Source organism: Neoarius graeffei, chromosome 5 (genome assembly GCF_027579695.1).
Source record: "Neoarius graeffei isolate fNeoGra1 chromosome 5, fNeoGra1.pri, whole genome shotgun sequence".
Taxonomy (NCBI): domain Eukaryota; kingdom Metazoa; phylum Chordata; class Actinopteri; order Siluriformes; family Ariidae; genus Neoarius; species Neoarius graeffei.
Genome location: NC_083573.1, coordinates 34,756,056 through 34,900,234, shown reverse-complemented (window position 1 = coordinate 34,900,234; position 144,179 = coordinate 34,756,056). Strand labels below are relative to the sequence as shown.

Genomic DNA, 144,179 nt, shown 5'->3' with positions numbered 1-144,179 from the left:
TACAGTATAGACCAATAGCATTAACCTCTCAGTTTGGAAAATTGATGGAAAGGATGGTAAATTGTAGGCTAATGCACTTCATTGAGGAAAAGGGGCTTATGGCTAGTTGTCATAGTGGCTTTAGAAAGGGAAGAAGTACCACTGATTCCATAATTTGTCTAGAAGATGATATAAGGAAGGCACAGTTAAATAAGGAAACTGTGGTGGCAGTCTTCTTGGATGTGGAGAAGGCATATGATATGCTGTGGGTTGATGGCCTTTTAATTAAAATGCACTTACTTGGGATTGGCGGGAACATGTTTAACTGGGTGTTAGATTTTTTGAATAACAGAAGCATTCAGGTTAAGATAGGGAATGATGTATCAAGAAAATGCTTGGTGGAAAATGGAACTCCTCAAGGAAGTGTGATAAGCCCACTTTTGTTCAATATTATGATTAATGATGTATTTATAATGTTCAGCCAGGAATTGGAAAGTCGCTGTTTGCAGATGATGGTAGTCTGTGGAAGAGGGGGAAAAATGTAAAGTATGCTCTGAAGAAGGTCCAGGAATCTCTCAGTATAGTGGAGGACTGGGGTAGGAAATGGGGGTTTAGATTTTCAGTGGAAAAGACTAAAGTGGTGTTTTTTACAAAAAAGAAAATTGATGAGTGTTTGCGATTGTATTTGTATGGAAGTCCCCTAGAAAGGCAGAAAAGTTTTAAATTCCTTGGTGTTGTCTTTGATGAAAGGCCGACATGGAGGGAACATATATCAAAAGTCATAGATAAAAGTAAAAAGGTCCTCAACTTAATGAGATGTCTTTCTGGACTGGAATGGGGGGCTGATGTAGCCTTTCTGAAGCAAATTTATAGTTACTTAATCAGGGCAAGGATTGAGTATGGATGCATAGTCTATGGGTCTGCAGCCAAATCAGTGTTAGCTGGATTGGATGTTATCCAAGCTAAGGCTTTGAGGATTTGTACAGGAGCGGTGCGATCATCCCCAGTCTGTTCCTTGCAAGTGGAGACAGGTGAAATGCCATTTGAGTTGAGAAGGAAGCACCTTCAAGCAAACTATTGGGTGAATTTGATGGGTCAGAGACTTGACCACCCAGTAAAAAGTGTAATTCAGCCAAGCTGGGAGAGAAAGGGGGCAAGATTATTTAGCTTTGGGTGGACTGGGGAAGATGTAGCACAGGAGTTGAAGGTCCTTGATAAGTCTTTTAGTTTAGGAGTAGTGTGGCCTTCTATACCTTTGTGGCAATTGGAGGCTCCAGAGACTGATCTAGGATTGCTTAGAATCAAGTGTGATAATCCTGAAGTGGATTTAGTACATGAGTTTCATTGTCATGTGGGTGAAAGATATAGGGATCATATTTTAGTATTCACTGATGGATCAAAAGACCAAGACACAGGTGTTACAGGTGCAGCTTTCATTGTTCAAAGGTTTAATATTCATGCTTGTAAGCGAACCTCAGACTTTTTAAGTGTTTTTACAGTAGAATTATATGCCATCCTGATGGCTGTGCAGTGGGCCGAACAACTCCAGAATAAGAAAGTGCTGATTTGTAGTGACAGTGTGTCAGCTATCAGTAGTCTTGGTAAGGGGTTGTCAAAGAGCTGGCAAGATTTGATCTATGAAGTCCTGATGGAAATTAGGGATGCCAAGAGGAGGGGCGTGGAGGTGTCATTTTTATGGGTCCCGGCACACGTGGGCATTTCATTAAATGAAAAGGCTGATAAGTTGGCCAAGAAGGCAGCCAAAAAAGACACAATTGATGTCCACATACACCTATCTAAGTCAGAGGGTAAAAGCATTGTATGGCAAGAGATAATTTTGAGTTGGCAGTCACGTTGGGAGCAAGAACAGAAGGGCAGACACCTTTTTTCACTTGCTAGTAGAGTAACAGACTCAGTTCAGGTTTACAAAAGAGGAGGAGGCAAATGGAAGGAAAATGTTATTATTTCTAGATTGAGAATTGGACACACATTTCTGAACAGTACCTTATTTATTTTGGGAAAACATCAGACTGGATTATGCACCAATTGTTCCTGCCAGGAAATGCAGACTGTACGCCATGTGTTACTCTCTTGTGGGAAATATGATTGCCAAAGGCAAGAACTGGTCAGACAGCTGATGGAGATTGGTCTGGAAGAGATTTCTCTGAAAAGTGTGTTGGACATGGGGTCAAGTGGGAAGGGAAGAAGACCTTTTTTCCAGTTTTTAATGGACACTGGCCTATATGGTAGAATTTAGTGCGCTGCATTTTTAGTTCAGTAGGTGGCAGCAATGCAACTTTTTAGGATGCCGGCTGCCTTAAAACCCCAAAGAAGAAGTTACATCAGTTGTGTCTTCTGAAGGCCATGGGAAGACCAAAAGCTAGTTCTCTCATTTACTTTTCTGTATATTTGATGATTTTTTAACTTTGACTGAAAAGGTTAATGTCAACATGCTGTCTTGTTACTTAAATTATTTCTTAGATGATATTTATTTTAAAAATACAGATTTTTGGTAAAAATCACTAGAATGTGCCAAGTGTGGTCATGCTATTAGCAATGATGCCATGTGGCTTAATTCCATGTATTAGCTAATCCTAGGCTAAAAACTCAGTCCTGTTACTTTCAGAGTTTTGGTAACAGGACTGAAAAAAATGCAGCCATCTTTGATTTCCAAACCTTGTAATGTAGCCCAAGGTTGACCAATACCAGGGTTCTTGCAGGATTCAGTAAGTTAAATTTTAGACCTTTTTTAGACTTTTTAAGACCATTACGAAAAAATTTTTAGACCAACACGAAGCATTACAACCTGCCCTACCCCCGCCCTTCCCAAAAAAAGACAATCGAGTTCAATTCTCAAAACAAAGTCATTTGTATTGGTAAACTGACTATCAGGGATACAAACTGATTGTGTGCTTATTTATGTCATATGGCAACATTAGTACATTATGTCACATAGCAACAAAAGTACAAGACAATAGAGTGATAAAGGGCATTTGTGCAGTAAATGCAGTCTGTAGGGTTTGGTTTTTTCCCCTAACTGCAACAGAACTCATTTAAACTTTTGGTTAGTGGTGTTCTGGTAATAAAACAGAGTTATTATATAATGCACTGTTGTCAGATGATGACTTTCTTGATTGCTCATGTGAACCCCATGCTGCAAACCACAGCATCGCAGACCTCCACTTGCTGTAGCAACCATTTCAACCATATTAACAGTAAAAATGCATACACATCTTTTAAAACTAATAGTTAAAACATACGTAGTAGCCCCGTAGCACACTTGCTTCCAGTTAAACAGCAAACTCACGCAAGGCGGCAGCGATTTACCAATGAAATCAAGTCATACCTTGCGAGAGGTATACAAGGGAGACAGCAGGTTTTTAAGCAGTAGCGGAGCAAACAGGGGCCATTTGAGACAGAGGTGTAAAATCATTGCAAAATATGAATGCAAAATTAATAAATACTAAATAATAAAGCCAGGAAAGACACACCATTGGGGAGAGAATAATATATTTAAAAAAAAAAGAGCACTGTTAGAAAGCTGAATACGCTGACTGGACTCATGCGCTCCATGTTGTCATGGTAATGTTGACATGTAATGTGCATGCTAAGATTGTCTACAGTGCAGGGGCTTCAAAGTTTGGGAGAATAGCAGGGTACAAATAATTTACAGCAGGGTGCAAAATGGTAAAATGTCTGCCAGCGGCAGACATAATGCACGCAAAGCATATATATATATATATATATATATATATATATATATATATATATATATATATGAGAGAGAGAGAGATGCAAGTACGAATTTTTCATGGGGCGGGATGGTTTGGAACAGGTCGTCTAAAATTGGGATAACATTTACCCGGGACGGGTATTTGAGGCGGGTCATCTAGCTTAAGCTTGATTAGCGTTGTTACGCACGCCAGTGTTTCCCACAGAAATTTTGGAGACTATGGGGGCAGCCCATGGGGGGGTTGTTTAAAATTGAGTGATATGTTAAATATTAAGTTATTACTGAAAAACTATTGATTAAAAAAACAAAGACACTGAGAAATGGTCCTATAAACAACTTTACCAATATAAAAGATTACCAGGACTACAAAAATGCAGAAAAATAGGCTTTACTTATCCAAATGCACCTGTTGGTTCAAAAGCTAAAGTGCAGAGAACCTCACAGCACAACATGAAGTTACCTTAAAATATAATATAAATGCCTCAGCTTTCATGTAAGAAAAAAAACTATTAATACTAGTACTGTGTGCAGGCAGTCTCTCCTGAAGACTAAATTAAACAATAATTATAAACTAATAAAATAAATGGCTCAGGCTGCATAGAAGAAAAAAAACAATTTGAACAGAATCTCACAGTATGATGCTGAAGCTGCCTAAACAATGGAAAATAAAATACCATTTTGGCAAAAACGTTGGCATCCATTAATTTCTTGTATTAAGTAAAAAAAAATATGTTGCCAGATACTGCTGACGTTTTACAGCCCAAAATATGTTCAAAACCCGCCAAAATGCACTTAAAACCGCCCAATCTGGCAACACAGGGCACGTAATGGCTGCACTCATTAAAACCAGTTGTTAAAACAAAGTGTGGTGAAGCAGCTTTTAGCTACTATGCAGTACAGCTATGGAACCAACTGCCAGAGGACATCAAAAATGCTCCTGCTGTTGGCAGCTTCAAATCTAGGTTAAAGACCAAGCTGTTCTCAGATGCTTTCTGTTAAATAATTAATATTTTTACATGTTTTATAATCTTTACTTTCTCTGCATGTTTTAAATTTACTTTAACTTTATTCTATTTTATTCTGCTAGTTTTTTTTCTCTTTTTCTCCTTTTTCTTTTTGGCATTTTAATATTTTAATATTTTATTTCTACTATTGTTTAATTCTTATTATTTTCTTTTAATTCTTTTAATTCTTTTAATTAATTCTTTTAGAATAAAAATAAAATTATTTTATGTAATTTTATTTCTCTATTGTTTACTGTTTTTGTTTTTACTTCTGTAAAGCACATTGAACTGCCATTGTGTATGAAATGTGCTATATAAATAAACTTGCCTTGCCTTGCCTCATGTCGAGGTTGTAAACAAAGTTGACGCGGCAACGGACATACATGACATAGTGGATGTAATTTACGTTCACAACTTTTTTTGCCGTCAGAAATATTTAATATTAAATTTTGTGACTCGACTGACAATAGCCGGCAGCATAACAAGCCACAGACGGCGATTTGCCGCCAGTGACCGGCTACTTTTGAGACCGCTGACAGTGTGAAAGCTCTCCGCGCTAATGTGAGCGGCTATTTAACCCACCGTTCCAGCCCAACACAGCTCCTTTTAGCGATAGTGTGCTTCAGCCTATTGCTCGCAGAACATTCTCGTTTTTCATACGTATGGCGGTGCTTGAAAGTTTGTGAACCCTTTAGAATTTTCTATATTTCTGCATAAATATGACCTAAAACATCAGATTTTCACACAAGTCCTAAAAGTAGATAAAGAGAACCCAGTTAAACAAATGAGACAAAAATATACTTGGTCATTTATTTATTGAGGAAAATGATCCAGTATTACATATCTGTGAGTAGCAAAAGTATGTGAACCTCTTTACTCACTATTATTCGACGCGCTATCCACACTCTTCATCGCACTGCCAACACAACCGCTAACCTCCTCTGACTGCCACAGACTGCATAAACTCGGCAGGAACTTAGAAGGTAGAACTACGGTAGGCGTAGTGGACAAACTGGACCGTTGCGTACTTGCCGCGATCATCAGTGATTGAAGTTTTTTAGCAGGCAGACAACAACACAACCGGCACATTTTTTATTAATGTTTTGCAGGCACTTCTAGGAACGGACTGAGCGGATGTAAGAATTTTAGACTTGGATAAATTAAATTTTAGACCTGGGATGAAAATATGTGTGTTTTTTAGACATTTTAAGGCCTAAAATTTAACTTTCTGAATTTTAGACTTTTTTAGACCCCGCGGGAACCCTGCAATACACATTTTGAATAGTTAAATATGTGTGTTATTATAATCAGTGTTGAAAAGATGTAACAAATCAAATTTAATTTGGGAATGGTACAACAAGCAAATGACACCCATTCGGTGGAATGTCCCTTTAAAGGTCCCATGGCATGGTGGTTTGTTGATGCTTTAAACAGGCTCGTGGAGGCTTCCGGATGTTATATCCGCAGCCTTTCTCGAAATGAACCCTCGGCACGTAAATATAGCCTCCTGGGAGAAAGCCCCATTTCAGCGCTTTTCCCAGTGCGTCGTTTTGCTAATGAGAAGCAGGAGGTGGGGAAGGGTAGAGGGTGGGGGCGGGCCATAGGGGGAGGGGCTTGACCAAGCTGCGCACACACATACTCGCTGCTATCAGCGCCTGTAGCCACGCTGCTAAGACAAAACCCCATTCTCCCTCGGACTCCTATCGTAAATTCAACATGACACAGAGAACAGAGAGTGAGAGTGTTCGGAGTGGTAGTTTACGAACGTATAATACCCTAGGCTTGAACACGCACTCCATAACCAAAGAGGATAGAAGCAGCAACTACAGCAACATACCGCTTATCCAACAGAAGACATGCATTGCGGAGCAATAGTCAAACATAAGCTCATAAGTTACAGTCAATTTCCAGACTAAACTCAGTTTAACAGAGCATGCTGCATGCTCTTTAGTTTTGTAGCGCAGATTACCTGGCTAACTGCAGGAAGCGGTTAGCTGCACAGCTAATGTAGCCATTGCTAGGCTAATCTAATGCACCGATTTTAAAACATGGCAAAACGACCAGTTATACACTTACTTGTTCGGTGTTTGTTGCTGATGCGGCAGGGATGCTTGGTACGGACCCAGGCTTCAGTGACAGTTGATGTGCAAAACCTGCCCTGTACTGTCCCAAGTTGTGGAAACATTCCTCAGGAAAATGCTTCCGACAAACATACACCGTCTTAGGTAGACTCGACAGCGTATTATTGAAGTAAATAAAATTAAGCCACTGCGTCTTCAGGGGCTCTCCCGTCGGCAGTAAAAACAGACTCTTTTCTGTGTTGTCACATCCATGTACAGCACAATTTCCATGTTTCGCTCGCTTAGGTGATGCCATGTTGTTGTGTCCTCTATGGTCTCCTCACTACAACTGGGCGGGCAATCCATACAGTGGGTGGGAATCCAGAGGGGGGGCATGGGGATCATCTCCCTTGCTGACGTAGTAAAGGGAAGAGCTTATCAACGCGCCGTTTTGATGCGCCATTCTCAAATGTTGGGCATAGTTTGGTTTACACATTATGAAATTTCTAGCCACTGGGGTGACTTAAGAAGGTCAGAGGAACTCATTTTAACGTTAAAAAACCTCAGAAAGTGAAAATTTCATGCCATGGGACCTTTAATGTGCATAATATGTGGCAGGTCATGTCCCATTCAGTAAGACATGTCTCTTACCTTTAGCTTACATTATATTACTTGATCAATTTTTAATGACTATGTTGCTGCTTCTGTTTGTGATTTTATGCAATCTAGTTAACGGCCATGTATGTTAGCATTTATATCCCTTGACATTAACAGAAATGTATGATATCTGTAACAAGGCAAATTTTGTAAAAATCAGTTAAACCTAAAAGTTGGTTAATGCTTTTATGAGCAATCCTCACCGTGCTATTGGGGTGGGGTTGCTGACTTATGGAAGTAGTTAGCTACAGCAGCTAATTTAGCATCTAGGATTGTTATGCTGAAATATGGCTACAAGATGAATTGTTTTTGTTGACACACACATGTCAACCTTTGGTCAATCAAACCTGTATAACCAACCTCCAAAATCCGTATTTCCCTTATAAAATCCATATAAGATGCAAATTAAAATAATTTACCTAAAATTTGAATGATAATTAACAACGATATATCCCAGTTACTTTTTATTCAATATTAATAACAATAAACCTTCAGAATGAATACAAAGCTCCAATGTTTGACAAAAACACAAAGTGTTATCAGTGTAGTTATGAAGGAAATACTTCGTTGTTAGATCTTGCAGTCACGTGACCGGAAAGTACACAGCCGCCATCTTGTCGGTAAAAAAACACCGCTGAATACTGCTGCACTCATGTACAGAATGGATCAATTTCAACCGACAGACTACACGGCTCATTTTTCTAATGAACAGATAACTAGATATATGTCTAAAATAAACAAGCTACAGATTAGTGACCCTTATGGCTAACCGGACGTAGTTTTTATGACCATGTCAGTGGATTTTGAACTGCCAGCAGAATACCCAGACGTGTATAATTACCTCATAAACTTTCCCTTGCTGTTCAGTGGTGAAGCACTGCGTGCTTATAAATCTCTGGACAGTTATCTTTACAGAAATTCAGGATTTGTCAGCGACTCAGATGTAGCATCTTGTAAACAAGAAAATAACAATCCTCATTGGATGGGTAAGTCACTTAAGTATTGAGTATAGCATTGACCAGCTGATTATAGACTAGAATAAGGTAATTCCAGCTGTAATTCCAAATCATCCATCTTGTTTACCATGGATCTGGCATTGGAGAGATAGAGGCTTAGCAGTGGAGATTTGAGTGGCTGTTTTCTGAGCTTAGTCAACAGGCTGGCTCTGCCTACAGCCTCGCTTTTGCTTCCGCTCCCGGCGCCGCCTCCTTCGCTTTGCTTCCAATAACAATCCATGGAGACCCCGCTGGTCTCGCTATCTAGTCCAGAATGTTGTGCATGCGATGGAAATCACTACAAACCGTCATTTTCTGCTGGAAACCAATGTCCAATAAGTCCATACGGTTGTAGTGGATATTGAAGTCCGGTACAGACAAACAACACGCAAAAATACACACAAAAAACATAAAAAACGTGCACAGGTAGGGAGAGCTTGTAGCCGCAGCCATTGTAGTAGAATTGTATATAGTAGGGTTTTCCAGAAGAAAAGGTAGAAGTAGAAGCAGAAGTAGAACCAGAATGAAGTAGAAGGCGGAAATATGGCGTTTGACCGACAAGATGGCGTCTGTCACAATCTGGATCGGCTGTGACGTCACATGCAAGTGCACGAGACTTCATATTAGCCACAAAGTCAGGAAAATCTGTTTGTAAAATTACGTTATAATGACCAAATACAATGAAAAGTATTTTTCCAGTCTCACCTGTGAAAGGTAATCCCATGTGATCTCATTTGGACGGTAAACCTGTTGGTACAGTTAAACGCAGCACATGAATGAGGCATCTTTATTCTCGGCTACTGTCTAGACGCTATACCGGAGACGGTTGAAGAATCTCCACTTTGCCACATCCAATATGGCGGCGAGGATGACGTATGATTCTACGCAGAAGGCGGCGTCTATGTTTATATGTCTATGACTTCAAGGTTGGCGGGATTCTCGCAATGCAGTGTGCGCATGATCAAAAGTGGAACGAAGTCTTGCTACCACAAGATAACGCGCGATTTCATAAGACTCTTTACTGGCTGGCTGTGGTGTACAGTACGTTTGTAAATGTTATGTGTTCTTTTATCATCGTGGGAATTGATTATAGCTCTAAATAAATATTGAAGGTTTTTTTAAAGAATCCGTATAACTTTATTTATACGCCCGTATACTACGTTTATTGAATCAAATCCGTATAAAATACGGACATTCCGTATAGGTTGACATGTATGTTGACAGTAGCCGGGGGGGGGGGGTCAGATTAAATAATAAAATCAAAACTAGTGTAGATCGTTTTTTAACACGTTTAATTTTTGACCTCAGCATGAAATGAAATGTTCAAAAAATAAGTCGTTATTCGTTTTTTGTTCACCTTTGAAAAACAAACGATGAGATAACAAGTCATTTTTTTCATTTTATGGTTTTTTAGTTCTTAATTGAAATGCAAATGAACGAATCATACACGGACCAACCACCCTTGGTCAGTCTAGCGAACTAGCTTAAACCAAGTTGATTTTATGCAAACTGACTAAACTACCATCTGTCAGGTGTAGGCAGAGGGAGCTAGCAGCATGTAGCTAGTTAGCAGGAGCCCCAGCATAGTCAGTTGTGATGCCTCTCTCTTTATTTTGTTGTGTCATATGTGTTTTGTTTCCTCCCACATTTCAGTATACAGAAACCATTCATTTTGTACAAAGCTTCTATTGTGAAACACTTGCAGGAAGGTGGTGTGGGAAACTGATTGAAAAGGTTTCTGTACAGCAAATTTAGCTACTGCCATCTTTTCTTAAAGGGACAGTCTACCCTAAAATCAAAACTTCACATTTTCCCTCTTACTTGTAGGGCTGTTTATCCATCTGTTTTAGTGCCATTTGCATAGTGCTGGAGATGTCCACTGTTAAAAAATAATAATAATAATAAAAAATTCTGCTCTCTTTCACATATAATCGAAGTAGATGGAAAACACCTCAAGCGAGCATTAAAACTTTTTTAGTAATATTTCAAGATTTTTTTTTAAATTTCTGGTGTTTTCCACTCACGTTTATGTGCAACTTGAAAATGCAAATAAAACCAAGTGTATGGAAACACACCTAATGTACAAGATCTCAAATTAGGATTATTCTGGAATTTTCTAGTTTTCAAAGTGGTCTTCACAGAACCAGTCATTATCTGAATTAAATAACTTCTATTTAATTTATTTTGATATTTCATCAACAAATGAGTTTGTATGCCTGAAAGGGAACAGCATGAGGAGCCATGCTCATGCCAGTGTGCATGAGGAGCTGAAAATGCACAGTATTAGGATATGCGTTTGCCATGAACCAGATGCAGAGGGCATCATCATCGAGGGAATCCCAGTGCTTACTGATCTTGGCAATCTGGCCAGAGCATGCAGCCTACTCCTTGGGGTAACATGTGCCCTTAATTTCCAGTATCCATCCAAACTTGCCAAAACTTTTGAGGTCTTTCAAAGACTTTTTGTGGGACTTGATACACTGTGCCCAAAACCAACCCCCAGGTTCATGACTCTCAAAAACAAGCTTCTAGTTTAGGCAGTCAAACATGACTGTTGGTCCTGCACTTCTGAAATGCTTTTTTGTTATGTCTGTTCCAGACTCTTATACATTTGTCCGCCTGTTGAGTGGAACTGTATAAGATGTTCTACTGGTTTGTCCTGTGAAGGTGTTATATGAAGCTGCAGATTTCTGGTGTGTAAATTTTAAACTTGTGTTTGATGTACACTAAAATACACTACTGTAAAGCTGTGATTTAAAGCTGAGGCCAGAAGTTATGATCTGTGAATTGTAAAAGTCAAGACACACTGTGAAGGTGTTCTGCTGAGCCCCACTTTATAAGCAGAGTTCAAATGATCTTGTCTGTGAAATTTTTACAATGTTAATGTTTTCAAGGGGAAAAATTTGACAGTTTTCAACATTACCTCTATCCAAGATGGAGATTGGTCAAAACTAATAAAACTGAGTACATTCATTCAACTCAAATTCTTAGTTAAAATAAGTAAAATTTAAAATGAAAATTAAGTCTGTGGGGGGCGGCACGGTGGTGTAGTGGTTAGCGCTGTCGCCTCACAGCAAGAAGGTCTGGGTTCGAGCCCCGTGGCTGGCGAGGGCCTTTCTGTGTGGAGTTTGCATGTTCTCCCCGTGTCCGCGTGGGTTTCCTCCGGGTGCTCCGGTTTCCCCCACAGTCCAAAGACATGCAGGTTAGGTTAACTGGTGACTCTAAATTGCCCGTAGGTGTGAATGTGAGTGTGAATGGTTGTCTGTGTCTATGTGTCAGCCCTGTGATGACCTGGCGACTTGTCCAGGGTGTACCCCGCCTTTCGCCCGTAGTCAGCTGGGATAGGCTCCAGCTTGCCTGCGACCCTGTAGAAGGATAAAGCGGCTAGAGATAATGTGATGTGATGTGTGTGATGTTTTCAAGGGGAAAAATTTGACAGTTTTCAACATTACCTCTATCCAAGATGGAGATTGGTCAAAACTAATAAAATTGAGTACACTCATTCAACTCAAATTCTTAGTTAAAATAAGTAAAATTTAAAATGAAAATTAAGTCTGTGGGGGGCGGCACGGTGGTGTAGTGGTTAGCGCTGTCGCCTCACAGCAAGAAGGTCCGGGTTCGAGCCCCGTGGCCGGCGAGGGCCTTTCTGTGTGGAGTTTGCATGTTCTCCCCGTGTCCGCGTGGGTTTCCTCCGGGTGCTCCGGTTTCCCCCACAGTCCAAAGACATGCAGGTTAGGTTAACTGGTGACTCTAAATTGACCGTAGGTGTGAATGTGAGTGTGAATGGTTGTCTGTGTCTATGTGTCAGCCCTGTGATGACCTGGCGACTTGTCCAGGGTGTACCCCGCCTTTCGCCTGTAGTCAGCTGGGATAGGCTCCAGCTTGCCTGCGACCCTGTAGAAGGATAAAGCGGCTAGAGATAATGAGATGAGATGAGATTAAGTCTGTGTTTAATATACTGACATTTTTACTTTAGTTTTACTCAGTTACTTGACTCAATTTCTCATAGACCTGACTTAATAATAACAGACAGTGAAATGCATATTATTAAGTTTTCCCAACTCAAAATACCAATTAGTTTGCTAAATGTACAAAAAATACTTGGAAAAACGTTGCACTTTTTTTTTTATGTTTGATCTAAGTAAGAATTTTTACAGTGTGGAACACTGCAAAGAGCTTTATTGAGGTATTTCACCTGACGTCACAGGGTCACGTGACGCCCCGGTGTCCGCCATTTTGAAGGTCAAGCTAGCTAATGTCAACAACATAGTAGCTAGTATGTTACTGTAGCAATGTTTACGTTCAGTCATTTGGATGACTGTTAAAACCTTTCAGTCTCAAGTTTTTCCTTTACTGTATTTACTAGTTTACCCAGATAGCAAGCTGACATTGAAACGATGTAGAATCAACATTGCATTGTCGACGTTAAACCATTGAATCAGCGTCAGATTTCGATGTTGATTTAACATCAGTTTGCACCCTCCGCTAACATTGAAACGATGTTGATTTATTAACTATGGACACACGTAACTTCAATTGTATTTCAATTCGCGTCGATATTGAAACAGCATTGAAATTTCGACATAACTAAAAATCAATGCGCTTTCAATGTTATTTCAATTGATAGCCTACCAGAAATATCTGGCTCATATATCCTGCTTTATCTACAGCCAGGATCTCCATTTTAATTGCCTAAAATAGTAAATATGAAACACATGCCTTTTTTTTTAAGAAAACAAGATTTTTATTTTAAGTTCATTTAATTTTCATGTCTTTCGGCGCGAGCGACACCTCCAGTTCTGTCTGGCGCATATCCTAGCCATTTCTGCACAGCCTGGGTGAAGACCAGATCATTCATGCCAGGCTGTTGAGTGAGGGCATCTGAAACACACACAAAACATAGTTTTCAGTTACACATTGTACTACTGCTGCTAATAATAGGCTGTAGTAAGTGATATGCGCTGGGATCACACACGCAGCAGCTCAGTCCCGAATCGTGGCTTGTGCACTTCACTCGCGCGCTGTGTGAGCTGCGCAGGGCCGGAGTGCGCACCCTCCAGAGGGCACTCGCTGTTCAGGGCGGAGTGATTTGGAGCGCAGGATGCCTGCGGAGCCGAGCGTATCCGTGTATTGGCGTTGCTATGTGCACGCAAATCGTGTATTGGTGTTGCTGTGTGCACACTAATCGTTTTAAAAACGTTAATCTGATGATCCGCTGATACGGTCTAATGTAAACATGGGCTATGACACCAGTGAAGTCATTGAGCTAACTAGAACCTGCAGTTTATCAAGCTTGCTAGCAGGCTAGCCTACTTGACAGCTTGCGTTGCTGATCGGAGTTGATTGGAGGAAATCGGCCGTGACAGCACGCTGTGGCAGTCTATGCCCATGTTTACATTAGACCGTATCAGCGGATCATCAGATTAACGTTTTTAAAACGATTAGTGTGCACACAGCAACACCAATACACGATTTGCGTGCACACAGCAATACCAATACACGGATACGCTCGGCTCCGCAGGCATCCTGCGCTCCAAATCACTCCATCCTGAACAGCGAGTGCCCTCTGGAGGGTGCGCACTCCGGCCTTGCGCAGCTCACAGAGCACGCGAGTGAAGTGAACAAGCTGTGATTCGGGACTGAGCCGCTGTGTGTGTGATCTCAGTGCATATCACTTACCACTTGCAAGTGGAAGGATGGCAAGCCTAAAGACAATCATAACTACACAATGGGCAGTATTTGCATCAGTATTTGCAGTATTTTCATACTTTTATACTCTTTAATGAAAGGTGATACAAGGCGAAAGTCCGCGCCGTTTTTCAGCAGTCGCGTCACATGACCAACGCCAGCGAATCAGGAAGGTGGATGTCACAGTGACGTTGTCCAATGAGACACAGCGTATCCGCGTATTCTGAATGTTTACACAGCACCGGAGCTGACACGATCTGGATTGAATACGTGGACGCTGGCGGATTCCCGTTTCCCAGCGTTTCCAGGCGGTTTAATGTAAACGGACAGTGCATCCGCGAAGAAAACGAGACAGATACGGTCTAATGTAAATGTAGCCTATGTATCGCGTGAACTATACATTGAACTATGTGTAAGGATTAAATGCTGAAAGTGCTGCTTACCTGTAATTGATCCCGGATTCCTAGAACGGGTGCCTGTGCGCCGCTGCCAGTCTTTGTCTCACGCTGTCCCCTGTCCCGTTCAACAGTGATCGATGACTTTTCAATCATCTTTCCTGGTCAACTATATATCGATGGCTTTTCGACCATACGTGATTTCCCGGTCAACACAAAATCAATGACTTTTCAACATGACTGTTATCACCCGGTAAACCAAATATCAATGATACATCAATCATAATAAGGACGACTATGAATCAATGTTGTTTCAATATCACTGCTGTCAACTTTATTTTAGGTCGGGTTACATCGGTTTAACAATGGTGATTCAACATCTATTTTGCATCAAGATTTCAATGTCGACCATTCTGATGATTCAGATGGAAAATCAATATCTATTCAATGTCAGCTTGCTATCTGGGTTACTGTAATTATGATCCGACAGCTATTTACACCAGATCCAGTGTAAATAGCTGCCGGAGAGCGCTCCGGCTTGCTCCCCCTCAAATTAAGCAGAGCGCTCCGGCTTGCTCCCGGAGTACTCCGGCCGAGGTTCTGGAGCGCGCTCCGGCTTGCTCCCCCTCAAATTAAGCAGTGCGCTCCGGCTTGCTCCCGGAGTGCTCCGGCCGAGGTTCCGAAGTGTGCTCCGGCTTGCTCCCCCTCAAATTAAGCAGTGCGCTCCGGCTTGCTCCCGGAGTGCTCCGGCCGAGGTTCCGAAGCGTGCTCCGGCTTGCTCCCCCTCAAATTAAGCAGCGCGCTCCGGCTTGGTCTAGAACCGCCACTGTTGGGCTGGCTGACAAAAATTCAGCGGGTTTGACGTTAGTTCAGCGGGTTTTTATCATTGGCCTAAATTAATCATTAACAATAAACATTAATCTCATTAAGTATTATTTGAACAAATAAAAAGTCGATGTAACTGTAAGACTAATATGAATGTGTGTAATGTCGTGCAGAAACTGAACTCATAAACTAGTAAATAAGAATGACATAATCCATTCTCCATTTTCTCTTCTCATGTTACATTCAGCCATGCATCATAGCCTAACTTTTTTTTTTAATTGAAGTATATAAAACAGGTACAATCTAACAAATCCACAAAAATCAGGATAACAGATGAAGAAAATACATGGATGTAGACAAAAATAAATTAAGCAGAATAACTAGGCCTATAAAATTAATAAAACAAACAGGATAAATAAATAAAAGACAAATAAAAAAATAAATAACCTCAGCAATGCAGATGTTAGATATGCATCGTAGCCTAACATAGCCTACATAATATTATGCGTGTGCGTCACCTACTGGTGCATGTAGGATTCAGAACACAGCAGATGATTGCAAAGTTATAATCTGATTCAGCCATACTGAGCCGAGTACCAGACAGCAGATTTTTCACCTCCAGCACTGACGGGCTCATGTTGCCATTTAGTTGTTTGATTTACAAATAGTATACTGGTCTTTACCTGCATATTTTTACTTTACAAGATAGGCATAAAGTATATTTTACATTTTGGGCGGTTTCTGAACATATTTTGGACCGGAAAACGTCAGCAGTATCTGGTAACACTGTGGGGTTTGTTTGTTTCTTTGGCAGTGACAGAAGAACAAGTCCAGGTATGTTTCTCCGTTTCAGCGGCTGAAGGAGCACCGTATTTGATCCTGGAGTCTGTTTAGGAGGGATGTTACTTTACACGACACATGTAAGTCACTATTTTTATTGCTTAAAGTTAGTTTTTACCTGAATTACGATGATTGTGTTGTGCGTTTTGTAAAAGCATGGCTGTCTTTCCACTAGTTATGTTTTGTGCTTTCACTAGGCATTGCCGAATGTGCTAATCTCAAATAACTAGTACTTGTGCTAACACGGCTGTTTTAAATATAAAACATAAAAACCTAAGTGTGTTTGAATTTGTAAGAACTACAAATTATGAGGATGCATTATTTTTCACAACACTTTTTTTTTTTAGTTTGTTTGGAATTAAAGTACTTGTGCAGGGATACTATTTAAACTGGTGTTCTGTATTGTCATGTGAAACGCGAAAGTTATTTGCAGGGCCGTTGACAGGGGGGGGCAACCGGGTATTTTGTCCCAGGCCCAGGCATGAGGGGGGGCCCAGAACTGGTCCCTCATGAAGATGCCATTAATCATTCTGTTTCATTTCAAAATGTGTTGATTTGGGGGAGAAAAATGTGCTATATTTGCATTCAATGAATGATTTCTGGTTCTTTTGCCTTTATTGTCCTCGAAAATAGATTCAAGAACCCACCTGCCACCCCTAATGCAGAAATGGTTTGGTCTTTGATTAAGGCGCCAAATAACACGGCACTATTCCATCATAACGCTTCGACAATAAGCGTACGAGCCCGTTTGCCAACATGCACAAGTCAGGAGCAAAGAAAAGAAAAGAGAAAAAGAGTTGAAGAAGCCAAGAGCCTCAGGGGCTCACTGCATAGATATTTTAGAAAAGATTCAGATGATGCAGCAGGTGGTGAAGGCAGTGGGGCAGCTGAGCCAGGTAAGACACAGATAACTTTTTCCCAGCCCCGTAATGTAACCCCAGCACGCGCAACGCGCCATTCATAATTATAAAGTAGGGGATAGCAGGGTACACTGAGTGAACACTGAAATGCACAGGGCATTGAATTATTTCATAAACATATCGGTTTAATAACACTGTGTTGCATATATCTCAATGAAGTAAAGAATAGCACATTGGCCCGCAATCATATCCAAATGTTTTAGGCACGCTTGCTGAGCTGCGCTGAGCTGGACTCCGGTTAGCTGAAAGCCCGTGGAATGCTGCCTCTTGTTAATTAAACCTTATTTTGTTGGAAATCATCCCGTGTAGATACGACGGCATGTGAAATTGCCAGCTAGATAGAGTTTAATGTAACGAATGGGCTATAAATGGGGTGTTTTGAGGTTAGTCTGTTGCAAAACATTAAACTTTCGCTTAGACTGGATACTCTTCAAACAATTCCCTTGCTCAAGTTAAAAATGATAGGCCTGTATGAAAAGCGCAATTAATGAAAGTAGCCTAATAAGCCCTAAATGAATAAAACAACCTCTGTTTTATTGTTGTTGCTTACACGTTAAGATTTTGAAATCTTCTCGGTCCAGTTCTATATCCAGGGAACATTGTAATCCTTTTGGTTTATCCGTAATAAATGTGTCAGCCCCCAGGTCAGATAGGCTAATGTTACGTGGTTGGGAGGGTGTCAATTTTTTTTGTAACATTCTAAATCGAGTACGGAAAGGACGTTTATGAAAAACTGGGTATTTGTGATGGTAATTTGAATGATAATCGTTGGTGCTTGCTTCAATAGCACTTTGCGGGCATTGATCGTGTCCTGTTTCAGTGTGATAATTTCGGAGATTTGTTTGTGGGTGAATTATTCTTGTCTGTGAAGATTCTTCTTTTGCAGCCACATGACAAACTGCTAGCGTCATTGACCGCCGCCATGTTGGAGGATATACACACGCCACTGAGCTCGTCAGACTGAAGCCAGCTGGTCGCCATCTTACCACTCCACTCCCATCGCGGAGTCTGAAAACTCCAGAGAAATTCATGATTGTATTTAAAATGTATTTTACAAAAACAGAAAGCCGGAAGTGAGGATGGAAGAGTTTGCTTAAGAATCTCGTTTTGGGTTTTTTTCTGCTTGCATTCGAGTTAGCTACTTTGTGAAAGTGTTTGATTTTCTTGCAGGTGAAGCCGCTTCCTTATTCGACACAGAAAACCCAGATTGGTTGCAAACAACTCAGGCATTAAAAAAAAAAACTCAACAAAGAGCAACATGTGCGATAAATCCTGAAAGAACAGTACAGATTAAGAGCAGAGAGAGCTGGAGCTTTGTTTCTGTTATCAGAGGAGCACAGTCCTGTGCAAAATGTCTCCATGGAGTCAGTGTAGGAATGAACCTACAGTTTGGGAGAGTTCTACACAAACACACTGAACTTTACAACAGCTGCACACGTGAAATGGAGATAAATCGACTAAAGCAGGAAAAACTATTTTGGATGCAATTATTGTCCGTTACACACTGATCAACCTGTGTGACTCAGTTCTGCCCAGGGGCGATTCTAGCATCTGATCTTTGGGGGTGCTTAGCCCCCAGAGCTGACGGAGGCACCTGGCTTGAACGACAGTGTTTCCACGTTTATTCCGCATTTAGACTAGACTTAACTAGACAAGTAGACTAGACAAGACTAGACTTATGCAATGTTTTAACAGAAGCTGACCCAATAAACTAGGATATCTACAAATTTACAACCACTGACACAAATATTTACGTTATATTTTTAACTAAACAAGACCTACTACTGCATTTGTAATGTTGGAGCTATTCATTTTTAACAGTGGTAATTGTTAATGTGTTTACAATTGTTTACAACAATGAATGAATGAATGAATGAATGAATGAATGAATTAATTAATTAATTAATTAACATTAAATAAAATTGACTAACACACGGTGGTCTAGCACCGTAGCACTTGTACAGCTCTGCACAAAAGTATCTCGATATGGATGATAAATGTCGTTTTTATCATTCTGTTCATAGACCAGGGAACATCAATATTGCATTATGCATATTATTGTGTTGTGTTTAACAATTGTAACTCCAGTCCGTACCTTCACATCTCGCTATGCCAGTAATACTCAGGTGCTACTTCGAGTTCCTCATCGGCGTGGAATCCAGTTAAAAAAACCAGCATGTCGTAGCAAGCACTCGCGCGGACAGGCAACCCAATCAGAGGGGACGCAAGGAGGAGAGGGATTTTACTGCTCATAGAACTATCACGTAACAGGTGAATTCAAGAACACGCACACGCCCGTGCACACATTCACTGCGGCGCAATGAATTAAATAAGTGCCCTTGCGCACTGCGCAATGATTGCGCAGTGCGCAAGGGCACTTATTTCTGAAAATTACGTCCAAAAGCAGTGTTTTTGAGGGTGCTGAGCTAGGGGGTGCTGAGCTCGTTTTTGGGGGTGCTTGAGCACCCCCAAAAATAGGCTAAACACGCCCCTGGTTCTGCCTTTTGAATGGAGAATAAATGAAGAGGGAGCTGAACATTAACTGTTTATTGAAATTATTATTATTATTATTATTATTATTACAAGGGTGATTTATAGTTACTGTTATGACTATAGCTACAACTGGAATGTGCTGATTCTGTTAGCGTTTATAATTATTGTACCATCCACTATTAGATAAAATTTAAATAAAATCTTACAACATTGTTTGAAAGTCTAGAGCAAGATATTATTTTACAAATAACACTTCATATATTGTTTTAACAATAATCAGTGTATAAATGATAGTGCAAATAGCTGTGTAATTATGTCCATGGAGTTGTTGAGACCTGGAGGGGCAGTAATACCATCTAGCCCACAGTTCAGGTCGGAGTCCTTAGAGAGTAAATACTTTGGCTTTTGCAGCACTGTCCCCAAAAGCTAATGTTGGGTGTTAAGATTGCGCTGCGTGCTGTTCAGATGCGTTACCAGGAGATCTCCGAGGACAAGAAGAGAGCGAACCACATGAGTCTAAATCAATCTGGTTTATTCTCTGCGTGTCCCGACACATAGCTGCGTCAGGGCGTATATATACACACTTCTGCATAGGGAGTATCAGCAGTAGAAAGTTATGGAATGTGTTTTGCACACTCAGTATCAAGGTCACACAGGAGTTATGCACAGTTCAATAACCGCGAGAACATACTCTTTTGCTTTTCTCTGTACCTTCTAGTTTCACTGAAACCACATTCCTGGTTCCTCCTGTTCTAGGGGGTGTATGGTCTGCTCTTTCATGTATAATAAAACAACTCCTTATATGGTGAGTTGACCAGGATATGAAATAGGAACAGAACATACGAAAGTACAAAATGTACAGAGCAGCACGTATTATCTCTGGCCTAAAGTTAACCCTAAACTGCTACACTACACGACAGTCACCCTTGGGCCGCGCATTTACAAGAGTAGGTTTAGGAGTATTCAGGATTATAGTCTTACAATCCCCTCTTTAATACTCTGACGCAAGCCCAGAGTATTATTCACACCCCAGTGTATTGACAACCTTACCTCTGGGTCTGTATTGTCTGTCAGGAAAACCTTAATTTGAGTATACGAGGGCCACAGGCTGAGCCATGTCATATTAACCTTAGAATAGTTAGATGGGGCTATTCGGACCGGAAAAGGATCGCTGCTGTCATGGGGTAACAAAGAACACACATAACAAGGTATACTCATATTCATTGATGTTTTACAGTGAAGTTTATATATTTCCAAAACTCGTTATCCCTTGGGTCCCGGTGTATTGCTTGTGCGGGTAACCCTGCCCCAAGCGTTGAGATCAGCACGATGATGAAGAAAGTCATACTGGTCACTGACTTTGTTCTCTAATGCTCACAGGGTGCAGACGGCGAAAAATGTCACAGGCTCCCGTGCTTTTCAGACTCTTCAGCCCAGAACTTTGCAAGACTCACCAACCATCCCCTCTTTGTAGATCAGCCGAAACTGGATTGCTCCAGATGCTGGAAGGGGATCCCTGAAAAGGCCGTCAGCTATTGTCACAGCAACTTTCTGAAACACAAAAGTCTGTTAAGCATCAACAATATAGATTTCTATTACATTGGAGCCTTCTTTATTCTGCTGGCATGGATCCACTGTGGAAAAAGGTCCGTTAGTACAGCCGTGCGAGTTACAGCGAGTACATCGGTGGGCCCACTGTAGGGTGACTCCTCCATGGGAGCGTTTAGTTTAGCGAATCTCTTTACTAAAACTCTGTCCCCTACCTCAAAGGGGTGAGTGTGTGCCTCTGGAATGGGAGGCTTTTTGGAATTTACTCTCGCCCAATACTCATCCAGCACCCGCATGAGACCCACCGCGTACTCGCTGAGATGTACTTCAAGATCACCCGTTCCTATAACCTGCATGCCTCTACGCCAAGGGACAGGAAAGGGGCGTCCCATGACGAGCTCGTACGGAGATAAATTGTCGAGAGCGACCTGAGCAGTCATGCGCATATCAGCGAGGACCAACGGTAAAACTTGGACCCAATTTTTCGTGCCTGCGTCTTGCATAGCCTTACGCAACTTACCCTTAATTGTTCTATTCGCACGCTCCACAATGCCAGAGGACTGTGGATGGTATGGGATATGAAAACGCCAATTGATCTTGAGGTCTTTACATAGCTCCTGCGTTACCTTAGAGGTGAACGGCGTTCCCTTATCAGAGTCAATTCCTACCGGAAGACCGTAACGTGGGATAATTTCCTGTGTAAGTTTGTTCACTGCTGTTCGGGCGTTCTCTTTGCTGCACGGGAAAGCCTCAATCCACCGTGAAAATTTGTCAATCATGACCAAAAGGTATTTGAACGGGCCCTGCTTTGGCATGTGAGTGAAGTCGATCTGCCATTCTTGGAAAGGCGTGTCGGGTATGGGAAGGTGCTGATGTACCGCGCCTGGTTTAGATAGATTATTCTGGGCGCACGTTAAACACTTGTCCAGAATGTTGTGTGCGTCTGTGTGCAAATTATTGATGCAGAATGTTCTGTTCATATCCTCCACTACCCCTCTTCGGCCGCGATGAGTGGGACCATGGAACTCGCGGACGAGAAAGGGAGTACAGTGACGAGGTAAACAAAGACGGCCCTGTGCGTCAAGCAAAACGCCACTCTTCTCTGTCGCGCCCTGGGCGTCCCAGAACTGTGTATCTGCCACAGAGGCCGAGGCCTGGATAGAAATGAGATCTATGTCAGGTAAGACAGCGCTAACCATGCGATCAGTAGAAACTAAAGCGCAATTAAAGCCTGGAGGCAGGACACCGGATGCGGCTGCAGCTTTAGCGACTCGATCAGCGAATGAATTGCCCTTTACTTCAAATGAGTCCCCTCTTGTGTGCGCGCGTGTCTTAACAATGGCCAACGTGCACGGAAGGAGACAGGCGGTGATTAAATCAGTAACAAGTGAAGAATGAGAAATGGGCTTACCGTCGGCTGTCGTAAACCCCCGAGACGCCCAAATGCGGCCGAAGTCGTGCGCCACGCCGAAAGCGTAGCGTGAGTCGGTGTAAATAGTAACGTCTGTGTCTTGAGCCAAAATACATGCGCGAGTCAAAGCATAGAGCTCCGCAGCCTGAGCAGAAGAAAAAGGCAAAGAATGAGCTTCAACAATTTCATCAGGGAGGCGACAAACAGAGTAACCACACAGGAACACACCATCCGCAGGGCGGGAACAGGAACCATCTACAAAAAGAGAATCGTCTGTGGAAAGAGGGGTGGTGTGTAAGTCTGGGCGGATGCTAGTCTCAAAAACGATATTAGAAAGACAGTCATGTGAGTCAAACGCAACATCGTCATCCTGTGAGTTAAGAAGACGCTGAAGAGCGTGGGCGACAGAATCAAACGACGAGGAGGGCTTAACAGTGAGATGCTCTGTGGCCAAAAGAATAAACTCATAGCCAGAGCGACGCTGAGCAGACAAATGCTGAGTGCTAAGATTCCGCAGAATGTACACGACGTCATGTGAAGTGTGTAAAATGAGCGGATGCGACAAAACAAGTTTTTCAGCGTCCGTGACCATGAGAGCACACGCAGCAACAGCCCTAAGACAGCCAGGAAGCCCTTGTGCCACAGCGTCAAGAGTTTTAGACAGAAACGCGCAAGGTCGCATGCCCCCCCCGTGCTCCTGAGCCAGCACCCCAGAGGCGGTCCCCTTCTGATTGCACACATACAGGTGAAACGGCAAACGATAGTTCGGCAGCCCGAGAGCAGGGGCGGAGCACAAAGCTTGCTTCAGAGCCTTTAAGGCCGTTAGCATGTCCTCAGTCCAGACCAGGGGCTGAGTCAAAGGATCTGAGTGACTTATAGCTGAACGCAAACAATTGTCATAGATTGAACAGTCAGGGATCCATTGACGACAGTAATTGATGAGGCCCAGAAATGCCATGAGAGCGTGCTTGGTTGCAGGTACCTGAGTGTCCATAATGACTTGAACGCGTTCCGGGCTAAGCCTCCTGGAACCCTGGGAGAGGTCATGTCCCAAGTAGCGAACAGTTGTGAGGCAAAACTGCAACTTCGTGCGGGAGACCTTGAAACCCTTCTGCGCCAGGAGTGTGAGGAGAGACAATGTGGCGGCAGCACAAGCGTCTTGATCCTCCGCCGTTACCAGAAGATCATCCGCGTACTGGAGCACCGTGGAGCCCCGGGGAAGACAGAGATCAGCCAGCGCGTCCCGCAATACGGCAGTGAAGACCGCCGGTGAGTCAATGAAACCCTGTGGCAACCGCGTCCACGTGTATTGTCTTCCCCTGTGTGTGAAAGCAAACAGGGGCTGAGTCTCATGGCCCACAGGAACACTGAAAAAGGCAGAGCACAAATCAATCACAGAGAAATAAGCATGGTCACACGGAATAGAAGACATAAGAGAAGGAACGTCAGGGACCACTGGAGCCACGGGAACGATGAGTTCATTTATTTTACGTAGATCTTGAGTGAGGCGCCATGTGCCATCCGGTTTTGGGACCGGGTTCACTGGGGTGTTATACGGGCTGACACAAGGAACCACGACACCTTGCTGCAAAAGAGATTGTAGAATATTGTCAATACCATCGAGCTTACTAGGAGACAGAGGGTATTGTTTAACATAAACAGGTGTAGAGTGTTTAATAACAGCTTCATACGGAGAGCAGCTCACAGAGCCCACATCGTCCTTATGATCCGCCCACAGGGTGTTAGGAAGAGCAGAGAGAACAGGGGAAAGAGCTTGGGACGTACAAGCAGCGTTCAGAATGTTATGTGGCAGCACAGAACTGGATAGAGCAAAACCATCAGGCGGAGCACCGTCCGGAGTATCAACAATCATGTGTGAGCCGCTAAAGGAGATCGAGAGTCCGAGAAGACTCATGAGGTCGCGACCTAAAAGATTAAAAGGGCACTCTGGCATAAAAATGAAAGAGTGTGAAAAACGCAATGAAGGGTCCAGAGTGCAGATGACAGGTAAGGGTGGTGTACAACTAGAGTCAAAAGGAACCCCTTCTATCCCCACAGAGCTAACAAACCGTGTAGATAAAGGACCCTCATAATCCCTCCCTACTGAGGACATAGTGGCCCCAGTATCAAGTATAAACGGATACTCCCTTCCTGCCAAACACAGAGGCACAAGAGGGAGCTCCGCGTTACGAGGAGAGCTAAAAGAGAGATTTAACATGGCAACGGCTGTGGATTCCGTACCCTGGGGGCAGCCCTATAGCGGGGCGTGATAGCGCTGGTCCTGTCCGTTATTCTGCCGATAGCCCTTAGGTCCGGGATTCTGGCCTTGCAACACATCCCCTAATTCTCCCGTCCTACTCTGCTCATCCCTCCGCCGCGCATAGCATTCCCTCATCCAGTGGCCCTCCTTTCCACAATAGTGGCACCTGCCTGTTTTCTTCCGGTTCCCACCCGACCATGTGCGAGGCCCGGTGCGTGTTTTGTCATTATTATGACGATACGACCCGGGGCCCTGTGGGGCCACAGATAAACATGCTTTATTAGTCTTACAATCTAACAACCCATCACTTTCCATTGTCCTCAACCGTTCACCCGCTTGGCGAAGGACCAAATGAGTCCTATCGCTCAAGTGATGTTTCAAAACGTTCTGAACCTCAGGGCGGCAGTTAGATAAAAAGGTGGACAGGAACATTGGATTGGGTTGAGTCATGTCCAATTCTAACCCACCCAGGTGCTGCCAAACTTCACCAAAACGTTTCCAAAAGGCCGACGTCACTTCTGACTTTTCCTGTTTACAGTTAGTAACCTGCGACAGATCACGGTTCGCTTGTTTCATAGCCAGTAAATACCTAGTTAACTGCTCACGCAGGAGCTGCAAAGCATTCGGTGTGTCCCTCCAAAAAAATGTCGACACGGTGCGCTGACGCGGACGGCCACCTTCCTGAGCCGGAGCTATTTCTTCCTTTATATTCATAGCGACGTCATTTCTAGGTTGCAACACATCGACTATTTCGAGCAAACGCTCCTCATCATATAATCTGTGTCAACTGATGAGGTGTTCAAGTGTGCGAGCTGTACAAGGTGTTTTGGAGTTTGTGTGAGCTGATCTGAACAGAGCTGCCAGACATACACATACAGAGGGCTTCCAAACCCATACTGCACACCGCACATTTCACTTACTTCAATAGTTAGTCCATCTGGAGTGGATGTGAGATTTACTTCTAATTTGCACATTAAATCATGTGCTAACAAATTTACTGGACATGTATGTGAGATGAGGAATGAGTGGGACGTAACTATTCCTCCCTCGCTTTACATGGGAGGTTAACTGAGAAAGTTTTGGTTTTGGAATAGCCTTTAAAACAGGTCTCGGGGTGTAAACACCCTTTGATTTATCCCATACCTTCTTCATGTCAAACCATTTATCATACCCTGCGCGCATATAAGGGCGGTCCCAATCCGGATCGCCTAAGCTTTCATAAATCATACGGTGCGCTGAAGCAAGAAAGCCTGGATTAAACGTCCCATCACGGGGATACGATGGAATCTGAGGATTTGCCTCCGTCCACCCAGCCAAATTGTCCAGCCACGGCGTAACGTAATAGCCTAAACCACACTTATTCATCCATTCCGCTGGGGTGTCTGTGACCTCAGGTTTAGGATACGAGCCCCCCATCGTACATTAAAGCAAACGGATCTGAACAGAAACAAACAGCAGATATTTATCTAAATTTCTATAGCACGCTCTTCCTGGACTCGAACCAGGGAAAACAAAGCCCTCCTTAGGGCACTACACAAATTTCTATAGCGCGCTCTTCCTGGACTCGAACCAGGGAAAACAAAGCCCTCCTTAGGGCACTACGGAACTACTTCCAACCAGGTAGTCAATCAAACATGTCTTACCTGATTGAGAGTATCACGTCGGGGTCACCAAATTGTTAAGATTGCGCTGCGTGCTGTTCAGATGCGTTACCAGGAGATCTCCGAGGACAAGAAGAGAGCGAACCACATGAGTCTAAATCAATCTGGTTTATTCTCTGCGTGTCCCGACACATAGCTGCGTCAGGGCGTATATATACACACTTCTGCATAGGGAGTATCAGCAGTAGAAAGTTATGGAATGTGTTTTGCACACTCAGTATCAAGGTCACACAGGAGTTATGCACAGTTCAATAACCGCGAGAACATACTCTTTTGCTTTTCTCTGTACCTTCTAGTTTCACTGAAACCACATTCCTGGTTCCTCCTGTTCTAGGGGGTGTATGGTCTGCTCTTTCATGTATAATAAAACAACTCCTTATATGGTGAGTTGACCAGGATATGAAATAGGAACAGAACATACGAAAGTACAAAATGTACAGAGCAGCACGTATTATCTCTGGCCTAAAGTTAACCCTAAACTGCTACACTACACGACAGTCACCCTTGGGCCGCGCATTTACAAGAGTAGGTTTAGGAGTATTCAGGATTATATTCTTACATTGGGAAAGTCTTTACACAAAGGTTTTCTTGCGTTTGTATTTTTTTTTAACTCTTCTTCCGTCAAGTTTATTTGTATAGTGCTTTTAACAATAAACATTGTCGCAAAGCAGCTTTACAGAATTTGAACGACTTAAAACATGAGCTAATTTTATCCCTAATCTATCCCCAATGAGCAAGCCTGTGGTGATGGTGGCAAGGAAAAACTCCCTCAGACGACATGAGGAAGAAACCTCGAGAGGACCCAGACTCAAAAGGGAACCCATCCTCATTTGGGCAACAACAGACAGCATGACTATATAATATTAAGTTTTAACATGAAGTCAGTTTCGTTGATGAAAACTTGAGTGCAAAACTGTTCATGACAACTGCAGTCCTAAAGTTAGCAAGTCAACTGTAGTCCTCAGCCATAAAAGGCAGGCTGTGTCAGGACTCTTTGGGGGGGGGAAGAGTATAGTCCAACATGTAGCTAACACTAGGCCACAAATCTGCACCGTCACTCCAGTTGTTTTGAAGAATTTTGTATGTATCAGAACCGCTAATAAACTCTAATTTCCGCGTATATCTATCATTTGCTTCTTTCTGACTAAGATTATCCAAGTAATCTGGTAGTAAAGCTTTTTTAGCTGTAGTTTTTTTTTTCAGACAACAGCAACAGATGCCGGACATCTCCGCTTGGCTTCAGTATGCGAATAAAGTTTGCTTGTCCCCCAAGCAGAGGGTAGTGAGGTAAATCTGATGTCAGTACAGCTATTGTAAAAACGGTATCTCTTGGAAATGACTGGTCATTGCTGAATATTTCAACGATTATTTTTGACCAATCAGAACTTCAACTGTACTCAGTCTGCGCTATACAAGATGGCAACGAAGAAGCCGAAGCAGCAGACTCTGTTCAGCTTTTAGTTTGAACTTTAAAACCTGTCTGATAACTGGAAACAAGAACAAGGAAAAGAACGGAAAAGCCATTCTGAAAATAAAATGAGCTATGAAGCTAACAAGAGAGACAGTTTCAACAAAGTTGGCTCAAGGAATTCAGGGGACTCGCCTACACTGACGAAGATGGGATGATCTGCAAGTATTACACTCAGTATGGAGGTGGTTCATCTGTCTTTATATCCGGTTGCAAAACTGTTAGAAAAGGATGTCTTCAGAGTCATTGGGATTCATCTAGACAGCTTATGGCTGCAAATGCTGCTGCCTGTGCTGAATGGGGACAACAGGGGCCAATTGATGCTATTGTTAGCAAAATGGACGGAAAAAAATAATGAAATCCTAAAAGAAATGTTTAATACTACATACTTTGTTATGCACTTTGAAATGCCATTTGCTTCTTTCCCACGTCTTCTTGAACTCCAGGTTAAGAATGGCTCTGATTTGCGGCTTCTGAGCTACGAGTGACAAAGCCTGTTCCAGGTTAGTTTTGGAAATTTTGTGATCTCTGTATGTATTGTTACTCTCAAAATTGTAAATATGTTTTCAATAATGAGTCATGAATTTTGCTTGGTAATATTAAAAAAAAAGAGACTCCAATGATATTCAAAAATGTGTAATTTAATAGTTAAAATAATACAATATCACATTTATCAAACTTACCAAACACAAGTTCTGAATTATTTGTTGTTACAGGACAATTTTTTGAAAAGCTTGGAATTAATTTGAATTTTATAGATTTACAATGGGTCCATGAGAACACTGATTCATGCCTGTTGTAAAATTTGATATTTTTCAGGTTCTCAAAGTATATTGCAGAGGCAATAAGGGAGCTAGTTTTAGAATCTATTGCAGCTGCAGATGTTCTGCCCATAATATTTGATGGGGCCAGAAATCTTCAATCTATCCCCGTGTTTCTGCAAAAGAACAGAGGTCATAAAACCCTTCTTTTCATCTACACTTTGAACAAAATGGTTTATTGGGGTCAGGCAGTCCCAGCGTGGGTGTGGTCTGCAGAGCGCTCTTTAGGGACGTCAGGCGCGTGCGGGACAGCCACAGCATTGACTGCTTGCAGATCTTGGACAAACCTCCACTCATCGGGCTCGGACGGTTTTCTTGCCTTCTTAACTGGAAAAAATAGGAGTGCGCACTGGAGAGTCCTAGCAAGGGACAATTACATCTGCCTTCAGCAACGAATCAAAGACCGGTCTTATACCTGTGATTGCTTCTGGTTTGAGTGGGTACTGGGTCTGTCTAGGCCTGAAATCTGATTTTAGGGTGATCACCACTGGTTCAGCATTCTTTATTAGGCCCACATCATGTTTACCCTTCGCCCCAACGGAATTTGGAACTCCTGCCAATTTGGGGTGCACCTCTGCTGGAGTTATGCCTGTGGAAACAGAGACAAACAGGCCACTATGGCCGGGGTCCCCAGGACCCTGGTCATCAGTGGCTAATATTACCCTACGCTTAACATAGCATGACTTTGTTTGTAGACCCCAAGCTTTTGGCAAAACAACACACTAGGGTCCTCTGTTTGGGACCACTCATTGCCATTGGCTGCACACTTCCTGACCCACTTCCCCACGTCTTTCCAGTGGGCGGCTCGCGGTTTTGCTAATGAGACATGGGGTATAGAATTAACAATGTCAAAGAGATCATGTTGGCAGCAGTCAACCTCAGAGTCCTCTGACACGAGGCCGCATATGTTTGAGAACACTGCGATGAACATTGATGCAGCTGTTTGGACAAAGAGTAAAATGGACCTGCACAGTGCAATAATGTTTAGACCAATATGTAGTTTTGAGGGTCAATCTTTCACGTGTGTGGGGGTCTGCAAACCAAGTCTTTTCAAACTCTACATCTTGCCCTTGGTGAACATGTGCTGTACAATGCAAATCTTCCTCTTTCATATAATCTGTGTCAACTGATGAGGTGTTCAAGTGTGCGAGCTGTACAAGGTGTTTGGGAGTTTGTGCGAGTTGATCTGAGCAGAGCCGCCAGACATACACATACAGAGGGCTTCCAAACCCATACTGCACACTGCATATTTCACTTACTTCAATAGTTAGTCCATCTGGAGTGGATGTGAGATTTACTCCTAATTTACACATTAAATCACGTGCTAACAAATTTACTGGACATGTATGTGAGATGAGAAATGAGTGGGACGTAACTATTCCTCCCTCGCTTTCACACGGGAGGTTGACTGAGAAAGTTTCAGTTACAGGTCATCCTGAGATGCCCATCGTCTGAATAGAATGAGCTGAGCGGTGGGTCTACTGGAAGTACCCCATGTTGTATCACTGAGTGTCCTGCTCCAGAGTCTACTAAAAAGGTTAACACATGCCCACACACAGTGAGGGGCATACAAGGGAGTTTGGAGAAGGGAATAGTTGTGTATTTTAACAAACTTAATGCAACTTCAGGTGTATCTATCTGGACTGGTGTATCGGCCATTTCTGTGTAGTCTTGTTGTTGCATGTAGGTGCTGCTACTAATGTGTTTAACATTATGTGAATGCTCCTGTGTATGTGTATCATCAGGTGTGTGTGTGTGTTACTTCCCCTGTTCTCTGTGTGGGGCCCGTTCCCGGAGTCCGCCCGTCAGTCTGCTTTGCTGTACTCCTCACCGGGCCTCTGGCTGCTACTGTGGAGACAATCTCGTGCAATGTGTCCCTTCTGATTGCAGTTGTAGCAGGTTGCGCCTTTTATTCAGGACGAGTCACTCCAGGTTGTCCTGTCTCGGCCCCTGCCTCGACCTCTTCCTCTAGGTCCAGGCTGAGCAGTCTGGAGAAGAGTGAGAGTGGCGCTGTGTAGGTCTTGGTCTCTTTGTGTTGACTTTGTCTTCTCCTTTCCTTTCATCAGACTTTCTGCATGCACAGCATACTGCTCGATCTTGGTGAGGCTCAGGAGTGCCCTCCACTGCAGCCAGGGTCACGGGCCTGGTCAGGCCACTGTGTTTTTTTCTCATGTGCGGCGGTGAGACGGGCGAGAAACGCTGACACCACTTCACCATCTTCTTGCTTACACATACTGATCTTAGTCATGTCTGTGTTCAAGGGAAAAGCACTGTCCAGACAAGCACAGAGAGCAGTGATTGTATCTCTATACTCACCATTGCCAGCCGCACTCCAGTCTGGTGTAGTCGCTCGCTGGTCAGCTTCCGGCCACTCTTTGGAAGCCTTGTTCCAATCTGTACCCATCTTGGTCATGATTAGGCAGCGAAGTTCATGGGTGGTCGGTCGGAATTCTCTGCAAAACATCAACAGTTCGTTACCAAATCTCTTTCCTCCTACCTCTCTCACGTTGGGAAGAGAAGCCATGCTTTCCTTCATGTCAGCTGTCATCCAGGGTCTGTGGACTAAAAGTACGCCATCAGCTCCAGCCACTTCCATCATTGGAAGATGAAGGACTTCAGACTTTAGGTTACGGCCTTGTGGACCCACTGGTGAGCACGTGGTCAGGTCCAGGAGGGTGTCTTTTCCATCGCCATATGCAAGACCGGATCTCGTGTGTGACGGAGAAGCACTGAGAGGAGCTGATGCTGGAGGCGGCTGGTAGGCTGGGAGAGATTCCAGAGGCTCAGTTTTTTTTTTTTTGCTTTTTCTTTGTCTTGACTTCTCCCCCTTCCTGTGGGTGAAGCGCTTGTGGGAGTGATGCTCCGCCTTGCTGAGGAGGCAGTGTGTGTCGGGGTGGTGGGGCAGACTCCAGGCCAGGGTCCATCTGAAATTTCAAACACTGAGAAGAGGGTGAGAGCCCTGCCTGTCATTTCTCTCTTTTGTACTCTCTCTTAAGTGTTTCTTCTTTCCATGCAGAAAACGCCCTCCAGTCCCCTAAGAACTTAACATTATCTGCAGACTCTTCTCTTCCCTTCCATTTCAACTTTTCTTCTAACTGTTCTATCTGCCTGGGACTAAAACTGCCCTTCTCAGGGAATCCTAAGTCTAAATGGTCTATAAGCATTACATTTTGATGCATCAGATTCACAGCTAGGAGATCAGAATATCTATATTGTAATGTTTCTCTCTTCTTCACATCTGTCAATCAGAACCAATAATATTTTAAGATCTTTATGTGGCATAATCAGTGTACTTTAGTCCATGTTTAACTAAATATTCACTTCCTCTTCCCAGAACAGGTGAAGTCTGTCCTCTGGAAAACTTTAATCTCTATAACAGGTGAAGTGCAGTGTGTTGATCACACAATCATGTCTTTCTTCCAAAACTGGGTTTACATAAACATATCCACGTAATCATTGCAGCAAATGTGTTCAAAACTGAATTACAATTATACAATGCAAAATTAACCTAAAATATAATCATACAAGTTACGATTCCATATAAGTTGTACTGTATAGACTCAGTGCTGTGTACTACAGCACTGAAAGTTTGTTAGGTGAAGAGGTTCACTGTTTGTTTTTAAATTAAGAATCCAAAAAATCGTGTCCATGTTCACAAGACACACACATACACACAGCCAAGACAAGAAGAGCTATGTCAAGTTTGATGACCTCAGGGCCATAGTCAAGTTCCAGAGGGACATTCAGGACTGCAACCTTCTCTGCTTCATCAAGACTTGGCTGAACCCAGTAGTAATGGACCACACAGTAGAGACGGTGGGGTTTTCGGTTTACCATATGGACAGAACAATGGAGTCGGGGAAGACAAAAGGAGGGGGTATGCGTCTAATGGTGAATAACAGCTGGTGTGCTAGTATTTTGAAGGGTTTTTTTATTTTGTCTGAAAAATACAAGTTTTTCAACATGAGAAGATAAACTTCATATCTTCACGCCAACATGTAATTTTTTTTATTATATAAACACGTTCAAAAAATGTACCCAAATTAATCAAAATTCATCGAAATCCTCACGAGTGGCATATAGAGATTTATGTCACAGTTTTGGATCTCGATGTCCTGTAGCTCGTATGAAAATTGCAAGTGGCATATTTCCCAGTAAAACACTCATGTCTATGTATATCCATTGGTTTACTGCCATACATGGATATAATGTCCCACTTCATTTTGTAATTGTAAAATATAGAATATAAAGTATAAAATACTTTATTCATTTCTTCAACCTATTCTAAAAGATAATAGGTTTACAAAAATATAAAGCTAAAATGTTTTTCATTCCATAATTTTTATTCAAGTTTATCTCAGCAACTGATCACAACTAATTAATTATACAGTATGACCAGTGATTTTGTTGTTGTTGAAATATCCACTAGTCATTTTTACAATATTTTAACAACTTTGTAGCTTCAAACGGACAATAGGAGAAAATAGATTTAGAAATGAATGTAGGTCCAGTTAATATGGCTTACAAACATTGTTATGCCACACCGAATCTACACCAAATGCTTTATTTTCACTGTAAAAAATATATTAACAAGTGAAAATATCTTGAAAATTGTTGAAACAATCTAGCATGTCCTATTAGAAGAATACAAGACACCAGTTCTGAGATTATTAAACCTAGTTCTAGACTGCAACCAATTTATGCTAAGATGTCTCATCTCATTATCTCTAGCCGCTTTATCCTGTTCTACAGGATCGCAGGCAAGCCGGAGCCTATCCCAGCTGACTACGGGCGAAAGGCGGTGTACACCCTGGACAAGTCGCCAGGTCATCACAGGGCTGACACATAGACACAGACAACCATTCACACTCACACCTACGGTCAATTTAGAGTCACCAGTTAACCTAACCTGCATGTCTTTGGACTGTGGGGGAAACCGGAGCACCTGGAGGAAACCCACGCGGACACGGGGAGAACATGCAAACTCCGCACAGAAAGGCCCTCGTTGGCCACGGGGCTCAAACCCGGACCTTCTTGCTGTGAGGCGACAGCGCTAACCACTACACCATCGTGCTGCCCCGCTAAGATGTCTCATCAAGTAAAAATATCTGTCCATGCAGCAAGATTATTTGACTTGTATTAAGTAATTTTCTCCTCAAATTCAGTTTTCAATTTTTTTGCAGTGTGCATGGATGTTTCATGGAAATTTAACTAATTTAACTGAAGTGAATACACCCATATTTACGGTGGAGCAGGCTACCTTAACACACACTGGATATTACACCTGCATGGCCTCCAATCCTGTCACTGGATGTGATGCCCCATGATCCTATGTTTTGTTCATTAAAGGTAAAGCATTACTCTGGACTTCAGAAACTTTTATGAGGGTTTCTCTCAATAAATCAGACATCAGATATTTAAATCAAAATGCAAAAACAAGACTGATTCTTCACTGCAGTAAGTATGAGATCATTTTAATTAACATTCATTCGAGATGACTCGAGTTTCCAAAATGAATAAAATAAAAAACCTTATTTATATAGCACATTATAAAGCATTTAATATAAATTTGAGCTCAAATTACTGTACAGTGTGAAGTAAAAAAAAAAAAAAAAAACAGAAACAGAACAAAAACATGGTATATCCAAAAACTAATGCAGCAAATACAAAACATAAAAATATACAATAAAAATTCAAGGCAACATCAAATAAAATATACAAGAATTAATAAAAATAGCATTTCAGTGAAAGTAAGGAAACTAATAAAATAATAAAAGCTAATTAAATACTAAAGTGGAAATATGTTTTAGTGCTAAAAATAAAAGTTTGCTTCACTGCAAGTTTTATATTTGGAACAGGGACAAGGCTTACATAAAATGATTTGGAACAAGGACTTTTTATGTGTTAATAGATGTATGAAGGTGATTACAAGATTTAGAAATTAGTGATAATATTTTCAAATTAATTCCAAAGGAAACAGAAAGCCAGTTGCACTGTAAGCCCGGACTTTGTATTTAATTAAATGTTTTAATTACAATGTACGTAAAAAATTAAGTTTGATTGCATTACTAAAAAATATTAAGTATATTCTACTAATTTGTACACATAGTCAAAAGTGTTAATAAGTTTAAGTTGAATGGCCTTAAAATTCTAAGTTTTAGTCATGACCACGCCTCTTTTTTTAATCTGCGCAGAGTTGTGAAGCCGCCATTTTAACTTTCACAGATCAGCAGCAGTTACGTGAGGTTTGGTAAAATTCAGAGTGAGCTTCAGCCAACGTTTCTTCTCTGAACTTAGTATTTTGGATCCTGACTGTCGGTGGGAATGTTTGTTTTAACTTTAAGAGCAGTGGAAATCGCGTGTTTTACAGTTTGATAGTTACAGGTGGTATTTTACCAATTTCACGTCATTTTCATCTGTTGGCTAAGTTGCTTTTGTCACTGTGGAGAGCTCTCTGGATTTGGAATGAGACACTTTTTTTTTTTTGAAAACTTTTCGGATAATGTAAGTATACAGCGTCCCGCTGGCAGTACGGGGAATGTTAAGGGGCTACGTATTAATGTTAGCACATATCTGGTTAAAGAAAAAACATGTTTCATGTTTCAATGTTTATTGTGCACTTCTTGTTAATAAAATACAAATGCAATGGAAAAACTTTATACACTGTCATTTGTTTTATTGCTTTAACAGGTAAATCGAATTCTTGTTAAGTTAAAATGTAAAGTATAATCACTAAAGATGAATTCTAGGAAAGTTTAAATATTAAGTTCAATCAAATAAACATATTTCAGTTTAATGTACTATAAATTTCAAGGCAACCCGTTTCCCAACACTGTTTGAGTAAGTACAACTTATCAGGCTTTTAAGTACAAAAAACTTAAAATGGTTAGTTCATGCTGCATGGTAAAGCAATTTACATTTACAAGACATCTGAAGTTTAATGTACTATAAATTTCAAGGCAACCAGTTTCCAAACACTGTTTGAGTAAACTCAACTTATCAGGGTTTACAGTGTGGCTAATCTAAAACTGATCTAATATGAACTTGTTTTCTGCTACATGTTAATATTCTTGCTGCTGCAGATTTTAGTTACAGGAAGGTTCAGGTTACAGGAGGTCCTGATCAGTTTCTTGACATCTTGTAATTGTGCTAAAATTCTCTGATGATAAAATGCAGTTTTAGTAACGTGATAATGTGTGGTTTAAAATTTCAATCAGAATCCAGACTTACCTCAAGATTTTTAAATGTGACCTTTTTTTTTTTCTGTAAAACCAGATTGCCAAGTCTGTTAGCTACCTTTTTTCCTCTTTGCTTGCTACCAGTCCATCTCTTTTTTCCCCTTTATGAAGTTTTTAGACAGACAGACCTTATCAAAAGGTTTGACATCTGGCACTACAGATGTGTATGTCTATGTATAGATTTAATGAAAACTGAATCTATTCTTCTTAGTAGTCTGACCCATTGGTAATATATACTGTCCAAAGAAAAATAAAAGTGGGTAAATACACAGAACACCAATTTAACAGAGTCCCACAAACAAGTTCTCAAGTCATCTGAAATGTTTTGATAATACTAAAGCTGTACAATACTAAATAATGTTTAATACTAAAGCTTGTTTGAGCTACGTTGGGAATAGACAAGAAAATCCTGGACCCTCATACATTTCCGGGTTGCATCAAAATCAAATGTTCCTTGGCTCATGGCTCAGTATGTCATCATTCATTCTCATTATCTCTAGCCGCTTTATCCTTCTACAGGGTCGCAGGCAAGCTGGAGCCTATCCCAGCTGACTACGGGCGAAAGGCGGGGTACACCCTGGACAAGTCGCCAGGTCATCACAGGGCTGACACATAGACACAGACAACCATTCACACTCACATTCACACCTATGATCAATTTAGAGTCACCAGTTAACCTAACCTGCATGTCTTTGGACTGTGGGGGAAACCAGAGCACCCAGAGGAAACCCACGCGGACACGGGGAGAACATGCAAACTCCGCACAGAAAGGCCCTCGCCGGCCCCGGGGCTCGAACCCAGGACCTTCTTGCTGTGAGGCGGCAGCGCTAACCACTACACCACCGTGCCGCCCCGGCTCAGTATGTGAATATCGTTAATAAGAGTCGCGGGATGTACTCAGTCTTGAACACAGTAATTCTGAAGTGCCAGTCTATCGTATCCACATGACATTTTCCAATGATGTCTAGGCTACAGGATCTGTGAAATAAACAAACAAACAAAGCTATTTAAATGAAATTAAAATAGAACATTGTAGAATGTCATGTCTCATTTCTGTGAAGATACTCAGGTCATGTCTCATATTTCATGTTCATTTCATGGTTCTTTCATGTTAATATAACAAAACATAAGCCTTTATTTTTAAAGAACTCAGCTGTGATCTGGTACAAATCATGTGATCTAAACAACAGGATTATATACTATCTTGGTTAATTTTAATTAGGCTTGATCTGTTTTGCCTGGCTAACCTGGTCTAGAACCTGCTCTTGAAGGACGTCTGTGAACCACTCGTGTTCGCTGATCTGTGTGAGGCTTGGCCGTTTGGTAGGGTCCTGTTCCAAGCACCACTTTATCAGATGGTGACAGGCTGTGTGGACAGTGATGTGATCAGAGACTTAAATTTAGTCACTACTTTTTAACTTCCGTTTTCAACTTCAGTGTCATTTATCTCAGATTTACAGCTTTTTGTAATATCTCAGTGTGATGCTTCTGCATTTTCTCACCTTGAGACAAGCTAGGCTTGAAATGGAGGCTCCCATCAACAATTTCCTCTTCATTTTGGAAGGGCATTTCTCCACATACAAGACTAAAGAGGAGTATGCCAAGATCCCAGATTGTCGCAGAGTCGGCATAATACGCATCCTGTTGAATCCATTCTGGAGGCCACAAATGTGGAGTTCCTGAGTAAAACAGCAATCACACCATCAGCAACACAGATATACTAGATGTTGCTGTACTGACCTGCCAAGGGACTACAGATGAAAATTAGCTAATTTGCTAACTCTGGCATATTTACATTTTTAATTCAGATGGAGATGTTGATTAATGTGCATTGTCCCTTTTAAATAAACAACAACAAAAAAAAGATATTCAATAAGAGTCGCGGGATGTACTCAGTCTTGAACACAGTAGTGCTGAAGTGCCAGTCTATCATATCCACATGACATTTTCCAATGATGTCTAGGCTACAGGATCTGTGAAATAAACAAACAAATAAAGCCATTTAAATGAAATATTAAAATAGAACATTGTAGAATGTCATGTCTCATTATATTTCATGTTCATTTCATGGTTCTTTCATGTTAATATAACAAAACATAAGCCTTTATTTTTAAAGAACTCAGTTGTGATCTGGTACAATTCATGTGATCTAAACAACAGGATTATATACCATCTTGGTTAATTTTAATTAGGCTTGATCTGTTTTGCCTGGCTAACCTGGTCTAGAACCTGCTCTTGAAGGACGTCTGTGAACCACTCGTGTTCGCTGATCTGTGTGGGGTTGGCCGTTTGGTAGGGTCCTGTTCCAAGCACCACTTTATCAGATGGTGACAGGCTGTGTGGACAGTGATGTGATCAGAGACTTAAATTTAGTCACTACTTTTTAACTTCCGTTTTCAACTTCAGTGTCATTTCTCTCAGATTTACAGCTTTTTATAATATCTCAATGTGATGCTTCTGCATTTTCTCACCTTGAGACAAGGTAGGCTTGAAATGGAGTCTCCCATCAACAATTTCCTCTTCATTTTGGAAGGGCATTTCTCCACATACAAGACTAAAGACGAGTATGCCAAGACCCCAGACTGTCGCAGAGTCGGCATAATACGCATCCTGTTGAATCCATTCTGGAGGCCAGAATTGTGGAGTTCCTGAGTAAAACAGCAATCACATCATCAGCAAAATAGATATACTAGATATTCAATCCATTCAATTCTATGCCATATTTGTTTCTCCTTGATGTGCAATTAACCTGCATATTCCTCGTAGGGTGTGTCCTGCCACAAATCGCCGCAGCCAAAGTCAATTAGTTTGACATCCATGGTGTCGGTGTTGAAAAGAAGGTTTTCTGCCTTGATGTCACGATGGAAAACTCTGCGACTGTAGCAGTGACGGGCAGCCTCAACCACCTGCAGCATGAAATCAAAGAATACCATCAAGCTCACTCAAACCCCTCAAAGAAGAAAGAAACTATCTGCCTGGATAAAAAAAAAACATGGTGAATTTAATTCTATCTAATTATTTACATCAGTGACACCATATCTATGTACTATACGATAGCAAGAACAACCAGTGACAAGCCTGGACCCTCACAGCCGCATCACATAGTCACAGCCATACCATACTTCAGTAGACCTTCATTAATACAATTCACTCACACACACATCTAAATTACACACACAAACAAAAATCAAATTGCGCTGTTGTGGGTTGTTATGGTTAATATCACTATTTCTTTACCATTATTATCTGCATTTGTGTGTCAGTTTGTATTTTCCATCTGTATGGGACCTTGTTAGTTTGTGAAGCATCTGATAACCCTAGCAATCTCTCTTGTGTCAGCCCTGTGATGACCTGGCGACTTGTCCAGGGTGTACCCCGCCTTTCGCCCGTAGTCAGCTGGGATAGGCTCCAGCTTGCCTGCGACCCTGTAGAAGGATAAAGCGGCTGGAGATAATGAGATGAGATGAGACATTCTAAATACGAGCGCTCTCGATGACGTCACACTGCGTCATCGAGGGCGGTACTGAGCCGTGGTCGGCAAAACAACAAGAAGTGGTAGCAGACTGCACGCGGACTGTATCATGCCAACCAGGTGTTGTGCGATTCATTGTACGAACAGACAGCGTAAGGGATGTAAAGAGAAATATTTTCCACTTCCTCTGGATGAAGAAAGACTTGGCTGAAAGCTTCGGTTCACCAAAGGGAGCAAAGTGCTACAGCCATGGGCGCCTCTCTTCAATATCAGACTTTTCATTTAATTCGTACCCATTCCATGCAGGGGGTGTGTACGGGATATATATATATGTATCCAAATAAACACACAGACTCAGCGAGAGAGAGAGAGGTGTAATAACACTCACCTGTCCATGTCAGCAGAAGCAGAGTACAGCACACAGCATGTGAGATCCAGAGCTCCACCGCTGCTTCTCAATAAGAGTCTCTACAGAAAGATCTGTGCTGATTAATCCCACAGTGTGACCCAAAATAAACCGAATCGTGCCGATTAGTTAGAACACAAACATCCAAAGAAGTGAGCAGAATAAACAGGCGAGATAGCAGGTGAACACAGGTGTCAGAAGCATGTTTAATGGGGGGGGGGGGACGACGACACATTGGTGGGGGGTCTGGGGGTCCTCTCCCAGAAAATTTTTAATTAATTAAATGCCATTTCCTGCATTCTGGTGCATTTTTAACAGGTTGTTAAACACCTAATTTTATCTACAAAAGTCACTTAATTCAGTGACTATTTTAGAGACTTAACAATACGTCCTCATTCAACAACTAGTCCATATATTCATCAGCCTGTTTTTAAACCCACTGCTCTGCCTAAGATAATGAGATGAATGTGACACAATTTATCACCAACAATGACTTTATGGGTGCATTTTACTTTTTATTTTGTGTTTCCTTTTTTTTATTTAGTTTTAGATGTAACACAATATGCCACTGTGCCGAGCAATAGTGACACTCAACTGTATGTTTAAAAATAAGAATATTCATAATTTCACACAATGAACAGGCATGACGTGGTATCATGCAAACTTCATAACACAATCACACTGTGTCAAGCAACAGTGACATAAAAATAACTTTACACAATGAACAAGTGCAATTTTGTTAACCACCAACAGTGACTTTAGTGGGTGCATTTTACTTTTTTTCCGATTTAGGGATATAACAAAAGTGACATGGCATCATGCAGTCTTCATAACACAAAATTACACGCTGTCAAGCAATGACGCATAAAAGAGAACTTCACACAATGAACAAGTGCAGTTTTGTCAACCTACATGCAATGGTGGTACTACAGTAACATTTACAGATTAGTATAACAAATAGATTTATAGATATAACTCCTTCTTACATTGGTGCCACCACAATTTCTACCACTTCATAACTTTTATCCCCCTTTCCTTCACAATCCACCTGGAATAACATTCAGCGAGGTAGTAGGAAGCTTTCTACTATTCCTTCCTCATACACTGATTTCCCATGTTACTTTCCAGAAAACTGGCAAAGACCAGACAAAACAAGTTTTTCAGATCACAACAGAGAATCAGTAAATATCATCAGAGCAGACTTGACCTCATTCTTGGCATTACAGTAAGGCAGGCCTACTGGGTTTGAATTAAATGATAGCTAACATTAAGCTAGCTGAGACATCTAACATTGACTAGCCACCTAACTGCACTATTTCCATTGGGACAAAAAAAAAAAAACCTGTCCTGTGGGGAAATTTTGACTGATTTTCCGCTTCTTTGTAAAGAATGTCCTTATGTCCATTGTGTCTGGGGAGGGAGCAAATACTGCAAACAATTCATCATCAACCAAGAATACCCCATTAGGCTAAGCTTATTTCATTGTTTAGTTGAACATTAACTTAACGTGGCCTAGGGTTAATTTTGAGGGCATATAACAAAAGAATAAGGTTTCAGCAAAAGCTAGACATTAAGGTGGCAATGGGGATGGCGAGTATATATGTATGTAAAAGGGCCAGTATGGATAATGTCTTGTATGGCCCCTCATAGAGATTCACTCGCGCACGGGGAGTTGTTGTAGGTAACGCCCGGAAAACCCAGAGTGGATTTTCAGTGGGATGTGTATTCTCTTATCGATCAAGTGGAATGGATTCTTTCACGAAGCAATAGAAACGGCGCTGGGTGAACTAATATTTTATGTTAAATGTGGGAGGGTCCAAACGAAGAATTATGAAATGTGAGGGGGACACGCCCCCTTCACATTCAATGGTGGCGACGCCCATGGGTGAACAGAGTTCAGTGGAAAAACCCTATCAGTCACATCCAGATTCCGCCTTTATAACTTTATAGTCATGTGACAAGTTTCATCAGCTCTGTCCTATAAAACGCAATGCCCTTATATTTTAATACTTAACTATAAAATAACGTTAAAAGAGGCGATTTCAGCACAGAGATTTATGATAGCAAATGAAACAAGTCACTGTATAATCACTCCAATATCCTGTAACAAACCAGTTTAAATGCTCAAATTTAAAACCAAGTGAACATACACCACTATTAATTTATCTATAATTCCAAGGAAAATATATTTAGAAAGATATTAAGAAATTAAATAATTTATTATTGCACTGCTGGGAATTATTTGCACACACTTGCCTTTTATGAGTGTTATGACAGAAACCCTTCCAGTCCTTCCTTATATTAGTTATTTCTACAAGAGAAACTATAATGACAGTAATGAATTGCAACTGAAATTAACATTTCTAAAATGCACAGAATTTAAAACCAGAAATTACACACATATGGCTTACAAAAAAAATTATTTATATATAATTGTTGTAAACTTGGCATATCTATAATTGTCAAACAAGAGACAGTTTCATGCTTTAAGTGAAGACATAAAAACAGCAAGATGGAAAGCAGGTCAGTGGCCTTTCATTAAACATTAATGTATATTTCTCATCACATGCTGTGTGAAGGCCTTTTACATAAACACAATAAAACAGCTTACGAGACTAAACTTAATGTGAAAATTACAATAATTATCTTAATTTTAATTAATTAATAATAATCTCCACAAATCCCAATATAAAAGTGTCTGTATATCTGGAGCTTCTTTTAAATGACAGGTAAATGGACTATAAACATTATATTTTGATGCATCAGATGCACAGCCAGGAGATCAGGATATCCATATCGTAATGTTTCGCTCTTCTTCACAGCTGTCAATCAGATCCAAGAAGATTGTAAAATCTTTGTGTGGCATAATTTGGGTACTTTAGTTCAGGTTTAACTAAATATTCACTTCCTCTTCCCAGCACAGGTGAAGTCTGTCCTCTAGAAAACTTTAATCTCTGTAAAAGATGAAAGTGCAGTGGGTTGATCACACAATTATATCCATATTGTCATTGCAGCAAATATGTTTAAAGCTAAATTACAATTACAGAACACAAAATTAACCTAAAATTAGGCCTGTCGCGATGACAAATTTTGTTGGATGATATATTGTCGCAGAAATTATTGCGATAAACAATATTATTGTTGATGCCTTTTCAAGACAATTTTATGCCACTAGTAAAATAATGATCACACAAATACACCCTTTCAAAGAACAGTAAACTTAAGCATGTGCAGTTCTGACAATTCAACAATGGAAAGTAAAAAAAAAAAAAAAAATTATATTATATATATAAAAACAAATAAAACAAGCAAAACCACTCAACAAAAACAAATAAAATACAATCTATGGCTCTTAAAATTTGCACTTAAGTAAATATTAGTGCTGTCAAGCGATTAAAATATTTAATCGCGATTAATGTTGCGACTGTCATAGTTAACTCGTGATTAATCGCAATTTAATCGCACATTTTTGTCACATGAAAAACCATTGTAATTCTCTTATCAGCATAAAAAAGTGAATGGGCTTGCTCACTGTTTGAACTACGGGGGTACTCGGGGGATCCGAGATCCCCTGAAACAGACATGAGATCCCTTGAAAACATGATTTGGGAAATGTTGGGGGGTCTCTAAAATATTGGCAAAATGATGTTTATTGACATAGCAATCGTGTGTAACAGGAAGCATTTGCATATCCGAAGTGAGCGCGCGATGGAGAGCTGTGCTCTGAGACAAGTGCAAGCACCCCCAAGGGAAAAAAAAAGGGACCCCCTGAAAATATCGGCATAGTTCGAACACTGGTTGTACCAATGTTTTTTTTTTTTTATTGCAGAGCATAACGCGTCTTGTCACAGCCACTGCAAAGTGGGGCTGGAGCCGCCGATGGGAAAATGAAACCTAAGCCGAGCACCGTGGCTCTTCGGGGGAGGGCAGAGGACTCTGGCTGTGCGGGGCGTGGCATCATGTCACAGAGCGTTAATCTCGCGATTAAAAAAAAAAAAATTATCGCCGTTAAAATTGAGTCAAGTTAACGCGTTAATAACGCGACATTTTTGACAGCACTAGTAAATATTAATTTGGCACAGGGTAATAAAGAAACGCTCTTCTTCACAGGCAACATTCTGCCAATCCAGTTTCTCAAAGATTAGTACTCAGATAAACAAAAAGTGCAAAGTAACAATGTATTGCCAGCTGTCATTTAAACAAAAGTAACAACAATTAGAACGAGATAACATGTCGGCAAGGGTGTAGGTTTGGTATTAATATTGGTGGGACATAAACCCAATGCCAACCCCCAGTGGCGCCAACTTCAGGTCAACATTAGAGGGTCACAATATTTTGCTCCGTTGTGTTCAACCAAAAGAGTATCCATCATCTCCCCAAAGTCCAGACTTTTAAATTCTGAAGTTCAGAACTGTAGTAATTCATGAATAATAATAATAATAATAATAATAATAATAATAATAATAATAATAATAATAAATTCATTTGATTAATTGCAAATCTTGCATGTGGTGATTAACTCATTCTACCAATTTGCAAATGTGCTTTACAAGCAAATAACGCATTGACTGTCAGGAGGGAGTATGTTCCGTTCCCTCATAAATGGAAGTAAAATACATCCGGAGCCTTAAACACTGCGTTCCATGAGGCTGGCAGGGGGAGTAGGCTATCTTCTGTGTGATCTTTAACTAGTTTTAGAATGCTAGTTTAAGCTGGTGTGTGATTGATCTAATGGTAAAACAGGACGAGGTCTCTAGAACTTTGACATGTTGAAAGGTTACAATTTCACTTGGCAACAGAATGTATCTGAATTCTGATTGGTTGTTGTTATATTATTGCCCTTTTGTTGTCTTCTTGAGCCCAGAGCGGAGAGGGGAGGGAGAGGAGGTAGTGACAGGGTTCAACAGAGAAAAGTTTTTAGCCTACCGCTTTCAAACGAACCCCCTCGAAAACCAAACAGTTCAGCGTATGTATGTACTTGGTACATGACGTTTTCAAAAGAGGCAGGAGAAACCAAAAACTTCTGATCAAGAAGGCAGAGGTTGTTATGCTTATTACGTGAAAATGTCTTACTTGATTAAAAGATGTCTGGGCCACGAACAATGTCCCCATGACCATCGGGTTGTTGTTTACATGTGTCATGTTACATGAACTTGGTCAGGGCTCTCTGCAGGTCTTAACTGAAGCACTTCAAATTAAGAGTTAGCGGGCTGCTCAAGTTTGCAGGCATTTCACAAGCAAGACTCGGTGTAATATTAGCCAACATTATTAAATATAGGTATGTGACCAAAAATTTCAAAACACTCATATGGCTGTTTTGAGGAAATAGTAAGATAGAGCTGGAAAAGACCTTCAAAATGACACCTAGCTCATAGGAATAGGTTCAATATTAAGGAAGTTATGGAAATTTAAAGATTCCTAAGTGGCATCCCTTTTGTTTCCATCAATTAACAGTAAAACAATAGAGCAAGCGTGTCCCAAATAGACGATTTCTGACTATGTTTCTATGCCATTAAAGGAAAAAGAAAATTTAAGTTAGTATTATGGTAATTAACCCCTAATTAGAATCAGTAATTAGGGTAATTAGTCGGTTCATCTGAAATAAACACCGTGGGAAAAATCCTTCTTCGAGTCTGTGAAAACTTGGGTCTCCAAAATGCAATAAAAACAGATATTAGAGTACTAAAACACTGAAAATTGAAGGAAAATGCAACCAATATTATTATTAATTAGTAATCAGTAATTAAAGCTATTAACCAATTACCTGTACATGTTCATGTAGTCTCACCTCTGCATCGTTCATGACAGTCCTTTTTCATCGATAATTATATTCCCGATAATTATAATTATATTGCAAAGAATGTCCTCTACATTTCTGTATCCTAATCCATGAATTATCATTATGTAACATTGTAAGCACTAGGCTTACATTGTGAGATCATCCATAATAAAGTCAGCTGCCAGAGAAGAAAAACTCATTTCATAGTCCACCTCATCATCGTCCACTGTTGTCCCAGAGACAGAGTATCCAACCTCGTACACTTTCCTCTTACCTCTTCCAACAACTTTCTTAATCCTCCCCTTGTACAAAACCAGCTCTCCCTCTTCATACCACAAATGTCCAATATCCCTCCCTATGGTCTTCCCACTTAGCAAATCAATCAAGTTCTCTTGCTTGTCCTCACTGAGCTGTGGAAACTCTTCTGGAATTAGACTGATGTCCATGGATTTTAGTCTCTTTTCCAATTTCTTTCTGGCTGCACTATCCCGTTCTTGTCCTTTGTCAGCCTGCCGCTTTGAAAGTTCAACCATCAGATCTTTCATCCTTTTTCTTCTTCTGATTCTCTGCTTCTTGCCAAAGCTTACAGCCATTTTCAATAGTCTACAACACTTTCCCTCATCAAGAGAATCGAGATATTCAACAGTTCCATTCTTCTGAGCTCTAAGTTTGGATGAAATGTAGCAAAGTGTTGCTGCTGGTGCCTTTTTTTGTGCAGCACTAAACATGCCCATCATTTGCTCGCTACCTATATTATGTGAACATGCTGACTTGGTCTCCTTCTGTAATTGTTCCGTAATGTCAATTTCTAAGTATTTCTTATATTGTTTTTGTAGAATATCAATGATAGCTTGGAGGCAATTCCTCATGTCGTCAAATACATCTTTATCCTTGGGAGACTCCCTCAACTGGAGAAGAGTTCCATCAGCCATGGACAAGTCGTTTCCAAAAAAATCCGTACATTGTGTCAAGGTGCCTCGAGGTTCGCGCTCCTGGTCTTTCAGTTCCGAAATGACAATCTTCACACAAGAAATACCATCAATGTGGTTAATTTCGGTAGCAGCTGATGTGTAGAATTGAGCCATCCAAGGCCCAGTCAACAACTTTCCTATTAAGCCAACAACCTGCATCTCTACATGAGCAGTTTCCAGTGAGAAGTCTGCTGCAATACTTGACCGTAGTCCACCACAAGAGGTCCCCTTCTGGAACAGTTCTGCAAAAAGTGAATGGTACTGCACTAGGGTGCCACAAATATGGAAAAATATATGGAGGCGATTGCCACGGTAACGGGGCAGCAGACCACGGGGTAAACCATTCGCTTCCAAAAAGATCACAAATCCCTTTGGATCGCCCTTACTGTTTTTATAATGCAGTTTGTTGATTTGTATGACCAGGTCACCAGCAAGACAATCTGACCCCAGAATCTTCTTTGGAATATTACCATTTCTTTCATACGTTTTCAGTGAAGCCCGGACTTTTGTGGCCACTGAGTCTAGTGGATGCAGGTGGCAGTTAAGTTCTGTCAAGGTTTTATTCCATGCTGCATTCACTATCCTTATTGCTGCATGATTTGCCGCACAGCGATCTGTTAACGTATTGGTGACATTCTGAATTAGTTTACTTCTTGTTCCCTGAAAATCCTGTGATTCAAAATAGGAGTAAACATTAGCCAAATTATCAATAGAATCAGTGACATGAGTAGCATAGTCCTCAGCCGTTCCTCCGGGAAGTTCATCAATTGCAATGGAGTAACAACTTTCTTCGGTAGTGAAGTGAATCTCGTTAACATGAACGTGTTCTTGCGTCATGGCGTCAAAGCCTAAAGTGGAATCCTCACTGGAAAGCAAAGCCTCCGCTGCTTGGTATTCACTGATCACACCAAGTTCTCTCGCCATAGATTCTACTGTAGATCTATGCGGTATTGCTTCAAGTTTCACCTTGCAACGGCGAGCGAAGTTCTCTATTAACTTCGGGACACAATTTGTAGGCACTTGATTCACCAATGCATCAAATACCATCATCCTCATGTCTGCAGAGTAAGATTTCTGGTCAGACTTGGTTTCAAGAACACCCTCCATCAAATCATCAACTTTTTCCTCAAGAATACATTTTTCATTTTCCAAGTCATGAAGCTTTCCCACTAGATCTAGAATCATGCCTTCATCACTCTCTCCAGTTGGACTTGGCGATGAAAAGTCAAGTGCTTTTCTCCTGGCTTCCTTGTGGTACTACTTCATTTTTTTGTTCTTTTTCTTCAGTGTACTAACACTTCCCCGGTCAGATCTAAGCTCATCAGCAAGATCACTACTATTAAGTTTTTCTTTGACCCGAACTAATTGAGCCTCTTTTCTTTTCAGTGTTTGGTTAAGTCTTTTAATTGATACTTTCTTATACTTCTTAGCACATGAAATCAAAGATGTATCACACCGAATGGTTTTCTTCATGTGCTCCATTTTCCCACGAAGGATAACCATATCCTTGCGAATTGATTTACACCTCGTGCATTTGGATAGCTGTCTGGTTTTTATTGGAGATGGAGCAGGTAGTTGCACAATCACACTTGGATTCACTGGCACCAGTAATTCCCTCCCATCAGACTGATCTGCACCTGATGATTGAGTCTCTGGAAGTACTGGTTGATCTTGATTATTTGACTGAGGGGTTAAACAAAACAACTGCTGGCATATGGAACTAAATTTCCTGAACTGCTCTGCATTGGAGAGACACTTGAATTTGCCCAATGTTTTATCGAGTTTCTTTATCTCAACCTTCAAGTGTGATGATAATCGACTGCGTTGCGTGGCGTCCATTGATGACTGATCAATTAATTCGTAAAGTTTTCTTTCTGTCATGGCCCGACTGCTCTTACATTCTAAGACAAACAAGAAGAGAACATGTCCATTTAAGAAGGAGGTACACTGCACAGGCAACTGAGCAAACACATCCAGGAGATGCTGCTTTGCAATCCCAGGTTTTTCCTCCGGACTACGAAACCATGTTTTTTCTTTTTGGGAGGCATGCTGAATCAGAAAAAAATTAATTATAATAATTTATTTCACTTTGCATTAATGAAGTCTCATGACCAATTTGACATTCCAATGAATATACCGATTTTAACTACCAAAACCATTTCAATCAACAATGACATATGAGAAACGTGCAGTTTGTTTACAAAACAAACGAGATCAGCCAATGAGCGACTGGGAAAGTGATCACGTGACCTGAACTCGCATATTCAGCACCAGTGGACAGCTTGCAGAACACGTTCTAAATCTCTAATCATCGGGTCCCCTAGACCATGATCATTCAAAATATGCGAATTTATAATGTCTTTAGGTATTGATGAAGGATACTGGTCCAGTTTATTTGCAGTTTATCATATTTTAATTAGAGAAAATGCCGATGGAACATGGACAAATTTCCAACGATTTCAATATGGCAGACGGGGATGAGCGTGAGGGGTATGCATTTTGAGGCTGACAGAAAACCAAGTTTTAACGAACCAATCACTGTAAGCGGCCGCTAGAGCAGTTTGGAGGTGCATTCATGTTACGGTGGTCGGAACTGTTGTTTGTTATTCATGTTCCGGGGCGGTCATTAGAGCGGGGACACAGAGCGGGAAAGAAACTACACCGCTGACGTAGTAAACGGCTCGTCTTCACTTTGTTTGTGCCTTTTTTGGAGAATTAGCACGGTATGTTATAGTTATAAATTTATTGTCAGATGTATGTTTGTAGTGCTTTTGAATGTGAACGGTGCGTGCGGTTGTTTAAATATGTTTTATTGTGTTTGTTTCAGCTCACGCGAGTGAGAGCTGTAGAGATTGATACTGATTTGCTAGCGGTCAGAGTTTGCATCCCTTGGTTAAGCGGAGCAAGGTATAAAAATGTTTTATAAGTTGTAAAATGTTCAATATTCCAGATATACTTAAACGATATTCATTTTCTTAAATCCTTTGACGGGTGAATTTGTATGAAATGGAAATTGTGTGATTGTGTGAAAATGTTTATGAAATATTTCACTGTAATTTATGTTTATTTTCTTTAGTTTTCACAGTGCCTAAAGACCCAGTTAGAGAGGAATAAACAAGTGCACCCGTCAGAAAATCTCCACTGTCGTTATTCAAATGCCAAGGGCTGCTACAGTGAAAACTTGATGCTGTATCGGAGTCATCCATCGTGCCCAGCAACATCAACTAGGAGACGCATGACACCAGAGGTCCTGGATGCCACCGCTGCAGTGAGAGACTTTGGCTGACGTGAAGCTAAAAAAAAAAAAAACATATGCACCATCAAACTGGTGGGGTAAGAAGAATTAAAGTTAGTTGACATCACAAGATGTGGGACATTCAAGTAACTCAGTGACTGTCATTTTTGAACGATTTTGAAGAATGTCAAGTGCTGTGTACAACGTACAAACAAAAGTTGTCATGCAATAGTGTTTAAGGGCAGATAAGATCACTCCGCTCATACAGATTGATTCCTGTACCTAGTGATAGTTCAAGGAGAAAGGGGAAAATTATTTGACACTAAGTGGCAAGTAATCTTCTGGTTTATGACATTTGTGTTATCCTTTTCTGGGACCGTAGTGTGTGTTTAAAGTGTTAATGTCTGTCATGAGTGATAATGTGTAGTTTTAAAGTCATCACCCATGCAGTTTTCGTCTAGACATAAAACCAAAACACTGATCACAATAGTGCAAACAGTTATACTATAGCAATAAGATGTCATTGCCTGCAGAAGAAATAGAGACCCCCCTAGAAACACATCAGGTCAGGTCCAGTTCCCGTGAGCGAAGTTTGACAGCGAAGGGCCAAGAGTTGCATGAACAGGAAGCAAAGAAAAATGAAAAGGCTTTCAGTAAAGTCTATGATTCCTGGAGACATACGGCCAAAGAGATTAGAATGAGACTAAAGAGCTTCTGTTCATCTGAAGCTCTTGATGTGATCAAAAGCAACATCAAATCCAAACACACTGTTGTACTTCAACACTATGAACCCATTCGACATAACCATACTACCACTCCTGATATCGCTAAGAAGATGGATGCATGTGCAGTTCTGACAACTGAGATTTGTGAACTTGTCAGCAAACGTTTAGAGAGCTTAAATGAGACTTTCAAGGACCATCTTGAGAGAGAGTGAGGATGGTGCTAAACAAGAATGAGTATGGGTCCATTTTTGGTAATACCATAACAGAAACTCTTCCCTCTTTATAAGGATCAGACGCTGACTCAAGCACCCATTCCAGAGCCCCCAGCAAACGTGCAGACGCAGAAGCAGAATTGGCTGCTAACTTAGAACGGGCTAAAGTCATGGAAGAACTACATGCACAACAGGCAAAACTTGATAAGCTTTAGAATGAATGGAAAATAAAAGAAGCACAAATGCTGGCAGAAATTAAGCAAAGAGAGGCTGAAATGAAACAAAGACTAGAGGAAGAAAAATCAAAATTACAGCAGCTGCAAGCAGACAATGAAGTAAAGGTAGCAGCAGCCCATGTGCAAGCATACAACAGTTTCGACAGTTTTGCACAATGTGAAGAAGAGAGTCAGTTCAAATCCTTATATGGCCGCCATAACACTGACTTAAAAACATCTCTAGATCCAGAAGCTGCATCATTCCAGCCCCACCTTAAACCAGCCTGAGCCGACAACGACTAAGGAGGTGAGCTTAGCCCAGGCAATTGCAAGCACACTCACTTTAAACCGTCTTCCGGTCCCAGAACCGACAGTTTTCTCTGGAGACCCTTTAAAGTTCATAGACTGGAAAATATCCTTTATGGCTCTTGTTGGTCAGAGGCCCCTCCCAGAGAGTGAAAAAATGCTTTACTTGAAAAATTATCTTGCGGGAGAAGCACGCAAGGCCATAGAAGGTTTCTTCTTTCGAAACGCGGAAGACGCATATCAAGGAGCCTGGGCTGTCCTACAAGATAGGTATGGAAGTCCATTCGTTGTCCAAAGAGCCTTCAGAAAAAGACTTGCAAAGTGGCCCAAAATCGCTGCAAATGATCCCATAGCACTAAGAGAGTTCGCTGATTTTCTTCAAGGTTGTGTTGAAGCTATTCCTCACATCAAAGGCCTGGCCATCCTAAATGATTGTGAGGAAAATCATAAGCTTCTTAAAAAACTGCCTGACTGGATAGTGCGCAGGTGGAGTCGTATTGTGGTAGGAGAGTTGGATGAATCAGGAGACTATCCAAGTTTCGCATGCTTCACAGAGTTCATGCAAAGAGAAGCACGTATAGCATGCAACCCTATTGCCTCTCCCCTTTTGATGAACATTAAGGCAACAGATGAGAGGCTCCCAAAAAGAGTGCAAGTGCTTAACACAAGCATTCAAAGCAAAAAATCATTTTCAAGGTCATTAGATAGCACAAAGTCCAAGCTGCCTTGCTTAGTCTGCAAAGATGAAGCTCATGGTGTCGCTAAGTGTCCCATCTTTGCAAAAAGGACTACAGATGAGAAGAAAGCCTTCATCCATGAAAATCATCTTTGCTTTGGATGTTTAAGAAAAGGTCACATCACCAAGGACTGCAAGAAGAGACACATCTGCAGCACTTGTGGTAAACGTCATCCAACTTGCTTACACATTGAGAGACCTATTGAAAGAGTTAGTGAGAATTCTGTCACCACAGAAAACATTACAAGCACAGAAAGAGAAATCAGCAAGGTCATGACTCATGCACTAACGCAAAACACTTCTGCCACCTCAAGCATTGTACCAGTTCTTGTGTCATCAAAGTTAGAGCCCCAAAGAGAGATCCTCACTTATGCTCTACTTGACACACAGAGCGACTCAACGTTTATCCTAGAAGACGTAGTCACTGAGCTAAATGTGAACACTCAATCAGTGCAGCTCAAACTCAACACAATGACAGCCGTCAACACAGTTATAGCAAGTGAAATTGTCAGTGGGCTTCAGGTTCGTGGTCTCAATTCTGAATTCAGTGTTCAGCTGCAACAAGCTTACACACGAGACTTCATCCTGATCGATAAGTCCCATATCCCTACCAAAGCTACAGCACTCCAGTGGCCTCATCTGCAACACTTAAGCACCAAGTTACCACCACTCCAAGACTGTGAAGTGGGGTTGCTAATTGGCTGTGATTGCCCCTCAGCGCTGGCTCCCTTAGAGGTCATCATAGGTGATGAAAAAGAGCCTTTTGCACAAAGAACTGTGCTTGGATGGAGCATTATAGGGTCTGCCAATCCCCACCTAGACAGACAAGGAAACCAGAGCATTGTGCATAGAGTTGCAGTGAAAGAGATACCAGTGCCATCTACCACAGACGTACTGAAGATCCTAGAATCAGATTTTAATGAGAAAAGCTATGAAGACAAACATGTGTCTCAAGAGGATGTTCGCTTCTTGCAGTTTCTCAGCGATAACATTAAGCAAAAGGAAGACGGACATTACATGATGCCCCTTCCCTTCAAGAGCAGCAACCCACCATCATTGCCCAACAACAGAAAACTGGCTACTGTTCGGTTGCAACACCTTAAGAGAAAGTTGGAGAACAATGAACAGTATCGCAACCATTACATATCCTTCATGGAGGATATTATCAGCAAAGGTGATGCAGAGCCAGCCCCTAAGACTTCAGAGGGAGAAACTGTGTGGTACATCCCACATCATGGGGTGTACCACCCAAGGAAGCCGGACAAATTGAGAGTTGTTTTTGATTGCTCTGCAAAATTCCATGGCGTCTCTCTCAACGATACACTGCTAACAGGTCCTGACCTCATCAATCCTCTAGTGGGCGTTCTTTGTCGATTTAGAAAGGAAGCAGTTGCTGTGACCTGCGACATCGAGAGAATGTTCCACCAGTTTTATGTCTCACCAGAAATCTGCAACTACTTAAGATTCCTTTGGTGGGAGGGTGGAGACTTGAAAGCTGAGCCAAAAGAATATAGGATGACGGTTCATCTATTTGGCGCTGCTTCCTCTCCAGGATGCGCCAACTTTAGTCTGAAGTATCTAGCCCAGCAACACAAGGTAGAGCAACCTGCTGCATCAGCATTCATAGAGAAGGATTTTTACGTGGATGATGGCTTAACCAGTGTGGCAACAGTTGAGAAGGCTAAAGAACTGATTGTTAAAACTCAAGAACTGTGCAAAGGTGCAGGTTTACGCCTGCATAAGTTCAGCTCAAACCAAATGGAGGCTCTCTCCTGTGTTGCCCCCTCTGAAAGAGCAATAATCACTAATCCTCTAACTCTCCATCCAGATGCAGTACCAGATGGGCATGTGCTTGGCATACAGTGGTCGATGAAAAACGATACATTCAGTTTTAACATGAATGCAAAGGACCACCCTCCAACTCGCCGAAGTCTCTTATCAGTTGTCGCCTCACTTTATGATCCACTTGGGTTTGTAGCTCCCTTCACCCTTAGTGGAAAGTCCATCCTACAAGAGTTATGCCGCAGAGGCATCGACTGGGATGATCCAATCCCAGAGAGCCTACGTCCACGGTGGGAGAAGTGGAAGAAAGGCCTGAGTCAGTTGAAAGAAGTCACCATACCTCGATGTTACCGCCCTCAGAACTTTGGTGAAGTTGTTAAAGTGGAATTACACCACTTCTCAGACGCCAGTAACACTGGATATGGCTCCTGTTCTTACCTTAGATACAAAAACAGCAAAAATGAGGTTCATTGCAGTCTGGTAATGGCAAAAGCAAGAGTCGCACCTACAAAAATCACCAGCATCCCAAGATTGGAGCTGGCGGCTGCAGTTACTTCATCCAAGATGAGTGTCATGCTGAAATCAGAGCTAGAGATGACAATCGATGAAGAATTCTTCTGGACTGACTCTCAGGTGGTGCTAGCCTACATTAACAACGAGGCAAGGAGGTTCCATGTGTTCGTAGCAAACCGAGTTCAGCTGATCAGAGAAATTACCAAATCAGATCAATGGCACTATGTAGATACTGCACAAAACCCAGCTGATCACGCTTCCAGAGGCCTTGATGCTACAGACATCTCCCTAACCAACTGGTTGTCAGGACCCAAGTTCTTATGGGAACAAGAGGTGTGTCCATCACCTAATCCCTCCTCATGTCTTCTTGTTGGTGACCCAGAAGTTAAGTCGATTCATGTGTTTACAACACAGGTCAGAGAGTCAAAGGATGTCCTTAGTCGCCTCAACCGATTTTCCACCTGGACAACACTTGTGAAGGTCGTCTCAAGAATAAAGAGACTTGGGTCCAGTGCGAAAATCCATGGTGATCTGGTGACTGTTGAAGAGCGTAGGAGAGCCATCGAATCAGTCCTTAAGCTTGTCCAGCATCAAGCATTTGTTCCAGAATTAAAGGTATTGCAGAGTCCACATAAAGACTGTTTTCCAAGCTCAAGCCCGCTGCGCTGCCTTGATCCCATCATTGAAGCAGGACTCATTTGTGTCGGGGGGAGACTAAAAAACTCAACCCTGAGTCAAGAACTGAAGAATCCTGTTATTCTTCCAAAAGACCGTCACATCACAAGTTTGATCCTAGCTCACTACCATGCCCAAATCTGCCATCAAGGCCGAAGCCAAACGCTAACAGAGCTCAGAGCTAATGGGTTTTGGGTTGTTAGTGGGAGCAAGGCTGTGTCCAAAATGATACGACAATGCGTGCAGTGCCGAAGGCTCAGACGGCCAGTTGAAGAGCAGAAAATGTCAGAACTTCCCAAGGAAAGGTGTGAAGCTTCAGCTCCCTTTACATTCTGCGGAATGGATTGTTTCGGCCCATTTTTGATAAAAAGGAGCCGCAAAGAGCACAAAAGATATGGACTTATCCTCACCTGTTTGTCATCTCGAGCAGTTCACATCGAGATGCTAGAAGATTTGTCCACAGACGCTTTCATCAACGCTCTAAGGTGCTTTATCAGCCTTAGAGGAGCAGTTTCTCAGCTCCATTGTGATCAGGGAACAAACTTTGTGGGGGCTAAGAACGAGCTCAAGGAAGCTCTCAAACAGTGCGACACCAAGGCACTGGAAGCTTTCCTTGCAGATAGACAGTGCGAGTTCATTTTCAATGCTCCCTCCGCAAGCCATGCAGGAGGAGTCTGGGAACGGCAAATTCGAACCATCCGCAACGTGCTCAAGGTCACAATCGCTCAGTGTCCAGGTAGACTAGACGATACCTCACTGAGAACATTGTTTTATGAAGCTATGGCCATTGTGAACAACCGTCCATTAAGCGTTGACTCAGTCAATGATCCCAAATCACTAGAACCCTTGACACCTAACCACCTGATTTTGATGAAATCAAAGAGGGCCTTGCCTCCTCCTGGAATGTTTGTGAGAGAAGATATGTATGCTGCAAAGAGATGGCGTCGAGTACAGTACTTGGTGGAGCAGTTTTGGAGCCGGTGGAGACGAGAATATCTGCTGAACGCATCCTTAAGGCAAAAGTGGCATGTACTTCGACGCAACCTGAAAGTGAACGACATAGTCATCATCAAGGAAGACCTACTCCCAAGGAACGAATGGCGCCTGGGAAGAGTGGTTGAAACCCTAAAAGGGACTGATGGCTTAGTTCGCCAAGTCAAGGTGCAAGTAGGTGATCGGAGATGGACAAAGACAAAGGATCGTCTCTCCAAACCCTCAATCATAGTGAGACCAATCCAAAAACTAGTTCTTCTCATTGAAAGTGAATAATTAGACTTACTGTCACTCAAAGCACACACCCCTGATACGATGTGCTAGTTTATTTACTATACCCATTCAGAGTCTGTATGTGATTCACCAGTACGTTCATCTGTGTCATGTTATAGTCTAGAAATCATATGTTTCATTGTTCATTCACCTAGTTGAATTCATTCATATGATTTGGTGGGAGTGTAAGCGGCCGCTAGAGCAGTTTGGAGGTGCATTCATGTTACGGTGGTCGGAACTGTTGTTTGTTATTCATGTTCCGGGGCGGTCACTAGAGCGGGGACACAGGGCGGAAAAGAAACCACACCCCGGACGTAGTAAACGGCTCGTCTTCACTTTGTTTGTGCCTTTTTTGGAGAATTAGCACGGTATGTTATAGTTATAAATTTATTGTCAGATGTATGTTTGTAGTGCTTTTGAATGTGAACGGTGCGTGCGGTTGTTTAAATATGTTTTATTGTGTTTGTTTCAGCTCATGCGAGTGAGAGCTGTAGAGATTGATACTGATTTGCTAGCGGTCAGAGTTTGCATCCCTTGGTTAAGCGGAGCAAGGTATAAAAATGTTTTATAAGTTGTAAAATGTTCAATATTCCAGATATACTTAAACGATATTCATTTTCTTAAATCCTTTGACGGGTGAATTTGTATGAAATGGAAATTGTGTGATTTTTGTGTGAAAATGTTTATGAAATATTTCATTGTAATTTATGTTTATTTTCTTTAGTTTTCACGGTGCCTAAAGACCCAGTTAGAGAGGAATAAACAAGTGCACCCATCAGAAAATCTCCACTGTCGTTATTCAAATGCCAAGGGCTGCTACAATCACCATTAAACTTACTGACAAGAAAGATTAAACATAATACTAAGAGACCACCTACCTTTCAAATATGTCCAAAATTGATAAACGGTAGTTTCACTTTGTTGAAATCGGACAAAATTTTCAATGCCTGATAAAGTGGAGAAATCTTCAATGGAAGCGAACAAGACTGCCTCTGGTCATCAACCGGGTACTAAACTACGTCATTAAATGGGAATCCCCGGATTTCCGTGCTTTTGACCAATACGAAACGTGATTTCTTAGGGGATACCCATCGGCGCTCCTCAGAACGCGGTCACACTGGGAATGGAACAAAATGGCGGCCGCTAGATCGGAGATGTGCGCGTACCTATTAAATAATGTCAAATTGTGCTAATGTCTTTGTGACCTTAATGAACACCAGGTGTTGTCCGTATCAAGTCGGATTGTTATTTACATGCCACACAAACTTAGAAAACAGTCATATTCGTATGTTGTTGTTTTTACATGCTGAATACGAACTGTTGCTAACTGATTAATTTTATGAGCTAATCTAACGTTACATTCCTCAAGGACAGTTTGCTAGCTAGCAGCCGGTCACTGCACTGCAACCGCACTTGCTAACTGACATGGTAGCCAAACTTACTTGCCGTTTTCGCGACCACGTCCCCAGAGTGAATATTCATGAGTGAATTTTGCATGGTGTTTCGCCCAGTGGAAACCTACAGTAACCATTTATGTACTGCGCACGGAGCGTAATTTTTTTTCTTCTATCAGAAATATTGGTAGGGACACATCCATACCTAATTCTACGCCTATGGTCTGTACATCAGAGCAACATGTTGTCTCTTCCCCATTCAGTGGATACCCTGGCTGGATAACTGTTGCATGCTGGGAGGCCCCCGCCTCTGACAGAGAGCCGCGTGAGACGACAGAAAACAGCACAGCATTTTATTCAGTCAATGGGTCAAGCTAATACTCTGGCGAGTTCCCCATGTAGATGTACAGCGCATAAATGCCAAAATCGCGGTTAAAAAATAAAAAAAAACCCTAGTTCATTTTCATTAACTGTACGATAAGTCGGTATATCGAATATCACGACAGGCCTACCTAAAATATAAAATCATATGATTCCATATAAGTGGTCTAGACTCAGTGCAGTGTAACTACAGCATTGACAGTATGTGAAGTTAGATGAACAGGTTCACCGTTTTTAAATTCAGAATTAAAAAAAAAAAAGTCCATGTTCCCAAAACACACACAGCCGAGACTAGAAGACCTAAATGCTGCTGTAGGAGGAAGGTTCTCTGTCTCTCTCTTTCAAAAAAAAAGAGACAATAAACATCACTGACAAGGTGTCAGGATGCAGGCACTTACAGATGTAATTGCTGGAGAAAGCAGGGAGCAAACAGTACAGAGCCAAATCATGGAGCAACAATCGTAGTCAAAAGGCAGGCGAGGGTCAGTTGATCAGCGAACAGGGTAACATAGGCAAAACAGGAAGCATAAATGGTGAAAGGATAGCAAGAGTTCAAACAAGAGCCAAGCAGAGATATAACGGCTCGGTATGGACTGGGAACTCAGAACAATACTTTGCAGTGAAACAGTGTGAGGGAGAGGTTTATATAGCATGGTGGCTGATGAGACATGAGCGACACCTGAGTTCAATACTCTGGTGACAGGGAGCGCTGTGAATCTTGGTTGTTGTAGTCCTGAGTGGCTATGTTTGTAGTTCGGTTAATGCTGCTGGTTTCACTGCTTTTACTGACAGATGTCCCCCCCCCCTCTGAGGAGCTCCCACTGGGAGCTACACTCTTCTTGGGGCGTCCTCTACCCATAGGTGCAGGTTTGTCAGGGTTTTGAGCATGGAATTCCTGTTTCATCAGTGGATCCAGGACATCTTTGGCACCTACCCAACTTCTTTCTTCTGGCCCATAGCCTTCCCAATCTTCCAGATACTCGATTTGGCCTCTTTGGCGTCTGGAGTCGAGTAGTCTATTCATCTGGTAGATGGGTTCACCCTCTAGGTTCAGCGGTTGATGTTTCTAGGCAAGAGGGTTCTCGGCCATTGGGCCTGGAATGGCAGGCTTGAGACAGGAAATATGGAATGTTGGGGATATCCGACTGTGATGGGGGAGCTCTTGCCTGTAGGAGACCTCATGAATTCTCCAGAGTACCTTGAATGGGCTGATGTACCGTGCTTGTAGTTTTCGGCAAGTATTGGATGATCTAAGGTTCTTGGTGGCAACCCACACCCTGTCACCAGGAGCGAAATCTGGGTTGCTGATCCTGTGTTTGTCAGCATATTCCTTGTACTTAGCGTTGACTGTTTCAATGCACTGATGTACCTCTTCCCAAATGGCTTGGCTGCATGAAAACCAGTCCTCAACGGCTTGGACTTGTGCTGGGGTGTCGTCCCAGGGAAACGAGGGTGGCTGGTAGCCAAGTATGCACTGGAATGGGGTTAGTTGTATCGCGGAGTGCTTCAAAGAGTTTTGTGTATACTCAGCCCATGGGATGAAATGTGCCCAGTCCCCCTGGTTCCTCATGCAAAAGATTTGCAGGAAACACCTGATCTCTTGGTTTGCCCTCTCCACTTGTCTGTTTGATTGAAGGTGATAACCTGACTTGAGACTGACTGATACTCCTAGCTGTTCCATGAAGCAGGACCATAGCCGTGAAATGAACTGGGGCCTCTGTCGCTGACTATGTCCTCGGGAATGCCAAAGTATCTGAATATTTGCTGGAAAAGTAGCTTGGCGGTCTGGAGTGCTGTAGGGATGCCTGGTAACGGAAAGAGTTTCAGTGCTTTAGAGAATCTGTCGATAATCACCATGATAGTGGTGTTGCCCAGAGACGGCGGTAGATCCGTGATAAAATCAATGGCGATATGTGACCAGGGTCTTTGGGGTACTGGGAGAGGACAAAGCTTACCTGCAGGTGGGGTGCATGGAACTTTTGCCTGGGCACACTCGGAGCAAGATGCAATGAAATGGTTGATTTCTGTGAGCACATTCTCCCACCAGTACTTGTTACTCAACATCTTGAGAATTAGTTGGCTGCCAAGATGTCCTGTGGTGGGAGACGTGTGGGCCCAGGTGGTAAGTCGCCCTCAGGACAGTTTAGGGACATAGAGCAAGTCAGGTGGAAGGCTCACAGGAACTGTCCTGGGCTGAGAGTTTCTTATCTGTTGGTCTAGGTCCCAAGTAATGGATTGCACAAAACAGTTGGACGAAACAATCACATGGGTAGCAGAATCCTGGTGAGAAGATACGAAGGCACATAATAGGGCCTTGTGTTCCTTGATCCTGGGCAGAATGAGATCGTGAAATTGAAACAGGTAAAGAAGAGAGTCCACCTGGCCTGGTGTGGATTGAGGTGCTTGACTTTCTTGAGGCATTCTAGGATCTTGTGGTTGGTCAGTATCGTGAGGGGATGAGTGGCTCCCTCCAGCCAGGTGTCTCCACTCCTCAAGCGCGAGTTTGATGGGTAATAGTTCACGGTTCCCGACATGATAGTTTCTCTCTGCAGATGTGAGCTTTTTGGAGAAGAAAGCCACAGGATGACGTTTGTCGTATCGCCACAATGTTGGGATAAGACCCCTCCAACTCCTGTGTCAGATGCATCGACTTCTACTACAAAAGGTTTAGTTGGGTCAGGATGGTGCAGAACCGAGGCTGAGGTGAACATTTTCTTCAATCGATTGAAGGCTTCTTCAGCCGAGGGATTCCACTGAAGAGCAATTCCAGCGTTATGGACGTGACACTTGAACTCAAAATGGCAACAAATGACCCAGTGCATGTTTTATTGTCTCCCAGTATTTAAACAGGTGTTGCATATTTTAAGGCTGTACCATACTGGAGAAGTGATAGAACAAGAACAATTCCCATAGTACATCTAGGGCATGCCAGAAAAGGCCAATAAAAGATGCGTTATGGATGTGACAGAAAAAGTATCACTTTTCTTGGGTGACTGTACATTTTTATCAAACTCTGTGAAATTGTAAACCTAATGTCGAAATGGAGATATCCGTTTGATAGAGGGGTTCAAGGTGAACATTAAAAAAATCTTTGTTTAAAATATTCTGTATTTCATGCAGAGTTTCGGAAGGAAAAGTCAGCGTTATGGATGTGACGAAATTCCGCTATGGATGTGACGCGTCTGAAATAGACATGGCATATGTTTAGAAAATCAGCAATTTAACCACCATAACCCTTTGAAAAACTCTCTAAATATCAGCTAAAACTATCAAAGTTCTTAAATAATATTTAGAATGGCTATTGTTTTGCTGTTTTGTGGATTTTAGCATACATTTCTGTGGCTTGTGGCAATAATATAGAATTGTACATGATCAAAGCTGATTTTAGCTTGGGTTTTACATTATAAGAAAGAAAGACTGACAGTGACATATTAGATTGGTTACATCTCTGGGAGTGGTTTTGATGTATTATATGTTGCTTTATTTTTGCATGGTGAGGTTGACATTTACATGGAATTGCCCTGAAGTCATCTTGGTCCCTTCTTGAGCAAGGCAGTTACAGGAGATGCAATCATGCTGAAGCCTCTAACAAAACGACGATAGAAGTTTGCAAAACCCCAAAATTGTTGAAGTTCCTTTACTGATATGGGTACAGGCCAGGACATGACTGCAGAAACCTTGGAGGAATCCATGCTTACTCTCTCTGAACTTATAATAAATCCTAAGAAGGAGATTTGGTTATGGTAGAATTCGCATTTCTCCGCTTTAACATAGAGATGGTTATCCAGTAAACACTGGAGCACCGCTCTGGCATGTTCTCTATGACTCTTCTCATCAGGGGAGTAGATTAAAATTTCGTCAATTTAAGCTATAATGTACCATCCCAACATGTCTCTTAGTACGTCATTGATCAAACACTGAAAGACACTGGGAGCCGAAGAAAGGCCATATGGCATTACCCAGTATTTGAAGGTGACCAGTGGTTGTACTGAATGTGGTCTTCCATTAGTCACCCTTCCTGATTCTTATTAAATTATAGGCGCTATGTCAGTCAAGTTTTGAAATCATCTTGGCTGAATGGAGCTGCTCTAGAGCAGACGGAACAACAGGCAGAGGATAGGGATATTTAACAGTGACCTGGTTAAGTCCTCTATGGTCTATACAAGGCTGAAGACCGCCACCTCGCTTTTTGACAAGAAGAAGCCCGCTGAGGCTAGTGATTTGGAGGGATGGATGTATCCTTCCATGGCAGCGTGTTGCTTCTGGGAAAGGGGATAGATTCGACCATGTGGAGATGACATACCTGATAGAAGGTCGATGGCACAGTCATATGGTCTGGTGGTAGTCCACAAGCTTTCCCTTTACTAAAGACTTCCTGTAGGTCAAGGTAACACTCTGGGACATTCTCAATGGAATCTGGCTGCAGACTTTCCACTGACGTGGAAGAGATACACAGTTGGGGACGTGAGAGACAATATTGGAAACATGTGGGAGACCATTGAAGAATTTCCTTCTTGTGCCAACAGATCAATGGGTCATGAAGTTGTAACCAGGAATACCCTAGAATGATATCGTGATGTTCTGTGGTGGTTATATAGAGGGAGATTTGCTCTGAATGGAGTGCTCCTACCTGAATGAGAACGGGAGCGGTTCTGGTAGTGACCTGGCCGTCACCTATGGGTCCTCCGTCAATGGTTTGGATGCTGCGTGGATTCTGCAGCGGGATTGTGGGCAGGTCGTACTTCTGGACGATCACGCTGTTGATGAAATTACCCTCTGCCCCTGAGTCTATGAAGGCAGACAGGACGTGTGTGGAGGATACCAGCTTTAACAATACAGGCACTTTAAATTATTGTGCATTACATTTTCAATCAGGACTCACCACATGAGTTCTGGTTTCTCTACTGGCTTGGAGCATGACAGGCGGATGGGACACTGGTTTATCTTATGCTCTGAACTCCCACAGTAACAACAGAGACGTTTCTCTTTTCCTCCTTTCCTGCTCTGATCTTTTCAGGTGAGTGTGGGAAACTTCCATGGGTGCACTTTCTTCAGTCAGATGAACAGGCCCAGAGGTTTCCTTGAGACAGGGCCAGCTGGTAAGCAAATGATCCAGCCGGATCACCAAGTCAACGAAGGAGTCTAGTGTCAGGTTTTCATCCCTACATGCCATATCGCTGAGTACATCTGGACACAGGCCCTAACGGAACACTGCTTTCATCACCGGTTCATTTCATCCACTGGCTGCGGCAAGAGTCTGAAAGTCCAAGGCATATTCTGCAACTCTTCTAGAACCTTCCTTCATGGTGAGGAGACTCTCTCCAACTTTGATGCCCTCAGGTTCAGGATCAAGCACTTATTTGAAGAGCTTGAGGAAACGCTCATAGGAAGTTGTGTGTTCTCCTCCTTTTCTCCATACAGCGCTAGCCCATTGCAGTGCCTTGCCTGTGAGAAAGGATAGAAACTTGGCGATTTTGTGTTCATCTGAGAGGTGGGGCATAGTAGAAAAGTACAGACAGCACTGGAGCAGAAATTCCTTACAAGCGACCGTGTCTCCGGCATACTTTTCAGGAACAGGGAGCTGTAATACGGCACGAGAGGACACCTCATGGTATGGAAGGAGGGCCTGCGACATCACAGCTGCAAGTTGTGTCATCCGCATGTTGAGGTCAGCAAGCATCTGTTGATGTTCTCCTAACAACCGCCCCAGTGCAGTTTGTTTTGCTTCCTCTGTTACATCCGTTGTAGGCGAAGTATCCTGTCAAGATGCAGGCACTTACAGATGTAACTGCTGGAGAAAGTGGGTAGCAAACAGTACAGAGCCAAATCTTGGAGCTATAATCATAGTCAAAAGGCAGGCGAGGGTCAGTCGATCGGCGAACAGGGTAACGTAGGCAAAACAGGAAGCGTAAACAGTGAAAGGATAGCGAGAGTCAAAGAACAACAAGAGACAGGCAGAGATATAAAGGCTCGGTATGGACTGGGAACTCAGAACGATACTTCACAGTGAAAGTGTGAGGGAGAGGTTTATATAACGTGATGCCTGATGAGAGATGAGCTACAGCTGAGTTCAATACTCTGGTGACAGGTGGCACTGTGAATCTTGCTTGTTGTAGTTCTGAGTGGCCATGTTTGTAGCTTGGTTAGCGCTGCTGGTTTCAGTGCTTTTACTGACACAAGGAAGCAGAGAAGACCAAATAACACTGAACAGTAAACTTACAGTTGGCTGTTGATCTGCACAGCTTCATGGCAATAAAAATACATTAATAATTAAACATTTATGAACAGCATTCGTGGACAAATAAAATGTTCAAGTGTCTGGGACATTTGAAAACCTGCCACAGGGCTCGAAATTCGCGGTGGTCCGGTCGCCCGAGGCAGCTTAATTTGTCATTTGGCTGGCTGGCTAGTTGAAAATAAAAAATATCTATGAAGCGAAGATTCAGACACACCGTCAACTAAAGCTGCCACATATTAAGCGTGTGCCGTGTCTGTGTTAATCGATGCGTTTATCGGCAGGACGGAAAATACCAAAGAATTCCGAGTCATATCGTGTACGAGTCAGGCTGTCGGTTTTTTCACTACTGCGCATGCATATAACGCATCTCGTTGAATATCGCGGTAATCACATGTAGTATTGGACCAGGTGGGTGGAGCACAGAAGCACGGCAGGCCAGAACTGAGTTCTCAGTGAACTATTTATTGCTAGCTTTTCAGCCTTTTATCACTTCCCAGCCACACGTGTTCTGGTTGGGGAGAGAGAGCTCCCTTTCTCTGCTCTTATCTCCTTTTAAAGGGCGCGGTCACTGGGGAAGACACACAAACACAGGTTAATCCCCATCAGGTAAAATGATTCCACCACTTACCTTCCCTGACTCCACCCTCCATTCACAGACCGATGCTTGGCCACGCCCCCGCTGTCACATCACGTTATCAAATTCAATAGATGTGGCCACATTAATCGCCCATTTAAACACGTGTTTTTTTGTTGTTTACATCTACATCTGCCAAAGCTACATTGTGATGCGGAATTTTCTGAAAGGTGTACAGAAACCGCCAGAGATGGGGACAAAGCGACCTCGGTCTGAAGAGGAGAAACGACAAAGGACTTATAAGCAAACGTGGGAGCAGGGTAGGCCTTGGCTACGATACGATTTTTATGGAATAATTAATTTTTTTCAAGTTGATTCCTGGCGGCACGGTGGTGTAGTGGTTAGCGGTGTCGCCTCACAGCAAGAAGGTCCGAATTCGAGCCACGTGGCCGGCGAGGGCCTTTCTGTGTGGAGTTTACATGTTCTCCCCGTGTCCGCGTGGGTTTCCTCCGGGTGCTCCGGTTTCCCCCACAGTCCAAAGACATGCAGGTTAGGTTAACTGGTGACTCTAAATTGACCGTAGGTGTGAATGTGAGTGTGAATGTTTGTCTGTGTCTATGTGTCAGCCCTGTGATGACCTGGTGACTTGTCCAGGGCGTACCCCGCCTTTCGCCAGTAGTCAGCTGGGATAGGCTCCAGCTTGCCTGCGACCCTGTAGAACAGGATAAAGTGGCTAGAGATAATGAGATGAGAAGTTGATTCCTAGTCAATACGAAGCTCCTAATGCTTTCTCTCTCACAAATGGTTAAATACAGAAAGCATGTTGGACATATTTTGGGTGCTATAGTCATGATAGTAAGTATATTTGTTTTCAATACTCATACACCAAGTTGCCAAGTTTTCCAATATATTATTATTTGTTGATATTATATTATGGTGCTCTGTGTTGTTCTCATTTACATATTTAACAACAGTATCAAAATACTCGTGTCTTGAAATAAATGCACATTAGTCATGAACAATGGTAACTACTCTCTTTTGCATTATTTTTGACAGAAGTATAATTCATACATGAACAAATTTTGGCTAGTTGATTTTCTGTTTGGCTAGTTGCTTTGGAAGGTAACTAGTCCGGCTGGCTGGTGAAAAAATATATGAATTTCGAGCCCTGTGCCATGAAGAAGACACATGAGCCTCCTGAGTACGGTGAAGGAGCCAAAGAAGAACCCAAAGGTCACGGTTTCAGAATTGTGCAACTTAGCTGAGTTTTATGGTGAACATGATTTAAGTAGTTTTAAAGGGCTGCATGAAAGCAGCTCAAAAAATGCAGCACTTAAATATTGCCAAGCATCATTGACATTACAGATAGGACTGTGCGTTTTCCTCAAATGAGTCGAAATTAGTCTGTGTTAATAATGATTGGTGATTTTTGCTTACTGCCAGGATATTTCAGTTCAAATCCTCCAAGTCCATGTTCCTCTGCCAGGAGGTTAAGAGTTGACCACAAAGCACTCAATAAGATAATCACTTCTTAGAATTAGGGATGTTAACCGATGACTGTTTGACCGGTGGTTGACCGAATCAACGTCAACCGGTTAATTTTTTTTTGGTTGTCGGTTAAAAAAAATAAATAAATCGTTTTGAAGCTGCCAATTTTGGAGCGGAGAACCTGGAATTCTGTGTTGTAAACGCTTGGGGCATGCCATGTGGTGTAAGGATGACAGCTGACAAATCAGAAACACCCATTCAGTCATGTCCCGCCCCAGTTGAAGACAGCTGCCACTCGGCGAGAGAAAAGTGTAGACACAGGCTTTTTAGCTTACAAATTACTATTCTGGTTTTTTTTTAATTATTATTAGAAGGCACATCGAGTTTAGTCCTGCCTTGGCCAGTGGATTCTGAAAGTATGTTTCGGTCTGTAGCCAACAATGCATGTTATTACAGATCATATCTCTCAACATACAGTGGTGCTTGAAAGTTTGTGAACCCCTTAGAATTTTCTATATTTTTGCATAAATATGACCTAAAACATCATCAGATTTTCACACAAGTCCTAAAAGTAGATAAACAGAATCCAGTTAAACAAATGAGACAAAAATATTATACTTGGTCATTTATTTATTGAGGAAAATGATCCGATATTACATATGTGAGTGGCAAAAGTATGTGAACCTTTGCTTTCAGTATCTGGTGTGACCCCTTGTGCAGCAATAACTGCAACTAAACGTTTGCGGTAACTGTTGATCAGTCCTGCACACCGGCTTGGAGGAATTTTAGCCCATTCCTCCATACAGAACAGCTTCAACTCTGGGATGTTGGTGGGTTTCCTCATATGAACTGATCGCTTCAGGTCCTTCCACAACATTTCGATTGGATTAAGGTCAGGACTTTGACTTGGCCATTCCAAAACATTAACTTTATTCTTCTTTAACCATTCTTTGGTAGAACGACTTGTGTGCTTAGGGTCGTTGTCTTGCTGCATGACCCACCTTCTCTTGAGATTCAGTTCATGGACAGATGTCCTGACATTTTCCTTTAGAATTCGCTGGTATAATTCAGAATTCATTGTTCCATCAATGATGGCAAGCCGTCCTGGCCCAGATGCAGCAAAACAGGCTCAAACCATGATATTACCACCACCATGTTTCACAGATGGGATAAGGTTCTTATGCTGGAATGCAGTGTTTTCCTTTCTCCAAACATAATGCTTCTCATTTAAACCAAAAGTTCTATTTTGGTCTCCTCCATCCACAAAACATTTTTCCAATAGCCTTCTGGCTTGTCCACGTGCTCTTTAGCAAACTGCAGATGAGCAGCAATGTTCTTTTTGGAGAGCAGTGGCTTTCTCCTTGCAACTCTGTCATGCACACCATTGTTGTTCAGTGTTTTCCTGGTGGTGGATTCATGAACATGAACATTAGTCAATGTGAGAGAGGCCTTCAGTTGCTTAGAAGTTACCCCGGGGTCCTTTGTGACCTCGCCGACTATTACACGCCTTACTCTTGGAGTGATCTTTGTTGGTCGACCACTCCTGGGGAGGGTAACAATGGACTTGAATTTCCTCCATTTGTACACAATCTGTCTGACTGTGGATTGGTGGAGTCCAAACTCTTTAGAGATGGTTTTGTAACCTTTTCCAGCCTGATGAGCATCAACAATGCTTTTTCTGAGGTCCTCAGAAATCTCCTTTGTTCGTGCCATGATACACTTCCACAAACATGTGTTGTGAAGATCAGACTTTGATAGATCCCTGTTCTTTAAATAAAACAGGGTGCCCACTCACACCTGATTGTCATCCCATTGATTGAAAACACCCGACTCTAATTTCACCTTCAAATTAACTGCTAATCCTAGAGGTTCACATACTTTTGCCACTCACAGATATGTAATATCGGATCATTTTCCTCAATAAATAAATGACCAAGTATAATATTTTTGTCTCATTTGTTTAACTGGGTTCTGTTTATCTACTTTTAGTACTTGTGTGAAAATCTGATGATGTTTTAGGTCATATTTATGCAGAAATATAGAAAATTCTAAAGGGTTCACAAACTTTCAAGCACCACTGTAAACTAAAGGCGCAGATGCCGACTTTTTTGCGGCTGGATCGCGCAGATCCGTTTTTTTTTTTTGGGGGGGGGCATTGGAGTGTCTGATTGTAATTTCAAGGTGGATTCTGTATTAAAATTACTAAATAGGTGGGTGCCATTGCAGTCCATGAGGCGTGGGGGGTGTGGGAGGAGGGCAGTGGATTGGGGGGCTGCGTGCGTTTGTGCGGAAGTTGCGCAATCAGTAAATCAGAAAGCTGTGCAAATTTGCGCGGCTTCGGCGTGGGCGTGCGCGGCTTTCTGATTTGCTGTTTTCTTCTCGTGCTTGTACTTCCTGTGTTTCGTGGACTGTGGTGGCATTTGCTTATATGCAGAATTTGCTTTGATGAAGTTGTGGTCGGACACTCCAACGCCCCCCTTGGGAAAGGAAGGTCGGATCTGCGCGATTCAGCCGTGAAGAGGGCGGCATCCACCAAAAGGCGCGCCGTTTGCATCCCTGTCAATTCTAGAATTTTAAACTCATAGGTTAACTGACTTTAACCGGCTAATGAGGCTCGGTGGTCGGTCAAGATTTTTTTTAGTTTTCACCATCCCTACTTAGAATAAGAACTGTTTTATAAAAGCAATATCACACTCACTCTCATTCACTTGCTGTTGGAGTGAATATCAGCACATCTGTTATTACCTGAAGCACTCGGTCTGCAACCTCGTGCCGACAGTCAAATCACAGCCGTGCTGATATTCAATATCATAGCACTCTTGCTTAACATGCTCATGCAATATTGCTTAAATATAACTCGCTGCACGTGTTATTCTGGAGTTGACGCATCATCAGTCTTATTTCTGATATTTAAATTCATTTCCTAAACTAATTGAAGTAAAGCTGCTTACCTCAATATCCTCAAAGAGATGAGAGTCCTAACCATGGACAGATTTCTGCTTGTGTCTGAGGTTTTCATATGTTACTCTCTCGATGGTCAGGAATAAAAAACATAAATTCAATAGTATGTACAGTACTTGAAATGACAAAAGGTCAGGATCACAATGCTTCATTAACACTGGGGCTGGAATTAAACTAATAATGGTTCACAAATAAATTAAAGAGTTTTTACCTGATTGGATCCACCAGTAGTCACCCCACTCGTATTATTTTGGAAACAGTCAATATTTATATAGTCTAAATCCTAAGAGCAAAAGAAGCACACTGTAAAATGCTGTATTATAAGTAAACATTCAAGATAATATTAATATTTTTAATATTTATAAACATTCTAGTGTATAGTAAGTAGATTAGCTGCTTCTTCATATTTTCACATGTTGAGATCACAGTACTATAGTGACATTTTAAAGGGCTGACTACCTCGTATAGAGCTTCTCCTTCTTTCGTGTTCTGCCTGATGGCAGGTCCGCGTTTCTAGGGAAGATTAAGAGTAGTGATTTCCTGTTGCCTTCTACTGTATTATTTATAGAGGTTTTCTCCTCTCAACCATTCACATCTACAGGCAATTTAGAGTAACCAGTTAACCACATGTCTTTGGACTGTGGGGGAAACCGGTACACCCGGAGGAAACCCACACAGACGCGGGGAGAATGCACAAACTCCACACAGAAAGGTCCCTGTTGGACACTGGGCTCGAACCCAGAACCTTCTTGCTGTGAGGAGACAGTGCTAACCACTGCACCACTGTACCGCCGTCATATATAGACTTATAACTCAAAGTTGATTTGTGGGCTATTAGTTAGTTTAAAAATGAGCTAGCTTGTAAACTAGTTGATTGGGAGAAGCCATGGCCTAATGGTTAGAGAAGCAGCTTTAGGACCATAAGGTTGTTGGTTTGATTCCCTGGACCAGCAGGAATGGCTGAAGTGCCCTTGAGCAATGCACCTAACCCCAGGCTGCTCTTGGTATGTTGTACATTGCTCTGGATAAGTGTCTGCTAAATGCCATTAATGTAATGTAATTTTAGACTTTAATTTGCTCTCTAACTGTCTGCTACATTATAGCTCGTGTTATGGTAATACATAGATTTGTTCATGCTTTTTTTGTCTTTTTCCATGCAGCATGACGGAAAAATGGATAAACAAATTAAAAGGGTCACAAACTGACTAATAGGATCAGGCTTTGGGTCTGACAAAGGAGCAGGGCAAAGGAGCAAGGCAAAGCCTGGAGCTGACTTAGACCAGAGTACAGACTGATACAGGATTCTTGATCGAGATGAGTCTGGGCCAGGGCCAAAAGTGTATTTGATTTTTTACATTTGATGCCTCATATGAGAAAAATCTTGAGAAGTTCATTTAGGGCTGCATTTCTGGAAGTAAAAAACCGCTAATTTGCAAATCCTGTTCAAATTTAGCTGAATTTGTGCAGCTGAACAGCTAATGCAATGAAAACACATCACCCTGTAGCCATCTTGTACTAACATTAATGGGCATGTTTTAGTCATATTCTCTAGTTGTAATATAAATTACATCATTTTAGAAAAGAAATGGACTTACATGTTCATCTTCATTATTTGTTGCTGTACAAAAAAAAAATATATAAAGAAGTCATGTCTTGTCACATGAATAACAGTCAAAAGTCTGGACACAGCTTCAAATTCAATGGTTTTTCTTTATGTTTATAAACTAAAAGATGCTTCATGCCTTAAAGTAATGATGGATGTCGTTTCTCTTCATTTAGTTGAGCAGTTCTTGACATAATATGGATGACTACAGTGGTGGAAGTTACTGTATTTTTATTATTTACGGTTTACTGTTTGATCTCAAACGCATTAAGAACACAAGAAATTGCACTAATTAACTTTTGACGAGGCTCACCTGTTTACTGAAAAGCATTCCAGGTGACTACCTCATGAAGCTGGTTAAGATAATGCCAATAGTGTGCAAAGCATCATCAAGGTAAACGGTGGCTACTTTGAAAAATCTAAAATATGAAGCATATTTTGTTTTTTTTAACCCTTTTTTGTTTACCACCTAATTCCATACATGTTCAATTTGTTATTTCATATATTATTGTTTGATGTCTTCAGTATTGTTCTACAATGTAGAAAATAGTCAAAACACAGTAACACCTATGAGTATGGGTGTCCAGACTTTTGACTGGTACTCTATATTGCATGAATTCCATGAAATCTACCATTTTACAGTGACCCATAAAATTCATGTAAAACATTTCTTTCATATGACACATTTGGTAGTGTATGATAGTTTATTCTAATCTGGTCAATATCATAAAAGGCTGTCATTATATTTTGCCATCATCTACAAGTCAGGTCTTTCAGACCCAGTACATATTTATAAATGGCTGAATATCTTCACACGTACCTTCATTCTGCTCATTTCCTCTGGAGTTGGTTTTTGGCCTGAATGATTAAGATGTAGGTAAATGAAAAAAATAACTAAAATGCATGCAATGAGGGGTGGCACGGTGGTGTAGTGGTTAGCGCTATCGCCTCACAGCAAGAAGGTCCGGGTTCGAGCCCCGTGGCCGGCGAGGGCCTTTCTGTGTGGAGTTTGCATGTTCTCCCCGTGTCCGCGTGGGTTTCCTCCGGGTGCTCCGGTTTCCCCCACAGTCCAAAGACATGCAGGTTAGGTTAACTGGTGACTCTAAATTGACCGTAGCTGTGAATGTGAGTGTGAATGGTTGTCTGTGTCTATGTGTCAGCCCTGTGATGACCTGGCGACTTGTCCAGGGTGTACCCTGCCTTTCGCTTGTAGTCAGCTGGGATAGGCTCCAGCTTGCCTGCGACCCTGTAGAACAGGATAAAGCGGCTAGAGATAATGAGATGAGATGTATGCAGTGTAGGTCACACAGATCCAAATAAATTTCCTTTACAAGGTAGTTAGCAATCACATGACAAACCGATTAAGGCAGAATTTTGTCAACATTTCTTCTAAAAATCAATATATAGTCGGCCAATTGGCCTGTCAGTTGGACCCTCTTGCGAGGCTGTCTGTGTCTATCTTGAGCACGCTTCATCTACCACTGGCTTGCTAGGCCTGTCACAGTTTCGCCAAACAAATAACCATTCTCTTTCTCTCTCTCTCTCTCTCTCTCACACACACACACACGGGGAGAACATGCAAGCTCCACACAGAAAGGCCGCCATTGGCCACTGGGCTTGAACTCAGAAGCTTCTTGCAACAGTGAGGCGACAGTGCTAACCACTGCACCATGCTGCCCCATAATATTTAAAGAGCTTGATATTACATTTTCCAAAGGTGGAAGTGGCCAGTAACTTTATAAACTGAACAATAATGCTATTGTGTTTATTCTGACTTATTTCTTATCAGCTAATTTTAGTCACTTTTAGAAAATAATGTTCATAATTCCTGCTAAGCAAAAAAAAAGAAAAAAGTTACTATGAAGTACTACATACTGCATATAAAGTACATCAAGTATATTACAAAGTAAGGGTCTAATTTACTTACATTTGTTTTGTTTTCATGAAGTAGAAAATCAAACCGGCAACTGCAGCGATGCCTAACAAAACTCCAATAACAATCCCAGCTATAGCTCCTGCAGACAGTGACCCTCCACCTCCACCTTTTTTTAAATAAAGGAGAGATAAACCATCAGATTATCATTAAATAAACAGAAGAACACTGCATTTAAAACAAGTTGATCTATAAACGATAATAAAAAGTAAAAACTATAATGTAGTGTATATCACAGGGGATTGTTTTCAAACTACACAGGAAGCTCAGCTTTCCCTAACATTTCATTCAGTTGAGGCAATGTTTACCAGTGTCTATATTATTGTGGCAGCGGGAGCGTGGTCAAGCATCGGTCTGTAACAGGAGGGCGGAGTCAGGGAAGGTAAGTGGCAGAATCACTACACCTGTCGTTAATTAATGCGTTTGTGTGTCTTCCCAGTGACCGCGCCCTATTTAAGGAGAGAGAGCGAGAGCAGAGGGAGCTCTCTCCCGAACCAGATGACTGATGTGTCTGGATGTGTGTGAGAGTGCGTATAGGCTGAAAAGCTGAATAAAAGCCAGTTTTGTGAACTCAGTTCTGGCCTGCCGTCCTTCTGTGCTCCACCCACCTACACAAACTGTCACAGTGGTGCTGAAACCCGGGAACGAGCACAGAAGAGAACAGCCCCATGGAGTCCTCCACCTTCGCCGACCTGATCCACGCCCTCACCATGGCCCAACAGAGCCAGCACCAGGCGCTGCTCGCCCTAAGAAAGGAGCAAGAACAACGGTTCAAGGCCCTGGTGCTGGCGCAACAGGAAGATCGTCGAGCATTCCGGCACCTCCTCGCGTCGGCGGGGTCCACCATCTCCACCGCCGCGGGCCCTTCTTCCCTCACCCTAACTAAGATGGGCCCACAGGACGACCCCGAGGCATTCCTCACGTTCTTTGAGCAGGTAGCAGAGACCTCGGGGTGGCCGGTGGAACAGCGCGTGGCGCGCCTCCTCCCCCTGCTAACGGGAGAGACGCAGCTGGCCGCGCTACAGCTCCCCGCCGACCACCGGCTGGCCTACGCGGACCTTCGCCGGGCCGTCCTCCAGCGTGTGGGACGCACCCCTGAGCAACAACGTCAGCGCTTCAGCGCTTTGCGCTTGGAGGAAGTCGGCCGGCCGTTCGCGTTTGGCCAGCAACTCCGGGACGCCTGCTGGCAGTGGTTGAGGGCCGACAACCGCGACGCCGAGGGACTCATCGACCAGGTGGTACTGGAGCAGTTCGTCGGGCGCTTACCAGCGGGAACCGCAGAGTGGGTCCAGTGCCACCGCCCGGCGTCGCTGGATCAGGCAATCGAGCTGGCGGAGGACCATTTGGTGGCTGTCCCGACGGCAGGACAGCAGACGACCTCTTCTCTCTCTCTCTCTCTCCCCTCCTCCTGTGTCTCCTCCTCGCCCCATTCCCCCACCACAGAGGCGGGGGCCGGCACCACCTCAGCCGGCCCGCCACACCCGCGGTGCCCTACCGTGTCTCCCCTCTGTGTCTGTCTCTCCCCCCCAAGTGAGCCCCAGAGCACTAGTGCAGAGAGGAAGCCTGGGCCGGTTTGCTGGCACTGCGGGGAGCCAGGCCACCTCCAACAGCAGTGCTCGGTAATGCAGGTGGGCGCGGTGGTTCGGATCCCCGACGCGCCAGGAGCCGCCCTCGATCGGGCCGGAGCGTATCACATACCGGTGAGTATCCAAGGGGATACATATCAGGCGTTGGTGGATTCTGGCTGTAATCAGACCTCAATCCACCAAAGCGTGGTGCAAGACGAGGCATTGGGGGGTGCACAGGGGGTGAAGGTGTTGTGTGTGCACGGGGATGTTCACAGCTACCCTTTGGTGTCGGTCCACATTTTTTTCAGAGGGGAAAAATTTAGAGTAAAGGCGGCGGTTAATCCTCGCCTCACCCACTCGATAATTTTGGGGACTGATTGGCTGGGATTTCGGGATTTAATGACACATTTAGTGAAGAGTGGGTCCTGCCATCAGTTAACAGGGGGAGGTCCCGGTGTCGTGTTGGCGGGAGCAGCTGTCACAGAGCTGTCTACGTCAGCTCTGCGTCAGAGTGAGGAGCCACCGGCTCCTCCTCTCTCTGTTGGAGAATCCCTTGCGGATTTCCCATTAGAGCAGTCGCGAGACAAGACTCTGCGGCATGCGTTTGACCAAGTGAGAGTAATCGATGGTCAAACGCTCCAGCCAAACGCCACCCCGTCCTTCCCCTACTTCATGATTATCAAGGACAGATTATACCGAGTGACGCAGGACACTCAGACTAAAGAGCGAGTCACGCAGCTTTTAATTCCAAAGAGCCGCCGGGAATTGGTATTCCCGGCGGCTCACTTTAATCCCATGGCTGGACACTTAGGGCAGGATAAAACACTAGCCCGAATAATGGCCCAGTTCTATTGGCCAGGGATTCGCGGCGATGTCCGTAGGTGGTGTACGGCGTGCCGCGAACGCCAGTTAGTAAATCCAGCGGCCATTCCAAAAGCGCCTTTGCGCCCTCTACCGTCAATCGAGACCCCGTTCGAAAGGATCTCGTCGGGCCATTAGATCGGTCAACACAAAGGTAACGCTTTATATTAGTTCTGGTAGACTATGCAACGCGATACCCGGAAGCAGTGTCTCTTTGCAATATCTCAGCATGCAGTATTGCGGAGGCACTCTTCCGCATTATCTCCCGAGTTGGAATCCCGAAAGAGATTCTGACTGACCAAGGCACCTAGTTTATGTCACGTACACTGAACGAACTGTATGAGTTGTTGGGTATTAAGCCGATCCGCACCAGCGTGTATCACCCACAAACGGACGGTTTAGTTGAACGATTCAATCGCACCCTCAAGAACATAATTAAAAAATTCGTAAGTGAGGATGCACGTAATTGGGATAAATGGCTCGAACCCTTGCTCTTTGCAGTGCGAGAGGTCCCCCAAGCCTCCACGAGGTTCTCCCCGTTTGAATTGTTATACGAGCGTAAGCCACGCGGCATTCTAGATGTGCTGCGGGAAAATTGCGAGGAGGGACCTTCACCAAGTAAAAACGAAATCCAATATGTTATTGACCTGCGCGCAAAACTCCACACACTCACGCACCTAACTCAGGAGAATTTGCGGCAAGGCCAAGAACGACAGACCCGCCTGTACGACAAGGGTACGTGCCTTAGGGAGTTCGCACCGGGAGATAAAGTTCTCGTACTGTTGCCCACATCGAGCTCCAAATTGGTCGCCAAGTGGCAAGGACCCTTTGAGGTCACACGGCGAGTCGGGGACGTTCACTATGAGGTGAGGCGAACAGATAGGGGTGGGGCGCTACAGATTTACCACCTCAACCTGCTCAAACTCTGGAACGAGGAGGTCCCCGTGGCGTTGGTGTCGGTGGTTCCGGAGAAGGCAGAGCTGGGGCCGGAGGTTCAAAAGGGAACATTGTCATCGCGTACCTCTCCGGTCCCCTGTGGAGACCACCTCTCCCCGACCCAACTCGCGGAGGTTGCCCAGTTGCATACTGAGTTTTCGGACGTGTTCTCGCCCCTGCCCGGCCGCACCAACCTCATAGAGCACCACATTGAGACGCCCCCGGGGGTGGTAGTGCGTAGCCGCCCTTACAGGTTACCCGAGCACAAGAAAAAAGTGGTTCGGGAAGAACTCGAGGCCATGCTCGAAATGGGCATCGTCGAGGAGTCCCGCAGTGACTGGAGCAGCCTGGTGGTCTTGGTACCCAAGGCCGACGGGTCGGTCCGGTTCTGTGTGGACTACAGAAAAGTCAACGCGGTGTCTAAATTCAATGCGTACCCAATGCCTCGTATTGATGAGTTGCTCGATCGGCTAGGCACGGCTCGTTTTTACTCGACACTGGATTTAACAAAGGGTTATTGGCAGATCCCCTTGACTCCATTAGCCCGGGAAAAAACAGCCTTTTCCACACCGTTCGGCTTACACCAATTCATCACACTTCCTTTTGGGCTGTTTGGGGCGCCCGCTATGTTTCAGCAGCTGATGGACAGGGTCCTCCGCCCCCACGCCACCTATGCGGCCGCCTACCTCGATGACATTATTATCTATAGTAATGACTGGCTGAGGCACCTCGAACATCTGAGGGCTGTCCTTAGGTCGCTGAGGCGAGCGGGTGGAAGTACGGTATCTGGGCTTCCACTTGGGCAACGGGCAGGTGCGTCCCCAAATTAACAAGACAGCAGCAACTGCGGCCTGCCCGAGGCTTAAGACCAAAAAGGGGGTGAGACAGTTCCTGGCTGGCTATTATCGTAGGTTTATACCTAATTATTCGGATGTCACCAGCCCGCTGACGGATCTGACTAAAAAGGGCGCACCAGATCCGGTCCAGTGGACGAAGCAATGCAAGCAGGCTTTTTCTAAGGTAAAGGCTGCACTGTGTGGGGGGCCACTTTTACACTCCCCTGACTTTTCTTTCCCCTTTATGTTGCAGACGGATGCGTCAGACAGAGGGCTGGGGGCTGTTTTGTCCCAGGAGGTGGAGGGGGAGGATCGCCCAGTCTTATACATTAGTCGCAAGCTGTCGGTGCGTGAGGGGCGCTACAGCACCATTGAGAAGGAGTGCCTGGCGATCAAGTGGGCGGTCCTCGCCCTCCGGTACTACCTGCTGGGACGCCCTTTCACCCTCTGTTCGGACCACGTGCCCCTCCAGTGGCTCCACCGCATGAAGGATGCCAACGCGTGGATCACCCGTTGGTATCTGGCACTCCGACCCTTTAACTTCAAGGTGATCCACAGGCCGGGGGCGCAGATGGTCGTGGCGGACTCCCTCTCCCGTCGGGGGGGGGGGGGGGGGGAGTCGGCTGCAGGCCGGACGGCCGCCCGGCCTGAGTCGGGCGGTGGGGTATGTGGCAGCGGGGGCGTGGTCAAGCATCAGTCTGTGACAGGAGGGCGGAGTCAGGGAAGGTAAGTGGCAGAATCACTACATCTGTCGTTAATTAATGCATTTGTGTGTCTTCCAAGTGACCGCGCCCTATTTAAGGAGAGAGAGCGAGAGCAGACGGAGCTCTCTCCCAAACCAGATGACTGATGTGTGTGCGTGTGTCTGGATGTGTGTGAGTGCGCGTATAGGCTGAAAAGCTAAATAAAAGCCAGTTTTGTGAACTCGGTTCTGGCCTGCCGTCCTTTTGTGCTCCTACACAAACTGTCACAATTATTTACTAATCTTCATGAAATTCAACATTTTAATGAATTTTAGCTTGTGACAGAAAATTGTGCTTCCCTTATTTTATTAACCACCAGCCACTGGTGTACATACATGATTTAAAAACAAATGAATGAAACAAGAGGGAAGAACAAATCAAAACATTATAGTTTGACGCATACTTTTACTCAACAAAACATTACACACAAGCAGTGTTAGGCAAGCTAATAACCACAATGCATTCTGAGATGGGGAAATTCATGACAAAATACTGATGCAGGTAACGTTCTAGTCAATGTGTTTCTGGATTTTACTCCTATATTTGGTACTATAGATAATGGAAAACATTTCAAATGGCTTGAGAACTTCTTTGGTGTTTGTGGGACTCTGTTAAATTGGTTTTCTCTATATTTACCTGGGTATTTACCCACTTATTTTTCTTTGTACAGTATATATTACCAATGGGTCAGACAACTAAGAATAGATTCAGTTTTCATTGACTGTACACAGAAAAAAAAAAACATCTGCAGTGCCAGATGGAACACCTTTTGATAAGCTGATTACCTGTCTGTCTAAAAACTAAAAAAAAAAGGATGGACTGGTAGCAAGTGGATGAAAAAAATCTGGAAATCTTGGAAATCTGGCTTTACAGACAAAAGCTGAAATTTAGAAATCTTGAGGTACATCTGAAGTCTGACTGAAATTTTAAACCACACATTAATCACTTTACTAAAACTGCATTTTATCATCAAATACTTTTTGCAGGAAATTGATCCAGGACTTCCTGTAACCTGAGCCTTCCTGTAACTAAAATCTGCAGCAGCAAAAATATTAACATGCAGCAGAAAACATGATCATATTAGACTAGTTTTAGATCAGCCAACTGGCTCTCTGTTTCCTTTAGAATTAATTCAAAAATATTATTCATCATTTCTAAATCTCTTAATAACCTTCATACATCTCTGAGTACATAAACTTTATTCCGAATGATTTAATGTAAGCTTTCTCCTTATTCCAAATGTAAAACTTTTCCAAATGTAACATTTTCTTTCAGATATTGTAATTCTTCCTCACGTACTGGGACGAGGTGATTGGCCACCATGTTGCCAAGGGACTTGGGGTGATTGCTGAGAAATGGTCCAAATTTCTTGACCAATCAGCATATGAGATTTCCAATAATCACCTGTGTATTTATACTAAAACATACTGTTTCAGCTTAACTATTTAATTAGCTTTTATTAGTTTCCTTACTTTTACTGGAATGTTGTTTTTTTATTTGTTTACATTTTATTCTTCAGTATTGCTTTGAATTTGTATTGTATATATTTTTTTATATTTGCTGCATTTGTCTTCTATGCCTTGTTTGTTTTTAACTTCATACTGTACAGTAATTTGAGCTACAATTCAATACAAATATGAAATGATTTATAATGTGTGATTTATAAATAGGTTTGTTATTCATTTCAGAAGCTCAAGTGATCTAGAATGAATGTTAATTAAAACGATCTCATGCTTATTGCAGTGAAGAATCAATCTTGTTTTTGCATTTTGATTTAAATATCTGATGTCTGATTAACTTGAGAAAAGCTGCTTAAAGTTTCTGAATTCCAGAGTAATGCTTTACCTTGAATTACTAAAACATGGGATCCTGAGGCATCATGTCCAGTGACAAAATTGGAGGCCATACAGGTGTAATTTCCAGCATGTGTTAAGGTAGCCTGCTCCACCGTAAATATGGGTGTATTCACTTGGGAAAAATTCCCATTAAACATCCATGCAAATAAAGCATTTGGTGTAGATTCAGTGTGGCATAACAACATCACAGTTTGTCCCACTTCCACTTGACTTGGTCCATTAACTGTCACATTATCTGGTCCAACTGTAACACACAGTACACAGTCACTGCTTCTCAAATTAAGCCAAAACGTTTCTTTAGTTTAAAACAAATCAGTACCAGGAATATATTTGGACCTACAGTTAACAATCACTGGGTATGTTGCAGTACTGGAGCTGATGGGGTTGCTGAGTGTACACTGGTATACACCACTGTCTGATCTCCTCACCGGACTGATCATCACCGATCTGTTATCATTTGAGAATGTGATCCTGTCGCTAGATGACAGTTTCTGATTATCTTTCATCCATTCAGCACTGTGGATGGACCCACTCGCTTTATAACTTAATGTAGCATTGGAAACACCTTCTGTTAGCAAATCTGTTGGTCCAGTAACTGCTGCTCCAAGTATTTTTTTCTGTAAAAAAGAAATCACAGAATAAATACCATGCATAAACAGTTAAAAGGTTGATTTAACATTAATGTTTGAATGATGTGAAATAAAATTAAAAAGCAATCTTGCCTTTGCAGTGATGAAAAAAATAAGTTGTAGCCACTTTTGGTGTAACCAATGCAATTTGTAAACCATATTAACCAGACCTATGTTCATTTATAACCCTACGTTCTCCTATTGTTAGCTTGAAGCTACAAAGTTGTTAAAATATTGTAAAAATGACGAGTGGATATTTCAACAACAAACAACCACTCGTCATACTAGATAATTAATTACTTTTGATCAGTTATTTATTACTTGTGATCAGTTGGTGAGATAAACTTGATTAAAAATGGTGGAAGGAAAAACATTTCAGCTTTATATTTTTGTAAACCCATTATCTTTTAGAATGGGTTGAAGAAATGAATAAAAAGATGCTATCCCTTACATTCCAAATAAAATAATTAATAAATAAATAAATAAATAAATAAATAAATAAAGTGGGCCATTATACCCACATATAGTAGGAAATAAATGGATGTATTTCTAAATAAATATCAATAAGAATCTAAATGGGAATCTGATTACTGTGAAATTCATGAACTATTCAAAAAACGTTGGTGTGCTTTTTAATCCAATCACCTGTCTTCATTTCTGTGAATTTTGTCTTAAATATACACAATTTATTCTGTGCACTTTGAATTTTTTTTTAACTTTGTGGTAACAGAACACAAACTGTTACTCTTGTGAATCCAAGCTACCTTTCATGTGTCTGGCTACTGCTGTTATTGGAATAAAGTCATTTCCATTTTTCACCAAATTTGAAGAAGTCCTTTTTTTCTAACGTGTAACAAAATTTGTACTAAAACTTGGTGCCTAAGACTTTTGCACAGCCCTGTATATTTCAGTATAAAATGAATGTACTGTTTGCAATATACGTACTGTAAAATTAACATTTTCTGTAATTTAAAGTAGTCTGTGGTAAAATTTGACAATATTCTATCTACTTCACATATATATACTTCTGCCGTTGAATCAGCAAGAAATTCAATGCAGTAAATTTTTGTTCTTGAAAATCGCCTTTGTGAATCCAATATATTATACATTTTTAAACACAAACAATTGAAATCCTCAATTTATCTGCAAGTTATTAATTTTACTTGAGTGAAAATATCTCAGCGTGTCATTGTCCACTTTTTGTGGTCATATTTTGCAGGTGGATAAAGTTTGCAAAAGGCAAAAATCTGTACAACAAACAGCAATGAAAAATCTGTTGTTTTCTAGAAGAGTTGCTTTGGCTTAATTTAGTGCTTTGCTCATTTTTGTTGCACATGAATTCAGTAAATAAACTACAGTAAAACCCACTGAGTGCAGTGATGCTGAAGGGTTCAGACGTGGAGTATCTCGGGGTCTGTTTGTTATGTGCAATACAGGTATAATTGCCACTCTAACTGCTCTGAGCTTTTGGCCCATTTCACCAAGCTCTACTCCATTCACAGCCCACTGAAACTCAGCAGCAGGGCTGGACTCAGCTGAGCAGGTCAGTATGAGGTTAGACCCAGAGCTGAAGAAGTGTCCCACTGGATCTGCTTCAACAACAATATTTTCTGGACCATCTGCAATGGAGCAGTCCATATTTAAATCAGCTTTAGAGCCATCATGGTCTTGTGAAGACCAGAGATAAAATGCATGTTTGTTAGATAAATCTCCTGACTGTCAACAAGACGCATGATATGAAATAACTCACAGTAAATGGTGAGGCTCAATTTAGAACTTATTGCTTTGCTGATGGCGTTGGACACTTCACATTGGTATGAGCCTGTGTCACCTCTGATCACACAGGTGATGGTCAGACTGCTGTTGTCTGTTAGCTGAACTCGCCCCCCTGCGGTTACCTCAGAGCTGCCATTCAGCCAAATAAATCAAAGTGAGGGGCCAGTTGCAGAGCAGACGAGGTTCACACTGCTGTGGAATTCAATCAGCTCTGTGTTACTTGGTACTATTGTAACGCTGGAGACGGGAACTGGGGGTTTAAAAAGTAATACAGGGCTCAGGTAGACACCAATATAAATAAGATTTGAATACTAAATTATCATCAAAACTAGGGCTGCAACTAACGATTATTTTGATAATCGATTAATCTGTCGATAATAATCGATTAATCGAAAAATAAATCAGATAAAAAGGGGGGAAAAAAGCAAAATTTGATTTCCAGCATTTTATTTAATTAACCAAACTGTCTTTGTTCAAAAGTTGTTTCCAACTCATGAAAAAATTAAATGTATGCTACATTGAGTACAAAAAAAAAATAAAACTAAAAATTTTGTAGCAGCTGAATTAATGTAAAGAAAATAAAAATCACATAAAACAAAATCTTTTTTTATATAGTGCAACCACCATTTCTTTATATTGTTTTGTCAAACAAAATCCTATTGAAGTCTTGAATTTTAAGATGGTGAACAGTTTAAATAACAGTAATGAAAAACAAAGACCATCTGTTTTTATACAGTGCAGAGAGCATTTCTTTACATGTTCTGAAACAAAAACCTGTCTCCACCTTGAAATTAGCTGATCAACAATTAAATAAATAAATAAACTTAATAAAACTCAAACAGATTTTAACAGGCTTTTCCTATTCATCAAATGGCTCTTCAACAACAGGCCACGGAGGTAGAACTATGGAGGAAGGGTTCTGCAAGAATACAGTCACTTGCACTCAGTCACAATGAACTTTGCATTGTAATGACATGTCCACATGCTCTGGGCTGAGACTGGCTCTCCTCTTGGAAGCTATGTTGCCTGCTGCAGAGAAGAGGCGCTCTGATGGTGTTGAGGTGCAAGGGATGCACAAGTAGGACTTAGCTAACCTAGCCAAGGTGGGATATCTGTTCTCGTTAGCCTTCCACCAATGTAATGGATTTTCTTCCTTGGCAAGGGGCTTCTCTCCAAAGTATGTGAGGACTTCGTTCCTCACTTGGCTGTTGAGATCCTCAGCTTCCCCCTCTCTCTGATCTTCCTCACTGCTGGTTCCAGAATCGAGCAGTGAATCAAGAGTTGTAGGTCCTGAAGCAGCTTTAGTAATGGTGGAGGTGGCACTGGCTTGGTCATGGACATTCTCATGCTGCTGCTGAGGTTCTATCTCCCGACTTACTCCGAGTGCATGTGTTTGTATTTTGTTTTGCACGTTAAAGACTTGTTCAGGAGTCAGAAACTTCAATTTTCTGAACCTTGGGTCCAGTGCAGAGGAGAGGATCACCGTGCTTGGTGCTGTCTCTGAGAAAGTAATGTCATTTTTCCATTGCTGTTGAAGCTGCTCTGTAGCAGTCACTTGGAAAGCCTGTACTGCTGCTGACTCAAATGCAGCACTCTGGGTGGACTTCACTAGCCCCTGCACAAGTGGAGGTACTGTAGAGATTGTGGTATATTTGTCCCCACTCATAAACACAGTGGCACATTCAAATGGTTTAAGGGCTGTGGAAAGCTCTTCAAGCAGGCCCCACTGGTCAGCTTTTAAGTCAAGGTACCGTTTGTCCCTCTGTGTGACAGTTGAGTCGAACAGTGTTGCAGTTACAGGCCACCTTTGCTCAAGCAGTTGGCTAACCATATAGTATGTGCTGTTCCATCTCGTGCTTATATCCTGAACCAACTTGTGTTCAGGTGTACCCATTTGTTGCTGTTTTTGTCTCAGCTTGTTGGATGCTAGTTCACTTTTTTTAAAGTGTTCCACAAGACATCTTGCAGCCCCAATAGCTTTGTCAATGCTTGAGTGCTTCAATGCAGAATTGATCACCAGTTGCAAGGTGTGACCAGTGCAGCGGACAGAGGACCACCCATGCTTCTCCTCCAGTATTTTTGCCGCAGCCACAATATTGGCGCCATTGTCATGCACAATGGCGATAATCTTGCCAAGAGGAATTTCAAACCTGGCTACTACCTCCTCCAACCACTCTGCAATGTTCGATGCTGTATGTCTGTCCTCCAGTGGCACGGTGGTGAGGCAGACTGACTTCATGTCCCAGTCATCTCCTATGTAATGGCATGTAATGCCAAGGTAGGCTTCAGTGGCTACACTTGTCCATATATCAGCGGTGAGAGCAATTTTGCTGTTGGTGGCCTTTATGGCACTCTTCACACCCTGGAATGTATCCTGGTATTTCTTCTCCATCAGTCTGGTGAAGTAGGTCCTTGAGGGAAGAGTGTAACCAGGGTTGAAGGTGTTTAGCATTTTTCTGAATCCTTCATCCTCTACCATTGATAGTGGCCTCATGTCTGTAACCAGGATATTCAGGATACCATCAGTGAGAACAGCTGATTGCTGTGGTGTGCAGATCTTCCTCAAAACATAGTCATGAATGCTGGGCTGTTTTTTTCTGAGGTGAGAGAGAAAGTGTAGTATGAGTATGCATAGAAGCACAGTGAGTAAAACATACAATATCTTTTTTAGTTAATAAGGCAAAATGAATTTAAATAAATGGACATTGGGTAATGCTGCCATGTGCTGACAATAAAAGGGAAATGTAATTAATATATATTTGACCAGATATTGCTCAAGTTTCTGTTATGAAGAAATGAAGGATTCGCGTTAAACTGTCCCTGAATAATTGCATAAAATTATCCAAAAACTTCACAAAGTCATGTTATCCACCTGTGTCTCTGACTTAATTTCAGCTAATTATTGTCAAATATATCTACAGTTTCCGGCAGATTTGTGTCCGTTTTGACGGACAAACGCATGATTTCAGGCCAATTTAAAAATAAACTTAATGGACAGAAATGCTCTCTGTCTGTTTTCTCCAGTTTTGTTGATGGATAAGTGATACGTTAACTTACTACAAACTTACCGTGAATCTCCTTCACCCATGGCTCCAACGTGCTTCCTCTTCAGGTGCTCATTCAGCGATGTTGTGCTTCTGTGCCATGCGAGATCAGCTCTGCACATTTTGCACCTAACGCTGTTCTTTGAAGGCGCTAATGTAAAGTGCTCCCATACTTTTGATGACTTGGGTCGGACATTTTTCTCTCTACTAACGTTAGCCTCCTCCGCCATTTTTCAAATGCTTCTTCCAGGCTACACAAAGCACGGCACTGGTTCGCTTCTCCTGTTTCTTCTTTTACGGCGGTCGGTATCCAGCTTAAAGGTGCTTTACTGCCCCCCACATTAGGGAGTAGCAACTGCACTTACGTGTATGATAACGTAGACCCAACTAATCGACTATTAAATTAGTTGCCAACTATTTTAATCATCGATTTTAATCGATTAGTTATTGCAGCCCTAAACATACGTGTATTCACCTTCACTGTACCGGCACTATTATTGAAAATCATAAGCGCTAATCACTGTTTCTTTGTTTCAGCCATACTGACTGAGAGAAAAAAAAAAAAAAAGAGTAAACATTAGTTGAGAGTTAAAATGAGGAAAGTACTCTTTGCCAACTTATTTTTAGTCCAATAAACCTGCTATTATGGAGCTACAAATTTTTAATGTGGGCACCAGCCACCGATCTTTAGCCACCAGTCACGAAGCTCTCAAAAGAGGACATTTTGCTGTAATGTGGCAGCAGATGTTAAACTGGCACAAACAGAATGGCCAATGGCACAACTATTCTAGCTTTAGTGGTCGTGTAGCATATTATTTACAGGATGATTACAGAAATCTGTTACCAAAAAATGGTACTACACACAATCGTTCCTGTATTTTGTACAGTTCAATATTTTACGATAAAATTAATATTCTGAATGCGAGACATTCGAGTCAGACCTGACAATATTCTGTCTCTAACTCAAATACATATTCTATCAAATGAAACAACTAAGCTAATAAAGATTTGCTCGTTTTGCATCAGCAGGAACATCTAGTGCATGTTTAGTCATCTAATGCAAAATTAATATGAGAATGTTTTACTATTTGAAAGATGTGTATTCAGATTCAGTTGTGAAGATGTAATGCAATACAAATCTGTGTACTTTTAATTCTTACACATCTGCTTAAAAAAAGCCTGATTATAGTGATCTATTAGTTGTAAAAGGGGGACTAAAATATTAAAGAAAAAAATCTTACTACAGTTGTGTTAAAAAGAAATGTTTCGTTTCCTCACCGAACACCTGTAGTGAGGTGGCATCTGTGAGCGAAGCTGTAGGAGTTTCTACAGTCAGAGAATATTCTCCAGTATCATTCTCAGCCAGGTTCCTGAGCTCCAGAGCGAAAGTGTTGCTGTTCAGACTGACTCTGTCTGTGTACAGTGGGTATACTGTAATTCCATCAGGAGGTCCAGCGAGAATGGTGCTCATATTAAACTTCCATCTGATGCTGTAGTGTGGTGGATCAGGAATACGGATTGGGGTAATCACTACATTCTCCCCAACAGCTTTATCCATGTTCTCAGGTAATAACAGCTGTTGGGCAAAACATGCTCCTGTGGGAAGAAAAAGATATGCTAAACCACCAGAGTTTACTGTATAAAATATAACCAGAAAAAGATTAAGTAAGGTTCTAATATCTGAAACACCAAAAACATACACCGTTCCAAATTTCTGTAGTTTTCACAACATTTTTACTGTATAATGAATAAATGTAGACTGTAGAACCTGGCAGGTTGCTGGAGATCTGCAAAGCATCATGGTCTAAATTATTTGGTGGGTGAATTCTACACTAAATATATTTTCCTGTGAAATACAACACAGTCATTTTGAGAGGGATTTTTTTTAAACCTGCTTTTCTCCAAACAATTTTGCTGCAAGAATTTACTGACAAGATTCCACAATTTCTTCAGCAAGGTCCCTGAGCTCATTATTTTACAATTGTATGTTAATTTTGCAGTTTTCAGGTTCCCCGTGTGTGGAACTTTAAAAACGCCGTGGGAGAGAGAAGAAGAGAAACACGCCTTCATTAGCTAGCAGGCTAATGTGTATACTAATTTAGGGTTGCCACACGTCCCTTAAAATACGGAATCGTCCCGGGCCCTTTACTACGAAGCGGGTTTTCTGGCTTACCAGGGTAACTTCGAGAGTAACTTGATCACGTGCAGCGTAACTTCCCGATTAACCCATACTACGAAAGTTGGCTATGTTCAAACCGAGGTATGCTGCCATGGCAACTTACGCTGCATCTCAAACCTGCTCGTCTCAGGTTATGTTCTTGGTTAACCCGAGGTTTCCGATTAACCACACCCTTTTTAAACACCACCTCTCCACCGACATTTCCTCTAGAGACAATGCCAGTGTACCTGGATGACCCGTGCAATATTGGAGCGCAGATTAGAGATGGGATTTATGGCTCTTTGATGGGATCCGCATCTTTGTGATCTGTTCTTTGAAAAGAGCCGTTCAAAAGACTGGCTCATTTGGCTCTTTTTAAATATTTATTCAGTTTTAAGAAGACAGCGTCTAAAGAAGCCAGATCCCTCTGCTTAGACAGTGACAATATTTCTGGACATACCTTTTATATAAAGCAACCTAGACTTACATTATTGTAACCCCTAAACGCTCATAAATAACCATTAAAAAACAATGAGGGCTTCAATGAATGTCCATGCAGAACGGCTTTTCTGTAAAAAAAAAAAAGAACCCACTCAAGAACATAGTTATCAAGAACACAAGAATATTTTATAGAAAAACACTTGTTTTACAAAAATATTTAAGTCTGAGATATAAAATAGATACAACTACAATAAATAACAAGAACATTTTAATAGAAAAAAACATATTAAAAATATTGAAATTGTAACAAAAATAGATAACTAAACAGTCAGATAAATAGATAGTTATAGATAGTTATAACAAGAACACAAGATTATTTTAATAGGAAAAAACAATTAATGCAAAAAAATATTAGAAAAATAGATACAACTAGACAAACTGATAAATAAATAAAATACACAAAAATAGAACAAACAAAATGACGATAGAATAAATTAAATGAACGTCCGTGCAAAGTAGTTTTCCCACAATATTATCATTAATATCACACAACTACATTATAAACTATATACAAAACAATTTGAACTATTAGGCAAACAGATAAAACTTGAATAAATAAAAGGCAAATGCTGTTTAGCCTACTTCTTGTCCTTGGGCAAAAGCTTTTTCATCTGAAACAGTACAGAAAAAGAACGACACACACACACACCATTATGAATGATGTTTTTATATTTCATTTTCACCTGTTGCCAGGTGCGTTTGGCACTGCTGTTGCCTCTGAAATGTTCACAGGACCGACACCAACTTAGTCAAAGGGACTGAACAGTCAGTCATCCTAATTCATGTGACTGTGCACATATCAGCTTAAGTAGGCTACTCCATGAATTTACCATACCAAATTTTATTCAGGATTTTTCGGACATTAAACAAGTTTATATGACTGGGGCCACGTCGAAGGACCATTTTCTGTGACTTGTGATTTCTGTTCTGGAACATGTAGAAGGGAGAATGTACTTGCGCATTTACCCGATCGGCAATTCGTTGCCAACATGCTTGCCGCTCCTTATTGGCAGCCGCTGTGTTAGATTTTGCTCTTAATGTTGTTTCGAACTCCTCGTAGCTTTGCATTATGACAGCGCATTCTTCCTCCGTGAAATGCGGCGACCGTGCCATTGTGAACAGTGGGGATTTGCGCTGATAACCTCCCCTTTAACGTGAACGCGCATTAACCCTGATTAGGTTAAACCAGGTTCAACAAATCAACTTCATAACTGGCGTCGTAGTACCGTTTAACACCAAACAAGATAACCAGGTTTTGTCAACCCCGGTTTAGCGGGGGAACCCTGGGTTACTTCTGGGTAGGTTAACCTCCGTTCGTAGTACAGGGCCCCGGTTTTAATCAGTACGGGACGCGGTTTGTCGCTTATTTCCGAGTTGTCTTGAACGTAGCTTCATCCCGTCTCGCCATCGTTGGATTGGTTTGTTGGGGTCTATGCCGCTTGTGATTGGCTCTGACCCTGAAGGTCTTACCCAATCAGAGGCAAAGGAGGGCGGGTCTCTTAGCAGAGAGCCGGTGGGAAACATCAATGGCTGTCTGTCTATGTTAGATTTCACATGTGCCTGCCTGTCTGTTATCAAATAACTTTAGCTGTATGTACCATTACATGTAAATGAATCACATCCCATAACTTTCTACTAGGGACTGATTGTCTTTTGAAATGAGGTGTTTGTGCCATGAGCTGGCTTCTTGAGTAACATTAGGCTAAGTTATGATGTGATTTGTTTATTCAGGTTGAGGTTTACTGTCGGATACATGAGCATTTATTTAATACATGAATCAAAATATAGTGCCCATGTGAAGAAAATAAACAACTATGATATATTATGATTAACCAGTCTGGAAACTTGCATCTTTAAATACTAATGGATTAACAGTAGGCAATACTATAAAACTGAATGAATGAATAAATAGATAAATAAATAAAGCACAATAATGGAAATTGTGTTTTACTTAAGTAGTTTCCATATATTTAAAAATGTATGTATGTAAAATGTCTGACCACCGCAGACAATGACACATTTTAGCCAAACCCTGTGTTCACGTCATCCTTTACAATTATTCAAGTGCATTAATAATTTCTCATCCTACTCTTCCCCTCTAGGTTACAGCAGCTGAGTTAATGCAGGTGTACCACACGGTTAAACACAACCTCAGCTATAATAGTGCCAACTGTGGACACAAGCTCAACCAAAAGATTCTGCAAGACTCCAAAATCAGACAGAAAATGTCTCTCGGGAGAACAAAAGCAGAAGCGTTGGCCAAAAATGTCCTTGCAGCAAAGGCCGTGGCTGATGTTGATGTCTTAACATCAGGTAAACCCGTCACATTCTCAATACAGACTGATGTATCAAATAAGGGAAACAGGAAGATGTTTCTCCTTGCTGTACAACACTTCAGGTCAGAAAGTGGGATCTGCAACAAAATGATTGATTTCAGAAAGTTGGCAGATGAGTCAGCTGCTGGGATTATAGACGGCATACAACAATACAGCATTTTGTTCAGACAATACTTCTGTAAATTACAGCATCCACAACTCTGTTTTCACCAAGCTGAAGTAAAAGCAAAAAAATATCTGCTGCAAGGTAATTTCCATGCCCATATTATGCACAACACAGTGAAGCATGCTCTCGACCAACTCACTGTAGATGTGGAAAACATTGTGCTGAAGGTCTGTGGCCACTTCTCCACATCTGCTAAACAAAGGGAATCCTTCAAAGTGTTTTGCCAATTTTGTGATGTGGAGTTCCAGGAGATTCTGTGACATGTTTCAACAAGGTGGCCGTCCATCAATCCAGCCATCTCCTGGCTGATTCAAACCTGGACTGCTCTCAGGTCTTACTTCATCAGCCTGAGGGAAGAGTGTCCCAGACACATCAGAGCTTTGTTCAAGCTCAGTGAAGACTCAACTGAGGAAGATGCTGATGATGTGGAGGGTTATCTCCTGTTCTGCAATAGCATACTCTCCCTCTTTGAAGAATTTGTAAAGAAGCTGAAAAATGATCCAACCACCTGTGTTGAGTTCTATTCCATCATGTTTACCTTCAAGCAAAAACTCACACAGAGAAGAGATAACCAGTTTTATGGCTACTTAACAAAAGGGAAGCTACAGTGTCTCCTCCCACATGATACAAACGAGGCAAGGGCAGATTTCACTATATTGCTTAACACAGCAATCTTCTACGTTGAAAAATGGTTCAACTTTCCAGAGGACGATTGGCTGTTCTCCCTGCAACCTCTCTCTCTGCACCATGGCATGCTTTCCTTTAGTAATACTGAGAGGATCACTAATAAGCTCAGCCTCATCCAAAAAGTCAACATGGATGAAGTTTATGATGAATGCATGACAGCAAATACCATTCTGAAGGGGCTCAGAGAAGGTGCAGAAGATGAATGGAAATCCAAAGATGTGGCTGCCAGGTGGGTGGCTCTCTTTCAAGTAGCTGACCTGCCTAACATGCTGACCATCGTCAGCCACATCCTGAGCATCCCAGCATCCGCTGGATATGTGGAAAGGATCTTTTCCAGAATGACCAACAAATGGAGTGACAGCAAGAACAGGTGCTCCATGCAGCTCATGAGGAGTGATCTCTTGATCACTCTCAACTTTGAGCAGTCCTGTTCAGAGTTTGACTCCAGGGTTTTGAAAGACAAACGGATACTCAGTGCTGCAAAGAGCGATAAGAAATACACGTGGAGAAGGAAGTAACACACACAGTGAGAAAGAGAGGGAGCTGTTGACTGTTTAACCATGGTCTACTGTTCCACACAGAAAAGAAAGAAAGCTTTGTTGAACTGTTGACTGTTCATGAAAGAGAGATGTTCATGGAAGGTAAGGAGGAATGTTTTACAGTTGCATAAACTATTTCCACACCCTGAATTTATTTTGGGGTTTTTCATTTGTGAAAAAACAGAACACAAAAGGGCTGATGCAATTATTTTGTGTGTTTTTTTAAATGATCTTTTGAGTGTCAATGCATTTGTTTAATATATCGTTAATAACTTATGGAAGAGTTAATTTAATCACTTATATCTTGAAGTAGAGCCCTGCACTCCCGCGGGACCCGATGCAAAGCAGTGCGGGGCAGGACAAATTTTGAAAGCTCATTGCGGGCGCGAGGGTGAGTGCACAATGCGGGAGCGGGCGGGAGAGGTGAGAAGCTGCAGTCCCGCTAACTAAAAACGTGTTTAAAATAAAATTTTATAAATTATTAATTTATGTCTATCATATATAATTTGTGCTGGATATTTTATTTGGCATTAATAAAAACATTTTAAGATGCCTAAATTTGCGGATGTGGTCTAATCTCGCGTACGTTTCCGATTCCTTATTCCGTGTTTGAGATCTCCGATCATGGCAGAAGAGCAGAACTCCTCTAGTGTAGCTCGCAGTCCTTCAGAAGTAAGTGCTGCTTTAAAAAGAGGTACATTTGCCGTTAAAAAGTCAAGAGTCCTGAAATCAGACATTTGGAAGTCGTTCTCACTCGTGTACGACGCAGAGAGAAATCAGCTGAAGATATTTATGCTCAAATCCATTCGAAGTAGGGGGCGGGGCACCATCACGCTGTGTCTTTAAATTATATTAATTTCTTATAGGCCTACTTGTATTTCCTAGAATGTAAATGTGAGGAGTGACATAGTTATGTGCAATGTACAATATTCGTAATATCCACTGTAGATTTTGGTAGGTGTGTTGGGTATCTCTCTGTAAAGCCTCAGCTGCGCATGCCCCCTGGCAACGCGCACCCTCGCTATGTGCGCTAGGTGAAGGATCGGTCAGTGGAGAGCTCAGCTAAGCTCAGCATGTTTAATTCCCCAAGCCAATGACAAGAACTTTCGTGAGAAATAACGCGAACGTCTGCATCATGCGGGATTTGCGGGCGGGAGCGGGACTGAAAATCATAATTCTTTGCGGGAGCGGGACTGAAAATTCTGTCCCGCGCAGACCTCTATCTTGAAGTTTCTTTTTTAGTGTAACAGTAATTTTATTTTAAATTTTAGCATTTTTGAACAATTTCATTTTATGCTTCTGTAATGGATGTGGGTGGGGCATAGACAGGGACGAGACAAGGAACTGATTTCCTGCATTTATTTGCTCCTGCAGAAGACAATACAACACAAATAATTGCCTTCTGGTCTTTTTCTCTGCACCTCTGCTCCCTCAGCAAGCGTAACGGCACCGTGAGGGGAAGACAGGAGGAGCTACAGAAAAGGTGATGGCCAAAAAGTACTTTCCATGGGAAACGTAAATAAAAATAACAGTCAATGAGAACAACTCATTGAGATAAAATTCACAAATACTCAACAGAATAATTAAATGATAAATAAAATTTCACAAATACAAATTGGAAACAAGAATTAATGAAGTCTGTTACACGTCATCTCAAAAAGCCTTTTTTTTGTGGCTTATGTATTCAGCTGTGACAATATGTCCACTAGAGAAGCCTGTGAAGTTGTAATAGAAAGTGAGTTCGTCTGTTAACAGTGATTTGTATACCAATCGGAGTTTATAACTGAAAACTTATCCATTCAGTTTATTTTTAATGTCCATTGTTAATAAAGCACTTCAGACATTAAGTAGAACCATAATACTTTCTTGAGACCCTGATTTAAATTATGATTTACCATCACTGCTGTGTCACGGGGCTCGTGGTGGTTGTGGCACCTAGGAGCGGGGCCCTGGTGTCCTTAATTTTTCTGCATGAAATGTGGCAACCCTAGTGTGCATAATCTGACCAAAATAAACTATTTACACATGAAATTGATAGATTTTATTATCTGGCAACATTTAGTTGATAACGTCATCAGTTTGGTGTTGGAGTAACATTATTGGATAAAACTTCAATTGGAATCGTGTGTGCGCATGTGTGCTAACTACCTAGCTTCATTTGGAGTTCACTTCTTTGTCTCTTGATAGTCACTGTGAGGTACTGAAGCGGACCAAGGTGAAACAGAGCGCCACAACAGGTAAGACGGTTTCATTGGATGTGTTTTCAACATAGATTTAAATAAATAAACCAATGAATATCTTTCTTTCTAGGGGTGCGGGACAACTGTACTATAGTGGCAGTAACACCCCAGAAACTACACTGGGCATGTGTGTTTGATGCATGCTAGGGGGCGGAATCTCATTCTAACTAACGCGATGGCATTTGAGTCCAATCAGCTGATTCAATAACCGAGCAAAAATGAAATTAATAAGCAGGGGTTTGGATGCAGAAGCCCCCAATAATACTTGTGGAAAAAATACTATTCAGAACACATTGCATTACATTAATGGCATTTAGTAGACACTCTTATCCAGAGTGACATACACCATACAGCCTGGTGAGCAGTTGAGGTTTAGGTGCCTTGCTCAAGGGCACTTCAGCCATTCCTGTTGGTCCAGGGAATCAAACCAGTGACCTTTTGGTCCCAAAGCTGCTTCTGTAACCATTAGGCCATGGCTTCCTCATTTTGAACACGTTTTATCAAGTTCAAGAAATCCAAGAATTTATCATGTATGCAAAGATATTGTTTATGGACACAGTACTCCAAAAAGTAGATTTGATAGTGTTTTTTACACTGCCTGTCGTCAGTAAACTGTTTCCCCACATACCAAGTACTCTCAGTGGAGTTCGTGCATGCCCCTGTATCTTTACTGTGGTTCACAGTGAGATGAGTATAACTTTCCTTACTTAGAGGAGAGTATTCCTTTCCAACAGTCACTAATTATAGTAGAACCAGGAAGGATGTTTCATATACATTCTCAAAAGAGATGTGTTAAAAACAACACATATTTAACACATCAGCGTGTTTATATTAGGACAACACAGTTTGTGTTAATAAATGTGTTGAACTCTATAACACAGTAACTGTGTTGAACTATTTAACACACTAGTGTGTTAAAACAACACAGTTTGTGTTTTATTTATTTAAATAAATAAATAAAACACAAACTGTGTTGTTTTAACACACTAGTGTGTTAAATAGTTCAACACAGTTACTGTGTTATAGAGTTCAACACATTTATTAACACAAACTGTGTTGTCCTTATATAAACACGCTGATGTGTTAAATATGTGTTGTTTTTAACACATCTCTTTTGAGAGTGTATATAAACAAACCCCTTGATGTTTGTCCTGTTTTGTCCCATTACAATCTGGAATTAAAATGGATTTTTTTTAGGGGGTTAGCACCATTTGATTTACACAACATGCCTACCACATAAAGAGTGCAATTTTTTATAATATTACACAAATGGGTATCAGCTCATATATATGACTTGATTTTATGGAATAACTGTTACACACACACACACACACACACACACACACACACACACACACACACACACACACACACACACACATCTAATTGGAGATAATGTTACCATGCTCCTTTCCTTAACAATTTGGAAAAAATGATTTCTTCTTGCTCTCTCTTTCTATACCCCCTCACATAGCTATGAGGGAGGTTCTGAATAGTATTTTTCCCAAGTATTATTGGGGGCTTCCGCCCCAAACTGCCGCTTGTCCATTTTATTCTTGTTCAGTCATCGAATCAGCTGATCGAGCTCAAACACAGTCGCATTATTGATAAATAAACTCCGCCCTCAAGCACAGTTACTATCGCTATAAATAAATGCTGCCCTCTAGCACAGTTACTGTCGCTATAAATAAACTCCGCCCTCTAGAACCGTTACTGTCGCTATAAATAAACTCCGCCCTCTAGCACCGTTACTCAGGGGCGCAGATAGGATTTTTGAACTGGGGGGGACTGAGCTATCAGCAAATGATTCCATTTTGTGTAAATGCATTTTATATATATATATATATATATATATATATATATATATATATATATATATATATATATATAATGTGTGTGTGTACTGAAGCTTCAATATACATTTGAATTGTGAGTTTTCTAACTGAATGAACATTGGTAGACAAAGGCCTACCTGGTCAACATTGCTCGGTTTTTGAAAAAATGCTGTAATTGTTTTTTCATTGTTGACCCCACCTGCAGGCCAGGAGGACAATGTTAACATCTTGAATCTCATAATTTCAGTGAACAGTTGCTGCTTACTAAAATAACATTATACATAAAAATAACAACATTAAAAGATATTCACCTACAGCCTAGAATGCTGTTATTTTACATTTAGCCTACTTCAGGTAAGTCCAAATTCCTTCTTATTATTATCAGACTAGCTACTCAACATTACAAAACAAGTATTTGTCACATCTGGGAAAGGCAACAGGCATATGGTCCGTGTTTTTTTTTTTTTTTTCGTTTTCCAGATTGAATGGAATACTTGAATGATCGGATGATACACGGACCATATTTGCATCTTTTGGTTCTTGAAACAAACGCTATGATTTTTTTCTCCTCTTCTCTGGCTTAATGTGGCATTAAGATCACCAGCTCGGTCATTAGACAGTTGTTTATGGTCACTATGGTTACCGCAACAGGCAAAGTCCCCAGCTCCCCTTAGGACCCCGGGGTCGAGATGGTGCGTTACATTTACATTGGAAGTCGGAACTTGGAGCTCCGAGCAACATAACCTCAGAACTGAGCGCTTCCCAGTTTAAAAACTGGGACATCATGGAACATGGAATTCGAAAAAAAAATGGCCAGTTAATGAAATGAAACGAAAACCCCAACGTTTATGCTGGGAGATGCTGGATTTCAATGCTTTTCCGACTTCAAACTTCCAACTTACGAGTACAACTGAACGCACAGAATCACAGCAGAAACACCGCTGCTATCAAATGGATGAGCTGTGCAGTATTATTAACCGAGAATTACGTGGAAAATGAACACCTTGCTTTCCCAACTCTGCAAGGATCTGCTCCAGCCTACACCGATTCAAGAAGGGGAAAATGTGGATTGATCACTGACAAGGCTGCTGCCATTTCAACTTTGTGCTGCAGTGTAAGTTAGTCTAACTAACGGAACATTAATCCTCACTTTTTCTACCTATGTGTGGCGCCTTACGTAGGGACGGTGGATGGGGGGGACAGATGGGGGTCACTATAAATCTGGGGGGGACCTGTCCCCCCGTCCCCCGTGCTATCTGCGCCCTTGCCGTTACTGTCGCTATAAATAAACTTCTCTCTCTCGCACCATTACTGTTGCTATAAATAAACTCCGCCCTCTAGCACGTTACTGTCGCTATAAATAAACTCCGCCCTCTAGCACGTTACTGTCGCTATAAATAAACTCCGCCCTCTAGCACGTTACTGTCGCTATAAATAAACTTCGCCCTCGAGCAGTTACTGTCGTTATAAATAAACTCCGCTCTCTAGCACAGTTAGTGTCGCTATAAATAAACTCCGCCCTCTAGCACGTTACTGTCGCTATAAATAAACTCCGCCATCTAGCACCGTTACTGTCGCTATAAATAAACTCCGCCCTCAAGCACCGTTACTGTCGCTATTAATAAACGCCACCCTCAAGCAGTTACTGTCGCTATAAACAAACTCCACCCTCTAGCACCGTTGCTGTCGCTATAAATAGTGTAGCAGATTAGTGGCAAAATACTTCACTTAATGATACAAGCACCAAATTTTGCACAGACATAGATAACATCAATATGTTTTAAAAAACCCCGGTAGCCACACAAAAATTCAAAACGGCGGCCATCTTTCAAGATGGCCAACTTAAAAATGCATTTTGTACTGATAAAGCACTTCACTTCATTTTGTCATCAAATTTTGAAGAAACATAGCTAAAGCCAAATAGCCTCTAGTAAGGTTAGTGTCCTCACAAAATTTCAAAATGGCAGCCATTTTTAAAGATGGCTGGCTTAAAACATATTTAAATTACTGACAGAGCACTTCATCGAGAGATAGTCATAAAATGAGCTAAATATATAGTTTAGACTAAAGTGCTTAAGGAATTCCTGATAACCACACATACAGTAAAGATGGCAGCCATTTTCCAAGATGGCTGACTCAAAAATACATACCTTATTGACTGTGACAGAGTACAACTTAATAAATCATCAAATTTGACAGAGCTCAAGAAAACAGCCAATTTTTCATAATATTTGAAACAAAACCAGATCATTTAAAACACTTAACTACATGATGCAACAACCAAAATTATAAGAAACATAGCTTAGGCCAGTTAATATTATCTTTTGCACATAAAGATAATAAAACAGCCTCATTCTCATATATACAGATAAATTCTCATTTCAATATTACTGCTAACAAAACATATGTAAACAATATAACAAACCTCTGGTGATTTAAAACGCAACTAATCATAGGTATGAAAATATACAAACTAATGCCATTAGGACAAAACAACTGGAACAAAACAACCTTGTGGTTACATTGTAATAAAACAAGAATGCAAAAGCTATGACACTGGGTCAAAACTACTAAAACAGGAACAATCAACATAAACTAAATACTAAGCTCAACAAGCTTATGTACATCTTATGAGATCCATTTGCCATATGTCTCTGTAGCGCGGACAATGCGTGGGTGGAGCACAGAGGACGGCAGGACAACGTTTGGAGGTAGTAACAGCGTATTTTATTAATAAACTTTTCAGTCTAAAAGAACTCGCAGCACCCAGACACACTCTCAGCCTCCACTCCCGGGTCGCGCTCCCTCTGCTCTCTCTCAGCCTCTTAAAATAGGGAGCGGTTTACTGGGAAAACACACACAAAACACAGGTTAATTACCGTCAGGTGTAGCGAATCTGCCACTCACCTTCCCCGGCTCCACCCTCCTGTCACAGACCGATGCTTGACCACGCCCCCGCTGCCACATACCCCCACCGCCCGACTCAGGCCGGGCGCCCGTCCGGCCCGCAGCCGACTCCCCCCCCCCTTGACGGGAGAGGAAGTCCGCCACGACCATCTGCGCCCCCGGCCTGTGGACCACCTTGAAGTTGAAGGGTTGGAGTGCCAGATACCAACGGGTGATCCGCGCGTTGGCATCCTTCATGCGGTGGAGCCACTGGAGGGGCGCGTGGTCCGAACAGAGGGTGAAAGAGCGCCCCAGCAGGTAGTAACGGAGGGCGAGGACCGCCCACTTGATCGCCAGGCACTCCTTCTCAATGGTGCTGTAGCGCCCCTCACGCACTGACAGCTTGCGGCTGATGTATAGGACTGGGCGGTCCTCCCCCTCCACCTGCTGGGACAAAACGGCCCCCAGCCCTCTGTCCGACGCATCCGTCTGCAACAAAAAAGGGAGAGAGAAGTCAGGGGAGTGTAAGAGTGGCCCCCCACACAGTGCAGCCTTTACCTCAGAGAAAGCCCGCTGGCACTGCTCCGTCCACTGGACCGGATCTGGTGCCCCCTTTTTAGTGAGGTCAGTCAGCGGGCTGGTGACGTCCGAATAATTAGGTATAAACCTACGATAGTAGCCAGCCAGCCCCAGGAACTGTCTCACCCCCTTTTTGGTCTTGGGCCTCGGGCAGGCCGCAATCGCTGCAGTCTTATTAATTTGGGGACGCACCTGCCCGTTGCCCAAGTGGAAGCCCAGATACCGTACTTCCACCCGCCCAATCGCACACTTCTTCGGGTTGGCAGTGAGTCCCGCCCGCCTCAGCGACCTAAGGACGGCCCTCAGGTGTTGCAGGTGCCGCTGCCAGTCATTGCTATAAATGATGATGTCGTCTAGGTACGCGGCCGCATAGGTGGCGTGCGGCCGGAGGACTCGGTCCATCAGCCGCTGAAACGTAGCGGGCGCCCCAAACAGCCCAAACGGAAGTGTGACGAACTGGTGTAAGCCGAACGGTGTGGAAAAGGCCGTTTTCTCTCGGGATAATGGAGTCAAGGGGATCTGCCAATATCCCTTCGTCAAATCCAGTGTCGAGTAAAAGCGAGCCGTGCCTAGTCGATCGAGCAGCTCATCAATACGAGGCATTGGGTATGCGTCGAATTTAGACACCGCGTTGACTTTTCTATAGTCCACACAGAACCGGACCGACCCGTCGGCCTTGGGAACCAAGACCACTGGGCTGCTCCAGTCACTGTGGGACTCCTCGACGATGCCCATTTCGAGCATGGCCTGAAGTTCTTCCCGAACCACCTTTTTTTTGTGTTCGGGTAGTCTATAAGGGCGGCTACGCACTACCACCCCCGGGGGCGTCTCTATGTGGTGTTCTATGAGGTTCGTGCGACCGGGCAGGGGCGAGAACACATCCGAAAACTCGGCCTGCAACTGGGCGACCTCCGCGAGTTGGGTCGGGGAGAGGTGGTCTCCACAGGGGACCGGAGAGGTACGTGATGCCAATGACCCTTTGGGGACCTCCGGCCCCAGCTCCGCCTTCTCCGGAACTACCGACACCAACGCCACGGGGACCTCCTCATTCCAGAGTTTCAGCAGATTGAGGTGGTAGATCTGTAGCGCCCCCTCCCTGTCCGTTCGCCTAACCTCGTAGTCGACGTCCCCGACTCGCCGTGTGACCTCAAAGGGTCCTTGCCACTTGGCGATTAATTTGGAGCTCGATGTGGGCAACAGGACGAGTACCTTCTCTCCCGGAGTGAACTCTCTAAGGCGCGTGCCCTTGTTGTACAGGCGGACTTGCCGTTCCTGGGCCTGCCGCAAATTCTCCTGAGTTAGGTGGGTGAGCGTGTGGAGTTTTGCGCGCAGATCCATAACGTACTGAATTTCGTTTTTGCTCTGTGAAGGTCCCTCCTCCCAATTTTCCCGCAGTACATCTAAGATGCCGCGCGGCTTACGCCCGTATAATAATTCAAACGGGGAAAACCCCGTGGAGGCTTGGGGGACCTCTCGCACTGCAAACAACAAGGGTTCGAGCCACTTATCCCAGTTACGTGCGTCCTCACTTACGAATTTTTTAATAATATTCTTGAGGGTGCGATTGAACCGTTCAACTAAACCGTCCGTCTGTGGGTGATAAACGCTGGTGCGGATCGGCTTAATACCTAGTAGCCCATACAGTTCGCTCAGTGTTCGTGACATAAACGAGGTGCCTTGGTCAGTCAGAATCTCTTTCGGGATTCCAACCCGGGAGATGACGTGGAAGAGGGCCTCTGCAATACTGCGTGCTGAGATATTGCGAAGAGGCACCGCTTCCGGGTATCGCGTTGCATAGTCCACCAGGACTAATATAAAGCGGTACCCTCGTGTTGACCGATCTAATGGCCCAACGAGATCCATCCCAATTCTTTCGAACGGGGTCTCGATTAATGGTAGGGGGCGCAAGGGCGCTTTTGGAATGGCCGCTGGATTTACTAACTGGCATTCGCGGCACGCCGTACACCACTTACGGACGTCGCCGCGAATCCCCGGCCAATAGAATCGGGCCATTATCCGGGCGAGTGTCTTATCCTGCCCGAGGTGTCCAGCCATGGGATTAAAGTGGGCCGCCTGGAATACCAATTCCCGGCGGCTCTTTGGAATTAATAACTGGGTGACTCGCTCTTTCGTCTGAGTGTCCTGCGTCACTCGATATAATCTATCCTTCAAAATGGAAAAATAGGGGAAGGACGGGGTGGCGTTCGGCTGGAGCGTTTGACCATCGATTACTCTCACTTGGTCAAACGCGTGTCGCAGAGTCTCGTCTCGCGATTGTTCCAGTGGGAAATCCACGAGGGATTCCCCAATAGAAAGAGGAGGGGCCGGCGGCTCCTCCCCCTGTCGCGGAGGTGACGTAGACGGCTCTGCGACCGCCGCTCCAGCCAAAGCGACACCGGGACCCCCCCCCGTCAACCGGCAGGACCCACTCTTTACTAGGCGTGCCATTAAACCCCGAAATCCCGGCCAATCGGTCCCCAAGATCAAAGAGTGGGTAAGGCGAGGATTAACCGCCGCCTTCACTATAGATTTTTCCCCTCTAAAATATATGTGGACTGACACCAACGGGTAGCTGTGAATATCCCCGTGCACACACAACACCTTCACCCCTTGTGCTCCCCCCAATGCCTCGTCTTGCACCAGGCTTTGGCGGATCGAGGTCTGATTGCAGCCTGAATCCACCAACGCCTGATATGTAGCCCCTTGTACACTTACCGGTATGCGATACGCTCCGGCCCGATCGAGGGCAGCCTCTGGCGCGTCGGGGATCCGCACCACCGCCCCCACCTCCATCGCTGCACATTGTTGCTGCAGGTGGCCCGGTTCCCCGCAGCGCCAGCAAACCGGCCCGGGCCTCCCCTCTGCAACTGTGTTCTGGGGCTCACTCACCTGAGGGGGGGGAGAGACAGACACAGAAGGGAGAAACGGGAGGGCACCACGGGTGCGGCGGGCCGGCTGGGGTGGGGCCGGCCCCCGCCTCCGTGGTGGGGGAATGGGGCGAGGACGGGACACGGGAGGAGGGGGGGAAGACAGAGAGAGAGGGGGGGAAACAGAAGACGATGTCATCCGTTGTCCTGCCGCCGGTACAGCCGCCAGATGATCCTCCGCCAGTCCTACGGCCTGATCCAGCGACGCCGGGCGGTGGCACTGGACCCACTCCGCGGTTCCGGCTGGTAAGCGGGCAACGAACTGTTCCAGCGCCACCTGGTCGATGATTCCCTCGGCGTCGCGATCTTCGGCCCTCAGCCACCGCCAGCAGGCGTCCCGGAGCTGCTGGCCAAACGCGAACGGGCTGCCGGCTTCCTCCATCCGCAGCGCGCGGAAGCGCTGGCGCTGCTGCTCCGGCGTGCGCCCCACGCGCTGGAGGACGGCCCGGCGAAGGTCAGCGTAGGCCAGCCGGCGGTCGGCGGGGAGCTGTAATGCGGCCAGCTGCGCCTCCCCAGTCAGGAGGGGGAGGAGGCGCGCCGCGCGCTGCTCCATCGGCCACCCCGAGGCTTCGGCGACCTGCTCGAACAAGGTGATGAAAGCCTCGGGGTCGTCCTGCGGGCCCATCTTGGTCACAGTGAGGGGAGACGGGCCCGCGGCCGGGGCGCTGGTGGACCCCGCCGACGCGAGGAGCCGCCGGAACGCCTCTCGATCTTCCTGTTGAGCCAGCACCAGGGCTTCGAAGCGGCGCTCCTGCTCCGTTCGGAGCGTGACGAGTGCCTGGTGCTGGCTCTGCTGAGCCGTGGCGAGGGCGTGGACCAAGTCCGCGAACGGGGAGGATTCCATGGAGCTGTAGCACTGGTGCTCCACCTTTTCCCGGGTTTCGGCACCACTGTAGCGCGGACAATGCGTGGGTGGAGCACAGAGGACGGCAGGACAACGTTTGGAGGTAGTAACAGCGTATTTTATTAATAAACTTTTCAGTCTAAAAGAACTCGCTGCACCCAGACACACTCTCAGCCTCCACTCCCGGGTCGCGCTCCCTCTGCTCTCTCTCAGCCTCTTAAAATAGGGAGCGGTTTACTGGGAAAACACACACAAAACACAGGTTAATTACCGTCAGGTGTAGCGAATCTGCCACTCACCTTCCCCGGCTCCACCCTCCTGTCACAGACCGATGCTTGACCACGCCCCCGCTGCCACAGTCTCTTATCTTGGCACACAGTTACAGCCACAGAGCTGTGTACATTTCAAGCCAAGTTGGTAACACTTGCAGTTTCCATGGCAAACACTCTTGCAGTTACACTTTGTAAGTTGCTGGCAACTCTGACTAATTGGTGCCAAAGTGGTCCACAATACCTTCCAACCATCACCCTTTTTCTCCCATCCCCATTCAGATGGACTTTCTTCATGCATTTCTCTACACATTGCTTGTCCCCAGATGTTTGCAGATTGATGTGTTGCACGATTTGTTTGTTGCACCAGTGCTCCTTTTGTAGGAGGGATTGCATCATATGCCCTCTGTTTTCGAGCAAACAACTCAAGACGGGCCTCATCAACACTATCTAAGGGACAGTTTTTGTCAAACAACAAGATAACAAACTTTTCAAGAAGTTTGAAGTCATTCTCTTCAATATTGACTCAGCTTAGTGAACACTTCAGATACTTCTGGGAAAACATCCCAGATTTGCCAGGCTGTCTTTTTGTCTTTGCCTCGAAATGATGAGACAGTGTCACAGCCAGTAAAGACATGGAAAAAACAAAGACCACTACATTTCTGAGGACCAAGGTTGGTAGCAATGTCATGTGTAGGCAGCCATCTATCTAATCATGTCCCGTTACTGTCGCTATAAATAAACTCCGCCCTCTAGCACGTTACTGTCGCTATAAATAAACTCCGCCCTCTAGCACCGTTACTGTCGCTATCAATAAACTCCGTCCTCTAGCACCGTTACTGTCACTATAAATAAACTCTGCCCTCTAGCAAAGTTACTGTCGCTATATATAAACTCCGCCCTCTAGCACAGTTACTGTCACTATAAATAAACTCCGCCCTCGAGCATCGTTACTGTCGCTATCAATAAACTCCGCCCTCTAGCACCGTTACTGTCACTATAAATAAACTCTGCCCTCTAGCAAAGTTACTGTCGCTATATATAAACTCCGCCCTCTAGCATCGTTACTGTCGCTATAAATAAACTCCGCCCTCTAGCACAGTTACTATCGCTATAAATAAACTCCGCCCTCGAGCATCGTTACTGTTGCTATAAATAAACTCCGCCCTCGAGCACCATTACTGTTGCCATCAATAAATTCCACCCTCTAGCACAGTTACTGTCACTATAAATAAACTCCGCCCTCGAGCATCGTTACTGTCGCTATCAATAAACTCTGCCCTCTAGCAAAGTTACTGTCACTATAAATAAACTCCGCCCTCGAGCATCGTTACTGTCGCTATAAATAAACTCCGCCCTCTAGCACAGTTACTATCGCTATAAATAAACTCCGCCCTCGAGCATCGTTACTGTTGCTATAAATAAACTCCGCCCTCGAGCACCATTACTGTTGCCATCAATAAACTCCACCCTCTAGCACAGTTACTGTCACTATAAATAAACTCCGCCCTCTAACAGCGTTACTGTCGCTATCAATAAACTCCCCCCTCGAGCACCGTTACTGTCGCTACACTCTAAAAAATGACACATTGTCTGAACTTAAACAATTGAGGTAACAATTTGCATCGGTCTTTTTAAGTATTCCCAACAAAGCAATTATTCAGTTCCGCTGACTCTTTTTTTAAAGTATACTAAACTTAATTTCAGTTGACTTCTAAAAGCTTAGGTAGGTTGCACAAACTTAATTTTCCAAGTGCCAACTCAATCTGTTAAGTACACTAAACCTAATATCAGGTGGGTTCTAAAAGCTTAAGCATATTGAACAAACTTAATTTCCCGAACAATGTTTTTGTATATTCTGTAGTTAAATTATTGTTTCGAGTAATTCTAACAAACTCGATTTAATATCATTTAATCCAATTTAAAATGTTACCATATATATATATATATATATATATATATATATACTGAATTATGCACTACGTATACACACTACATAATTCAATCATGTGTAATTCACACAATATGAACTTGATCCAATTATGTTCTAAAATCTTGCAATGAAAGCTGGTGAGGTCGAACAGTGTGGCAACAAATATCACAGTCTCATATATATATATATATATATATATATATATATATATATATATATATATATATATATATAACTGAAATATAAAAAAAATTCCATCTCCGATAACGAGCTGTGTCATCACATGAGAAGATCAAAGGGTGAGGGGGTTTTCCGGTTGATTAATTAACCAATAATAACTGTTGTAACTGAAACTCTCCTTTGTAAGATTGTTTTTTATTGGTAAATCTGAAAAGGTGTCGATAATTATGGACTGTCAATAATTGTAGCTGCTGCTCTATTATTGATAAATATTACTTCTGCACTTACATCCATCTACTACCGCTCCCTAACAGATGCATTTTTAGGTCTACTTTTCATTTTCATATTCATTTTTAAGGTATATGGTAATTTGAAGGTTTTTAGTGAAGGTTATTGTTTAAAAAAATAAATGTTTACAAAATGAAACGTACAAAAAATTATTTGGTGCCTTTATATTTTCAAATTTAAAATGTTGAAAGTTGAATGATGTGGGGGAAAAATTAAATTTTTGTGAGAAAAACTGTCTTTGTTTTACGGGATATAATTTTAGTGATTAATTTACAATAATAAAATTAATGCTGTAATTCCTTTTACAGTAGTCAAATATTTGCTGTGATAAATACAGCACCCTATTATTGTGACGATAATTACAGTACTGTAATTATTACTCTAATAACTGTATTGTTCCTCTGTACTCCAAGAGTTACTAGACTGAATTATACACTACGTATACACACTACATAATTCAATCATGTGTAATTCACACAATATGAACTTGATCCAATTATGTTCTAAAATCTTGCAATGAAAGCTGGTGAGGTCGAACAGTGTGGCAACAAATATCACAGTCTCACAACGCCAGCAATCCTGATTCAAGCCTGAGTTTTTATGAGAGCACATGATGTGGTTTTATTCAGGAAATTTGATCATGCCGTTTCAAATATGTTGGATGTATGAAAACAAATCATCTTAATGTCACGCAATTCAATCACATGGAACTGGCTGAGGCACTTAAACTGAAACCCAATTAGCATTTATTTTAGTGGTTTCAAAATTAACTATTCTAGCAAATTTATTTATTTGACAAATAATTACGACAACAACAATACTTCTTTCCATTTGCAGTTCAAAAATTATATTTTATAAATTATATAATGTAAATCATTATATTATATTATGTTAAAAGATTATTTAGAAGCAATTACTCTCTGAAAAGACACATTAAAAACCAAAGTTAAATTGCTCATGAAATGACTATAAATCTATTTGAAATGACTGTGAATCATTCATTCATTTTCTGTACTATTTATCCACAGGTGAACTGGAGCCAGTCCCAGCTGATATTGGGTGAGAGGTGGGGTTCACCCTGGACAGGTCGGCAAAAGATCGCAGGGCTAACACAGAGAGACAGACAGACATTCACACCTGTCATCAAATTAGAGTAGCCAGTTGACCAAATCGTGGTGGGCACTGGGCACTGTGTGTCCAAATAAACACACAGACTCAGCGAGAGAGAGGTGTAATAACAGCCTCACCTGTACATGTCAGCAGAAGCAGAGTGTAGCACACAGCATGTAAATCCATCAGGAGAGATCCAGAGCTCCACCGCTGCTTCTCAGAGTCCCGACAGAAAGATCTGTGCTGATTAATCCCACAGTGTGACCCGAAATAAACCGATTAGTTATAACACAAACCTCCGGAGAAGTGAGCAGAATAAACAGGCGAGACAGCAGGTGAACAGAGTTCAGTGGAAAAACCCTATCAGTCACATTCAGGTTCTGCCTTTATAACTTTATAGTAATGTGACAAGTTTCATCAGCTCTGTCCTATAAACGCAATGTCCTTATGTGTTAATACTCATCTCATCTCATTATCTCTAGCCGCTTTATCCTTCTACAGGGTCGCAGGCAAGCTGGAGCCTATCCCAGCTGACTATGGGCGAAAGGCGGGGTACACCCTGGACAAGTCGCCAGGTCATCACAGGGCTGACACATAGACACAGACAACCATTCACACTCACATTCACACCTACGGTCAATTTAGAGTCACCAGTTAACCTAACCTGCATGTCTTTGGACTGTGGGGGAAACCGGAGCACCCGGAGGAAACCCACGCGGACACGGGGAGAACATGCAAACTCCACACAGAAAGGCCCTCGCCGGCCCCGGGGCTCGAACCCAGGACCTTCTTGCTGTGAGGCGACAGCGCTAACCACTACACCACCGTGCCGCCCTGTGTTAATACTTAACTATAAAATAACGTTAAAAGAGGCGATTTCAGCACAGAGATTTATGATAGCAAATGAAACAAGTCACTGTATAATCACTCCAATATCCTGTGACAATGTAGCCTACAGTATAGCAAAATGTAACAAACCAGTTTAAGCATTCAAATTTAAAACTAAGTGAACATACACCACTATTAATTTATTATCTATAATTCCAAGGCAAATATATTTAGAAAAAATATTAAGAAATTAAGTAATTGATTATTGCACTGCTGGGAATTATTTGCACACACTTGCCTTTTATGAGTGTTTTTATGACAGAAACCCTTCCAGTCCTTCCTTATATTAGTTATTTCTACAAGAGAAACTGTAATGACTAATGAATTGCAACTGAAATGAACATTTCTAAAATGCACAGAATTTAAAACCAGAAATTACACACACGTGGCTTACAAAAAAAATTATTTATATATAATTGTTTTAAACCTCGCATATCTATAATTGTCAAACAAGTGACAGTTTCATGCTTTAAGTGAAGACATAAAAACAGCAAGATGGAAAGCAGGTCAGTGGCCTTTCATTAAACATTAATGTATATTTCTCATCACATGCTGTGTGAAGGCCTTTTACATAAACACAATAGAACAGCTTACGAGACTAAACTTAATGTGAAAATTACAATAATTATCTTAATTTTAATTAGTAATCTTCTCCACAAATCCCAATATAAAAGTGTCTGTATATCTGGAGCTTCTTTTAAATGCCAGGTAAATGGACTATAAACATTATATTTTGATGCATCAGATGCACAGCTGGGAGATCAGGATATCCATATTGTAATGTTTCGCTCTTCTTCACAGCTGTCAGTCAGATGCAAGAAGATTATAAAATCTTTATGTGGCATAATCAGGGTACTTTAGTTCATGTTTAACTAAATATTCACTTCCTCTTCCCAGAACAGGTGAAGTCTGTCCTCTAGAACAGGGCTTTTCAAAGTGTGGGGCGCGCCCCCCCTGGGGGGCGCCAGAGTTCTTCAGGGGGGGCGCAACGTGAGGAGCCTTTACCAGAGACAAAATGGATCGATTTTTAGTACCTAAAGCTACAATGAGTGAGGAGACAGACTCTGGGCCAAGCAAAAAAACAGAGCCTCCAGGATGTTGCGATTTGCAACTTCAGTACAAATTCAACCAATCCCCGCGAATTCAGGGCGGTGTTGCAATTATATCCAATCACCGCAACTTTCCCGCAAATTTGACCAATCGTTGGCGTCGTCTTGAGGTGACGTCGACAAACTACCTTCCGCCTTACTTCCGTGTTTACGTTCAAGAGAAGCAGCACGCGCTCAGTGTTGCCAGATTGGTTTTAAGTGCATTTTGGTGAGTTTTGAACATATTTTGGACTGGAAAACGTCAGCATTATCTGGCAACATTGCATGATGTGCGAGTCAGTGTTTCTGTAGGCTTAAATTCTGTTACTGAAAGTGTGTAATGTTTACAGTGAAGGACTGTGTGCACTTTTTTTTTTTACTTAATACAAGAAATTAATGGATGCCAACATTTTTGCCAAAATGGTATTTTATTTTCCATTGTTTAGGCAGCTTCAACATCATACTGTGAGATTCTGTTCAAATTGTTTTTTTTTCTTCTATGAAGCCTGAGCCATTTATTTTATCAGTTTATAATTATTGCTTAATTTAGTCTTCAGGAGAGACTGCCTGCACACAGGACTAGTATTAAAAGTTTTTTTCTTACATGAAAGCTGAGGCATTTATATTATATTTTAAGGTAACTTCATGTTGTGCTGTGAGGTTCTATGCACTTTAACTTTTGAACCAACAGGTGCATTTGGATAAGTAAAGCCTATTTTTCTGCATTTTTGTAGTCATCGTAATCTTTTAGATTGGTAAAGTTGTTTATTGGACCATTTCTCAGTGTCTTTGTTTTTTAATCAATAGTTTTTCAGTAATAACTTAATATTTAACATATCACTCAATTTTAATCACAAAAAGAGAAAATCGCAACAATTTCTCGCAACTTTCACTTCCTCCCGCAATGTAATCGCAACAGAAACCTAAACACTGCAACTTTCATCGCAATTTTTTTTGGAAAACCCCCCGCAACATCAGACATTTTAGCCCGCAACAATCACAAAAAAGGCCCGCGGAATCCTGGGGGGACTGAAAAAAGAAGGAAGTATGACCACGATTATTTAAAGTTTGGATTTTCATGGACTGGATCTGAAGATGCTCCACTGCCACAGTGTGTTGTCTGCCAAGAGGTGCTAGCTAACGATGCTATGAGATGTTTAAAATGTGTAAAACAAGATGTTTTAAAAAAGCACAGATGTTTAAAATGTGAAAAAGAAAAAAATAAAAATGTGTACAACAACCATTTTTTTAAAAATACGAATGGAACATTAAGTATAGCAACAACAAAAATTGTAAGGGGGGGGGTGCTGTTGTTTATTTGCTCTCCGAGGGGGGGCGGACTCTCCCACACTTTGAAAACCCCTGCTCTAGAAAACTTTAATCTCTGTAAAAGATGAAAGTGCAGTGGGTTGATCACACAATTATATCCATATTGTCATTGCAGCAAATATGTTTAAAGCTAAATTACAATTACAGAACACAAAATTAACCTAAAATTAGGCCCATCACAATGACAAATTTTGTTGGATGATATATTGTCGCAGAAATTATTGCAATAAACGATATTATTGTTGACATCTTTTCAAGACAATTTTATGCCACTAGTAAAATAATAATGATCATGCAAATACACCCTTTCAAAGAACAGTAAACTTTTTAATTAAGTCAATTCAACAGTGGAACGTAAAAAAATATATAAATAAATAACCTAAAGAAATAAAACAATCAAAACAAATTGCACTTAAGTAAATATTAATTTGGCCAGGGTAATAAAAAGAGACAGACAGACAGACAGACAGACAGACAGTCTTTTCTTCACAGGCAACATTCTGCCAAGTTTCTCAAAGATTAGTACCCAGATAAAAAAAAAAGTGCAAAGTAACAACATATTGCCAGCTGTCATTTGGATAAAAGTAACAATTAGAACGAGATAACATGTCGGCAAGGGCGTAGGTTTGGTGGGACATAAACTCAATGCCAACCCCCAGTGGCGCCAACTTCAGGTCAACATTAGAGGGTCACGATGTTTTGCTCCGTTGTGTTCCACCAAAAGAGTATCCATCATCTCTCCAAAGTCCAGGCTTTTAAAATCTGAAGTTCAGAATTGTAGTAATTCATGAATAATAATAATAATAATAAAAATAATAATAACCAACAATAATAATATGCAATTCATTTGATTAATTGCAAATCTTGCATGTGATGATTAACTCATTCTACCAATTTGCAAATGTGCTTTACAAGCAAATAACGCATTGACTGTCAGGAGGGAGTATGTTCCGTTACCTCATAAATGGAAGTAAAATACATCCGGAGCCTTAAACACTGCATTACATTCGGCTGGCAGGGGGAGTAGGCTATCTTCTATGTGATCTTTAACTACAGTAGTTTTAGAATGCTAGTTTAAGCTGATATGTGATTGATCTAACGGTAAAACAGGACGAGGTCTCTAGAACTTTGACACGTTGAAAGTTTACAATTTCATTTGGCAACAAAATTTATCTGAATTCTGATTGGTTGTTGTTATATTATTGCCCTTTTGTTGTCTTCTTGAGCCCAGAGCGGAGAGGGGAGGGAGAGGAGGTAGTGACAGGGTTCAACAGAGAAGTTTTTAGCCTACCGCTTTCAAACAAATCCCCTCGAAAACCAAACAGTTCAGCGTATGTATGTATGTATGTATGTATGTATGTATGTGATGTTTACAAAAGAGAGGCGGGAGTAACCAAAAATTTCTGATCAAGAAGGCGGAGGCTGTTATGCTTATTACATGAAAATGTCTTATTTGATTAAAAGGTGTCTGGGCCACGAACAATGTCCCCATCACCATCGGGTTGTTGTTTACATGTCATGTTACATGAACTTGGTCAGGGCTCTCTGCAGGTAATTTTTTTTTTCTTCTATCAGAAATATTGGTAGGGACACGTCCATACCCAATTCTACGCCTATGGTCTGTACAACGGAGCAACGCGTTGTCTCTTCCCCATTCAGTGGATACCCTGGCTGGATAACTGTTGCATGCTGGGAGGCCCCCGCCTCTGATAGAGAGCCGCGTGAGACGACACAAAACAGCCCGGTGTTTTATTCAGTCAATGGGTCAAGATAATACTCTGGCGACTTCCCTATGTAGATGTAAATGCCAAAATCGCGGTAAAAAAAAATTTGCCTAGTTCATTTTCATTTACCGTACAATAAGTTGGTATATCGAATATTGCGACAGGCCTACCTAAAATATCAATCATATGATTCCATATAAGTGGTGTAGACTCAGTGCTGTGTAACTACAGCATTGACGGTATGTGAAGTTAGATGAAGAGGTTCACCGTTTTTAAATTCAGAATAAAAAAAAAAAAAACACGTCCATGTTCTCAAAACACACACGTACACAGCCGAGACTAGAAGAGCTAAATGCTGCTGTAGGAGGAAGGTTCTCTCTCTCTCTCGCTCTCTTTTTCAAAAAGAGAGACAATAAACATCACTGACAAGGTGTCAGGATGCAGGCACTTACAGATGTAATTGCTGGAGGAAGCGGGGAGCAAACAGTACAGAGCCAAATCATGGAGCTACAATCGTAGTCAAAAAGCAAGCGAGGGTCAGTTGATCATCAAACAGGGTAACATAGGCAAAACAGGAAGCATAAATGGTGAAAGGATAGCAAGAGTTCAAAGAACAACAAGAGACAGGCAGAGATATAAAGGCTCGGTATGGACTGGGAACTCAGAACAATACTTTACAGTGAAACAGTGTGAGGGAGAGGTTTATATAACATGGTAGCTGATGAGAGATGAGCTACACCTGAGTTCAATACTCTGGTGACAGGGGGCGCTGTGAATCTTGGTTGTTGTAGTCCTGAGTGGCCACGTTTGTAGTTCAGTTAGTGTTGCTGGTTTCAGCGCTTTTACTGACAGATTCCCCCCCCCCGAGGAGCTCCCACTGGGAGCTACATTCTTCTTGGGGCACCCTCTGCCCTTAGGTGCAGGTTTGTCAGAGTTTTGAGCATGGAATTCCTGTTTCATCAGCGGATCCAGGACATCTTTGGCACTTACCCAACTTCTTTCTTCTGGCCCATAGCCTTCCCAATCTACCAGAGACTCAATTTGGCCTCTTCGGTGTCTGGAGTCGAGTAGTCTATTTATCTGGTAGATGGGTTCACCGTCTAGGTTCAGCGGTTGAGGTTTCTGGACAAGAGGGTTCTCGGCCATTGGGCCTGGGATGGCAGGCTTGAGACAGGAAACATGGAATGTTGGGGATATCCGGCTGTGATGGGGGAGCTCTTGCCTGTAGGAGACCTCATGAATTCTCCAGAGTACTTTGAATGGGCCGATGTACCGTGCTTGTAGTTTTCGGCAGGTGTTGGATGATCTAAGGTTCTTGGTGGCAACCCACACCCTGTCACCAGGAGCAAAATCTGGGTTGCTGATCCTGTGTTTGTCAGCATATTCCTTGTACTTAGTGTTGACTGCTTCAATGCACTGATGTACCTCCTCCCAGATGGCTTAGCTGCATGAAAACCAGTCCTCAATGGCTTGGACTTGTGCTGGGGTGTCATCCCAGGGAAACGAGGGTGGCTGGTAGCCAAGTATGCACTGGAATGGGGTTAGTTGTATCGCGGAGTGCTTCAAAGAGTTTTGTGCATACTCGGCCCATGGGATGAAATATGCCCAGTCCCCCGGTTCCTCATGCAAAAGATTTGCAGGAAACATCCGATCTCTTGGTTTGCCCTCTCCACTTGTCTGTTTGATTGAGGGTGATAACCTGACTTGAGACTGACTGATACTCCTAGCTGTTCCATGAAGCAGGACCATAGCCATGAAATGAACTGGGGACCTCTGTCGCTGACTATGTCCTCGGGAATGCCAAAGTATCTGAATATTTGCTGGAAAAGTAGCTCAGCGGTCTGGAGTGCTGTAGGGATGCCTGGTAACGGAAAGAGTTTCAGTGCTTTAGAGAACCTGTCGATAATCACTATGATGGTTGTGTTGCCCAGAGACGGCGGTAGATCCGTGATAAAATCAATGGTGATATATGACCAGGGTCTTTGGGGTACTGGGAGAGGACAAAGCTTACCTGCCAGTGGGTGCATGGAACTTTTGCCTGGGCATACTCTGAGCAAGATGCAATGAACTGGTTGATTTCTGTGAGCACATTCTCCCACCAGTACTTGTCACTCAACACCTTGAGAGTTCGTTGGCTGCCAGGATGTCCTGTGGTGGGAGGCGTGTGGGCCCAGGTGATAAGTCGCCCTCAGAACGGCTTAGGGACATAGAGTAAGCCAGGTGGAAGGCTCATGGGAACTGTCCTGGGCTGAGAGTTTCTTATCTTTTGGTCTAGGTCCCAAGTAATGGATTGCACAAAACAGGTGGACGAAAGAATTGCATGGGTAGCAGAATCCTGGTGAGAAGATACAAAGGGACATGATAGGGCCTTGTGTTCCTTGATCCTGGGCAGAACGGGATCGTGAAATTGAAACAGGTAAAGAAGAGAGTCCACCTGGCCTGGCGTGGCTTGAGACGCTTGACTTTGAGGCATTCTAGGTTCTTGTGGTTGGTCAGTATCGTGAAGGGATGAGTGGCTCCCTGCAGCCAGGTGTCTCCAGTCCTCAAGCGTGAGTTTGATGGCTAATAGTTCACGGTTCCCAACATGATAGTTTCTCTCTGCAGACATGAGCTTTTTGGAGAAGAAAGCCACAGGATGACATTTGTGCTTCTCGCCACAATGTTGGGATAAGACCCCTCCAACTTCTGTGTCGGATGCATCGACTTCTACTACAAAAGGTTTAGTTGGGTCAGGATGTTGCAGAACCGGGGCTGAGGTGAACATTTTCTTCAATCGATTGAAGGCTTCTTCAGCCGAGGGATTCCATTGAAGTCATCTCAGTCCCTTCTTGAGCAAGGCAGTTACAGGAGATGCAATCGTGCTGAAACCTCTAACAAAACGATGACAGAAGTTTGCAAAACCCAAAAATTGTTGAAGTTCCTTTACTGATATGGGTTCAGGCCAGGACGTGACTGCAGAAACCTTGGAGGAATCCATGCTTACTCTCTCTGAACTTATAATAAATCCTAAGAAGGAGATTTGGTTATGGCAGAATTGACATTTCTCTGCTTTAACATAGAGATGGTTATCCAGTAAACATTGGAGGACCACTCTGACATGTTCTCGATGACTCTTCTCATCAGGGGAGTAGATTAAAATTTCGTTAATGTAAGCTATAATGTACCATCCCAACATGTCTCTTAGTACGTCGTTGATCAAACACTGAAAGACACTGGGAGCCAAAGAAAGGCCATATGGCATTACCCGGTATTTGAAGTGACTAGTGGTTGTACTGAATGCGGTATTCCATTCGTCACCCTACCTGATTCTTATTAAATTATAGGCGCTATGTCGGTCAAGTTTTGAAAACATCTTGGCTGAATGGAGCTGCTCTAGAGCAGACGGAACAACAGGCAGAGGATAGGGATATTTAACAGTGACCTGGTTAAGTCCTCTATGGTCTATACAAGGCCGAAGACCGCCACCTCGCTTTTTGACAAGCAGAAGCCCGCTGAGGCTGGTGATTTGGAGGGATGGATGTATCCTTCCATGGCAGCGTGTTCCTTCTGGGAAAGGGGATAGATTTGACCATGTGGAGATGACATACCTGATAGAAGGTCGATGGCACAGTCATATGGTCTGGTGGTAGCCCACAAGCTTTCCCTTTACTAAAGACTTCCTGTAGGTCAAGGTAACACTCTGGGGCATTCTCAATGGAATCTGGCTGCAGACTTTACACTGATGTGGAAGAGATACACAGTTGGGGACATGAGAGACAATGTTGGAAACATGTGGGAGAACATTGAAGAATTTCCTTGTTGTGCCAAGAGATTAATGGGTCAAGAAGTTGTAACTAGGGATACCCTAGAATGATGTCATGATGTTCTGTGGTGGTTATATAGAGGGAGATTTGCTCTGAATGGAGTGCTCCCACCTGAATGAGAATGTGAGCGGTTCTGGTAGTGACCTGGCCGTCACCTATGGGTCCTCCGTCAATGGTTTGGATGCTGAGTCGACTCTGCAGAGGGATTGTGGGCAGATCGTACTTCTGGACGATTGCGCTGTTGATGAAATTACCCTCTGCCCCTGAGTCTATGAACGCAGACAGGACGTGTGTGGAGGATACCAGCTTTAACAATGCAGGCACTTTAAATGATTGTGCATTAAATTTTCAATCAGGACTCACCGCATGCGTTATGGTTTTTATACTGGCTTGGAGCATGACGGGCAGATGGGACACTGGTTGATCTTATGCTCTGAACTTCCACAGTAACAACAGAGACTTTTTTCTTTTCCTCCTTTCCCGTTCTGATCTTTTCAGGCGAGTGTGGGAAACTTCCATGGGTGCACTTTCTTCAGTCAGATGAACAGGCCCAGAGGTTTCCTTGAGACAGGGCCAGCTGGTAAGCAAATGATCCAGCCGGATCACCAAGTCAACGAGGGAGTCTAGTGTCAGATTTTCATCCCTACATGCCATATCGCGGAGTACATCTGGACAGAGGCCCTAACAGAACACTGCTTTCATCACCGGTTCATTTCATCCACTGGCTGCGGCAAGAGTCCGAAAGTCCAAGGTGTATTCTGCAACTCTTCTAGAACCTTCCTTCATGGTGAGGAGACACTCTCCAACTTTGATGCCCTCAGGTTCAGGATCAAGCACTTATTTGAAGAGCTTGAGGAAACGCTCAAAGGAAGTTCTGTGTTCTCCTTTTCTCCATACAGCGCTAGCCCATTGTAGTCCCTTGCCCGTGAGAAAGGATAGAAACTTGGTGATTTTGTGTTCATCCGAGAGGTGGGGCATAGTAGAAAAGTACAGACAGCACTGGAGCAGAAATCCTTTACAAGCGACTGTGTCTCCAGCACACTTTTCAGGAACAGGGAGCTGTAATACGGCACTAGAGGACACCTCATGGTATGGAAGGAGGGCCTGCAACATCACAGCTGCAAGTTGTGTCATCCGCGTGTTGAGGTCAGCAAGCATCTGTTGATGTTCTCCTAACAACTGCCCCTGAGTGTTCAGTGCAGTTTGTTTTGCTTCCTCTGTTACATCCGTTGTAAGCGAAGTATCCTGTCAAGATGCAGGCACTTACAGATGTAATTGCTGGAGAAAGCGGGTAGCAAACAGTACAGAGCCAAATCTTGGAGCTATAATAATAGTCAAAAGGCAGGCGAGGGTCAGTCGATCGGCGAACAGGGTAACGTAGGCAAAACAGGAAGCATAAACGGTGAAAGGATAGGGAGAGTCAAAGAACAACAAGAGACAGGCAGAGATAATAAAGGCTCGGTATGGACTGGGAACTCAGAACGATACTTCGCAGTGAAACAGTGTGAGGGGGAGGTTTATATAGCGTGATGCCTGATGAGAGATGAGCTACAGCTGAGTTCAATACTCTGGTGACAGGTGGCACTGTGAATCTTGCTTGTTGTAGTTCTGAGTGGCCATGTTTGTAGTTTGGTTAGCGCTGCTGGTTTCAGTGCTTTTACTGACACAAGGAAGCAGAGACCACCAAATAACACTGAACAGTAAACATACAGTTGGCTGTTGATCTGCACAGCTTTATGGCAATAAAAATACGTTAATAATTAAACATTTATGAAAGGCATTCGTGGACAAATAAAATTTTCAAGTGTCTGGGACATTTGAAAACCTGCCACAGGGCTCGAAATTTGCGGTGGTCCGGTCGCCCGAGGTGACTTAATTTGTCATTTGGCGGGTAATTCCTGTCACTAGCCAGCCTGGCTGGCTAGTTGAAAATAAAAAAATATATATATGAAGCGAAGATTCAGACACACCGTCAACTAAAGCCGCCACATATTAAGCATGTGCCGTGTCTGTGTTAATCGATGTGTTTATCGGCAGGACGGAAAATACCGAAGAATTCCGAATCATATCGTGTACGTGTCAGGCTGTTGTTTTTTTCTCTACTGTGCATGCATATAATGCATCTTGTTGAATATCGCGGTAATCACATGTCGTATCGGACCAGGTGGGTGGAGCACAGAAGCAAGGCAGGCCAGAACTGAGTTCTCAGTGAACTATTTATTGCTAGCTTTTCAGCCTTTTATCACTTCGCAGCCATACGTGTTCTAGTTGGGGAGAGCTCCCTTTCTCTGCTCGCCTCTCCTTTTAAAGGGGGCGGTCACTGGGGAAGACACACAAACACAGGTTAATCCCCATCAGGTGCAATGATTCCACCACTTACCTTCCCTGACTCCGCCCTCCATTCACAGACCAATGCTTGGCCACACCCCCACTGCCACATCACATTATCAAATTCAATAGATGTGGCCACATTATTGGCCATTTAAACACGTGTTTTTTTGTTGTTTACATCTACATCTGCCAAAGCTACATTGTGATGCGGAATTTTCTGAAAGGTGTACAGAAAGCGCCAGAGACGGGGACAAAGCGACCTCGGTCTGAAGAGGAGAAACGACAAAGGACTTATAAGCAAACGTGGGAGCAGGGTAGGCCTTGGCTGCGATATGATTTTTATGGAATAATTAATTTTTTTCAAGTTGATTCCTGGCGGCACGGTGGTGTAGTGGTTAGCGCTGTCGCCTCACAGCAAGAAGGTCCGGGTTCGAGCCCCGTGGCCGGCAAGGGCCTTTCTGTGTGGAGTTTGCGTGTTCTCCCCGTGTCCGCATGGGTTTCCTCCGGGTGCTCCGGTTTCCCCCACAGTCCAAAGACATGCAGGTTAGGTTAACTGGTGACTCTAAATTGACCGTAGGTGTGAGTGTGAATGGTTGGCTGTGTCTATGTGTCAGCCTTGTGATGACCTGGCGGACTTGTCCAGGGTGTACCCTGCCTTTCGCCCGTAGTCAGCTGGGATAGGCTCCAGCTTGCCTGCGACCCTGTAGAACAGGATAAAGCGGTTAGAGATAATGAGATGAGAAGTTGATTCCTAGTCAATACGAAGCTCCTAATGCTTTCTCTCTCACAAATGGTTAAATACAGAAAGCATGTTGGACATATTTTGGGTGCTATAGTCATGATAGTATATTTGTTTTCAATACTCATACACCAAGTTGCCAAGTTTTCCAATATATTATTATTTGTTGATATATTATGGTGCTCTGTGTTGTTCTCATTTATGTATTTAACAACAGTATCAAAATACTCGGGTCTTGAAACAAATGCACATTAGTCATGAACAATGGCAACTACTCTCTTTTGCGTTATTTTTGACAGAAGTAAAATTCATACATGAACAAATTTTTGGCTAGTTGATTTTCTGTTTGGCTAGTTGCTTTGGAAGGTAACTAGTCCGGCTGGCTGGTGAAAAAATATATGAATTTCGAGCCCTGTGCCATGAAGAAGACACATGAGCCTCCTGAGTACGGTGAAGGAGCCAAAGAAGAACCCAAAGGTCACGGTTTCAGAATTGTGCAGCTTAGCTGAGTTTTATGGTTAACATGATTTAAGTAGTTTTAAAGGGCTGCATGAAAGCAGCTCACAAAATGCAGCACTTAAATATTGCCAAGCATCATTGACATTACAGATAGGACTGTGTGTTTTCCTCAAATGAGTCGAAATGAGTCTGTGTAATAATTGTTGATTTTTGCTTACTGCCAGGATATTTTAGTTCAAATCCTCCAAGTCCATCTTTCTCTGCCAGGAGGTTAAGAGTTGACCACAAAGCACTCAATAAGATAATCACTTCTTCTTAGAATAAGAACTGTTTTATAAAATAGGGATGTGATTGGCCAAGGACAAAAAAGCAGGAAAATATATAGACCCATAATGCGACACGGCAGCAGTGTGGTGTGGTATGGCACGGCAACGACACGGTGCGGCAACAGTCCAGCCACTACACACAGTAACCTCATTTTGACACTTTTAATGAAAAGTGTAATACGCAAATATTTAGTGCCAATTTTCATCATTGGAAAACAATTATTTTGAGGGCAAACAACCTCAAACATCAAACAATAAGTGCAGATATTAGAACAGGTGATGAGCACACACTCACTGTCATTTTTTTCAAAATATGCACAATAACAATGTCAGTAAGTGTAGTATAAAGTCAAGAAGTGTAACAAAGTACAAAGTCAGGAAGTGTAACATGGACATACAAGTGAAAAAACACTAAACTCCCTCATCAACAGCTTTAATGTCAGGGCTGTTCACTGCAAGTCTGGCCATAAGTCCAAAGTATGCTGGAAAAGATATAATAAAATAAATTATACAATTATGACACAATCCCTGCATATTTTAGCTAATAAACACAAACTGCAGTACACATGAACTTGGTCTATCACCAGTATACTGACATTGTTATTATGCAGCATGTATGATAATGTGCTATGCAGCCAAGATGGACTATAATAATAGTTCAAGTTTTTCATCAGCATCAATGTTGATATTATGTTGCCTACACTGTTATGTTATTATGAACCACATTGAACATTCTGTAATTAAGCAATATAACAAGGGTGGGAGTGTGGCTGTTCCTGGATATCCTCACAGGTGTGGTTTAGCTGCAGGCATGAAGCCGGGGCTGAGAGTAATCAATGAGTATTGCTATCTTGGCAAGGCATTCCAATCATCTCTACCAACTCAACTACAGAACAGGGTATACTGTACAGCAATCCTTAAATTAAATTTAATACCTTTTTTTTTTTTTTTACCACCTTTAGATTTTTACACCATCATGACAGAGTTGCAAGTTTCAGTTTATTTTATAAGGGACCATGTACAATTAAAACATAAATGTTGCCATTTAATGCATCGTACCAGAGTTAGCCTCAGGCTAATTTACATCTGCAGTCACAGGCAAGACATAAAAACAACAATACATAAAAACATACAAAATAAATATCCAGACCTCCTACCTCACCCAAATGGCAAACTCCACTCATACAGTAAACAAATTACTCACATGAGTGTCCAAACCCCCTACACCCCAAACTCGCACACAGGCACACACACACACAAACACCCGCATCCAACATAAACACATTCTGTCAGCACCATGAATCAGTGATTACAGTTTTGACTGTTTTTTAGGAAACATTTCAGTTGTGATTTGAAGCTCCTGATGGAGAGACAGTTCTTTAAATCCCCTGATAGTGCATTCCACTGTGTAGTGGCTTTAAAAGAAAAAGAAGATTGTCCAAAAGTTGTGCAATAAAACAGTATGTTACAGTCATGGACAGAGGCTATTCTGGAGGATCATATGGAACTAGCAGGACAATAACAGACAAACTCCAATAGACAAGCTGGGGCCAGACCATGTAGGATCTTGTACACCAGACACAAGCTTGAAAAAAGTCTAAAGTTTTCAAAACTTAATAAATGATGTTTCTCTAGAATATTGCAATGGTGGTGCTGAAGTGTTTTTTTTTATCAAGAATTTTTATAGCTTGTTTATATAGTGATTGTAGCAGTTTAATGGTAGATTCATTGGTCTGCCCCCAACAGGTGTTACAAGATGAAATGTTTGAAAAATTTAGAGCATGCATAAATGTTTTGGCTACATCCATAGGAAGCGACGATCTTATATGTCTAAAATTTGCCAAATTATATTTAATTGTTTTTGTCATTTTTTAATATGCTTTTTGAAGTTGAGATTAGAGTCCAGTGTAACACCAAGATTTTTTTTATTCGGTAACTATGTCAATGGATTCATGTCTAATTTTAATGTTGGCAGTTGGAGTCTGCCCCTTAGTTTTACAGAAGAACATGCCCTTTGTCTTACTGATGTTCAGAGTAAGACAGGACTGCTCAAGCCACTCAGCCACACCTTGCATAGCATTGGTTAATTTCTCCGCTGCTACCAAAGCATTTTTGCCATGTACATACAAGACTGTGTCATCTGCATACAGTTGTACATCAACTCCTTTACAGTGTTGTGGAAGGTCATTGAAGTATAAACTAAAAAGAAGAGGTCCCAACACAGATCCTTGGGGCATGCCCATTGTATTTCTTACATAACTAGAGAATGTATCTTTGACTCTAACACACTGCACCCTATTTGAAACATATGAGGAAAGCCATGTCAATGTTTGTGTTGAAAAATTAAAATAAGAAAGCTTGGAAATGAGAACATTATGATTAACGGTATCAAAGGCTTTACGTAAGTCTATGAAAACAGCACCAACAACTCCACCTTTTTCGAGCTGTGCTCTGATTTTTTCAGTAAAATGTAAAACAGCTGTTTCGGTAGAGTAGTTCTTTCTGAAACCAAATTGCATATTGTTTAGACCAGGGTTGCAGGTATTTAGGTGTGTTGTTAGTTGCTCAATGACTACCTTCTCTGCAACCTTTGAGAGTACTGGTAGTAAACTTATCGGCCTATAATTATTTGGTTCATAGCAATCTCCAGACTTGAAAATGGGTGTAATTACTGCATGCTTCCAGCTATCAGGAAAGCGACTTTGTGTTATTGAGAGATTGATTAAATGTGTGATTGAGAGTGTTCGAGTATTCAGATGTTTCTTAATGAGTATGCTATCCATATGAAAAGCATCTTTACTTTTAGAACTTTTAAGGAACCAATAATCTTTTTAATACATGCTTCATCAATGACGTTCAAACTAAAGTCCTGGTAATTTTCAGTGTGTAGGCCTACTATAGGCTTAATGTCATTTTTCTTAAAATGATTGCCTAACTCATAGACAGACTCAACAAAAAATGAATTGAAAATGTTTGCAATGGAAATATTATCTTTTATTATCTTGCCCTGAGATTTGAGTTGTATATCTTCTGTGAGATGTCCTTCTCGCCCTATGAGGTTATTGATATTTTTCCAAATTTCTTTATTATTTCCTTTAGCCTCATTTATTACCTGAATATAAAAATGTGACTTTGCTAATCTCATTTCATTAACCACTTTATTCCTCAAACCTTTATAAATTAAAATATCTGTATCTCTTTTAGATTTAATGGCTTTTTTTAAGGCTAGATCTCTATGCTTCATCATTTACCACAAGGTGTCACTACACCAGGGGAGGGTTACTCTCTTTCTCCGTTTTCTCTTGGACTCCACAGTAAACTTCTCTCTAACAGATTTCAATTTTGCTGTAAACAAGTCACAGCCAAGATCCAAGTCCTCTGTGGACAGAACATTCTCCCAGTCCAGGCAGTTTATCTCACTCTCATATGCAAGTTGTTTAGTTTTAGGTATGTGCGCCATGATTTCTGAGTGACGTGGTGTGTTCTGAAATCTATTTTTAGTTAATTTTCTTGCTACTAATGTTAGATTGTGATCAGACAGCCCAGTGAGGAGATTGGAACTTTTTGTTATCCTCTCTGGTTTATTGGAGAAGACAAGATCCAACATTGTGCTTGAGCTTTTTGTTATCCTTGTTGGTCCTTTAATCAGTTGCTGCAGGTTGTATTTATCTGTAATCACTTTTAGTTTTTTCCTTTTCCCTTTGTCTTCCCAGTTTAGATTAAAATCACCCAAGAGAATAATCTCTTTGTTCTGATTACATTGTTTTAGCATATTAGCAAGGTCATGATAAAAAGAATCACTTGCTGATGGTGGTCTCATCTCATCTCATTATCTCTAGCTGCTTTATCCTTCTACAGGGTTGCAGGCAAGCTGGAGCCTATCCCAGCTGACTACGGGCGAAAGGCGGGGTACACCCTGGACAAGTCGCCAGGTCATCACAGGGCTGACACAGACAACCATTCACACTCACATTCACACCTACGGTCAATTTAGAGTCACCAGTTAACCTAACCTGCATGTCTTTGGACTGTGGGGGAAACCGGAGCACCCGGAGGAAACCCACGCGGACACGGGGAGAACATGTAAACTCCACACAGAAAGGCCCTCGCCGGCCATGGGGCTCGAACCCGGACCTTCTTGCTGTGAGGCAACAGCGCTAACCACTACACCACCGTGCCGCTCGATGGTGGTCTATAAAATGCAATTAAAATGAATGACATTTGTTGACATAATACAACTTTTATAGCAACATGCTCTAATGTATCTGCTGCATCGAACGTAATACGTTCACATTTAATGCTGTCTTTGACATAGATCATAACCCTCCCTCCTCTCCCCCCAACTCGGTCTCGTCGGAAACACTGATATGAGCAATTCCAGCGTTATGGACGTGACACTTGAACTCAAAATGGCAACAAAAGACCCAGTGCATGTTTTATTGTCTCCCAGTATTTAAACAGGTGTTGCATATTTTAAGGCTGTACCATACTGGAGAAGTGATAGAACAAGAACAATTCCCATAGTACATCTAGGGCATGCCAGAAAAGGCCAATAAAAGATGCGTTATGGATGTGACAGAAAAAATATCACTTTTCTTGGGTGACTGTACATTTTTATCAAACTCTGTGAAATTGTAAACCTAATGTCGAAACGGAGATATCCATTTGATAGAGGGGTCCAAGATGAATACTAAAAAATCTTTGTTTAAAATATTTTGTATTTCATGCAGAGTTTCGGAAGGAAAAGTCAGCATTATGGATGTGACGAAATTCCGTTATGGATGTGACGCGTCTGAAATAGACATGGCATATGTTTAGAAAATCAGCAATTTAACCACCATAACCCTTTGAAAAACTCTCTAAATATCAGCTAAAACTATCAAAGTTCTTAAATAATATTTAGGATGGCTATTGTTTTGCTGTTTTGTGGATTTTAGCATACATTTCTGTGGCTTGTGGCAATAATACAGAATTGTACATGATCAAAGTTGATTTTAGCTTGGGTTTTACATTATAAGAAAGAAAGACCAACAGTGACATATTAGGTTGGTTACAAATTGGTTCAACTTATTCACATCTGTAAAATACAGGCCTAGGTGAGATCTCTGGGAGTGGTTTTGATGTATTACATGTTGCTTTATTTTTGCATGGTGAGGTTGACATTTACATGGAATTGCCCATATCCAGGTACAGAGAAAACATTGACAGGGGTTGATTGTTGTAACCATGTCTCAGACAAATATAAATAGTCTAAGTTTGAGTTTGATGATAATAATTGAGACAATTGATCAGTCTTAGAAACAACACTTCTGGCATTTAAGCGTCCACCAAAAAGCCCTTTGGGTTTCAACTTTGGGTCCCATATGACCTTTGTGTGATTAACAGTCTGGAATAAGTAAGTAGCTCGCTGCTTTATCACTGCAGGATTCCTACAGGTCCAGACGATTGTAGCTTTAAAGTCTTTGGCGTCGATTTCACGGGACACTCCAAAAGAGTTTCTGAACAAGTCACAGTTGTGAATGGTAGCTGAAACCGCGCTGTGTGCATCGGGTATAATTGTTCCATAATCACTCACCACCAAGGAAGATGTTACCTTTGGATCTGAAGATAGCTCAGTATGAGCAATTTTTAGAGAAACCTCCGGAATAACTGGTCCTGGATTAAGATGAACGTCACCAGACAGCAGTAGTATCATTAGGATAAAGCCATGAGTTCCTCGAGACGGAGAGGTAAGTCTCTGCTGTTTGGTGGTTTGTTTATCTCGGCCTGCCCATGACCCAGCACGGAAGAGTCTACTGTATAGAGGCCCATCGGGTTGTAATGTGGGCTTATGGCGTCAATATCCAGTGAGTAAGGGCCACGGTTTAAAGCAGCCCAGTTCAACCGACACTTCCCCACATTCTCGAGGTTTAGATATCCGATATGTGTCGGTCCATACAGGTAAGTCCGCAGGGGTAATGTGAAAATGATTAGCAGCAGTAGAGTGAAAAGTGCGCTGTGCATTACTTGCGAGAGAGTGCGTCTACACTGTTTAAAATAACTAGTTAAAATTGTTGTAGTAGCTGATGAGCGTGTTTTACCAAACAATAAGCGGTCTTCTTGATGTGATAAGAAGTGCGTGTCAGCAGCGCCTGCCTCGCAGTGTCTCCGCGTCGCCGCCATCTTGTGTTCGGGGCGTCGCCGCCATCTTGTGTTCGGGGTGTCTTTTGTAATGTGTACACAGATTTTTAACATGTATGCTATACATACTAGTGTTTCAAATGACAAACAACCAGTGAATTGCTATGACGTCGGCATCAAACTGTTGAGACCTCAGGTTTGAGACGATAATCTTGATAGGCTAAAGCCCACCATTTAAACGAACTGATGCGAATTGTAGCAGACAGAATTTCAATCAAATTAGGACACCTCAGAGTCAAAAAAAATAATACCTCTACAACCAAATTTAACACTTAATTGCCTTGTTCACTTAACGTTCACTTAATGCTAACATTCTAAAACCTTAGTAACATTAGGAAGCCATCTCATGCGAACGGCTAGGCAATTGCTAGGCAAACAATTTTGTTAGCTGTGGCAAATCATGTTGAATGCTAACACGCGAAACTTTCCTTTCCCAAAAACAAAAAAATGCCCTTTTCCAACTATACAAGTAAATCATCTAAACACTTTCAAGAGGAGAAATGTTTACTCACTGATACCTGCTGTTTTCATTTTTTTCAACCTAGCCTGGTAGCTATGCATTGACTAATCTGGCTAGTACCATAACTGGCTAACTAAGAAACATTTGACTAACGTTAGCATTAATACCACCGTGGCAAATCTTGGACATTGAGATCAGTGAAAAACTATTAGATAATAGACATGCAAACAAATACATGAAAACAATATTAGCATAGGCCTACCTGAATCATCCAAATGTCAATCCTATTGACAACTGAAGACATCGAAGACACTGGTAATGCTATGTCACACACAAGGTAGATAGTACATAGAATGTGCTGCATCAAAGTCCTTCTAAGGCTATATAAGGCTGCATTCTCACACAGAACGTTGGTGCGAATATTTATAAACATCTGATAAAAACCCACTGAACTAACGTCAAATTTTTGTCAACCAGCCCAAGCCATTTTTCGCCCGCAAAGTAGAATTCGAAACCGCCCAATCTGGCAACACTGAACATGCTTTGGTTTGAACCAAACGATTTCAGACATCCCAACCTGCAGAAACTCGTTTCAGGGAGGGACCCCCCCGATGGGAAAAAAAGTCATCCCCCCCCCAAAAAAAAGCTGATTGGTTTACTCAGCAAAATAAGCCAATCAGGATGCTCTTTGTCTAGCATGCGCTACAGGAACAGGCGCACACGCAGTCTCTCTCGTGCTCCGTCACATGCGCGATACAGACATTGATGTTTCGCATGCACGCTCTTGCTCTAGAGTCCGGAGATATTCTCCAATTTGCGGGCATCAGGGAGCCACTATCAATATGCGGGAAACTCCCGGAACTTCCGGAAGACTTGGAGTGTCTGCGATTTTCCCTGCAGACGAGAACACAGAGGAGGGGCTCTGAAATCAATCCGTCTCATACTCACCAGAACCTCAAGTATAAAAGGTGACAGCTGCATCCATTCCAACAACAAACTGACTACTAACGCGCGTGCGTCTGACATTACTTGACTCAGGTCACATAAAGGTTACTCTCGCGTTATGCATAATGGGCTTTTTTTTATTATTATTGGTACCGCTTAACCTAGGGTAGGTTATTATGCGCACGCGTGGCTCATTGGAATTGCCTATGGATAATGTGGTCCTACCCCCCCAAAAAAAAGAATTTGCATGATTCACGAGGGTCACATTTTTATGCCTGAAAATCCGGAATTCCGGAAAAATCCGGAAGAATCACATCCTCGATAAAAGCAATATCACACTCGCTGTTGGAGTGAATATCAGCACAGCTGTTATTACCTGAAGCACTCGGCCTGCAGCTTCGTGCCGACAGTCAAATCACAGCTGTGCTAATATTTAATATCATAGCACTCTTGCTTAACATGCTATTTAATAATTTATTTAGCTTTTGCCATAGGAAGATCTATATATATACATGCATCATGGGAAACCACAACAGCTTGCGTCAATTACAGTGGCCCCATTGTACCAAATCTGCATGTACCAAACCGGAGCACCCGGAGGAAACCCATGCGGACACGGGGAGAACATGCAAACTCCACACAGAAAGGCCCCTGTCGGCCGTGAGGTTCGAACCCGGAACCTTCTTGCTGTGAGGCGACAGTGCTAACCACTACACCACCGTGCCACCCATGCACCATGCTCATGCAATATTGCTTAAATATAACTCGCTGCACGTGTTATTCTGGAGTTGACGCATCATCAGTCTTATTTCTGATATTTAAATTCATTTCCTAAACTATCTGAAGTAAAGCTGCTTACCTCAATATCCTCAAAGAGATGAGAGTCCTAACCATGGACAGATTTATGCATGTGTCTGAGGTTTTCATATGTTACTCCCTCGATGGTCAGGGATAAAAAACATAATTCAATAGTATGTACTTGAAATGACAAAATGTCAGGACCACAATAGTTCACTTCATTAACACTGGGGTTGGAATTAAACTAATAATGGTTCACAAATAAATGAAAGAGTTTTACCTGATTGGATCCACCAGTAGTCACCCCACTCGTATTATTTTGGAAACAGTCTATATTTATATAGTCTAAATCCTAAGAGCAAAAGAAGCACACTGTAAAATGCTGTATTATGAGTAAACATTCAAGATAATATTTTTAATATTAATAAACATTCTAGTGTATAGTAAGTATATTAGCTGCTTCTTCATATTTTCACATGTTGAGATCACAGTACTATAGTGACATTTTAAAGGGCTGACTACCTCATATAGGAGCTTCTCCTTCATTCGTGTTCTGCCTGATGGCAGGTCTGCGTTTCTAGGGAAAAATAAGAGTAGTGGTTTCCTGTTGCCTTCTACTGGATTATTTATAGAGGTTTTCTCCTCTCAACCATTCACACCTACAGGCAATTTAGAGTAACCAGTTAACTTGTCTTTGGACTGGGGGGGAAACTGGCGCACCCGGAGGAAACCCACACAGACGCAGGGAGAATGCACAAACTCCACACAGAAAGGTCCCTGTTGGCCACTGGGCTCGAACCCAGAACCTTCTTGCTGTGAGGAGACAGTGCTAACCACTGTGCCACCTTCATATACTGTACAGACTTATAACTCAAAGTTGATTTGTGGGCTATTAGTTAGTTTAAAAATGAGCTAGCTTGTAAACTAGTTGCTTGGGAGAAGCCATGGCCTAATGGTTAGAGAAGCAGCTTTAAGACCATAAGGTTGTTGGTTTGATTCCCTGGACCAGCAGGAATGGCTGAAGTGCCCTTGAGCAATGCACCCAACCCCAGGCTGCTCTGGGTATGTTGTACATCGCTCTGGATAAGTGTCTGCTAAATGCCATTAATGTAATTTTAGACTTTAATTTGCTTTCTACCTATCTGCTACATTATAGCTCGTGTTATGGTAATACATAGATTTGTTCATGCTTTTTTTTTGTCTTTTTCCATGCAGCATGACGGAAAAATGGAAAAACAAATTAAAAGGGTCACAAACTGACTAATAGGAGCAGGCTTTGGGTCTGACAAAGGAGCAGGGCAAAGGAGCAGGGCAAAGCCTGGAGCTGACTTAGACCAGAGTACAGACTGATACAGGATTCTTGATCGAGATGAGTCTGGGCCAGGGCCAAAAGTGTATTCAACTTTTTACATTTGATGTCTCATATGAGAAAAATCTTGAAGTTGATTTAGAGCTGCATTTCTGGAAGTAAAAAAACCGCTAATTTGCAAACCCTGTTCAAATTTAGCTGAATTTGTGCAGCTGAACAGCTAATGCAATGAAAACACATCACCCTGTAGCCATCTTGTACTAACACTAATGGGCATGTTTTAGTCATATTCTCTAGTTGTAATATAAATTACATAATTTTAGAAAAGAAATGGACTTACATGTTCATCATTATTTGTTGCTGTACAAAAAAATAATATATAAAAGAAGTCATGTCTTGTCACATGAATAACAGTCAAAAGTCTGGACACAGCTTCTAATTCAATGGTTTTTCTTTACTTTTATAAACTAAAAGATGCTTCATGCCTTAAAGTAATGATGGATGTCGTTTCTCTTTATTTAGTTGAGCAGTTCTTGACATAATATGGATGACTACAGTGGTGGAAGTTACTGTATTTTTATTATTTATGGTTTACTGTTTGATCTCAAACGCATTAAGAACACAAGACATTGCACTAATTAACTTTTGACGAGGTTCACCTGTTTACTGAAAAGCATTCCAGGTGACTACCTCATGAAGATGGTCAAGATAATGCCAATAGTGTGCAAAGCATCTGTAGGTACAACTGGTCACAGTCTCTTTAAGAAACTACAAATCCCATCAACTAATTTCCGCGTTGACCTACATCATGGCTGGGCGGGATCACCTACGTCACGTCCTTCGTGACGTCACTTCCACGCCGACTCTATAAGTGACCCGGAAACGCTCAGCTCGCTCTCTCTCGTCGTGGATGTCAAGCCATCTGGACACAAAGATATCCTGCACCAGAAAACCCAAGAAAAGACGTCTTTCTGGAAAGAAACAGAATTTAGCGCTTTTCTTTTGTACCCTTGGCCAAGGTAGACTCCAGAATCGTGCGATTTTTAACTCAGTTGAGTTACAACCGGTTTTTTTGGGGGGGGCTTTTTCCACCTTTATTGGATAAGACAGTGTAGAGACAGGAAATGAGCGGGAGAGAGACGGGGAGGGATCAGGAAACGACCTCGGGTTGGAATCGAACCCGGTTCCCCGGATTTATGGTATGGCACCTTATCCACCTGAGCCACGACACCCCCACTGGTTTTTATTCATCATAAGTACGTACAAAACTGCCGCCCAAAGCAGTTTAATTTAAAGTTAAGAAGCAGCCGGATCCCTTCTAACTAAAGCGCTGTGCACATTGTTTAATCAGAGATTTTCTTCCCACGAACTACGTAGCGTCGGCCCAAGAAATTCTCTGTGCTTCACGGAGGTCTCCACAACGGTGAAACTCCAAAAGTCTCGGAACACCTCTATAATCTTGCACTGGAAGCGAGATACTAAGTAAGACTGGCAATTTTGGGCATAAAGACTAGTCTTAGGAATTAGCTTTATTGAAGTAGTGTGAATTTAAACTCAGGAACGGTTTAATTGTTTACACTGTAGACACGCAGCATGTTGAATTGATTGTTCCATTTTGTTTTGATCTCTCAATTGCTTAATAGATGGGCTTTTGTATGCTGTCCTCTATTCCTTTCTAACCCTTAATTTCATTATTACACATATTTTGACATCAAGATTTCAGTGGATTTAGTAGTGTTATAAGCTAGCTTAGCTAGCAACACACGGCTAATTAAGCTAGGCTAACCTCTTGTTTAGGCCACAAGGCCTACACCACGTGGTCACAAGACCTCACACCCACAAACACACCTTAGTTAGCAACAGAGCTAATCCTTTGTTCTACTTGGATAACATTCCTTTGACTTAGCTAGCAACCAAGCCAGGCCTCCACCACGTGGACACACACACACACACACCTTAGCTAGCAACTAAAGCTAACTCTTTTGTTCTACTTAGAAACACGTGGTCACCTCCCCCTACACACACACACGCTCATCAAGTATATATCATGTTTGTATATATTTCAACTGCCATTATTCATTTTTCTTTGTTATAATAAATTAAATTATTATTGAAACTGTGTGTTTATTTGTTGTGCCTAATATTTTTGAAGTAGCCCAATCTCAAAAGAATTCCAAAGTGCATATGAGTTATGTAATACGGTAAGTGATCATAATAATTTGGAATATACCATAATTTAGCTGTTTGGTAATTTATTATTAAGCACCAAAATTAATGGTATTATTTAATGAGATTATCAATGAGACTGATTTAATGAGATTATTAATGAGACTGATTTAATTAGGTTGATCACTTAATTACAACTGCACCTACACATCATCAAGGTGGCTACTTTGAAAAATCTAAACTATGAAGCATATTTTGTTTTTTGTAACCCTTTTTTTGTTTACTACCTAATTCCATACATGTTCAATTTGTTATTTCATATATTATTGTCTGATGTCTTCAGTATTGTTCTACAATGTAGAAAATAGTCAAAACACAGTAACACCTATGAGTATGGGTGTCCAAACTTTTGACTGGTACTCTATATTGCACGAATTCCATGAAATCTACCATTCTACAGTGACCCATAAAATTCATGTAAAACATTACCAAATGTGTTATATGAAAGAAGTGTATGATACTTTATTCTAATCTGGTCAATATTATAAAATGCTGTCATTATATTTTGCCATCATCTACATGTCAGGTCTTTCAGACCCAGTACATATTTATAAATGGCTGAATATCTTCACATGTACCTTCATTCTGCTCATTTCCTCTGGAGTTGGTTTTTGGCCTGAATAATTAAGATGTAGGTAAATGACAAAAATGACTAAAATGTATGCAGTGTAGGTCACACAGATCCAAATGCATTTCCTTTACAAGGTAGTTAGCAATCACATGACAAACCAATTAAGGCAGAATTTTGTCAACATTTCTTCTAAAAATCAATATATAGTCGGCCAATTGGCCTGTCAGTTGGAGCCTCTTGCGAGGCTGTCTGTGTCCATCTTGAGCACGCTTCATCTACCACTGGCTTGCTAGGCCTGTCACAGTTTCGCCAAACAAATAACCATTCTCTCTCTCACACACACTCACACACGGGGAGAACATGCAAGCTCCACACAGAAAGGCCGCCATTGGCCACTGGGCTTGAACTCGGAAGCTTCTTGCAACAGTGAGGCGACAGTGCTAACCACTGCACCATGCTGCCCCATAATACTTAAAGAGCTTGATATTACATTTTCCAAAGGTGGAAGTGGCCAGTAACTTTATAAACTGAACAATAATGCTATTGTGTTTATTCTGACTTATCAGCTTATTTTCCAAAAGTGACTAAAATTATGTTCATAATTCCTGCTAAGCAAAGAAAAAAGAAAAAAAAAAAGCTACTATGAAGTACTACATACTGCATATAAAGTACACCAAGTATATTACAAAGTAAGGGTCTAATTTACTTACATTTGTTTTGTTTTCATGAAGTAGAAAATCAAACCAGCAACTCCAGCGATGCCTAACAAAACTCCAATAACAACCCCAGCTATAGCTCCTGCAGACAGTAACTCTACGCCTTCTTTTTTTAAATAAAGGAGAGATAAACCATCAGATTATCATTAAATAAACATAAGAACACTGCATTTAAAACAATGTTGATCTATAAACTATAATAAAAAGTAAAAGTAAAAACTATAATGTAGTGTATATCACAGGGGATTGTTTTCAGACTACACAGGAAGCTCAGCTTTCCCTAAAATTTCATTCAGTTGAGGCAATGTTTACCACAGTGTCTATATTATTTACTAATCTTCACGAAATTCAACATTTTTATGAATTAAATTTTTGATGATAAATTGTGCTTCCCTTATTTTAATAACCACCAGCCACTGGTGTACATACATAATTTTTTTTTAAATGAATGAAACAAGAGGGAAGAACAAATCAAAACACTATAGTTTGACGCATACTTTTACTCAACAAAACATTACACACAAGCAGTGTTCGGCAAGCTAATAACCACAATGCATTCTGAGATGGGGAAATTCATGACAAAATACTCATGCAGGTAACGTTCTAGTCAATGTGTTTCTGGATTTTACTGCTATATTTGGTACTATAGATCATGGAAAACATTTCAAATGGCTTGAGAACTTCTTTGGTGTTTGCGGGACTCTGTTAAATTGGTTTTCTCTACATTTACCTGGGTATTTACCCACTTATTTTTCTTTATTTATTTTATTTATTTTTCAAGCGGATGAAAACAAAAGAAAATAAAAGGTAGCTAACAGACTTGGAAATCTGGCTTTACAGACAAAAGCTGAAATTTAGAAATCTTGAGGTACATCTGGATTCTGACTGAAATTTTAAACCACACATTAATCACTTTACTAAAACTGCATTTTATCATCAAATAATTTTTGCAAGAAATTGATCCAGGACTTCCTGTAACCTGAACCTTCCTGTAAATAAAATCTGCAGCAGCAAAAATATTAACATGCAGCAGAAAACATGATCATATTAGACTAGTTTTAGATCAGCCAACTGGCTCTCTATTTCCTTTAGAATTAATTCAAAAATATTATTCATCATTTCTAAATTTCTTAATAACCTTCATACATCTGAGTACATAAAAAAAAAACCTTTATTCCGAATGATTTAATGTAAGCTTTCTCCTTATTCCAAATATAAAACTTACAGTGAAGCAGCCTTTTATTTGTATGCACTAATTAACAATTATTCGCCAAAGGGGAAGTGAATATCGGTGAATAATAGCGAGATGAAATCTCATTAATTGTCTTAGTATAAATAAATACACAGGTGATTATTTAAAAAAAATCATGTGAAAAATCATTTATTTCAAACTTCAAAAGCGGCATGCAAACGTAATAAAGGTGTCCACAGACTTGTGTCACTTATCCATGCTGAGTCACATAAAATACTTTGTTTTGAAATCGATAAAATAAATCACAATGCCACTTTACCTTTGAATAGTTTCAGACCAAACTTCACAGCATATTAAATGCTTTTAGGAATAACATTTTCTTTCAGATATTGTAATTCTTCCTCACTTACTGGGACGAGGCGATTGGCCACCATGTTGCCGAGGGACTTGGGGTGATTATTGAGAAATGGTCCAAATTTCTTGACCAATCAGCATATGAGATTTCCAATAATCACCCGTGTATTTATACTAAAACATACTGTTTCAACTTAACTATTTAATTAGCTTTTATTAGTTTCCTTACTTTTACTGGAATGTTATTTTTTATTTATTTGTTTACATGTTATTCAGGGATGTGATTTGGGGCTGGTGAAATTATCTGAAAATTTTAGCCGGGAGTCTGGGGGCCATAGGCCCCCAGCTGGTCCAGGGCAGCGCCCTGGTGGGGGAACAAGGGGGGCGAAGCCCCCCGAAGCTCCTGGGTTCTGGGGTTTTCTGACTTAAAAATTGTACTAAAATGGCAAGCAAACACACAAGAAAAAACTTGTCATGATTAACAAATTCAAGCCAATTTAATGGTCAACATGTAACTCTGAGCCCCTATAGTAAATTCAATGATTCTTAACTGACAAAAAGCCAAAACATGAAACCTAAAAATGTCATTCTAAATTAAATCAACTGCATTAGAATAAATAGAAAATTGTATAAGGAAAAACAATTTATACTTTCAATTACTGTAGAAGTTGAACATACCTAAATGTGCCTTTTCAAACAAACATGATGCAACATAAGAATTCATCCACCATTATTTATTAAACTCTATTGCTCCTGGTAGTCTCCCAGTTTGCTTCTTATGTATGGCAACTTCTAATATTTGATTAAGTTACTGCACACCCCGTTTAGACAGGGTAACAGGATTGACACAAAAAAATTAGTCATGCATAGACTACTTACCAAAACTGAAATTTTTAAGTAAATATTCTCAGATTCAGTTCATTCTGCCATTCATATAAAAGGTGAGAATATGTAGATCCTTGGCAACAAATAATTTCAATAATAGCTTTTGGGAGCATTTATTTTTGTTATGTGATTTATCATGGTAACAGAACTGACACAAACCTCTGGGACAGGTACAAAAATTAACAAAACATTGAAAAAATATATTTTCTTAATGGCTTTTTCAATTTGTGACATCATATGTCCATTGTGGTTTCCACAGTCTTGTAGTTGAACATGAAAAAGTTTCAATTCCACCTTTGTCTAATATTAAGAATCATGTCTGAAAAAAAGTCTCTTTTCAGTGGGACAGCCATTTTTGCTCATTTTCGACCCTAAAATTTGCTACAAAATGCACATTTATGAACCAAAGTAGTCAAATTTTGAAATGCAAGGTAGAACTGATAAATGTTTTATCATATGAGACCATAAAAAGGTTTTAGAACTCTCAAAATGTAAACAAAACACGTCCGGACAAAAAAAAAAAAAAACGTTTTCTGTGAAATTGACTCATATACAGAACTGTACAGTGTTCACTCACTTGAGGATTTTCATATGCAAGAATAAAAATCACTTTCACTAAACAGCATTCACAAAAAATGTGTTTGCAATTAATTGGGATCCACTGTTTTTATCATTTCAACCGCGCATCAGACCCTCAGCCAATTGAAAATGTCTTTCATGCACTTTTCTCCCTCATGAGAATTTTGAAAAGTTGGCAAGTATGTATTATTTGCACTAACATTTTAATATTGAATAAACAAATCAAAATTGTGTATAATTACCTTACATCCACGCTGTGGGAAAAGTTTTGAGCAAAAATTAAAACTAACTTCGAGTGAAAAAGGTGAAATAATCTGTGAAGTTGTTGGCAGAGACTCTGAGGTAAAGTGAGAGGAGGCAGGAGGGGTCAAGCATCACTGCCGCCTCACAGACTCACTTTCCCGGGTTAAACTCCCACCGCTCCCCCTCTCTCTAGCTTTTGTTTTGTTTTCACTGAGTAACTATTTTGATTTGTAAACTAGAGCCGTGATTTAAACTGCTGTTTCTTCGGACGTAACTAAAACAAACAAATAAAAACCGCCCCTTCTTTTCTCCTCAGAAGGTTTAGCCTCCGATGCTAACCTTTTCACCACAGCTTTCATAGCGTGCGCATGCGCATCCAGGAAGCAACAGATGGCGCGAGGCCCCGTTGCCACGGCAACCTTCGTCACCCCACAAAAACATACCCAACTGTCGCACGTGCAGTGACACCATCACCACTCACAGGCTTATTATGGGGAAAGAAATGAGCTGGGTTGTTTTTTTCTTCTTCCCCATGTTTATTTACTTTAAAAACACACACCAAACTGATGATCAGGTGCATCTTTACGCTCAATCACAGAGGCTGCCATCTTTCAACTCTTTGTTTGAAGCGAGCTTACGTACAGCTATCTAACAAGCACGTTCATTGGTTGTTACAGAGCGATGGGCCAATCACGTACCTCGTTTCATCTCAATGACGGAATTACTGAAAGTCGGAACTAATAGGATATGAATGCGGATTTTTGAGCGAAAAATCGGAAAAAAATTTTTTTTTCAAATTTTGAGGTGAAAAAGCGGAATTCCGCGAATTCGCGGAAAAATCACATCCCTGGTTATTATTCAGTGTTGGTTTGAATTTGTATTGTATATTTTTTTATATTTTGTATTTGCTGCATTTGTCTTATATGCCTTGTTTGTTTTTTAAACTTCATACTGTACAGTAATTTGAGCTACAATTCAATACAAGTATGAAATGATTTATAAATGTGCTATATAAATAGGTTTATGTTATTCATTTCAGAAGCTCAAGTGATCTAGAATGAATGTTAATTAAAACGATCTCATACTTATTGCAGTGAAGAATCAATCTTGTTTTTGCATTTTGATTTAAATATCTGATGTCTGATTAACTTGAGAAAAGCCCCAATTAAAGTTTCTGAATTCCAGAGTAATGCTTTACCTTGAATTACCAAAACATGGGATCCTGAGGCATCACGTCCAGTGACAAAATTGGAGGCCATACAGGTGTAATTTCCAGTGTGTGTTAAGGTAGCCTGCTCCACCGTAAATATGGGTGTATTCACTTGGGAAAAATTCCCATTAAACATCCATGCAAATAAAGCATTTGGTGTAGATTCAGTGTGGCATAACAACATCACAGTTTGTCCCACTTCCACTTGACTTGGTCCATTAACTGTCACATTATCTGGTCCAACTGCAACACACAGTACACAGTCACTGCTTCTCAAATTAAGCCAAGACATTTCTTTAGTTTAAAACAAATCAGTACCAGGAATATATTTGGACCTACAGTTAACAATTACTGTGTATGTTGCAGTACTGGAGCTGATGGGGTTGCTGAGTGTACACTGGTATACACCACTGTCTGATCTCCTCACCGGACTGATCATCACCGATCTGTTCTCATTTGAGAATGTGATCCTGTCGCTAGATGACAGTTTCTGATTATCTTTCATCCATTCAGCACTGTGGATGGGCCCACTCGCTTTACAACTTAATGTAGCATTGGAAACACCTTCTGTTAGCAAATCTGTTGGTCCAGTAACTGCTGCTCCAAGTATTTTTTCTGTAAAAAAGAAAATCACAGAAGAAATATTATGCATAAACAGTTAAAAGGTTGATTTAACATTAATGTTTGAATTATGTGAAATAAAATTAAAACGCAATCTTGCCTTTGCAGTGATAAAAAAATAAGTTGTAGCCACTTTTGGTGAAACCAATGCAATTTGTAAACCACATTAACCAGACCTATGTTCATTTCTAACCCTATGTTCTCCTATTGTTAGCTTGAAGCTACAAAGTTGTTAAAATATTGTAAAAATGACGAGTGGATATTTCAACAACAAACAACTCGTCATACTATATAATTAATTACTTTTGATCAGTTATTTATTACTTGTGATCAGTTGGTGAGATAAACTTGATTAAAAATGATGGAAGGAAAAACATTTCAGCTTTATATTTTTGTAAACCCATTATCTTTTAGAATGGGTTGAAGAAATGAATAAAAAGATGCTATCCCTTACATTCCAAATAAAATAACTAAATAAAGTGGGCCATTATACCCACATATAGTAGTAAATAAATGGATGCATTTCTAAATAAATATCAATAAGAATCTAAATGGGAATCTGGTTATTGTGAAATTCATGAACTATTCAAAAAACGTTGGTGTGCTTTTTAATCCAACCACCTGCATGGGTGCAAGTTTTCCGGCATGTGTCGGAAGCTCCAGTTTTTTCGGTTCTGAAAAAGTCATTTTTCCAAATCGTGTAAATCCGTTAAGATTTTTTTTGGGGGGGTATGGGGTGGCCGTCTCACTCTCATAGGGCCAATGATTTTCCGCAATTGCGGAAAACGGATGGAAATTACGGAATTTTTATAGTAAAACATTGCTCGCGTGTCAAAGTGTAACTGCCGCAGAAGGCTTCTGCGTAACTGCCACTAACGCCCAAGCAGACATGCCTTTCCGGTCAAGGCAGCTTTGTCTGTGATTGTCATAGATTTACATAGAAGACTAGATTCCTCACCGTGTATTCCAGAATGTTCGCACAGGGCGGACTTTCAGGGCGGATTTTTAATCCAATCACCTGTCTTCATTTCTGTGAATTTTGTATTAAATATACACAATTTATTCTGTGCACTTTGAATTTTTTTTTTAAGTTTGTGATAACAGAACACAAACTGTTACTCTTGTGAATCCAAGCTACCTTTCATGTGTCTGGCTACTGCTGTTATTGGAATAAAGTCATTTCCATTTTTCACCAAATTTGAAGAAGTCCTTTTTTTCTAACATATGTAACAAAATTTGTACTAAAACTTGGTGCCTAAGACTTTTGTACAGTCCTGTATATTGCAGTATAAAATGAATGTACTGTTTGCAATATATGTCCTGTAAAATTAACATTTTCTGTAATTTAAAGTAGTCTGTGGTAAAATTTGACCATATTCTATCTATTTCACATATGCAGGGCCGCTGACAGCTTTGGCTGGGCCCGGGACAAAATGCTCTGAATGGGCCCCCCCTAACAACCCCCCTCGGGCCAACCCACACACACCTCTCTTATCCCAGTGTCTACTCACTCCAACCCTTAAATGACAGGTATTCAAAAACCATTCAACCGGTCAACAAACATTTCATTTTAGCATTTCAACATTTTTACAGTTTTAACATTTTAACATTTCCTTAGTCTGCAACTATTCAGGTGCGAAATGCAATGCGCCGGACTTTTGTTGTGCGTGCGTGCGTACTGTCCAGTGTGAAAAGCAGAGAAGAACACACCGCTCGAGAAACGGCGGCATATGATTGCGGGCTAATGTGAATATTCTTAGCTTCAATCAGATATATGAAACACAATGTTATTAAGCCGTTGTGGTTATGAAATTATTCAATGCCCTGTGCGTTTGATATGGTGTTCAGTGTGACTTGCTCTCCCCTCGTTTGTAACATGAATTGCGTGCCGCGCATGCCTTGGTTGGGGTTACTTTACGGGGCTGGAAAAAGTTGGCTGTGTCTTACCCAGTGATGGGAATAACGGCGTTAGAAATAAACGGCGTTACTAATGGCGTTACTTTTTTTAGTAACAAGTAATCTAACTAATTACTTTTTACATCGTTATAACGCCGTTCCCATTACTTACAATAAAATACTATGCGTTACTTTATTAAAGCTGTTCTCATCTGGCACGCTGCTCGTTCAGCCTTTCTTTATTCTGCTTTAGTGTGGGGTGGGGAGACACGAGACAACGGCATAGTCAGCCAATCAGAGTAGATTTGGAAAACATACGTAGGTAGGCCACGCCTACTGCGCGCTCTTTCAATCGGAAGACACAGCGATGGCGAGTGGTCAGCCCAGCACTGCGCTTTCACATTGGAAATACAGCCATTACTTTTCATTACTTGAAATAAAAGGCAAGAGTGTTTACGTGCAATGCACATTATGTCAAGGAACAAGGCGTTTGTCCTCGTCAGTGGCCAGTAATTAGTAACATAATTTTAATAACTACAAAAATATATTACATTTGATAGATGTCATCTCACATTGTCCCACAAAAATATTAATATAGTGTAGATAACATTACTAATTGGTTCTGTTAAGTGTCCATTTCAGTCATTAAACACATTTAACATTCACTTTTATTATGATTACACTAAATGAATTTGATTTTTTTTGAGGAGGAACAAAATGTAACGGAATAATTACTTTCTCTGGTAATTAGTTACTTTTATGACAAAGTAATTCCGTTACTAACTCTGTTACATTTTGGGAAAAGTAACTAGTAACTATAATTAATTACTTTTTGAAAGTAACGTGCCCAACACTGGTCTCACCTGGCTCAGCTGCCCCACTGCCTTTGCTCTGCATCATCCGAATCTTTTTTAAATATTTATGCAGTGAGCCCCTGAGTCTCTTGGTTTCTTCCTCTCTTTTTCTCTTTTCTTTTCTGTGCTCCTGACTTGTGCATGTTGGCAAATGGCACGCACGCTGATTATCGAAGCGCTATGACCGAACAATGTCGTTTTTTCCCCCTTAATCAAAGAGTCAGACCAAACCATTTTTGCATTAGGGGTGGTAGGGGGTTCTTGACGCCTTTTTCAAAAGACAATAAAGGCAAAAGATCTAGAAATAATTTATTGAATGCAAATATAGCACATTTCTCCCCCAAATCAACACATTTTGAAATGAAATAAAATAATCGCAACTTCATGAGAGCCCAGTTCTGGGCCCTCCCCATTCCTCGGCCCGGGACAACATACCCGTTTGTCCCCCCCGTCGGCGGGCCTGCACATATGTATACTTCTGCCATTGAATCAGCAAGAAATTCAATGCAGTAAGTTTTTGTTCTTGAAAACCGCCTTTGTGAATCCAATATATTATACAATTTTAAACACAAACAATTGAAATCCTCAATTTATCTGCAAGTTATTAATTTTACTCGAGTGAAAATATCTCAGCGTGTCATTGTCCACTTTTTGTGGCCATATTTTGCAGGTGGATAAAGTTTGCAAAAGGCAAAAATCTGTACAACAAACAGCAATGAAAAATCTGTTATTTTTAGAAGAGCTGCTTTGGCTTAATTTAGTGCTTTGCTCATTTTTGTTGCACATGAATTCAGTAAATAAACTACAGTAAAACCCACCGAGTGCAGTGATGCTGAAGGGTTCAGACATGGAGTATCTCGGGGTCTGTTTGTTATGTGCAATAGTACAGGTATAATTACCACTTTAACTGCTCTCAATGTTGCTCAGTCTGAGCTCTTGGCCCATTTCACCAAGCTCTACTCCATTCACAGTCCACTAAAACTCAGCAGCAGGGCTGGACTCAGCTGAGCAGGTCAGTATGAGGTTAGACCCAGAGCTGAAGAAGTGTCCCACTGGATCTGCTTCAACAACATAATTTTCTGGACCATCTGCAATGGAGCAGTCCATATTTAAATCAGCTTTAGAGCCATCATGGTCTTGTGAAGACCAGAGATAAAATGCATGTTTGTTAGATAAATCTCCTGACTGTCAACAAGACGCATGATATGAAATAACTCACAGTAAATGGTGAGGCTCAATTTAGAACTTATTGCTTTGCTGATGGCGTTGGACGCTTCACATTGGTATGGGCCTGTGTCACCTCTGATCACACAGGTGATGGTCAGACTGCTGTTGTTGTCTGTTAGCTGAACTCGCCCCCCTGCGGTTACCTCAGAGCTGCCATTCAGCCAAATAAATCAAAGTGAGGGGCCAGTTGCAGAGCAGACGAGGTTCACAGTGCTGTTGAATTCAATCAGCTCTGTGTTACTTGGTACTATTGTAATGCTGGAGATGGGAACTGGGGGTTTAAAAAGTAATACAGGGCTCAGGTAGACACCAATATAAATAAGATTTGAATACTAAATTATCATCAAAACATAAGTGTATTCACCATCACTGTACCAACACTATTATTATTGAAAATCATAAGCGCTAATCACTGTTTCAGCCATACTGACTGAGAAAAAAAAATGCAGAGTAAAAATTAGCTTTGACTCAAAATGAGGAAAGTACTCTTTGCCAACTTATTTTTAGTCCAATAAATCTGCTATTATGGAACTACAAATTTTTAATGTGGGCACCAGCCACTGATCTTTAGCCACCAGTCATGAAGCTCTCAAAAGAGGACATTTTGCTGTAATGTGGCAGCAGATGTTAAACTGGCACAACCAGAATGGCCAATGGCACAACTATTCTAGCTTAGTGGTCGTGTAGCATATTATTTACAGGATGGTCATTACAGAAATCTGTTACCAAAAAATGGTACTACACACAATCGTTCCTGTATTTTGTACAGTTCAATATTTTACGATAAAATTAATATTCTGAATGCGAGACATTCGAGTCAGACTTGACAATTCTGTCTCTAACTCAAATACATATTCTATCAAATGAAACAACTAAACTAATAAAGATTTGCTCGTTTTGCATCAGCAGGAACATCTAGTGCATGTTTAGTCATCTAATGTAAGATTAATATGATAATGTTTTACTATTTGAAAGATGTGTATTCAGATTCAGTTGTGAAGATGTAATGCAGTACAAATCTGTGTACTTTTAATTCTTACACACCTGCTTAAAAAAGCCTGATTATAGTGATCTATTATTAGTTGTAAAAGTTGTAAAAGGGGGACTAAAATATTAAAGAAAAAAAATCTTACTACAGTTGTGTTAAAAAGAAATGTTTCGTTTACTCACCAAGCACCTGTAGTGAGGTGGCATCTGTGAGCGAAGCTGTAGGAGTTTCTACAGTCAGAGAATATTCTCCAGTATCATTCTCGGCCAGGTTCCTGAGCTCCAGAGCTAAAGTGTTGCTGTTCAGACTGACTCTGTCTGTGTACTGTGGCTGTACTTTAATTCCATCAGGAGGTCCAGAGAGAATGGTGCTCATATTAAACCTCCATCTGATGCTGTAGTGTGGTGGATCAGGAATATGGATTGGGGTAATCACTACATTCTCCCCAACAGCTTTATCCATGTTCTCAGGTAATAACAGCTGTTGGGCAAAACATGCTCCTGTGGGAAGAAAAAGATATGCTAAACCACCAGAGTTTACTGTATAAAATATAACCAGAAAAAGATTAAGTAAGGTTCTAATATCTGAAACACCAAAAACATACACTGTTCCAAATTTCTGTATTTTTCACAACATTTTTACTGTATAATGAATAAATGTAGACTGTAGAACCTGTATATGGCAGGTTGCTGGAGATCTGCAAAGCATCATGGTTAGGGTGACCATTTCCATAACACCAAAAAGGAGGACATTATTTGGATGGGGGGTCTGGGGGCCCTCCCCCAGAAAATTTTGTATTTCTTAGATGCAATTTCCTGCATTCTAATCAATTTTAGGGTGAATAATGGCAAATCCCATCTGATTCATAGCCCTCAAATTTTTATGTAAACCACAGTGGCAAGATTGAGAATGGATTATTTTTATGCAAGTCACTCAAGTTTGGTGAAATCAACATCGCAATTTTGTAGGGTTAAAGATTATGATTGTGGGGAAAAAAAAAAAAAAAAAGAGTAAGAACTGTCCGAAATAAATACAATCCTCTCCGTGTATCTGTTGTAGTAGATGTAGATATAGTAGATGTGCATTTGCACTGTCATCCATATCCTAACAAGTTAAGTTTTGAGCAGCTGGTCGACCGGACAGACTCGTGTTTCCAAGTCCCAGCCAGGGCCAGGGGGGCAGGGCACTAGGCACGCGCCAGGAAGATCATCAAAGGATAGACCCCTTCGCATGTTTGTAAACAAACCGACCGTTGCCAGGATGCGCGCGCAGCCTGGACCCAGAAACAATGGCGCTGCCCATAGACCGGCACTATGAGCTGTCAGATTATGCCAAACAATTGTCGTTACAAGATCGAGAATGCTACATAAATAAGTCAACTCTAACAAGTGGACATCGCAGACCGGATCCGCATTTAATTAAAGAGTGGACGGACGCTGTTAGTAAGTTCCCTGGTATACAATGGCCAGATATATACTCGTACCTTATTGACAAGACTTCAGTGTACACCCACGAAAAACTTCGTGCCTACAAGTCTTTAGACGCATATGATTATGCTATGTGCGGGCATGTACAACTTGATTAACAATAGGACATTCATATTCATTTTGTTTTAATCAAATTATGCCAGTGATGTGATGGCAATGTGGC

The 144,179-nt window shown here is 41.8% G+C and overlaps 1 pseudogene; it reads right to left on the bottom strand.

Moving 5' to 3' along the window:
* Window positions 1-60,325: 60,325 nt before the first annotated feature.
* LOC132886245 (hemicentin-1-like) lies at window positions 60,326-142,917 on the bottom strand (annotated as a pseudogene).
* Window positions 142,918-144,179: the final 1,262 nt, after the last annotated feature.